This window comes from Podarcis erhardii (genome assembly GCF_964252035.2).
Source record: "Podarcis erhardii genome assembly, chromosome: 1".
In the NCBI taxonomy this organism is placed as follows: Eukaryota; Metazoa; Chordata; class Lepidosauria; order Squamata; family Lacertidae; genus Podarcis; species Podarcis erhardii.
The window spans coordinates 42,634,406-42,755,979 of record NC_138497.1 but is presented as its reverse complement, the minus strand read 5'-3'; the positions used below and the strand labels follow the sequence as shown (position 1 = coordinate 42,755,979).

At 43.6% G+C, this 121,574-nt stretch overlaps 2 protein-coding genes across 8 annotated transcripts; one reads left to right on the top strand and one right to left on the bottom strand.

The window, feature by feature from the left end:
• Positions 1-14,439: 14,439 nt before the first annotated feature.
• On the bottom strand, positions 14,440-38,619 carry BUB1B (BUB1 mitotic checkpoint serine/threonine kinase B). Of its 3 annotated transcripts, XM_081859177.1 has the most exons (24): positions 38,540-38,594; positions 38,480-38,506; positions 37,596-37,800; positions 36,068-36,127; positions 35,717-35,861; positions 33,895-34,091; positions 33,603-33,778; positions 33,320-33,516; positions 32,157-32,251; positions 30,523-30,749; positions 29,685-29,797; positions 29,420-29,568; positions 29,191-29,240; positions 27,810-27,891; positions 27,272-27,374; positions 25,783-26,069; positions 24,485-24,651; positions 23,572-23,715; positions 22,695-22,807; positions 21,264-21,425; positions 19,849-19,982; positions 18,858-19,029; positions 18,290-18,396; positions 14,440-14,987 (listed from the first exon to the last, which is right to left on the bottom strand). In XM_081859177.1, the coding sequence occupies exons 3-24, from the start codon at positions 37,733-37,735 to the stop codon at positions 14,828-14,830; spliced, it is 3,180 nt and encodes a 1,059-aa protein (XP_081715303.1). In that variant the 5' UTR covers positions 37,736-37,800; positions 38,480-38,506; positions 38,540-38,594; the 3' UTR covers positions 14,440-14,827. The 3 variants fall into 3 exon arrangements, with proteins under 3 accessions (XP_081715303.1, XP_081715302.1, XP_081715304.1); XM_081859176.1 differs by having other exon boundaries at positions 38,480-38,619; XM_081859178.1 differs by lacking the exons at positions 14,440-14,987; positions 18,290-18,396; positions 18,858-19,029 and adding an exon at positions 19,042-19,553 and having other exon boundaries at positions 38,480-38,619.
• Positions 38,620-56,812: 18,193 nt separating this feature from the next.
• On the top strand, positions 56,813-119,916 carry BMF (Bcl2 modifying factor). Of its 5 annotated transcripts, none has more exons than XM_081865119.1 (4): positions 56,813-56,929; positions 82,597-82,917; positions 86,493-86,656; positions 118,813-119,916. In XM_081865119.1, exons 2-4 carry the CDS (start codon positions 82,602-82,604, stop codon positions 119,272-119,274), a joined length of 942 nt encoding a protein of 313 aa, XP_081721245.1. In that variant the 5' UTR covers positions 56,813-56,929; positions 82,597-82,601; the 3' UTR covers positions 119,275-119,916. The 5 variants fall into 5 exon arrangements, with proteins under 5 accessions (XP_081721245.1, XP_081721244.1, XP_081721243.1 ...); XM_081865118.1 differs by lacking the exon at positions 56,813-56,929 and adding an exon at positions 76,198-76,461 and having other exon boundaries at positions 118,813-119,914; XM_081865117.1 differs by lacking the exon at positions 56,813-56,929 and adding an exon at positions 79,433-79,535.
• Positions 119,917-121,574: the final 1,658 nt, after the last annotated feature.

Genomic DNA, 121,574 nt, shown 5'->3' with positions numbered 1-121,574 from the left:
CAAATTAAGTACGTAACCAGAAGTACCACTGTAATGTCTGCTGCTAAGCATGCAATTAGACAAAACTTAGATAACAATTCTGTAAACATCAGCACTTCATAATAAGTTCAAGTAATGAAGAACTAAGCAATGGCGTAGCGTGGGTTGTCAGCACCCGGGGCAAGGCAAGTAATTTGCGCCCCCTAACCCGTGGATTTGCGCCCCCTAACCCTAACCCCCAGATGTTGCGCCCGGTGCGGCCGGCCCCCCCTGCACCCCCCACGCTACGCCACTGGAACTAAGTGCAAATTCTAAGAGAGGGACACTGCCAGACATAAGCAATGTTGCTCATGAAATACTTTTACCTGGGCTAGCAAGCATGTCCTACATTTCTCTGAGTGGAACAGTACAGCACACTCATCCGGGTCTGAAGGGGGGATGAGCGGCCAGTCCAAAACTTAAGAGATGAAGAAGTGCAGGAAGCGGAGCGAAAGAAATAACTCCTGAGTGACTCATCCTTGAGTCTTCTGCTTAGTCACCTGTACATCTTCTCTCCAGCTCACCAGAGTGAGCGCAGATGCCCTGCCAATGCCCACCCACTTCTTCGTTTTGACAAGGTTAGTTATTAAAAAGAGAGGGGGAGAAACGAAGAGGGTTTGAGAGATCGGGGAAAGATGAATTTTAAAAAGCTGCAATAATAGAAGCAACCTTTCCAGAGCTGACGGCAGCCCATTTTGCCAGGGCTCCTCCCACACCCCAAGCCCCCGCAGTTTTATTTCTCAATTAAATCATGAATCAACTCGTTCGCTTGAGAGCACTGCATTTCCTAAATGTTGCCTGGTAATTTTGACCTCGTAGGAAGTTGCCATGGGGAAGAGGATGATGTCATTCGCAGGAAAAGCACAGAATTTACACATACAACAGGAACAGAGCTATTTATAAAAGAGCCTACTTCTCCATTCCCCCCCTTCCCCGCCCTGAATCCCTGCACCTCTTTCAGTGCGGGTGTCAGGGGGGAAACGGGCAGCCAGAGGTTCTTGACAGCCATGTCTCAGAAATGAACTTTGCTAACCTGTCAAGAAATGCTCCAAGTCCCTGAAATGCTGTCAGGTTTCAGGCATAATTTACCGCATACAGCTGGCTTTTTAGCTCTTCCGCTCAGAGGTGATTTCCAGCGAATCCCTAAATAGAGGTCAGGTGGTACTTGGCATACAGACACCAGCAGAGCATTCAGAATTACTTATTTATTTGCCACCAGTTAAATCTGTGCTCCATGGGAGTGGTATTCTCAAGGTGAAGTCTAGAGACCTTGGGTGCTTCAAGACTGTTGCTGTTTTCAGGTGGGATTCAATCACATTTGGGCAAATTCATGTTGCCAAGTTAAAGCTGATTTGGAGGTCTTGTACAACCAAGGCACTGCCCTAAAACTTCAGGGGGTTTTGATAAGGAAAGGAATGGGCAATGGAACGTGTCAGACAATTCATGCCTGACTCTACAATTCAACTCCAAGTGAAGTGCCCAGGAAGAATTCTGACTGAGACAAACAAGAGCTTGTCCTTGTCGCTGATTACTGTTTACAATAAAGGGCTTCCTCTCATGGATAGATCGCATAATACATTTCCTGAACAACCTGAATGATATGTTGCCAGGAGTAGTAAAGCCAAACGATATTGTTTCTATAGAGTACTTACATTATGATGGTTACTCGGTACGAGCAATGATCACCTTTCAAGATCAAAATTTGGCCAAACTTATCCACAGATCAAAGGGACGCGGGTGGCGCTGTGGGTTAAACCACAGAGCCCAGGACTTGCTGTTCAGAGGGTCGGTGGTTCGAATCCCCGCAACAGAGTGAGCTCCAATTGCTCGGTCCCTGCTGCTGCCAACCTAGCAGTTCGAAAGCATGTCAAAGTGCAAGTAGATAAATAGGTACCGCTCCGGCGGGAAGGTAAATGGCGTTTCCGTGTGCTGCTCTGGTTCGCCAGAAGCGGCTTAGTCATGCTGGCCACATGACCCGGAAGCTGTACGCCGGCTCCCTTGGCCAGTAAAGCAAGATAAGAACCACAACCCCAGAGTTGTCCGCAACTGGACCTAACGGTCAGGGGTACCTTTACCCTTTACCTTTTATCCACAGATCAAGACATCTATTCTTAAAGGAAAGGATAGCAATATATAAGATTCTTTGAAAATAGAGTACCATTGACCCCCCCCCCTTTGATGCCAAGTGTGATAAGCCGATGGTAGAAGAGAACCAGGAAAAATCCAAAAGGGAGAACTGACCCCAAAAGGTCTGGTCTGATCATCATAAACAAGAGACCCCAAAATTTTTAAAAGGCTGTGTGAAATGTGGACAGAACTCCGTACAAGCATCTTAAATCTTGATTTTCAACTCTCAAAGAAGGTGTACCTTCTATTGTCATGCCTCTTTAAAATCCACCACGCCAGTTATAGCCAGAGATATTAGCTGCAAGAACAGGAACAAATCACTCACTTTCATAATCTTCCTGGTTTAAGGTGTTTTGCTGACACTTGCTTTCAATGACTGAAAACATTGTTCAAACGTTATCTGCCTATTTCACAGGAAAATCCTCTGTAAATATATTAGAAACACGTTACGGCTTATTGCACAAGAGGTACTTGAAAAATGGCTTGTGACATTTTGCTGGGTGTCCAATGTTAATCTGTTTTAAGCTATCCTCATATAGCCTAGTCCTTGCTGTACTTGCATTTATTTAGCAAATTTCATAACCTGGCCTTCAGTTCTTAAGAACTCCGGGGGGGACTTAACAAGAAAACAAATGAAATCAAATACAAAAGCAGCAAAGGCAATGTAATAATACTGAAACAGTGAAGTAACAAAATCACATTAAAAGAAAATTCCATAGGTTTGGACAAATGAAAAGGTCTTTGTCTGATGCCATAAAGACTTTTAAGACTTAGTGCTAGGCAACCTAACCTGGGGAGATAATTTAAGATGGGGTAGACATGTCCAAAAAGACCCTGTCCCTAGACACCATTCTCTCACCTCAACAGAGCCCCCTATCCTTGCAGGAAGATAGGGAGGCGGTCTGAAATATATTTCCTCCCAACTCCAAAAACCTTCAAAGGTTCACATGCCTTCTGCATCACGGAATATTCTGGTGCTAGCTAGTTGGTAAGGGTTAGGAGTTTGATGGGGGCTATCCTAACAAAGATTTAGAACTTCGTTATGCTCTGCCTCCACAGCTAGAAGAAGAAGAAGAGGAGGAGGAGGAGGAGGAGGAGGAGGAGGAGGAGGAGTTTGGATTTGATATCCCACTTTATCACTACCTGAAGGAGTCTTAAAGCGGCTAACATTCTCCTTTCCCTTCCTCCCTCACAATCAATACTCTGTGAGGTGAGTGGGGCTGAGAGACTTCAAAGAAGTGTGACTAGCCCAAGGTCACCCAGCAGCTGCATGTGGAGGAGCGGAGACGCGAACCCGGTTCCCCAGATTACGAGTCTACCGCTCTTAACCACTACACCACATTGGCTCTCTGGAGGCGCCAATGTTTCTGAACACCAGCTGCTGGAAACCACAGGAGGGGAGAGTGCCCGGGGCTCACATCCTGCTTGTGGGTTTTTCACAGGCATCTAGTTTGCTACTGTGAGAACAAGATGCTGGACTAGATGGGCCACTGGCCTGATCTGTCAGGCTCTTCATATGATGAGACCACACTGCGGCAGTGCACCCATGTGCTCTCCTTGTGGGTGCATATACAGAACAATAGAGCACTTGCCCACAAACAGGTAAGTGCATAGAAAATTAGTTTAGTGTGTGAAAAATGCAATGCTGAATCCAAAGAGAAAATGTAGGCAATTCTTGCTTGTCAAGTTTGTATTTCAGCCAGTATGAACTTTCCTATAACCCACCAAGGTGCTAGGTCACTCATATGCTTGCAGTTTTAGTGCCACAGCACAACCACAGAAAAAGCCAAACTGATAATTTGCCCTGCACTCACAATGGAATGATAGCAAATAATACCAGAGGTAGGTAAATTAGTTCCCCTTGCTAATTAACTATCTATATGCATAATTTCCATTTAACTTATTCAAAGTGTTAAGCACCCAGAAATATTATTCAGCCCCCAACTGCCCAAGCAGAAAAAGATGACTTCCTTTCTGACCTTCTGAATCTCACCTCAGTGACTCCACCTGCTACAGGACAGATCCATTTAGTTCATGAACCTGATTTATTGCTTCAGGTCCCGTCTCATAGCATTTACAAGCCTACAAAGAGAAAATCCACAGAGCCAGGAAAGTGACAGCGCTAATGTACATACCTAAGGCATTCAGAGTATTTTCCTCACTTCTGATTTAACTCTTCCTGCTTCTGAGAGGCCCAAGGGTGACTCCAGTTTATCTGTTTGTTTGTTTGTTTGTTTGTTTTGCATTTATATCCCACCTTTTCCTCCTAAGAGCTCAAGGTGGCGTAGGTGGTTCTCTCCCTCATTTAATCCCCACAACAACCCTGTGCAGTAGGCTAGGCAGCGACTGGCCCAAGGTCGCTCAGTGAGCTTCATGGCCGAGTGAGGATTTGAATCCTGGTCTTTGAGGTCCTGCAGTTCGAAAGCACGTCAAAGTGCAAGTAGGTAAATAGGTACTGCTCTGGTGGGAAGGTAAACGGCGTTTCCATGCACTGCTCTGGTTCGCCAGAAGCGGCTTAGTCATGCTGGCCACATGACCCGGAAGCTGTACACCGGCCTGCTGGGCCAGTAAAGTGAGATGAGCGCCACAACCCCAGAGTCGTCCATGACTGGACCTAACGGTCAGGGGTCCCTTTACCTTTACCAACAATCTACTGCACCACAGAGACTCTCACTGGGTAATAAGGGAAAAATTTCCCGACAGCCCCAGATGCTCCCCAAGTGCTTGGGGAATTAAGAAATGATTCATTTTAAGAAAGTTTTAGAAGCTGAACTGAAAGGTGAAATGAGAGCAGGGCCTTTCAAATGGCCTACTAACAGTCAGCACTTAGAGATCAGACTGAGGAGGTAGACAGGTAACCTCATTGAAACACGCTGCCCACAAAGCTGAGATGCACAATATACATCTGGTTCAGTTACTCTATTTATAAGTTTGCATGAAGTCGTGACAGACTCTGGGGTTGCAGCGCTCATCTCGCTTTATTGGCCGAGGAAGCCGGCGTACAGCTTCCGAGTCATGTGGCCAGCATGACTAAGCCACTTCTGGAGAGCCAGGGCAGCTCACAGAAATGCCGTTTACCTTCCCGCCAGAGTGATACCTATTTATCTACTTGCACTTTGACGTGCTTTCAAACTGCTTGGCTGGCAGGAGCAGGGACTGAGCAATGGGCGCTCACCCCGTCGCGGGGATTCAAACTGCCAACCTTCTGACTGGCAAGTCCTAGGCTCTGTGGTTTAACCCACAGTGCCACCCGCGTCCCTTCCTATAAGTTTGCATAGGCACCTATAAATTAACACAGCTCTTTTGTCCTTTGCAGGGATGTAACACACTTCCTCTTTTCTTTTTTTTTTTTTGTGATGCAGAAGTGGCCAGCCTCCTCCAATCCAATCTTGGCACAAGGCATTCAGCACTTGGCAAAGGATGCTCAAGGGCGAGAGGGAAGGCGGATAGGCAGGAGTCCTTCCACAGAACAGCATTTTCTAGCGACTGTTGTCAGTGCAGCCTGCTGCGAGACTGTGTTCTGTACCCTGCACTGTTCAACTTTCCCCAGTACTCACTGCCTAGGGCTAAATGATAGCCTAACTTTCAATAATGAACAACCTAGGTTAGGTAACTGGCTGAAAAAACAACAGCGCTGAACCTACTGGAAGCGTTAGTTCGTGCAGGCACCATTGGGGAATTTCCCCACCACGGCAGCATGCAGCACTGCACATCAAACATGAGAATTTTGCCAAAGGCTATTCTGGAATATTTATTATTAGGGAAATCAGATACAAGACTAGAGACAGATATAGAAATGTCAGGCTTTTTTACACAAGCAAGGACAGAGAAACCTTGTCGGGAGGTGTTTTTTTAAGAAAAGATTTATAATTTGTGAGAGTTTGGCCATTAATAAAGAATTCTGAGAATTTCCCCATATAATGAGTATATGGGGAAATTCTCAGAATTCTTTATTAATGGCCAAACTCTCACAAATTATAAATCATAAATTTAATCATTTTAATTATGCTTATTAATGTTTAAGGCTACTTAAACTGTAAAAGAACTATAAACAGATAGTGGTGAAATGTCTACTTCCAGACAGTATAATCCAGGACTTGTTTACTTTAAAATGTATGACTCATCTCCACTTAAAAAAACAGCCATTGGTTGCTGCATGAGAGCCACACAGTCTCAGATGGGCCAATCTTCCTTTGAGGAATTTTGTGCAGAGATAAATTAACAAGTTTACAAAAGTAATATGATATTTTTTTAAATTAACATTGTTAGTGAAAAAGTTACAAGCCTTTGGCAGTTGCACATCTGAACACTGTGTTTGAATCAGTAGTACTTATTATTGGGGGCAGGGCTTCTGGCCCTCCAGATGTTGTTGGACTCCAGTTTTCATCGTTCCTGACCATTGGCCATGCTGTCTGGGCATGATGGGTACACTTCCGATCACAATTCAAAGTGTTGGTGCTGGCCTTTAAAGCCCTAAATGGCCTCGGTCCAGGATACCTGAAGGAGTGTCTCCACCTCCATGGTTCTGCCCGGACACTGAAGTCCAGCGCCAAGGGCCTTCTGGCAGTTCCCTCGCTGCGAGAAGCCAAGTTACAGGGAACCAGGCAGAGGGCCTTCTTGGTAGCGGCGCCTGCCCTGTGGAATGCCCTCCCACCAGATGTCAAAGAGAAAAATAACTACCAAACTTGTAGAAGACATCTGAAGGCAGCCCTGTTTAGGGAAGCTTTTAATGTTTAATAGGTTATTGTATTTTAGTGTTTTGTTGGAAGCCTCCCAGAGTGGCTGGGGAAACCCAGCCAGATGGGTGGGGTATAAATAATAAATTAATATTATTATTATTTTTAAAAGAGTCCAATCACATCTGGAGAACTACAGGCTCCCCGCCCCAGACTTATGTACATGCCATAGGACTGCAGCTAAGGATTACAGTCCAGCAATTATGTCATATGGCGGTCTCGCTACAGTTCCATGAATTGACACTGTATACAGCTGTATACAAAGATGAATAGCTTCCTTGTGGTGCCTAGCCAGTATTTCTCTCCCTCCAGGGTGACAGCGACAAACCAATGTTTGGAAATGTAGGTACCCTAGGTATGCTCACTGGCAAACTGGGATTGGCAGCATCGTGTGTAAGAGAGAGACCCAAGATGCATTATGTGTGTCAGCTGAGTGAGCCAAACACAAAGTTTTTGTGCAAGACCAGCTGCAGTACTATGCAAGAGATGTGGGTAAGGATACCATTTTGTTGTTTGTGTTGTAGCAGTCCACACACACACACACACACACACACACACCATTCCACATTCAGAATTTTGTTCATGAACCACCAGTCAGAAGAGCACCTCTTACTGAAGTGACACCTCAAGCTGTCACACTAACACCTTTGATGGGTAGGCAGAACTTGAAAGCCTGCAGGCCAATTAATAAACCTGTTTTCTTTAGCTACTTTCTGTAGTAAGGAATCAAATTCCAAAATCTGATCAGCCTAATTTGCATGTTTGCTCATTAGGTGTCAGGACTGGTTCAGCTGCAGGTCAGCACGGAGTCTCAGAGATGAGCGTTAATAAAGTTAATTCTTTATTCAAGGAAACAGAATACAAACAGGGAAACCTACAGGCAAGATTGGCTCCCAGTAAAGCAGTTTCCAGAACTGACAATCTATGCCTCCCTCTATTCCTACTCTTCCTGAGCTGGATGTTTTCCAGGCAGCCTTAAACTCCATCGGGGAGGAGCTCCCTGTGCTCTTTGTTCTGCTACATGCAAGGCCCTCCGTGCCCCTGGAGACAAGGGAGGAGGGGAGCTTAATACATTAGGATCAGCAGGCTGCTGTGAAGTTGCTGCAGCCTCTGTCCCCTCTTCCTCCTCAGCTTCCTGTCCTGTGTCTGCCCTGCTTTCTGCCTCTGGTTCCTTTCTCTCTCTGAAGCCTGTTGCTTGTTCAACATCCAAGCATTCTGCTCCTGCCCGCTTCATCCTCTGACCTGTCTTCAGTGTCCCACCACCACTGCCTTGGCTCTGATCCTTCCTCCTCTGAGGCTTCCCTGGTGGGTTCTCCAGCTGGAGCCTCCCACCACTCATCATTTAGCCAGTCCCTGACATGCAAACCATGCATTGGGTTGGGAAGGGGTTATTTCCCATGATTTGCATAATATGCAAATGAGCAGTGTATGGCATCTTTGGGCAGCTGCTTTGTTGTTTAGTCGTTTAGTCGTGTCCGACTCTTCATGACCCCATGAACCAGAGCACGCCAGGCACTCCTGTCTTCCTCTCCCTCTCGCAGTTTGGTCAGACTCATGTTTGTAGCTTCGAGAACACTGTCCAACCATCTTGTCCTCTGTCGTCCCCTTCTTCTTGTGCCCTCCATCTTTCCCAACATCAGGGTCTTTTCCAGGGAGTCTTCTCTTCTCATGAGGTGGCCAAAGTATTGGAGCCTCAGCTTCACGATCTGTCCTTCCAGTGAGCACTCAGGGCTGATTTCCTTAAGAATGGATACGTTTGATCTTCTTGCAGTCCATGGGACTCTCAAGAGTCTCCTCCAACACCATAATTCAAAAGCATCAATTCTTCGGCGATCAGCCTTCTTTATGGTCCAGCTCTCACTTCCATACACTACTGGGGCAGCTGCTAGGGCCCCAATATTGTGGCAGGGCCCATTGTTGATGCCTTACTTGGCCTCATCTTGACTTTTTTTTCCTGGCCCAACATTCCACAAGCGCAAGGCAGCTGGATGTAGCCACCCTTTTAATTTTGCACAATGCTTCTGGCCTAACGGGGAATTAGCAGGGCTGTTGAAGCCAGCCACCCAAGACTGCTTGGAATGCTTCGCAGGAACATGCTACTTCCTAAGGAAGAGACTGCAGCATGTTTGCTCTTCCCTGGGATTTGTAGGTTAGGGTGGTGTGGCAGCTAAACTAAAGTTTGGCTTGGTGTATTTATCCCAGTCCGGGAACATGAGTAATTTCCTTGATCGCAGTCTGTAAACAAACTTTGGTTACAGATCATGGTTAATGAGAAACCTTCATCGTGATCCCAGGTCTGGACGACACACGAAGCCAAACTTGGTTTACCTGACACATTGCACTGAACTAAAAAGTCAGGGGAGGAGCGAAGTGGCTGCGATCTTCACCTAGGAAGCCAGCAGGCTCCTGCTAGGGCTAAACCATGGTTTGCAAACATAATGAATAACTGGTCTTTGTTTAGCATCAATAGCAGGTTTCCTCCTGGGACAAAGAGCAGCCACTAGCAGCTCAAGACTGTCAGGAGGGACAAAAGATTAAAAACCTTCTCTCCCTCCCCCAATAGGTATTATCTCCCTCTTGTGGTTGCCTTCAGCTGATTAACATTCTGTGTCCTTTTAAATGCGTTGAGGGCGATTATTGTTTTGTCCTCGTACTTGTCTTCTATTATGTATCTTGTGTATTTATGCCGTGAACTGCCCTGAGCTCTTTGGTGGTATACAAATTTAATTAATAATAAGAAATCGTACAGAAAAAGTAAGCAGCCAACTGCTGATCAGGCAATTAAAACCATGTCTAGTCTGAGCCCGACATTGCTTTTCTTAATCTCACAACTGTCTAATAACAAAAACAAAAAACCTATACCCTTCAGTACTATGAACAAATGCTAGTCTGATATTGACTTAGTCTACATAGAGGTGTTACTTTACAGTCTTTTATAGATCAGATCAGCGGCGTAGCTAGCCACTTGGGTGCCCGGTGTGGCGCATGTGTCCTGCAGATGGGGGCGGGGCGAGCTGCCCATGGGGGGGGGGCATGGCAAGCCAAGTCAGGGCGCACTGCATGGAGCCTCTCCACAGCCGCCCCCTCAGCTGTAGGGCAGCTGAGGCGGTGGGCAGACGCAAGCCCCGTGCTACTCAAAAAAGCAGCGCGGAGCTTGCAGGCAGTCCATCCACCGCCTCCCCCTCAGGAGAGACACGTGGCTCAGGTACACTGCAGGCCCCGTGGTGTGGCACCCAGTGCCCCCCACCTCACCTAGCTGCCAGTGGTGAAGGAAGAGAGGTGCAGTGGGTGCGGGAGTTATTTTTTTTAAAAAAAAATGTATCATGAACCCAATTTTTATTTATTTATTTTAAAAACACATATTTTTGCCATTTTGTCTCACACACACACACACACACACACACACACCCGTGATGACACCCAGGGTGACCCACACTCACCGCACCCCTCTTCCTACACCACTGGATCAGATATAGATCATTTCACAATACTGAGCATCATAATCTTATAGATCACAGGTTCTTAAGGTTTCCCACCTTCAGTTGTTACTTTTATCATCTTTTAATCCAAGTGTTTATTCACCAATTCTTTCCTTTCACATCAAAGTATGTACTGTTATAATCTTGTGGGTGTTGCCTACAATATGAACACAAAAGGAAAGCCAGTTGTGGTTGCTGTCCTTTTACTGGGTGAACTCACACAGGGGTGTGGAGGGCCTAGGAACCCAGACAGAGCAAAAGCAACAGAGCAGGCTGGCCTCCGTGACCTCAACTGTAGCTCATGATTCCAGCAGAACTGAAGATAGACCTCCTTACATGCAAGAATTTATCACAGGTGATACCAGCACAGAGACAGACCTTATCTGCACCTTATGTAACACACTCCGCTCTGCAATACAGCAGGTGCCAATGACTGTTTGTTTCTGGCACCTATTAGAAAGAGTTCTTTGCCCAGGTGTTTCCCAGTCATTGCTGCCAGGTGTGACTTCCTTTGGGGTTGTAGTGACATTTTGCTGCAGTGACACCTCTTTTACTGGTTTTATGTTTACTGTTGTTTTTTCCGTAAATCACTTTTGTTTTTGAGTTAAACAGAAGTCTCAAAGTAGGCAGATAAATAAAAGTCCAGCAAGCTGCATTTGCTGCAGGACCAAACCATACTGCATGTGGGAGACTGAATGTTCAACTGCTCCTTTCCTTTCCTTTTTCCTTTTTCCTTTCCTCTTTCCTTTCCTTTTCTTTTGATGGCCACAGTTGTGGCTCCCTGTTAAGGAAGTCAGCTGAATTGCATTCTGCCATTATACTGAGAAAATAGGTTCACAGTGGAAATCAGTTTTATGGCTTATAGTTAGAAAATGGTTCAGTGGACTTATGTGATACAGTGGTACCTCTGGTTACCAACGCTTCTGGTTATGAACGCTTCAGGTTACAAGCTCCGTTAACCCAGAAGTAGCTGCTTCTGGTTGCGAACTTTGCCCCAGGATGCAAATGGAAATCGTGCACCAGAGGCGCATGCCCCATTAGCAAAAGTGTGCCTCAGGATAGGAACGGTTTCAGCTTAAGAACAGACCTCTGGAATGAATTAAGTTCGTAACCAGAAGTACCACTGTACTTTGCTGTATAGCCAAGGTAAGCATGAGGATCATTCGTGCTGAATTTAGGGTAGAACAGATAAGAAATGACTTATTTTGAACAAGTTGATGGAGTGACTTTGGGAAGTTGACAGGTGGTGCACATTTTTCTACCTGCAGCGAGTTGGGGAAAGATTTTGCCATTCATACTGCATCCTTTGGGAAATCATTGAGCTAGGGAGATGTCTAGCATGTACTGTTAGCCGCAACTTGTGTAACATGGCTGTAATTTTTATTTTAAAAGCATTTTTGTGGCCAGTGTTATTCAATGGGAGACAGATCAGGTGTCAGCCTTGAAATTTCTACAATTCAGGTAAGCCAAGACGTTCCACTGAGTGAAAGGAGACAAGAAACCACAGACAAATAAAATAAATAGTTTAAGGGGTACATAGAGAATATCCCTGAGGTGAACAGCAGCTGGATTTCTGTATAAACAACATATGAAGGTGCATGAGAATATTCACGGTGGGGTGGGGAGAGTCTTACAGCACACTCTTAGCCATATCTACTCAGAAGTTAGTTAGAGCCAGCGTGGTGTAGTGGTTAAGAGCAGTGGACTCGTAATCTGGTGAACCGGGTTCGCTTCCCTGCTCCTCCACATGCAGCTGCTGGGTGACCTTGGGCTTGTCACACTTCTCTGAAGTCTCTTAGCCCCACTCACCTCACAGAGTGTTTGTTGTGGGGGAGGAAGGGAAAGGAGATTGTTAGCCGCTTTGAGACTCCTTACGGTAGTGATAAAGCGGGATATCAAATCCAAACTCCTCCTCCTGTTGAATTCAGTGAGGCATCCTTCCAGTTAATTGCAGCCTTAGAGGGAACCTGTGTTTAATAATAATAATAATAATAATAATAATAATAATAATAATAATAATAATAATTTTATTTATAATCCCGCCCATCTGGCTGAGTTTCCCCAGCTACTCTGGGTGGCTTACAACATATCTAAAAAACGTAGTAAAACCATCAATCCATAAAAACTTTCCTAAACAGGGCTGCCTTCAGATGTCTTATTAAAGTCAGATAGTTGTTTAATAAGAAGCAAGTTAGTTGCTGAATTTCCTTTTTCTGCTGCAACTTTTAGGGCTAGTCTTGCCAGTTGACCTGCTTGGCCTTCTCCTCCTGTGCCTTTAATGACCACACAATGTGCAGTGGGCTGGGGTGATTATAGGGCATGGGAACCAACATGAGCACCTGCTCATGTTACCCAATGAACTGGCTGTTATAGGCAGTAAAGCAGCAGCCCACAAAAGTTTGCCAGCCCATTAAGGGTACAGGGGTCTAGTTAGGAAAAAAGCTGGCAACATTGTTTCTAACCTTATTTCACTTAATTAGTCACTTAATGGGTGTAAGTCGTTTGTGGATTGCTAAGTGGTATGTAATTTCTTACTGAGGCTATTTCTTCCTTTATTTGCTTATAATAAATATGAAACAAGCTCTACAGCCAGAGACACCCAGGAGAGTGTCCAGTAGCAAGCTCTTTTTAGACTAAAGTGGTTAAAAAAATATCAGATATTCTTAAGGAACCTTTTCAGTTTCCTCCACGAGTAGTACTCCTTTACTTGACGATACAAATGATGGCATTAAATCTAAGGACTTGTTGACCTTTTATTTGGTAGATGCACAAAAATGAAAAATGCTGTCCAATCTTCATGTTTCTTCTTGGTTACATAACGCTTGGAACACCGCATTTCTAGAAAAGAACTTGGCATATTAGAGCTATAAATGTAATAGCAAAACTGGACTCCTTCCAAATACCTTGATGAAATTTTGTTTTGCAGAACAATTACAACAAATTACAAATGTACAAATTACACCTGTTGCCTTGTATGCATGGACAAGGCGATACTGTGAAAATCACCTTCTGTCCTTATTTGATATGTACTGGATCTCCTTCTTGCTCTTTTACATTATGTATTCTTTCTTTAGTGTTATATTGAGATTTCTGTTATTTTTATTGGGCTTTCCAAAAATGTTACTTCAAAAACAACTCCCAGAGTCGCTTGCAACAATTAAAAGAAGACAGTCCTTGCCTACAGGCTTGTAAACTAAAAGATATAATGCATAAGGGAAAAAAGACAGTGAGGAAAGAGTGAAACAAGCAAACAAAGACACAAATTTTTAAAGTTAATTGTTGTTGGCATCAGCATCTGTCTGCCTCAAGATGCAATGAATTGCATCTCTGGTGGTGAAGTCAAACCACCGTGTTAGCAGCACTGAAGTGATCTTCCATGGAGTGCAAGCCTGGGCAGTGTGTGGAGGTCCTGGGCTGCCCAGATGACAAGCTATGGTTAACTTGTTGTCTGTGGAATGTAATTTATTAAATTTGCATACTGCCCTTCATCTGTAGATTTTGGGCAGTTCACAACAAGACCATTGCCATTGTGTTGTGTCAATCAGGCCACTGAACCAAAAGCATATATAATGGGGACTGGAATGCTCTCCGCAGACTGAAAATCATTTTTACCTATGCAGAATAGCAGTCATAGGGAGCCCACGGCTGCTGCTGTAGCCCAGGCCCCCCCCCATGCTATTTGCTTTAGGAGAGAGTTCCCATTTAGCACCAATATAGGTTTTCTTCCCACTGTAAACAGTAACTACAGGAGCAGAGGTTACACCCCCAGTTGCTATTTACTTAAATAAAAACCCAACCTCACCATTAATTATGTAAACAATTATTATATCTAGTTTTAACTTAAGTCCTGATATTTCAGTTCTTGAATTTTGTTACAGCTCAAACACACTTTTAGTTGTTGTGCCTACTCAAAATAAACTGGCAAATAAATAAATACTTTAAAATAAATAAACTGCCAAAGCAAATTGTTGCAAGAGCCACCAGCAGCGTAACATTTCATCCCATTGTAAGTCACACACACACAAAAAAACAATAGCCTCAGCAACCAGGTGACAAATTCTGAAATCCAAGTGGCTGAATACAGGTGAGCACAACGTAGTTTTATTGAAACGTGTTTACAAGGAGTGGACAGAACAGGCCACGTATTTATAAGAATGCAAGGATAAAGAATTCAAGCTGCCATGAAACGATATTTACAGACATTTTAGCAGCTGTACACAAGGAAGCTTGTAATGTGGCACAGAGATGTACCTCCAAAGAATAGGCGAACTGTACATGTAAGTAAGGCATCTTTTACAAACGCTCTTTTACATGAAGAAATAAATGCAAGCAGTATTTCAACTGTTTATACACCTCAAAGTAAAAGAAGATCAAGCAAGAATTCTCACTTGTGCTTGGGGTGGGGGAGGTTGAAGCAAGGAGGGGTGTAGAAAAACTGGGTGGTCTTAGAAGGGTATTTCCTCTAAATCAGAAGAGGTTCCAGCTTTGCCTAGGGATCACTGAGGAAGAACTGTGAAATGCAGCAGTCAGTTCTTGTCTTAGCTCTCTCAGCAGAGGCACAGTAGACTCGCCTTTTGCGTTTAGAATTCTTTCAAAGAATTTACTCCACAAGTCACTGCCAGCAGACCTAAAACCAGATAGGAAAGCAATTTTCATTCAGAATGTCACACACATGGATGCTTGGGGATGCTTGCTAATATGTCAATCTCTCAATTTTCACTGAAAAGGGTATTTTGAGTCCATAGTTAAGAGTAGATAAAATTATTAAATTTCTAGCCTACAACTTTTAACACAAATTTTAGAACATAATTTACAGTAATACTGTAAACTGTACACTGACTGGATGTGGCAGATTTGAAATTTACTGCAGATCACCTGGGACTAAAAACAAGCTAGTTGCCAGTAACTAATGCAGAGCTACAAACTGAAAAACTTGCGGACTCTTTACTGTCTGCTTCATTATGCCATATTGATTCATTCAGTTTGTTTACCCAAAGGGCAGGCCCAGTTGAAGACAAATAACTCCAAGGATATATATATTCACTGCAGCTCTTGCCTCTTGCAATGCACCTTTTCCCTGTTAACCAACATTTTTTTCTTTTTTAAAAAAGTGTACTGGTTGTACAAGAACCATACTGTAATAATTTTCACTGGCTAAAAAAGGCAACACCACATTTGCATTCACATGCTTCATTAATTCAAGATATGTACTCAGAGTAGTGCAACAGAATTCAGACTTGCTTGTAAGATATGTGCATTGTGTCATGGAATTTGAACTTTAAGTCTGGTTACTAATATTCGGCCACGTTTCAAAAGCAATATATACACAGCTCTTTAGAAAGTTAGTTCCTGCTTTAATGCTACAGGCATGCAGAGATCTCCTTTCAAATTTCATAGATAGTATATGCAAGTATTGACCATCCCCCTTTAAAATGGAAAATATAGTTGCGCTTAATCCAACAATCTAAACTATTTTGCACAGAGTGCAATTTAGCAAATATTAGTTGATATTTGATCACTCAATTTTGTCAGCCTACAGCTTTCTGCTTAAACAGCAGCACTGGAAATCTTTGAGGACATGATAAAGGTAAAGGGACCCCTGACCATTAAGTCCAGTTGTGACCGACTCTGGGGTTGCGGCACTCATCTCGGTTTATTGGGCGAGGGAGCTGGCGTTTGTCCGCAGACAGCTTCCGGGTCATGTGGCCAGAATGACTAAGCCGCTTCTGGCGAACCAGAGCAGCCCACGGAAACGCCATTTACCTTCCTGCCGGAGCGCTACCTATTTATCTACTTGCACTTTGTGCTTTCGAACTGCTAGGTTGGCAGGAGCAGGGACCAAACAACGGGAGCTCACCCCGTCACGGGGATTCAAACCGCCGACCTTCTGATCGGCAAGTCCTAGGCTCTGTGGTTTAAGCCACAGCGCCACCCGTGGCCCTTTGAGGACATGGTAACATTCAGCATAAACCTTTGCACAAGGAATCAAACTCTGCATGTGAGAGTTCTGTGGCACTTCAAGTAGGAATGGGGAACCTATGAATGCTCCAGAAGTGCTGGGCTACAACCCTCATCATCCCTGATCATTGGCCCTGCTGGCTGGGGTTGATGTCCAACAGCATCTGGAAGGTTACAGCTTCCTCACCCCTTACCTAAAGCATTCCTCCTACCAGCTCTCAAGAAAAATCTCATCCAAGAACCAGGAATGAAACAAGTTGAAACAAAAAGCATAACACCAGCAGCTGCAAACCCCATGTAGTGCAAATGTGTTTAGTATCTGTATTTTAGAGAACCAGGCTTGCCTAGACAGAGTGTTAAGTGTTAACCAAAACACCTTAGTCAGTTTTGCCTATCTGGAAATCTTCTATCTACGTAATTTAAGATTCAATTTAAGAACAGGAACAAGGAGTTCCTGCATACATACACAAACACTTTTGGCAAAGGTATCTCTTTTTCTGCAATATTATGAACCTTCCAATCAACGTAAGAAAGCGCTGAATATACTGCTCCTTGCAAACCCATCACACCCACACCATGAGCCAGCTCCATGAAGAACTGCAGCTGATGTAAAACTCTCTATATTAAGCCCATCTATAAAAGCAGATGGCTATAAAAAGGCAGCTTTGTTCCAACTCTTTAGAACACATAAAGTGCAACAGATTTTTTCTGCCTTGGAACAGACTTAAACAGGAATTGCCAGGATGGTTGACAGCAAAAAGGAAAAGCATCAATTTGCATCAAACAACCATCTATATACCCCCTTGATTCTACTTATGTAGGGGATTAAAAGCAAAATATAATAAAGAGACAGGAGAAGTTGATTGGTAAACATTGCACAGCAGACCACTCTCCTGGGCAGCCTTCACCATTCTGATGCTCTATGGATGTTCTGCACTGCAATGCCCATCAGAGTCAGCCAGCCCAGTCTACAAAAAGTTAACATTCCTCCTTCAGAGAAAAGATTGGTATACTACAGATCTAAAACACATATCATTCCATGTCTGAGATAAGCCAGCAGGTGCAAGGTCAGCCAAGTCAGTTTACTATGGCAATGGCCCAGTGCCATCTTTATAAGTAAGGCGAGTCAGTGAGTGCTGTCTATGAGTCGGAGTCTGTGTTATGTCTTGAATTGCTGGAGCAAAGAAATATTTCCTACTTGCATATAGATGTATCTGCAAAGCCTACAAACTGTATGTATACAGCAACGTCCAAAACTGAAGCTTGATCTTCTGTACTGGTTAACAATTTGGGACCTTAAGCTATCTCTATGTGGTGACTAGAACTGGGGGCAACTTCCACCTGGGGGGTATCTCACCTAAGATCTCCAACACATCATCCCTGACCACTGGCCATATTGGCTGAGGCTAAAGGAGTCAGAATCTATCATCTGGAGGGCCACAGGTTCCTCATCCCTGGGTATACGGCATTGGGAAACAGAGAAGCAATGGTGTCACAGCTGATGATGTCTGGCCTCTGACACCTTGGCTTCCAAGCTAAAGATGTTGGCCATTCCTGAACCAGAATGTAGCAGTGGTGTGGATATAAATTTGCTCCAGAAAATCAAACATCAAACTGGCTTGAAATTCAGTTGCACAGCTACATTGGTATCCCTTCTCCTCCCTCAAGACCTGTTAGCATCCCTCACCACTTTACAATATAGTTGGGGAATAGGGATCTCCTAACAACTCTTAGCACCCTTAACCACACTTCCCAGTGTTCTTTGGGGAAGCCATTGCTGTTTAAAGTGGTATATTACTTTAACTATACAGTGCAGATGGAGCCTCCAATTTGCTCTGTTCATCAACTGATCAATACATGTAGCCCTAACTCAAACATGCACATACCATTAGCTGGCAGACGTTATCACTTCTACAACTATGAATCAGAACCAGTCAATAGAGGAGATAGAACTAATAGTCTAATACTTACTGAGATAAGTCTCTCATAGTTTTCCAGTGGCCTTTCTCCTGATAAACTTTCATGGGCTCCCCAAACAATATTAGATGTATTGTGTCTGCAATGCCAAGCAAGTCCACCTAAAATCACAACATCATTAGTCAGACTTGGTACTGTCCTCACCTGCAGTTTTAACACCCATCATCATTTAAGTTGCACAGTAAAACAATTTGAAAACTACTCCAGAAATACCATTATCAGCTTCTATGATGTCATTATGGGATCTTCCAGTAAGTGATGCAAGAATTTTTTTTTAGAAAACAATTCTTACAAATTAAATATAAAAAAGCAAATAGTGGCAATTAGCTGTGCATGGGAATAAAACAACAGGAGAAGTAGGCTGCCACCTTCTTTTAGCTAATAGAAGAAATGAAGACTAAGGTGAAAGGGGTGTTCCCATGTAAGAGAGTCTTGCATGGTTTGTGCAAACAGCTCCACAAATCCAGACTACATGCCACCTACATAAAAGGTCAGCACATCTGATTTTTCATAATGGCCAAGGGCTATCAACAATATTTTTTCTACAGATACATGTATTCACCTGGTGAGGAAGTGATTTATCATCAAGGATCTGTTTCCCGTTCTGGGTCTGAGCTATTGGAAAACTTTTTAGTGAATTCACTGCTGGCTGCAGCTGCAGGTCTAAGCTGTGGGAGAAATCCACTATTTTGAGAGCACTGGTGGTTTCAGCAACAGCGTTCGGATTGCAGATTCTGAGGAAAGATTTGTGGACACAAGTTTCTTGAATGCTCCATTGCACTTGCACTTCGCTATGCTGCTAACTCCCTCTAGTGTTTGTCTTAAGAACTGATACTAAAAGGAGTTTACACTAACAGCAAATTATTCTATTATAGTTCTCAGTGTAGAATTACTGTGGATGAAAAACACGTTTCTGCTTCTTCTCCTTCTGTCCCCTTATTTCCCCGTAAAATCTTCTCCAGAGGTTTGGGAGAAGGAGTTGAAGGAAGAAGTCTCATTGCATTAGTGCAAGTACACTTAACCAACATTAGCTTTTTTCCCTATAAGAACACATCATTACAGACTGTAGAATAATCAGAATCTCACCCTCTGTTGGCATCAACCAGTATAGGACCATTTCTGCTACAATTCCTACGTTTGAAAGCCAACATCCCCAGGGTACTTGTAGAAGTATGCGCATAGTATAGCTACATATTTATGATCAAGACCATCAAAGGCTACTGAAAGATTCAGCCAGGTCAACAAGCTGCTTAGAAGCCTCAAAGAAAGGTAGGAGAAAAATAGAATCCACAAAGCTTTAATTTACTAGCAACAACTTTCTACATTATGATACTGTAATGATACAGTATATTAATAATAATATTAATAAATACTCTGCATATTCTATTTACTCACAGCACTAGTACAAAACAAACATCCGACATTTAAAATTCCAGCCATCTGAACACCTTCTCCTCCCACCCACCCCGATCCAAATGACTTGTATCAATTCAGGATTAACTTTAGAAAGCACAAAGCCCAAGGTATGGGGTCACTGGAAAGGAGCAGCCAACCTGTCTCCCAAGAATAGTGTCTTTGGATGCAAATTTCCATGGACTATCTCCACTCTGTGTAATTTCTCCACCACTTCTAGAAGATTGTTGATAATCCACGTGACTGCTTCTTGGGGCAGGGTATGAATCATATCCTGAGAAGGAAAGAGCAACATAATCTATTACAGTACTATGCCATCATGGTCCAAGCAGGTACATTTGATCATAGGTGGGAACCTATTGGGCTTGAAGAGGGTGATTTTGTCAAAACATAGAGAATAGCAAGCGTAATGTGTATTTATAAGGACTCAGAATTGGCTTCCCCTTACTCAACCAAGTGATCACACTGATAAAACAAGTCTCTTGTACTTTTCCGCATTTATATGACCAAGACTCTGGATGGATCATTTAAACAGAAACATGTACTTTAAACCATTTAGCACAAGTTATACTGGAAGCATTTGAGTTCATGCATAAGCATCAGCATTCTACTAGCTGGGGGCAAAGGGATGTGCATTATTAACTATATGACCCGGGAACCACTCAACATTGTAGCAATGTGCTTTGGTACAATTGGGGTTACGGTCATACTCTAGATCAGGGCTAGGCAATCTAAGGCCCTTGGGCAGGATGTGGCCCAATTGCCTTCTCAATCCAGCCCACGGACAGTCCGGGAATCAGCATGTTTTTACATGAGTAGAATGTGTCCTTTTATTTAAAATGCATCTCTGGGTTATTTGTGGGGCATAGGAATTTGTTCATCCCCCCCCCCCCCGCAAAAAAAATATATAGTCCGGCCCACCACATGGTCTGAGGGACGATGGACCAGCCCACGACTGAAAAAGGTTGCTGACCCCTGCTCTAGATAACAAGCATGGAAAATCTCAGAGTGCCAGAAAACAAGGCCAAGAAGATGCATATATCACCCGCACCTTAGGATTGATTCTTGCATACAAGTCCTGCTTGGCTTTTTCCTGCACTGTATTGCTTGAAGATGCAAACTGTAAACTCAGGGATTTATTTATGTGGCACCATCCAAGTTACACATCATACTTGATGCAAATAATGAGGTGACTTTCTGCCCAACCACAGCAGACTTACACTTTAAACAAAGGCAAATGGGAGGTGACGGGAGACGGGGAAGGAACTGAAGGCAGGGCTAAACAGAAGAATACTGTATGCTGTTACTACAGTTCCTCCAGCTTAGTTATGGTAGGGTTATGGGGGACTCCTATAATCACTTGGTGGGGGAAACTAGAGAAAATGGCTTCCAGCTCTGTCTATGCACTGCCTAGTTCATAGTAAACATTTCTTCACATGGTTGTGTCTATGCTCACATGGCCACATGGAGAAGGATAAGTGGAACCGACATTTTCAGACTCATTTTCAATATGCACCTCAACTCTGCCCATCATACTAGGGTTATCCACACTGACCTGGACAGTAAAATCATTTATCCCCTTGTGCAGAGTCACACAGCCATTGTGATATAAGAAACAAGAGCAGTTTGCATTAAAGCTGTGATCGAACTCAGTGCCTAGACGCTCTTGGAGTTGCAGTGTGATATAGAAGTCCCATGGCAGAGGTTCTGAATACACCTAAACAGAAGGAAAATAAAAATACCTATAGTTGAAACTGCACCATTGACCTAAATGATTGTTCACACAGGATCCAGATGACTTCTGTGCTGGATAGCAGCCTCTATGCAGCATATTATAATCCTGAGCTGACATGACAGGCCTCACAGCATAACTAGGAAGGCCATTTTTATACTGTCATCTCACCCAATGACATCCATGCTTACAATGTGCTCTAGAATTACTGCCAATACAACTTATATTGGATAACACAGCACAGCTCCACCAAAGCAGTTTGGAAGAGATGTGAATGCAAAGTAGCCCATCCCAACCTAAACATCTTACAGGGAAGTTATAAATGACCTGAAGAAGTGTGCATGGACTCAAAAGCTCATACCAATAACAAACTTAGTTGGTCTCTAAGGTGCTACTGGAAGGATTTTTGTTTGTTTGTTCTGAATTAGAATGTTCTCCTTCATGAAGATGCAAGAATATGGTAAACAAAAAGAGAAATCAAAACACGAGGACTCCTCATTAAAACTTGCAATCTTCATCAAGACTCTCACCCAGCTGAATGAAAAGTAAAGTTATGTTATACTGCTTATTTAAATTGAACTGCTAAAAGCTGTTTTCCACACACCCCACTACCAATAATGTCTGGAACAAGCAAGCCTTCAACAGCATGATAGAGCCCATTCAGAATATTAAATATAAGATAATAACTAGTAAAAACAGCACATGACGGAAATAGTATATCATTTAAACATTATAAAACCCCAAGAAGTCAAGAAAAAAAGAAAAGGAACCAAGGACATTAACCATAGGTGATCAAGGATAAGACCTTCACTATAAAACCTGTGTTGTTGAAGTCCCTTCCCAAGAAAACTTCAACTGGTATGAAGTCTCAGTTATGGACACCAGGTTAATACAGTTTTACTCTCACATGCTGTTAGCTGAACTGAACTTATGATTTTTTTATAACTGCTGCTCTTTGGATAGGCTATGCCCTTACATTTCAAAGTTGGTTTTATGGTGCCTTTCTGCTTTTATGCTGTTGTAAATTTAAGATACTTTATAATATCAACACAACAACATTTTATTGTGTATTTTTGTTCCTAATTTGGAAGCTACCTTGGAGATTTCAACAAATTGAAAAATGGGGCATCTAGCTATTCAGAAGAGAAATAAGAGGACCCCAACACAAGTCAAGGAAAAATAAGAAGGGGGTTGATAAAGGAGTAGTGAAGATACTGTGGAGTTGGGTGAACTATAAGGAGGACACTTATATACCTTTATTAAAACTGTATTTGAGTCTTCATCTGCACAGCTGGTTGCTACAGCAGAAAACAGCTTGTCACCTTCACTGATCAGATGCTCCTGAGTGATAGAGTATTTCACACCCCCTGTTGAAACAGAATTTTAAGACTGAAGTAATCATGGCCACCACATGTTGAAAACAATCTCTGGAGAGAACATTCTACAATATAGATAATTAAAACTTAAGAAAGCTGACTTCTGTTGCCTTTAATGTTTTCAAACCTGAAGTGTGAATCATGGATAAGATCATCCAGCCCTTTCTACAAATTTGCAAATAACATGTTTTTCAATCACTGCCTCACAATGGGCAGGAGTCAACTAATGAGTCCCACCAGCAGAAGCACTATGCAAGGACTTCCACTTGCTCCCCCCCCCCCAAAAAAGGCTTTGGGGAGGGAAAAGAACCTACAGAACTGCATGTGGAGGAGATTTGGGGAGGGGGTCATTACATCTGGTAAGCCAAAATGCTTTCCCTGACATAAATTGTGTTACCATGACATCAAATTCCTGCCCAGAATTGACAGGTGCTGTCATATATTTTTTAATTAATTCGGACAGCTACAGCTCGCTTTGCTTAGTTACTACGTAGGTGCGTCTTATGGAGCGAAAAATACAGTATTCATAATATTACAAAGTTTACTGACAACTATTCTTCCACACAGCAGCATTATGAGACCAAGCAAATTGAACTAGGTGGGAAAATAAAGCATACTGGTTTGAGGAGCTTGTGTGCGCACATTTTTTATATTTCAAATAAAAAGAAATCAGAAACATCATGTGCAAACTAGGCTACAGGTTTTAGTCTGCTCAGAAGAATTCTAGCATAACAAAAAAATCTAATCATTTTTACCAATACAAATTTCTTTTCCTAGCTCCATCCAAGGCATAGGCTGAGCCTCCAATTTAAAGTCAGGAGACTTTGTCAACAAGTCTGGAAGGGGTTGCAACAGTTGTTTGCGCTGCTCGGCATTCCACAGCCTATCAGGAGAGTAACCTAAAACAGGCAAACAAGCAAAACTATCAGTATTGATAAGGACTGCATGGGCATCTCTCTCCACTGAAGATATTAATATTTCTTTTATTTCCTAATACATTCTCAAAATTCAATCATTCAAGCAATTTAAACATTTTTGTTCTAGAATCAGTTCTGCTTTTTCTGCCTTAACACTTAAGATCACTTCTCTTTTAACCTCTGCTTACACTACTAGCTTTAGCTGATTTTTCACTGCCATTTGATAAAGCTATAGGATACACCCCATACCAAACACTGTCAATCATTAAGATAAAAATACTTATTGTTCCATCAGTCATTTATCAAGCTAAAGGTAAAAAGGTAAAGGACCCCTGATGGTTAAGTCCAGCCAAAGGCGACTATGGGGTGCGCTGCTCATCTCACTTTTCAAGCCAAGGGAGCCGGCATTTGTCCACAGACAGTTTTCCAGGTCATGTGGCCAGCATGACTAAACCACTTCTGACGCAACAGAACACCGTGACGGAAGCCAGATAGCATGGAAACACCATTTACCTTCCCACCACAGTGGTACCTATTTATCAACTTGCACTGGTATGCTTTTGAACTGCTAGGTTGGCAGAAAGCTGGGACAGAGCAACGGGAGCTCACCCCATTGGGTGGATTTGAACTGCTGACCTTCCGATCGACAAGCCCAAGAGGCTCAGTGGTTTAGACCACAACACCACCCACTCCCTATGGTCGTTTATAAAGATCCTGGAGGTAGAAAGCAAGTCATCAGCAACATACTCACTAGAGCCATTTTCAACGTCACTGACAAGTTCATCAGCTGAGGTATGACCCAACTCCAGCTTCTCTGAGATTTGTTGAAATTTAATGGTGGAGATATGTGTAGGGGAACATGAAGACGCTGAAGATGCTGAAGAAATGGTATCTTCCTGACTTGCCTCCATAATTGGGCTATACATAATTGGGGAAAGATATTAAGATTTGCATCTGACAGATTTATTCAGACTCCCTTGACAATTCATAATGCAACAGTTTAAGATCCTATCCCTTTAATGAAAATAAGTTTCAAAAGCATCATATAAAGCAGGGGTGTCCAACAGGTTGATCGGGATTAACTGGTCGATCCCCAGGAGGTTGCAATTGATTGTGGGCTCATTTTCCTTTGCTTTTGCCTAAGAGCACCTGGCCCTGGCCCCTCTCCCCTGCCTGGAATTTCTCCTGATATCTGTAACAGAAGATGGAGTTTTTGCTGCAAGGCAAAATGCTTTCACAGTGCTGTTTTGATAAGCAACTAATCCCGTCCCCCCTTAAAAGTCTCCCCCCCCAAACGGAACCCCAACTAAATGGGCATAAAAAAGGTCAACAACTTTTACCGGAACCCCCCAAAACAGGGGTAGATCACTGTCAGATTTTAATTCTGAAAGCAGACCACAGTACCTCTGGAGTTGGCCATCCCCGATATAAAGCATAAATAGAAATGAACTAGTTCAATTTTTAAAGAAAATATTAACAGGTGCTTCAATATTCATACCAAACTGTCCTACTTGGAACCTGTTTGGAAGCTATTTCACCCAGGATTCTGCACAGGATTCTTTTGGGAGTGGACCTCAAGATTGTGCACTCATCACCCATGCTCCTTACCACATTTTTGATACAAATCTGGGGGTGAAATAGCATCAAAGCAGATTGAGTTTTCAGTATCATGAATCCGTTAAAGCTTTCAAAATTCTCACAGGACCCACAGAAAAAGAAGTTGTTTTTGGAAAAGAATCAGAGAGAGAAAAAGGCAATACAGGCGAAGAAGAAGAAGAAGAAGAAGAAGAAGAAGAAGAAGAAGAAGAAGAAGAAGAAGATGATGATGTATGGGTAATGAGAGCGAAATAGTAAGCAATATCTTAGTATATAGAAAGAATGTCTCCATGCTGCAGCTTGCATGGTTGCCAGTAGGCAAAGAAGGCCACTGAAAAATTTGAGCCACCATGGAACACTGAATCATGCAGTTCCTAGTATATGAAGGCAAGGCAGACATGTGTCCCACCATAGATAAAACCACATGAAGCCCACTGAATCCTCTTCAGGTACCTCAGCTTCTTCGTAGAGAGGGCCTCAGCGTACTGATTTTCACTAAGAATTGTCTGCTGGCTCAGAGATGTAGGCTTAGATTCTGGATGTTCTTCCTTTGGTTTGTCTTCAAGCTTGTCATCAAGCTGATTTCTCTGTTCTGTTATCCCATGGAAAGGGGTTGATGCCAGGTGGGCAGCTCTAACAAAGTCACAGGTGTCTTCAGGATTGGGGCAAAGGGTTTTGTTCTTATACGAGCTTGTGAGAATTGCATCTTCATTCAACGGTTCAATTCCATTGAGTTCAGCCTAGAGAGAAACACATAATAGCCACCACCAAAAGGGATTTTTTGTTTTCAGGCATTTTGTCCCCCCAAAAAAATCTACCTGCTGAACAGCATGCAGGTACATCTATGGTAAGAATTTACTTCTGCACCACTTTGCTCATTACCCAGGTAAGAGACCACCTTCTAAATGAAATATGGAACCAGGGAAATTAATTCAAGTCCAGCATCCAGAAGGGACCCAAAGTTTATAGCAGCTATGCAATAGGGCAGACCTCAACTTAACATGGTTATTCTAGCTGAATCACCAGTTACGAAAGTCTGCCACAAGGGGCATCAGTACAAGGGTTTTATAGGCAACACACAAACAGCTAAACATTTGAACATTCTTAAAACAAACATCCTTAGGATGGGGTTTGAATTAGGTCACCCATATGTCTTAAGTCAGGGAGTATCAATTTTGGATTTCTCAGGGGACATGCTCTTCTCAGATACTAGTCCTGAAAGCCAGAAGGAATTACACTAGACTGTGGGTAGGCAAACTAAGACCCGGGGGCCAGATTTGGCCCAATCGCCTTCTAAATTCGGCCTGCGGACGGTCCAGGAATCAGTGTGTTTTTACATGAGTAGATTGTGTGCTTTTATTTAATTTGTGGGGCATAGGAATTTGTTCATCCCCCCCCAAAAAAAAATATAGTCTGGCCCCCCATAAGGTTTGAGGAACAGTGGACCGGCCTCCTGCTGAAAAGGTTTGCTGACCCCTGCACTAGACAAACCAGCCCCTTCACAAAGTCAACAGCAGCAGCTTCAAGAAATAAGAGCTTTACCTTGGGAATGCCTAGGCTACTGAAATCAGAACATTATTATTAAAGTGCGGAAACAGAATTATCTTTAAAACTGTTGAAATTTATCTCTCACACTTATACTCTCATAGGGTTGCTGGAGGCCAGACAAAATTGGTTTAGTGGTCTGACCCAGCTCAGTTGTCCCACCCCACCCCCCGCAAGTCTACACTGGTGTGAAACTGATTTAACACAACAGATCCTTCACACATGATGGGTGACATATATTTAAAGGTAAACAGTGCATACATATGTACACTTTGGTCAATGTGTGAAGTGGTCCTTAGTGACAAGATGCCACAAGTGTTCATGTGTATGCCTTCATTTAAGAGGTAACAGGATATTCTACATAGATCTCAATGACTCTAAGCTATGAAAAACTTACAAATTTTTCAGGGGATATATTTTCCTTGGCAGTTATACTTTCTGAAGGTTTGCGAACAGCAAGAACTCGTCTGGAACGTACCACTGGAGGGCCAGTAGAAAGACTAAAGGAAAAAACAAATATATGAACAGGTTGACTTCGAATGCCAATTCATTCCATTCAAGAATTTCACCACTTGCATTCATTTTCTTCTGGGTTACCTTATATTACAAACATACTGTACAAATACAGCTCTACACGTACATTTTTAAAAAAATTATAGGTGGTATAACCAGTATTTTAATAAACTGGTTTTTGTTTATTTGTTTGTGTGTGTCCCCCCCCCCATTAGGTTTTATTGTAATTTCATTGGTGTTAGCCGCCCTGAGCCTGGTTCTGGCCGGGGAGGGTGGGGTATAAATAAAATATTATTATTATTAAAGCATAAAGAAAGATCAATGAATTTTCTTGATCATGAAACTGATCCCAACATAGAATGCTTTTAAAACAAATTGAGATCACTCTGTCTCCTGCTGAGAAATTAGTTACACACAGTTACCTGGTACTCGCATTTTCTGATGCAGATTCCTCAACAAATATAGAAAATGTCAAAGGATTCACTGCAGAAGGAATCTCAAAATCTGTGGAGAGGAGAGCCAGTAGACTTTAAAAGCTGTTTGGAATTATTTGAGAATATACTTTTTACTGAACACATTGCAAAGGTGCAGTGCAATCAGCCAATTCCAGTAGCCCATCTTCACATCAGCTGACCATCTAGCTCACCAGCAAGTTCCACTATAACAGTGAGGATGAAAACCTATAGCAGGAAGCACATGGTATCCACTAAAGAAGTTCTCAAAGCAACACGTGTGTGAAAGAATGCAACTGTTTCAGCCATTTTACATTCTGTTTGTTGTAAAAGGTTTAGAGCTTTCTGTGCAGGAAGACAAGAAGTTCTTCCTATGACACTTGACACACAAAAGGAAAATGGCAAGTCTAGCAACTAAAAGGGGGAGAATAAGCAAAGGTAATTAGGGGGAAATGAACACACATAGAATCTACTGTCCTGATTAGTGAAAAGGTTGCAAGACAGAGTAACATGATGAACTCAGACTAGATGTTCTCTTGGCCTAACTTAGGTCACATGCTTACAGTTTTGTGGCTCTCACAGTGGCTAGGAATAGATTTTTTAAAAACAAAATGGGTTTGTTTTTAAAACTGTAAATTCTACACTTCTGTTAAACAATTTAGATAAACATGCTAGCTCCTACAGTTAATCTACAAAATGTATTTGAGCTAAAGGAGACTTCCTCTTGTCAAATGAGGAACCAACTTTATCATTTCATGCATTTACACTCATTTTCATCTGAGGAAAACAAGCTGTTCTACTGTGACCAGCAACTTTCAAGTTTTCATTTTTGCTTGCTGCTTTGTTTTTGTGAGGGTGAGGATGGATCAAAGCAAAGTAAAGCAGGAAGGAACAATACTGGATAGAAGAGATGGGTTGCTGACTTCTGTGTGTCCAGGGCCAGAATGCCTTATAGCAAGCCTTCCAAAGCGGTAGGCCCAGAGTCAAAGAGCAAGCAATGCTTTAGACAATTAAGTATCAGTAATTAGTCAAATATTGGTCACCCAAAAGAGATTAAGCATAAGTAGACATAGGGGTCAAGTGACGGGGGGAACTGAGAAGTAGGGGGAAATAAGATTAGAGACAGTCTCTATTCCATCAGGGTAAAGAAAAACCTCAAAAACAAGTAGGCAGACACACACTGCCCATTGCCCCCTCCTGCTGCTCCTCAAATGATTAAAATTAGCCTCATTCATTTAACAGAGTGTGCATACTGCTTAATTGTAACTAAAACCTCTAAGTGGTTTTATTGAACACATAGAAGGAAAGTCAAGAGACTTCCTTCAAGCAGGAGCCTACGAACAAAACTTACCGCTAGAACTTGATTTCTCGTGTGGAACATTTCCAACCAGATCAAGATTGCTATAAAGAAAGCATTGGATTAAAAAAAAAATACAGGGCACCGTTCAGATCACAAGAGCAGACAATATAGTAAGCCACCCCACACCACTCTGAAACATATTTTGAACTGGCATATCATTTAAATATCTGACAATTTAAAAAAAGAATTTTCTTTTCTCCAGAGCCAACTCCCACTTTACCTTTTCAATGAAAAAACATCTGAAAGGCATTCTTCAACAAATGCTTCATCATTAGCCAGAGAGAGCTGTCTTTCCTTTAAAGGATGCTTCAGAATCTCAGCCTCTGCCTTGTCAGAAGACACACCTGCAGGCTCCTGCTCCACTACTTGCTGAAATAGTTGAAGAGAACAATTTGCTCACAAACCATACTCCAAATTATGTTCCATGTGCTCTAGAAAGGCCACTGCAAACAAATAGCCTACCAGAAATTAAAGTGGGATATTACCTGTGCACATGATCTCTGCTTATCATTTCCTTGCTGCTCTCTCCCCATCTTCTCCAACTCCTCAATTTTCCTTTGTAACTCAGCTTTTTTCTGTGCTAAGGCCTGTAGTTCCTCTGTATGAAAGAAGGTAACAAATCACCACATATTCTCCACAAAAGAAGCACAGCTAGATAGACCACGTATAGTCCCAACCCTTTTCCCAGGTTGCCCTGTTGTAGACTTGGGGTGGGAAAGGGACTGCACATCTGAAACACAAGGCTCCCAACCAAAAGAAAAGAAAATGGACGCTAGTCCCTTGTCAAGTTTATTTCCTACCACCTGCAACATGCAGTGGAACTATGTTGTTGACTAAGTTGAAACACATTTCTCAGAGGAGAGGGAAACTGAACTGAAGGCTGCAATGATCCTACACAAACAAGGTTGCTGAACAAACAAATATTGTAAGGCATTTACACATTGAGTATTCTAGAGTAAAGAGAAAGGGGGAACATACTTTGTTCTTCCTTGACTAACTCACCTTCCATCTCTGTTTTTTTGTTTAGAAAGAGGATTGCCCCAAGGCATAGACTTACACAGAAGGGCTTACTAGCAAACAAGGCAGGACACTACAGTGAACTCTGGCCAGCTTAGAAAAATAATCTACAGGACGAGAATTATTTGAAGAAATAGAGTATTTGATGATGAAAGCATTTCCTTGACTTGTAACATGATCCAAAAGTGCTTTTCAACCAATTTCTTTCTAAGAAACTAGCACAGGCTCTGGAAATCTGTACATTTTCTGACTAACATTAAGCAACACTGGAAGATTTTCCTGTATTTGCCCATTTCTAATAGATACCGTCTCTTCTCTTTTTTGCTTTCTGTCGGTAGATTTCAGCTCTGATCTCCTCCAAGGAAAACTCCTCCACTCCAGCATACACTTTCTCTTTACAATACATTGGCTTTTCTTTCTTCTCCTGGCCATCCTGTTGATGGCTTTGCACACGATGTAGGGGATCCTCCTCCTTTCCAGGCTTCCAAGTGCTTAGTACACAATTTATGCTAGACTCTATTTTACAAGGAGTCCTAAGGAGGGAAGTATGAAGCAAGGGTGAGGATTGGATCAGGTACTTAAGTGCAAACTATTAGGACGAGCTCTCTATCTAATGGCTATGGGATTATGCAATGGAACAAGTAAACAGGGTTGTAATTTTGGTATTTAAAACTGCCAACTATGTTAACACAAATATCACTTGGAAGTTACTGTCATGTTCAACAAGCAAATGTTTGAAACCAAAACGAGGAAATGGTTATATCGTATAGCAACATACTCAACTTCATACGAATCAAATTATAAACTAAAATTTTACTATGTGTTCAGGAGCAATTTAAGGGCAAAATCTGTCTTGGTCATCCTGATAAATGCCCTTCTTCATGAGAGGGACAGGACAAGCGCAACACTTGCTCCTGCTTGATCTCTCAGCAACTACGGATACTGTTGGTCACAGTATCCTCCTGAACTGTCCCTGTGAGCAGAGGGTTGGTGGCACTTTGTGTTTCAGTGTTCTACTTCAGTTAATGGGGATTATGCACCCATGCCGTTGCAGTTGTTATGTGGGATGCTACAGGGTGCTATTATGTCCCCAATGCAATTTAATACCTATTTGAAGCAGCTAGGAACACTCATTAGGAGTATAAGCTGATGACATCCAGCTCTTTCTCTGCAACATTTGAATCAGGAGAGGGTGTGACTGTTTTGAACTGGTCCTGGATGCAGTGATGAGCTAGGTGCAGACCAGCAAGTTGAAACAGAATTCTGTTAAGAGGAAGACTCTGTGGGCAAGTGGTTCCCAGTTCCAGGCACTCCCTCAGAAATAACAGGGGGGTGTTTGTGGGGTGGTGGTGGTGGTGTTCTAGAACTATCCTTGTCAATGAAAGCCAACGTAACTTCTAGGGAAAGGAACATCAATCAATATAAGTTGCTACACCAACCATGTCCTTTTCTGGACAGGGATAACTTGCCATTGTGATTCAAGCATTGATAACATCACAGTTGGGTAACTGATCCAGGAGCTGTGGCTGTTGCAGAATGCTGTGGTCAAGTTGAGATTATACCAGAAGGAATTGCACCGGAAGTCAACTGCCTACTGGGCCATGTTCAAAGTCTTGTTACTAACACATGAGAGCCCTCAACAACTTGGGGTCAGATTACCTGTGATACTGCCTGTGCCTTTATAAACCTATAAACTCATTTATTTCCCTATACGATCATTTAATCATAGCACTCTACAGAATATCACTGAGTGGGTGTGTTACCCAGGTTCAGGCATTTTCCTGCTATTTGTCCTGCATCCCTTTTCCATGCATGAAGCATCATCAGTCGCTTTCGACATCTTGTAAAGACATACTTTTGTCCTGGCCTTCCCTAACCCATAAGATTGAACATTAGTTAATACTGAGTTTGTTTTTATTATACGAAGGCATAAAACCTACATTGTTTGTTGTTGTGCTGACTCTTCAACATATGGAGTAAAGCTGGGGACTACAGCAGGGGAGACAGTAGCAGAATCCAAATTGTTCCGAGGACGCTAAAGGGAAAGAAAACCAGTATCAGTATGTTCACATATGACCACACCAGTCTGTCACAGTGGCCTTTTAGATACTTCCATCAGAAAAAGGGAACCCTGACCGTTAAGTCCAGTCATGAACAATTCTAGGGTTGCGGCGCTCATCTCGCTTTACCAGCCAAGGGAACCAGCGTTTGTTCGCAGACAGCTTCCGGGTCATGTGGCCAGCATGACTAAGCTGCTTCTGGTGAACCAGAGCAGCGCACAGAAACGCCATTTACCTCCCCACCGGAGCACTACCTATTTATCTACTTGCACTTTGATGTGCTTTCGAACTGCTAGGTTGGCAGGAGCTTCCATCAGATAGCCCTTTACAAAAAAAAAGTGCACCATATCAGCCCTGCGAGCATTCCTTAAGAGTACCTAAATATTAAACCTGGGAAGCAATATCACTAGAGACTGAAATTTCTTCTTCATTAGTTCATTATAGTAAGATAAATCAAAGCTAAATACAAGGCAAGAGCCTTTTCTGTCCCTGTGTAGAACCCACTACTTTGAAGTTAAAACCATGAACCTTCTGATCCAAGCCGCAAAGTATACCTTGGGTTTTGCCTCCTATAGAACAAATTTCTTTTCCCCACATTTCATCTTATGCAAAACAATGCACAGAACACATTTCTCGTTCAAGGATGAATGGCAAAGCGTTTATATATCCCATCTAAGGCCTAGAGAGTGAATAACCAGGAGCTGCAGACTCTCCAGAAACCCAAGAGGTATCCCACACCCAAGGTTAAAACATCAGATGCTACCTGGTTTATGCATGCTAACCAGTGCTGCATGAAAAAGGATTGCAAGATAGATTTAACTACCAGGACATTAAGACAGGAAATACTCAGACCAAAAACTTCGAATGGTATGAAATAGTCAGAGAGAGAAGAGCTTTAGTTTTAGACTGAGCCCAAGATTAACATTAAGAAAACAAAGGTGAATTCCCCACACTCAAAATAAGCATTTACTTTTGAAAGATATTCCTACATAGGCACCCATTATGTTCCAACTGTAGTGGGAAGTTTCACCCTTTTTCCTTACCCTGCCTGTGTTCCAAGGTCCTGCCTGGAGTTCATTCTCTTTAGCCTTTACTGCTGGCGGTACAACCCATGGCTGTGGTACAAGTGCAGGAACCTCAGCTCTAGGAGCTACAACTCTGTTCTCATCAAATATGGCAAAGCCTGGGCGATGTGATGCTTGCTGAGATGAATTATGGAGTCTCTGTTCTTGGCTTGGAACTAGAAGATGACACTGAGGTTAAAGGTAAGTGTTCATTGTTCACATGTGAGACTTATTGTTTCTAACATACCCAAGCTCCACTTACGCTTCAAAGCATTTCCTACGCGGCTGATTGGCGCTTTCACCATTTTCTTTCCTCTTCCCTTCAGTTCTGCCAGTGTAGCTCTTTGGGGTTCAGAAGCAAGAGCACCCAACTCCTCTTCCCCATCAGCATCTTCTAGATCTTGCAAGGCCTGTCGAGACACACGGGCCTGGAACTGCCTAGACACAGAAGAAGCAAGTTCTTTGCAGTGTAAATGACATTACTAGGGTTTTTTTTTGGGGGGGGGGTTGCTTTCCATATTCTCACAGGCCCAGTCTCTCTTGTGATAGGTTACCTGTGATGGGACTCTAGTTTATCTAACGGCTCAGCTTTGAACTGCAACCCATCCTGGAATATCAAGTCAGCTTTCTGGTAATTTCCTCTTGCCTCAAGTTCCTCGGCCCAAGTGATGTAGAGTTGTGCCAGGGATTTGCCTATACCTTGGCTGTACATATAGCTATATAGGTCCAGCGGTTCACTACAACAGCTACCCTGCAAAATGCAATAGAAAAGTAAGGCTTTGTTGTATCAAAAGGGGGAGGTACAAATGTTCTTTTTCAGAGCAATTCTAGACTTCATCAACTTGGAATGCTCTGCAGCAATATGGAACAAAACAAAGCACACTTCTAGTCCTTGGGGTCTCAGAGACATTGGACTATGGGAGAATGAAGTGTTCTTTAAGCTGTTCACTCTCATTCTGTGATAAGCATGATCACCAGGATACTAAACAGTGCTCAGTCTGACCTGTGCTCAACATTCAAACTAGCCCTCATCAAAACATGAGAAGCAATTTTAAATTCAAATCATTAGCCCTTAGTCTTTTCTTTTTTTAGCTTATTTGTTATTCTAATATTTTTATTTTTTGTAAGCTGCTTAGAGGTTTTATTGTAATCAAGTAGAAATTAATACGGTTATATTTACATATGGTTAAAACAATGTTTCTAAAGCAAGAAACATGCTTAGTTTTTAGATACTTCACACATGACATAGCAAGCATCCCTTCCTGGATGGAGAGAGAGGAAGAATGCTTCTTAAGAATCTACTTGGCACCTACAGATTTTTAAGAGATCACCATATCCCTTATATAGTGTGGGAGTTACAGATAGGTAGCCGTGTTGGTCTGCCATAGTCAAAACAAAAAAAATTCCTTCCAGTAGCACCTTAAAGACCAACTAAGTCAGTTCTTGGTATGAGCTTTCGTGTGCATGCACACTTCTTCAGATTCAGTGTGGGAGTTTCTCCTAAAGGTCCCAAAGAGATCAGAAGCCTGCTCCACAGTAATTAGGAGCAGGGCTTTCAGTGTATCTGCTCCTGTTCTGTGGAGCAGCATTCCTATTGAGATATGGCAGGTGATCACTATCTATTACACTTTCAAGAAACAATTGAAGGCATTTTTATTCTGACAAGCTTCCCCAGTTGAGTCAAGAAGTCCCTGCCATGGGCATCTCCTTATTTTCCAATTCACCTGCTGTTATTTTTTGTACTGTTCTTCAGCCATTTTTATTATATTGTGCGCATTGCCTTGAGACATATTTCAAAGGTGATTAACAATCAACAACAAATGTATAATATATATAAACTACCTGCTTAATCAGGGCTCCTTCTCAGTTTATTATTACATTTTATAGTTGCTTAGCATCTAGCCTGTCTCATGGAATTGTCATCAGTTTTGAAATGTACGGTTATGATATTGTAATAGATACAGTACAAGAGATATGTCCTATTAGTATTAAACTCTTTTGGAAAACTAAGTAAGTCCAAACATGATACAGTTGGATGATTCAGAGGAGAGGATCAACTAGGTAAAGGTTAGATTCCACCCCCCAATAAAATCTAACTTTTTTGCTGTGGTGCATGTGTCATTTCAGCATGGGCAAGAATTAGCCAGTGCAAATGAATGCACACATCCTCCCATAAATGGAGACAGTTCATGTGGAGTGAACTGCCTCAAGAAAACTCATGAAGTACAATAACTTCTGTGATGGAATAAGAAAGTCTATGAAACTTATTGATGTTCAGAGCATAAAGTAACCTACTACAGTCTGACAAGGTTTAGAGCTCAGCAAGCTGGAACAGAATACACATGAGAAAATTCAAATAATATATCTATCACTCACAAATTTAAGCCAGAGACTGAGATAGCGGGGGTCTTGGTAATATCTCTGCTGCTCATTCAGTGCTTTAACAGCTCTCTCCAAAACAGCAGAAAGGTTGCTCTCTTTACCACCTTGAGGAAAGGTTTGCTCTGTCCATTTAATATACCTAGAGATATCAGAACAATTATGAGCACAAGGAAATGACACCTCTATTTGAGAATTGCCCATGTTCTCATTTTATTATTTTAAGTTTTTTATCCAAAGATCATCTGAAAACCTCAGTATATAAATACAAAATAAATAAAACAGAACAAGAACAAATAACAACCCCCCCACAACAAACCAATAATGCCCCCCTTCACAAAAGCTTACCTGTCCCAGACATCTAGTGGATCATCTCCATTATAAAAGCGAATTTCAGATTCAAATTCCCTGGAATTAAAGTAATCAGTACTTAAGTAGCTAGGAATATATATTTACTATTTCTTAACATAATTTAAAAATTAGCATCAGAGGTTTTTTCTCAGTTAAGTCTACTTTTCCTCACTATATACAAAGTATTTGATTAGCAAGATACCACATTTTGGAAAATTCTTTTTCAAAAGGTAGTAAAGATTCCAGGTTGTTTGAAATACTATTTTGAGGAGAACAGACAATGTTTTACTTGACTAACTTGTGCTGTTTGGATCTCAGGTAGCAGGGCTAGGAAAATTCAGATCAAAAGTCACTGAAAGTTGAAGGAGACAATACTGAACTAGATTGACCAACGGTATGAATGAATACAAGATAGCTTCTTATAGCTGGCTTATAGTAGCCTATGTAAATATGAGGTTCCTGGATCCAGCGCAGATTCAATTGCTGGAATAGCCAGGCCAGCCTGGTAATGGCCCTATGGAACCTTAAGAGAACAAAGAGAGTGGCTGCGCCAGGGGGGGAATGCGTGGGCCTCCTTTAACTGTTAGAAAGAAAAAATGCCAAAGTTAGGAGTCGTGTAAGCCCAAAGCTGGAAGAAAAGCTGCAGGCTGCAAAGGCAGAGAGGTGGCCATGTTTTATTTCTATTTGAATCTAAGGCCACTTAAAAACAAAGACCTTAAAGCAGTGGTTTCCAAAAGGTGTGGCACCCTGGGGTGCCTTGAATGATGGTCAGGGGTGCCTTGGGCAACACTGGCCTCCATTCCTCTTTCCTTCCCTGCCTCCTCTGATACCCTTTCATGTCTCTGCCTCCCAAAGGCTTGCGCAGCTGTTTGTTGCAGCAGCCCTGGCTACAAGCTCCTCAGGTGAATGTGGTGCCTCTGGGGCTGGCCAGGGGGTGCTGGTTGTCAGGAGCTGAGGTAGCCTCTGAGTAAGCAAGCAAGTGCGTGAGGAAGCCCAGCCAGCCAGTCGGCCAGCCTTTGCTGTTGGGAATGGACAGATAAATGGGAGGCCAGGCAGGCAGGCAGGCGCTGCACTGGACTTTCTTGTGCTTAATTGCGCTATGCCTGTCTAGGAGCTGAGTGCCCGGTGCTGAAGGAGAGCCTTTCTGCCATGCAGGCCCAGTAGTACCCGCTGCTGCCAATCAATGTAAGGTGCTGGCCTCACGTTCTCCTTTGGCCACTCTCCGTTGAGCCACTAAGGCTGAGAGCATCCTCTTCCCAGGCCCCTGTGGGGTGGCGTGAGGAGGCATCTCTCTTTGGGGCGGGGGGGGGCAGCTCAGAGACCAGGGGCAGCAGCCCAGAAGACTCCCAAGGAGAAGGAAGAGGAGAGGGTGGGAGGCTGAGGGAACTGCTGACATAACTGGGCTCCTGAGCCCCACAGGGGGGTCACAGAAAGAATGTAGTTGGTCAAAGGAGCAGTGGACTCAAAAAGGTTGAAAACCTCTGCCTTAATGGATAGAGAGACAAACAAACCATACTATGCTCACCGCTTTTGCTGCTGGATGGCTGTATGGCTGGAAACATCCAGCTGAGCCAGAGCTTCCTGTAGGGTAGCCATCACTCGTCCTTGCCTAAGAGGTTGCACATTCTCCTTGCTCAGCTCCCACTCGCTCCCATCCGAAGACATGGTAAACTGTATTTTATGCACACAAGGAAACAGTGCCTAGGTGCACGACTCCAGGATTACAAACCCTAATGATAAAGAGAAATGAAAACAATGAGGATATTTGTGTGGAATGAAAGCAGGAATTCAGCTTGTTGGTATATTTCCTAGCAACCTGACAGTATACTTTTGCAGGCCACCCCAATCTGAGTGGTGCAAGATTCCAGGGGTTCCAGGTGCTTACCCTGGGTTCATGTTTCCTCAGAATGGGGACCAGAGAGACAGTCTTTAGGATATATGGCTTATTTATTTACACACATATATCCAGCCTGAGCTTACGGTGGAGGGGCTCACAGCATTAACACCCCAGAGGATATTGCTTCTCCCATAGCCACAGCCTTGGATTCCAGCAGTAATCGGGCATGTCTCTCCCTTACAGGCTTCCGCCTGCTACCTGCTTCTAGCTCACTCTTTCTCACACACAACTCTCCACTGTCTACTCGCGTGTCACAACTGCAAGCAAGCAAAAACGTGGGCGGAGAAAGAAGCGTGTAGGTTCTTACGCTCTTGCCATTCCCTTCGCGGGAGCAAGAACCTCGCCCCTCCCTAGCGCCGTATTTCTCCACCGGCTTAAGCGCGCTTAAGAACTGGCTCTCCACGCCAAAAACAAACGAACAGAGAGAAAGCAGAGACTCGCCACCCTTCGGCTTCCCTGCCCCGCAGAAGAACCGGCTCAGCTAAAGGAAAAGCAGAGCGACAACCGCTCACCTCGGCCTCTCGCACGGCCTGGGCCCGGGGGGGGGGGGGAGGAGGAGGGGGCGCCTTCCGAGGGAAGCTGCTTCTCCGGGCTCCAGCTCTCGAGGCTCCTCAGCAAGTCTCTCCTCCGCCCACGTTCAAATATTAACCGCCGCACACACGACCACCCCTCACGAGACCCCGCTCCGCCTTATTGGCTGCCTCCGAATACTGCCGCCTGCCATTGGATGGTAGGGAATGCAAAGCATGACGGGTCCGCCGGTGCATGATGGGAACGGTAGTTCTCTCTGGGTGTCGCTTGAAAGCGAGGAGAGCGGGCGAAACGGAGCTCGCTTCGCAGTGCCGCCTTCTGCAGGACGTTCACTCCCAGGAGCAGCACGCCCGCTATCTGAGCGAGAGAAGACGCTTGGGAATATGCACAGTGGGGCTCCCGGGTAAGCAGGCGCAGGGTCGGGGGGCGGTGATCGAGCAGCGTGCGTGGTGCTTTACGGATTGCAAAAGAGCAGGTCCCTGCCCCGAGGACTTTACCATCTTAAAGTACGGTACAGAGAAAGAGAAGGGGAAATAGTGTGTTGCAGCGGGCAGGGGCCAACACGGAAGTCAAGAACATGCCTCGTCAGGGCCGGATTTAGGTTTGATGAGGCCCTAAGCTACTGAAGGTAATGGGGCCCTTTATACGTCCAGCTGTCCTTTGTCAACAACAAATTGTCGCTGTGTTTTGAATATACGCTATATCGTAATTTATGGACCTAATAGGTATCTAAAGCCATGTGCACATGCAGAATGTAGGCACCCTATACTGTATTTAGAAATGAGCCTATACAACACAAAATACTGTTGCTGTATGTAGGTTTTATTTTATTTGTTTTTTATCTTATACAGTATTTTGGAAATGTACATCCAGTTTTTTTTTTCTTTTAATTTTTTTGCCCCCCCCCCCCGAGAGTGGGGCCCTAAGCTACAGCTTTTTTAGCTTATACAGAAATCTGGCATTGTGCCTCATGTTCGTGTATGGGGACACCTGAGCGCCAGGTTTGCACATATGTATGCACACACACGCTCTTGCCAGGGGTGTTGCCAGGGGTGAAATATGTCAGGTGGGGAGAGACATTGGCTTTCCAGGTGTTGCTCAACTTGCATCATCCCTGGCCATTGCCATTGGCTATCCTTGCTGGGACTGATGGGAGTGGCCGTTCAGCAACGCCTGAAGGATCAAAGGACCCCACACACCTGAGATATGTGATTTTTTTCAGTGAATTAAGCTAAGGCAGGAGCTAGGCAGCTGTGGCAAACACTTCATGGAAAGAAGAGTAGTTCTTTGGGCAGTCTTTTGAATGACAAAAGCATTTCTGGGTGCAGCAGAACGATTTCCTGGCTCCACACTTCATTTCCTACTGCTCACTCATATGGTCAAATTAAATCCCAGAGAAAAGGAGTCACGGTTTAGCAGTATATATTGGGAGTAAATTACAGTGAATACTGCAGTTGATGGGGTGGGGAAGAATGCAACTTTAGTTCTTTGTTTTATTTTATTTTAAAATGTTTTTGCTACAGTTTTTGAACAATACAATTTAAGCAACATGCAAAAAATAAAATAAAAAGGGAAATAAAATAGGAAAGAGGGGCAGGGGTAGGCAGTCTAAGGCTCGTGGGCCACAAGCAGCCCACAGGGGTCGTTTAACCATCCCATGAGCTGCCCCCAAACCAAGCTGCCCGCTCAGCAAATCCTCGCATGCTGCACTAAACCGGTGCAATGCAGCGTGGTGACTCGCTTCTGCGGCGCTGGAAATTGCGTCTGCGCAGACTCTGGAAATCACGTTTGTGCAGATTCAGACACTGGAAATCGCGGGTGTGCGCAGTCACATGCGCACAATCCGGCCCACGGAGGGATCTCTGCTGGAGTGAACCAGCCCAGGCGAAGTAAACCTTACCAACCTCTGGGTTAAGGTATTTTGACCATATCAATTGTTAATACAAATATACTGGACTGCCAGCTATGATTAGGATTGCCATATTTCAAAAAGTGGGAGCAAAGTTGTTGAGCATTTCCCACTAACTTTTCCAGTCCTGTAACTAACTACCTGACCCTTTAAACCTTTTCTCAAGGTCATTTGGGAAGATAATTGGGTGGTGCAGAGGGGAGAAGCATACAGAAGTAAGAGCTGATTATTGGAAGCAGGAAGTCAATCTCATTATTTATCTCCCCATGAATGATGATGCCTAGCCTTTATATCTATATATATTACATTGGAAGCACATTTTCCTCTCAACAAATTCTGGGCAGTTTGAGCAGGGAATGTACTTCAAATGTGCTTTGAAAGGATAGTATGTGGAGACAATTGGAGGCTGCAGAGTTTGGAGAAACTAAAAGATAAAGTGCGAGATTGGCTACATTATGCTCAGATTAAAGAGGTTTTTAAATTGGATAAAAAGATAGGATTCCAGGTGGAAAAATCGAAGTTGGAAACAGAACTGTTAGAACCTAAGACTAAGGTACTTTCAAGAATGTACAACTTGCTGTTAAAATGGAATACACAAGATGAAATGGGCTCAGGACATTGGGTGTAATATCATGTTTGCTGACTGGGAAAGGTTATGGACCACCGGTATGAAATTCACAGCATGTGATGCTCTGAAAGAAAATATTATGAAAACGATATATAGGTGGTACATGACCCCAGTTAAGCTTGCAAAAATATATCATTTGTCTGACAATAAATGTTGGAAATGTAAGGAAACTGAAGGAACGTTCTTTCACCTCTGGTGGACCTGCCCTAGGGTTAAGGCTTTCTGGGAAATGATATATAATGAGTTGGAAAAGGTATTTAAGTATACCTTCCCTAAGAAACCAGAGGCCTTCCTTCTGGGCATTGTTGGCCAGAGGGTGTTAAAGAAGGACCGAACATTCTTTATGTATGCAACAACAGCAGCAAGAATACTTGTCGCTAAATACTGGAAAACCCAAGATTTGCCCACGCTGGAAGAATGGCAGATGCAACTGATAGACTATATGGAACTAGCAGAAATGACTGGCAGAATCCGAGACCTGGGAGAGGAAACATTGGAAGAGGATTGGAAGAAATTTAAGGACTATTTACAAAAATATTGCAAACTGTATGAGTGTTAAGAAGGATGTGAGATTGAAAACAACATGGCACCATTAAGTTAGTCAAAAAGAATATGAGAACAAGTGAAAATTTTAGAGAAAGATAAACTTTGGATAAATATTATGTCTAATTTAAGTATCTAAGAATTAGATAAATGTATTTAAAGTTAGGGACAAAATATTGGAAACTTACAAAATAAGAATCGAAACAAGGTGATAAATTGCTGGTAATGGTTTTATAAATTAGGAACGCAGGAACGAGAGATGTGAGGAGGTCCAAAAGCGAAGAAAATACGGTTAACATCTAGTTGATTTTGTTGTGGTATGCTTTCTGTGTAAGATGAAAACTGTATTTCTTTTTCTTTTCTTGTCTTTCTTATCTGTTTTTCTTTTTTATTGTATTAATAAAATCTTTAATAAATATTTAAAAAACAACAACAAAAAAACCCCTAAAGAATACCCTAAAAAAAATAAATGAAAGTATAGTATGTGGAGCAAGACATTTTCACTGTAGTTTGTTTCTTTGCATGTCTGGCCGCTAGGTGCTGCTATTAGGTTAGGATACACACACACACACACACACACACACACATATATATATATATATTACCGACAAAATATTTTTTGTCACAATCTAGCTGCAAACATTTCCTCTTTCCTAAGACAAGCGTTCAGAACTGTACAATGTTCACCCTGTGGAATATCTCTTGTGAATATAAACAGGGCCAGCCCAGAATAAGGGGCCTATCCATATGGCTATTGGTAGGAAGTCATTATTAATCCAGGAGCACTTGGTGAGTTTCATGAAGCAACAGGTATCTCTTCATCTGACATTATGTCAACCATGTGAAATGGCGTTACAATAGTGTGGGTTGGTATCCCTTCTAGCACAGGAAGATGAGATCAGATACAGGATTCATATTTTTGAAATTAAAACCTTCACATTTATTCTACTAGGCTAGATGTCTTCGAAACTTACTTCAAATAAGAGAAAGACTTCCTCAATTAACTATCTACAACCATTGGTACTATGTATTGTGACTTGAAGCAAATTGTTTGACCTAATAAACTTGTCCTGCATTCTTGAGCAAAAGCAGTGTGTAGAAACATATCAGAGGCACTATTTAGGCATGGAACAATTGCCCCACATTCCACGTTACATTGCACATGTACTTATTTTTGTTTTTTTGTTTCAATTGTATATATTAATTTCATTTATATCCCACCCTGCCTCCAAGGAACTCAAACATGGTTCTGCGCCCCCCCCCCCATTTTATCTTGCAAGGTAGGCTAGGTTAAATGAGAATGACTGCTCAAGGACACGCAGTAAGCCAGGAACCGATGGTGCGGAGCTGCAGAGCTGCCATCCCAAAACTGGCATTGCTGCAGCTTACCTGGATGCTATGGAGGTGGGGTTATGACAGCAGTAAGAACAGAGTTGTGCAGGCACACCAGCAATAGCACCAGATTGGCTCTGCCGGCAAGTTTACATAGCCCCCAGTCTCATCATCATTCTGCCCTGAAGCAGCTCTGTAGCTGGTTGTGCAATAGCCACACTGGAGTGGCTCATCCAGTGGAGTGCAGAAGCAGCAGCAGAGGTCCCAACAGCAGTATCACTGCTGTTTACTAGGAGGGTAAGGTTGAAGTAGTGGTGAGGTTGGGGCCATGCATGTAGGCTAGTACCGGCAACCACACTGCCTCCTCCTCCTCCTGATAAACAGCAGCAACACTGCTGCTGGGAGGCTAGTGCTGTGCCTCAGCCCCATTAGATGAACTGTCCTTCACATCCTCCTGAAAGCCTGGCATGGCTCCCTTGAACCTCATTATCATCTTGGACCAAATGGAGTAGTGTTTCTACACGATGCATGTATTGTGGAATAGTCACACTTCATTCATTCACTGCAGTGGGTCAGTTTGTCTAGCTGTTAACAAGAAGATTAACATTTGGATCCCTTCCAGTCGGGATTCAGGCCTCATCATGGGACTGAAACTGCCTTGGTCGCACTGGTTGATGATCTCCGGCGGGCTAGGGACAAAGGTGAGAGCTGTTTCCTAGTTCTGCTGGATCTCTCAGCGGCGTTTGATACCATCGACCATAACATCCTTCTGGACCGTCTTGAGGGGCTGGGAGCTGGGGGCACTGTCATACAGTGGTTCCGCTCCTTCCTCCTGGGCCGTGTTCAGAAAGTGGTGGGGGGGTGAGTGTTCAGACCCCTGGGCTCTCACTTGTGGGGTGCCTCAGGGTTCTGTCCTCTCCCCCATGCTTTTCAACATTTACATGCAGCCACTGGGAGAGAGCATCAGGAGGTTTGGGCTGGGTGTTCATCAGTATGCGGATGATACCCAGCTCTACCTCTCTTTTAAATCAGAACCAGTGAAGGCGGTGAAGGTCCTGTGTGAGTGTCTGGAGGCGGTTGGATGATGAATGGCAGCTAACAGATTGAGGTTGAATCCTGACAAGACAGAAGTACTGTTTTTGGGGGACAGGAGGCGGGCAGGTGTGGAGGACTCCCTGGTCCTGAATGGGGTAACTGTGACCCTGAAGGACCAGGTGCGCAGCCTGGGAGTCATTTTGGACTCACAGCTGTCCATGGAGGCACAGGTCAAATCTGTATCCAGGGCAGCTGTTTACCAGCTCCATCTGGTACGTAGGCTGAGACCCTATCTGCCTGCAGACTGTCTCGCCAGAGTGGTGCATGCTCTGGTTATCTCCCGCTTGGACTACTGCAATGCGCTCTACGTGGGGCTACCTTTGAAGGTGACCTGGAAACTACAACTAATCCAGAATGCGGCAGCTAGACTGGTGACTGGGAGCGACCGCCGAGACCATATAACACCGGTCTTGAAAGACCTACATTGGCTCCCATACGTTTCCAAGCACAATTCAAAGTGTTGGTGCTGACCTTTAAAGCCCTAAACGGCCTCGGTCCAGTATATCTGAAGGAGCGTCTCCTCCCCCCATCGTTCTGCCCGGACACTGAGGTCCAGCTCCGAGGGCCTTCTGGCGGTTCCCTCACTGCAAGAGGCCAAGTTACAGGGAACCAGGCAGAGGGCCTTCTCGGTAGTGGCGCCCGCCCTGTGGAACGCCCTCCCATCAGATGTCAAAGCGATAAACAACTACCTGACATTCAGAAGACATCTGAAGGCAGCCCTATTCAGGGAAGTTTTTAACATGTGACATTTTAGTGTATTTTTCATCTTTGTTGGAAGCCGCCCAGAGTGGCTGGGGAAACCCAGCCAGATGGGCAGGGTACAAATAATAAATTATTATTACAGTGGTGCCTCGCAAGACGAAAAGAATCCGTTCCGCGAGTCTCTTCGTCTAGCGGTTTTTTCGTCTTGCGAAGCAAGCCCATTGACGGCTTAGCGGATTAGCACTATTAGCGGTTTAGCGGCGCTTAGCGGATAAGCGGCTTAGCGGCTTAGGAAAAGGGGGGGGAAAGGGGGGGAAAACCCGCAGGAACTCGCAAGACATTTTCGTCTTGCGAAGCAAGCCCATAGGAAATTCATTTTGCGAAGCACCTCCAAAACGGAAAACTCTTTCGTCTAGCGAGTTTTCCGTCTTGCGAGGCATTCGTCTTGCGGGGCACCACATTATTATTATTATTATTATTATTATTATTATTATTATTATTAAGATTGGTGGTTTGAGCCCACCCAGGGATGGCTGTGGGCAGGATTCCTGCATCACAGAGATTTGGACTAGATGATCCAGCGTGATGTAGTGGTTAAGAGCGGTGGACTTGTAATCTGGTGAACTGGGTTCGCTTCCCCGCTCCTCCACATGCAGCTGCTGGGTGACCTTGGACTAGTTACACTTCTCTGAAGTCTCTCAGCCCCACTCACCTCACAGAGTGTTTGTTGTGGGGGAGGAAGGGAAAGGAGATTATTAACCACTTTGAGACTCCTTAAGGGGAGTGAAAGGTGGGATATCAAGTCCAAACTCTTCTTTTTCATCCTCAGGATCCCCTCCAACTCTACAAATCTGTGTTTCTATGATACAAGACATCTACACGACATCATCCAATTGCTGCATTCCTGTGTTCCTCGCCCCCGTCCCGCTGCTTCCATCTTTTATAGACTGTTGAAAATCTTTTTTTCTTTAAAAGAACGGCAGTAGCACAACCTTCATAGGTGTGGATGACCCTTTTTATTGCTCTTTTGGCTTTTTCAAGATGTGTGTAGTGACATACTGGGCAATTGAGTATATCAACTTCACTGTTACCTTTCCAGTCAGCACCATATCAGCTGCATATTTTAGTTACCGGTAATCTTTTAATAATATTACTGATACATTTCTTATTATTAAAATATTTGTACAATAGCGTTTAAATAAAATAGGATGATTGCATAAATTTTAGAAACTGCATTGTTATTTTAAAAGGGAAAATTGCTATTCTGATTTTTTCTGCTCACTACTATTTTTATCACTGTGTTGTTGTTTCTAAAGTTTATTTTCTCTTCTACCCTTTAACACTGAAATAATTGTGGAATACTGCTGAAATTCAAAAAGTACTTCAGCAGGTAGAGGCTAATAGGCGTTGTAGTCCAAAACATCAGGAGGTTACCAAGTTGGCAAAGTCTGGATTAATGTGTTGTAAGTCTTCTCCTTAAACTGTTAACAAAAAATTGTCAGTGAAGGATGTATTACAAGGGAATGATGTAGAGCTGATAGTTGTTCTTTGGGAAGCCATTCAAAATGACCAGGGGTTTCATTATTTCATTGTTTTCACTTGTAACAAATATTCTGAAGTTTGGTAATGATAACTAGGAACAGACTTACCTCAAACATTAATCTTTAATTAGAAAGTACTGTACAGGAACTGGAAATTTTTAAAGAGTACCAAGCATCATTGGGTTTGCAACATTCATATGCCTTATCTGAAATTATTAGCCCAGTTTGGATTTCACGTGGCTGCAACTCAAAGCAGTAACAATGACATAAAATTCACAGATTAGAGGGCTTGTTGTATTAACTGCCTGTTTCATTAAGTGCTTAACATCTCACCCAATTGACTATCCACATAATACAAGCCACAGAGCTTATCATAAGCAGTACATCATCACCAAAAACTGCGATTAGGAGCTAATATTGTTACAGAATGGTGCTTGTGATATCAGAAAACTGTAACAACCTGCACATTACATGTTGCAGAAATAATGAAGTATGATGATAACAACCTGTATGCATGCACACACACCTTACCCAGTACCACCCACAGAAGCAAACATAAATAGAATCCAAATAAATAGAATTCACCTTGTTTATGATGGGCACACATTCACACTGGCTTTTCCTAAACTCCCAGGGAGTTGCTATTATCTATCCCTATTTTCTCTTTTGAACCGTGGCCCTAGTTAGGCGATACAGCTCTGGGAAGCTTTCCCACTCTTCAGATAGTTACTCTGTTACTGTGCATTTGTTTAATTAATTGCTCATTTTGTTCTCAGGCTGTTGTGTTGGCCTGGTGTGTTTAAGGTATGCATGAGTGCCTAAAAGGTGACAAGCCTCTGAAGGATGACTCTGTCCCTTTCATTTATTTATATGACTTAGGCACATGATCCCCTGTTAATTGCAGGCACTGTTAGCTTAGTGTGACTTGAGATAATGTAGTGTTGGCTCCAGGCCTCTTAGCTGGCCGTACACTGGTATATTAACTCAAGCCTATATCATCAAGATCCAAACCCCCAAAGTGGCAGGTGTTCTCCCGCAAAATGGGCATGCGAGTTCTGAAAATGTTTATTCTTCATTTGGCATTGGAGGCAGACAGGTTGAAACTAACCTACAGGCGAGTTCAGAAATTGCAGAAATCATATTAAGGACAAGGTGTCAAAAGGCATAAGAACAGAGTGTCTGTTCATAGAGAAAGCTTAGCATACCCAAAGAACCCACATCCAAGCACAGGACGATGTTAATAATATTCCCTGAAGGCAATTCTAACTCGCAAGTACAAATCAGACGATCAAGCAAGTGGTTGTTTACTAGTCTGGCATTGGCCATCAAGACTAAGACTTCCACTCCATGCCAGCAAGTGTGATCTATCAATGGCCACAGGCTTCTGGATGTGGGTCCCTGCCCTGGAGGCAGAGGAAACGGGTGCTACAAGGGAGAAAAACAGTTCAAGCAGCTAGGATCCAAATATTATGCTCTTATTCAGGAATGGGAATATTTTAACAAGCCTGCTCAAAGATGGTAGTGCTGAGCATCCTGTTGTATATGAGGGCCTCTAAATCTTTCAGAGGGTTGCATGAGTTGTTAAGGTATTTTTAAATATTTATTCCTTCATTGAAAGTTATAGCCACTGTAATTAATGTTGTTGTTGTTGTTTCCCACCCATCTGACTGGGTTGCCCTAGCCACTCTGGGTTGTTTCCTACAGAATATAAAAACACAGTAAAACATCAAACATTAAACACTTTCGCATGCAGGACTGCCTTCAGAATGTCATATAGCTGTTTATCTCCTTGGCATCTGATGGGAGGGAGTTCTACAGGGCAGGCACCACTACCGAGAAGGCCCTCTGCCTGGTTCCCTTTCTTTCTTTGCAGCACTGCAATCTTCAACATACTTATCTGAATGTAAGGCCCCAACACTGCTTACCTTGGAGTAAGTCCAATTGAACTCAGTGGGACTTATTTCTGACTACTCATGAATAGGATTGCCCTGCCAGCTTCAATGAAATCTGCAAGGATAAACACTTAAGGATTGCACTCTAAATCCCAAATAAACATAGTTAGGATTTGGTTGTACTTATTTACCTGCTAGTAAGAGAGCCAGTGTGGTGTAGTGGTTAAGAGCGGTAGTCTGGTAATCTGGGGAACCGGGTTCGTGTCTCCGCTCCTCCACATGCAGCTGCTGGGTGACCTTGGGCCAGTCACACTTCTTTGAAGTCTCTCAGCCCCACTCATCTCACAGAGTGTTTGTTGTGGGGGAGGAAGGGAAAGGAGAATGTTAGCCGCTTTGAGACTCCTGAAGGGGAGTGAAAGGCAGGATGTCAAATCCAAACTCCTCCTCCTCCTCCTCTTCTTCTTCTTCTTCTTCTTCTTCTTCTTCTTCCTCTTCTTCTAGTAAGCCCTCCTGAATGCATTGGGAGTTACATTTGAGTATACCTGTATAGCAGGGATAGCCAAAGTGCTCCCCTCCAGATGTTGTTGGACTACAACTCCCATCATCCTTGATCGCTGGCCATGCTGGCTTGGGCTGATGGGAGTTATAGTCCAACAGCATATGGAAGACATCACTTTGGCTACACCTGAAGTATAGGATTACATTTGTAAACCAGCCTGTCCTAAACTTTAATCACCAAATGCTAGTTTAAATTCAGGGAAATGACCTCAACATCTGGAAAGTGCTCTGACTTGTTGTGTTTTCAAAGGAAGGACTAGGGAGCAGCCACATACAGTTATCTCTGCACCGTATACAGTGGTACCTCAGGTTACATACGCTTCAGGTTACAGACTCTGCTAACCCAGAAATAGTGCTTCAGGTTAAGAACTTTGCTTCAGGATGAGAACAGAAATCGTGCTCCGGTGGCGTAGCGGCAGCAGGAGGCCCTATTAGCTAAAGTGGTGCTTCAGGTTAAGCACAGTTTCAGGTTAAGAACAGACCTCCAGAGCGAATTAAGTACTTAACCCGAGGTACCACTGTATAATTTTTTTGTTCAAACTGTATTCCATGGAAGCCTGGAGTTCCTCAATGAAGGAAGTAATGTTCTTTGTTCATTGGATTTATATCTTGCTTTATCATAGCTTCAAGATGGCTACAATAATAAAACCCCAGTAGCATCAAAATTTTATTTTCCATGTTGAACATGGAGATGGTCCATTATAGACAACCACAGTTTGAGACACAGACCCCCTAAGCAGTGGGGCTAATGTTAACTCCTCCTTTACTGCAGATTTCCTTTCTACATGGTCTGTGCACAGAATGAATACTCTGGAACAACTACCCTGGAAATTAGGATGGTGCCAACAATTTTTAGGCATCTACTAAATACTTTTTTTATTCAACCAGGCTATTCCAGGGCAGCACAACTGGATATTGTTCCTGCTGGTTTTACAGATAGATTTAATGTGGGGTTCCCACCCCCCTTTAACTTTGTACTTTGTTTTTATTTTAAAAAAATTGGTATGCCATAACAGTCTTTTTGAAAGGTGGTTTTTTATCATTTTTAAAATAAAATAAACTAATATAAAAGGAGCATATTGGCTATTTTGGCTAGCATTCAGTATTCACTAGAGGCTGGGAGGAAACCACACACCCCCCACCTCAATTGATCTCTATTCAACATGAAGATGAGATGCATATCTGTGAGCAGCAGGGAGTTAATTACATTGATGATATGCCGGCAATGTAAATAACACCTGCTGCCTCAGCAACTGAATACTATCAGTTATAACCACACCAGTATGTTTTCACAGTTACATATTACTAGTGGTATGGGCACACTATAGATCCGATAAACACACCCTTGTTACATTGTGCACTAGATTCTGTGTGACTAGGGTTGCATACGGATGACCAAAAGATATCCACCTGGGTCTCAATTTCTTTCAATGCAGCAGACGCTATTCTAATTATAATTAGGGTGACATTATTTACTGGGGTAAATAATACTTTAACACACAATGCTTCTTCCAGGAAGGTTGCTGACTTTGTGTAATTTCTGTTAAGGTGGTCAGGTACCACTCAGCAGAGCATGTGATAGATAGATGAGATTAGAGTTTTAAAACTGCCAGGATCAAATGGCCGTTTTCTGTTACTGACTTCCAGACAGCTGAGATAGAGCTCAGATACGACTATGATATGCACCGTAGAAAGGTTTACAACTGACATTTGTCATTGAGAAGCCACTGAATAAACCATCTACTCCTTACACAACAGTGTAGTACAGATGCTGAAATATCAGCTATCATCTTTTGATTGACATTTCTAGCTACACTGATCCCTGTCTCGTAAGATCTGGTGACTGCCCACTATTCACGCTCATCGTCTTTAAATATCTTGGGAAAGTAAATGGATCTACATTGTCACAGAAGTACCTTTATTTTTCCTTCCTTAGTTGTCCTCCAATTTACGAGAACATAAACATGCATACTTTCCCTTGCATTCAGTCTCAGACATTGAAGCTTACACGCCACTGCACAACCACACACCTTCAGAATGTATCTGAGAGAATTGTTTTGTGAAAGCACTTCCACGTCATTCGTTCATTAAATTTATTGGTTGCTTTTTTGCCACAGCAATTCAAAGCGACTTACAATATTGTAAACAAACACTTAATACATTAAAACTGGAATTAAAAAATATATATATCTTAAGGGCAATTCTGTTTTTAAAAAGCTACGTAGATTAAAACTTACCACTCAGCTTTGTTGGACTGGTCATGATTATCGTCTTCCAAAGCAACTACTCTGTTCCCAACTTAAGAATGGAAAGCGAAATACCAGTGGACAACAAAAGAGGTTTAAAGTATAAGCACTGATAATGGGGAAATACTGGCCTGTGAGTGCTCCAATTGGATAATAGCCTCTACCAAAGCATCATGGACTTTGAAGAAGCACAAAGTCAGGCCGAAAGGGAGAAACGAGCTAAGAGGAAGGCACGGCTGGCAGATCCTCACCATGATCAACTCCCTTCTAGAAACCTGTGTCCCCACTGTGGAAGGACGTGTGGATCCAGAATTGGCCTCCACAGTCACTTACAGACTCACTTTTAAAACCGTGTTTCTCTTCGAGTGATTGCCAAAGAAGATTATTTTTTATGTTTTAGTATTGTAAACTGCCTTTTGATCATTAGATCACGGGGGAGAGGTGTTATATATTTAATAAATAAATACATAAATCATTGGCAAGCATTTATCAGTCAGAGTTTACAGCACTGAGCTAGGTGTGCCCATGAACTACCTCAGTATAACTTAAGGCAGGTTCAAGTGCTTTGCTCTTTCTTTTTGAAGGGTTAGTGAGTACCGTATTTTTCGCCCCATAGGACGCACCGGCCCATAGGACGCACCAAGTTTTTTGGGGGGGAAATAAAGAAAAAAAAATATTTTTCCCCCCCCCGGCGCTTGTGGGGCCGGCAGCGGGGAGAAGCGCTCTTCTCCCCGCCGCCCGCCTGCAGACCAGGTCCGGGGACAGCGGGAAGACACGCTGTGCCTCCCAGCTGTCCCCGGAGCTCGCGGGGCAGGCAGCGGGGAGAAGTGCTCTTCTCCCCACCACCCGCCTGCAGACCAGCTCCGGGGACAGCGGGAAGACATGCTGCGCCTCCCCGCTGTCCCCGGAGCTTGCGAGGCAGGCAGCGGGGAGAAGCGCTCTTCTCCCCACCGCCCGCCTGCATACCAGGTCCGGGGACAGCGGGAAGACGCGCTGCGCCTCCCAGCTGTCCCCGGAGCTTGCGGGGCTGGCGGCGGGGAGAAGCACACGTCTCCCCGCCGTCAGCCTCCAAACCACATCGGGAGACAGCGGGATGGCGGCGTTCCGCCTCCCTGCTGTCCCCCGACCTTGTGGGGTGGCTCTGCGGCTCTCCTGAAGCCTGGAGAGCGTGAGGGGTCAGTGCGCACTGACCCCTCTCGCTCTCCAGGCTTCAGCGAAAGCCTGCATTCGCCCCATAGGACGCACACACATTTCCCCTTCATTTTTGGAGGGGGAAAAGTGCGTCCTATAGGGCGAAAAATACGGTAATCATCTGCATGTGTCCATAAACACTGTCTTTCATGTACTAAAAATAAAAGCTTTGGAAGTGTTTGGACCTCTATATCCTGCATATATATACATATAATCCTTTAATGTGAACTGGGACCTGCCTGTGCACATAAATAAATAACTGAATTGACTGCAATCAGGTGGGCTGTCCCCTGCAAAATAAATAAGAAAGGCTGGATGAATTGTATGAACAGAGCTCACTTGCCATCGGTTGTGTGTACAGGCCTCAGTTCATACTGCCGGTTCTGTTTGTTGTGAGCTCAAAGTTCACTCCCAAGCCTCAGCGCATGTGAAAACTGTGTTGAGCCCACATGTAAACTGGACCTAAGAGATGTGCGACGGTTCTGTGTTTGAGAACGTATTGTGTAGGTTCAGTTATAAGAACATTATCTTTCAAAAAGCAGACAGGAGGTGTGCAAACAGCCTCTCAGCAGCTTCTGCTGGAAGGGTGTTCAGTAGCAAAAGTGAGTGAGAAGTGATTACTTGAGTCTGTCATCTCCTTTGGCATCTCTGCCGTCGAAATCCTGGCACTCTTTCCTCAGAGGCCAGCTCTTAGCTGCCCCTGGCATCGCTGAACAATTGCTTTGTGAGGCTGTGTTTAGACTTTGGACTGGTGCCTGGTTTTCAAATCCGACACACTTTGTGCAGTGAGTTAAGGTGCCCCCTGAAGGATTTCCTCCCTCCGCCTGCAGCTCAATCCCTGGTGTCACTGTTCCACAACAGGCTGAGACTACAAAGCTTGAGGCCAACAACTTCTCCATTACCTCTCAGGTAACAGTCAGCTCTTCCGATCAGATGCAGTCTCAAGAAGTCCCTGATAATGTGGTGTGCATTCCAGATTCCACTTCAATTATTCACACCGGGATTGTACTTCAGTATCTTTCGCTCAGATAGTCTCTATCTCACTTTTCTTTCTTGCTTCTCTCTTTAAATAAGACATGCCCCATGCTCAAACATAGAGAAGAGTCACCAGTATTTATCCCTCAGCTTTAGTTTCTACCTCTTTTTAAAAAAATAAATCAGTCTGAGATACATTCCATAAACTGTCTGAAAAACAATATTGTCTAGAGATACCGATCAAATATGTCTTTCCTAAGTTTTTAGGTACTTCCCCTCCGCCACTCGCTCAAAGATGTCTATAGCTAAAAATTGGGGCAGCAAACATTGTGGGCTAGAGTTGGTTAACAAATTGAGGCTGCAATCCTTAACATATTTACACAAAGGCTGCATTTACACATCAGTTTATTCCATTTCCCCGACGTTTCCCTAGCTGTTAATTTCCACTTTATATTTGAGCTTTCACGTGAAGTAAAAGCCACTTCCAGAAATATAGTGGAATATATTACAAATTTAGCACTCATTTCCATGTTATTTGCAAATGTTATTTGCTTTAAACAAAATTTCGTTTTCGAATAACATGGAAATGAGCGGTAAACCTGTGCTATATTACAGTATATTTCTGGAAGTTACTTTTATGTAATCTGAAAGCTCAAATATACAATCATAGAATCATAGAATTGGAAGGGACCACAAGCGTCATCTAGTCCAACCTGCTACTCTGCAGAAATCTCAGCTTAAAGCATCCATGACAGATGGCCATCCAACCTCTGATTTAAAATCTTCAAGGAAGGTGAGTCCATAACCTCCCAAGGGAAACCATTCCGCTGTCAAACAGCTCTTATTGTCAGAAAGATTTTCCTGATGTTTAGTTAGAATCTTCTTTCTTGCAACTTAAAGCCATTGGTTCGAGTCCTACCCTCCAGCGCAGGGCAAAACAAGCTTATTCCCCCTTCCATGTGACAGCCCTTGAGATATTTGAAGATGGCTTTCATATCTCCTCTCCGTCTCCTCTTTCCCAGGCTAAACATACCCAGCTCCCTCAACCACTCCTCATAAGGCTTGGTTTCCAGACCCTTGATCATTGTGGTTGCCCTCTTCTGCACACATTCCAGATTGTCAACATCCTCCTTAAACTGTGGTGTCCAGAACCGGATATAGTATTCCAGGTGTGGGCTGACCAAGGCAGAATAGAGTGGTTAATAATGTGGAAATTAAATTAAGGAAACGTTGGGAAAACTGATGTGAATGCTGCCTTACGCTATATTCCAGGTGTATCCAAAACCAGAGCAAGCATTTCTCAGAATTACTTCCTTCAGATTCTCAGACAAAACTGAAGAGAATCATTGCAAGCCTATTATCTCTGAATACCAATTATGTCAGGAAGCTGGACAAACAAAACCCATTGCTTCATTATGTCAAAAACCATTGAGGGCTACTGAGCTTAAATTCCTCTACGTTCAATGGGACTTTGCTCCTTAATAAAGTGCCTAAGATTTCAGCCTTACCAGATCAAGAGGGATTTATTTGTTCTGTCACTATCCAGTGAGAGGCAAACATTTATAATGTTAAAAATTCAATGAACTATTAGTGCACAAAAAGCAAGTTGAAAAACGTAAAAGGAAGATGAGCCCTAATAATACTTTAATGATGCATTTTTTTCAATCGTATCACTGACTTGGCATGTATATTGATGGTGTTTTAATTCATACTGTGCTTTAAGGTATCGCCTCAGGTTAGAATGAATCCCTGGTGCTGGCCCCTCTCAGCAGTAGCAGGTTACAGTCTGAAACTGGTCTTTGACTGACAGCTCCTTAGATACAGCAAGACTGGCAGAACCCAACTACAACCCATCACTCTGTCTAGCCTTGGAGTCACTTTGGTCAGCAGTGGCCTGAGCTGAACAAAAGGGTAAGGAGACATTTGAGGAAAACACCATGCAAATTTAATGGTGTTCCAAGAAGGCCAAGCATAATAGATGAGAGCCAAGATCTCCCCATTCCCCCCCTCCACCCCAGTACATTCATGAATACTTTTATTTACAATACACAGAAGCACACAGCGTAGAGCAGGCATAGGCAAACTCGGCCCTCCAGATGTTTTGGGACTACAACTCCATCATCCCTAGCTAACAGGACTAGTGGTGAGGGATGATGGGAGTTGTACAGTGGACACTCGGGTTGCGAACGTGATCCATGCGGGAGGCTCGTTCACAACCCACAGTGTTCGCAACCTGCAGCACCACATCTGCGCACACGTGGGTCGTGATTCGGTGCTTCTGCGCATGCACAAAGCTCGATTTAGCGCTTTTGCGCATGTGCTGAAACCCGGAGGTAACTCCTTCCAGGTTCAGTGCGGTGTGCAACCCGAAAAACCTGAAGTGTCTGTAACCCGAAACATCTGTAGGGCCGAGTTTGCCTATGCCTGGCGTAAAGGTTATGATGACATGCACACACAAATGTGCAAATGCTGTAGGAAAATCCTAGCACATATGGACAAGTGTATAACTCTAGAAAGTCAGGATGCATGATAGCATAGCTGTCAACGTTTCCCTTTTTTAAAGGGAAATTCCCTTATTCCAAATAGGATTCCTCACAAGAAACGGGAAAAGTTGACAGCTATGCATGATAGTCACCAGATTAGTATCTGAAACAGCTGCAGCCTGATGATGAAATGTGCTGCTGATCATTTCCATAATCCAAAACTGTAGACATAGGAACGACCCCCAGGATAGACGCGAGAAGTTGTTATTCACATCACTGAAGCAGCCTACCTATTCCTTCCTTCCTCCAGAGCTCAGATCATTGGCATCAGTGAAGTGGCCTGACATACAGTAATCTGTAGGCGCAGCTAAAGAACAAATCTCGCTTGTAAACCTGCACTGGGCATAGGTACCAACCCTGAGCCGATGCAGACAGTGATCCATGCCTGGTCTGGCAGGCCTGCTGTTTGTTTTAGTTAGTGATGGACTGTGCATGCTGAGCATCATTAAAGTGCAGTCTAATAATTCATTTAGCTGGCGTGAAAGTGCACTACAGATAAAGCACAATATATACATTTATTTCAATAGTGTGCATGTGTAATTGTTTTAAATGGAAAGGCAAAAACATATGTGTGTGGTATGATGTGCACTACCCATCAGAAGGTGCTACTACTCTTGCCAAAACTTGAGCATCTGCGGAAGAGGCATCAGAAAAGCAAATAGCTGTGAATTTTTGCTGTTTAATACTCATAGCCATTCTTTGGAGTATAGGTCTACTGGATCAAAAAAGAGGAGGTCAGAATTCCATCTGTATGCAAAAAGTACAAACTATGCAGGGGACCATTCTGCTATGCTTAACTGATGGATTGCTAGCAAGCTACCTCTCTTAGCACTATCAAGGCAAGCTAAGGGGATGCAACAAAATGAGGGCAGAATATCTTGTTCTACTTCTTCACAAGGGCATATTCTAAGATCTTGGGGATGGGTGGAGGAGATGAAGGCCCTGTAAACATCTTATCTGATTTAGGGAGGTGTCTTTACAAGGGGTGGGATGGAGAGGGGGTAGTAAGAGGATCTGTTCTGTCTCTTTAATAAATAAAGAATTTGGGTGACACAAGACCTTCTTGTATCCAATGGAGAACATTTCTTCCCTTGGGAACCTGAAGCTGAGTTGTTATTAAAAATGAAAACCTGTTTCTGCCTTGCAACCAATTTTGTAGAAACAACAAATGCTTAAAAGGAGCAGAGGAGGAAAAGGAGCGAAAGGACAGAGGAGCCTTCCTGACACGGGGATCTGTGACTAACAACCCTAAGAACAGGCAGGACAAAGAAAAAGGGTGAGGTCTTCTCGTTCGTTTCTTTTACACATGGTATATTTCCATTTTCACGCACAGTGTAAAGGATGTGTCCCAGCAGCTGTGCCAGCCAATTCTATGCATGCTTACTCAGAAGTCAAGTCCCACTGAGTATTACTGCCTACTCCATAGCACAAACTATAATTTCAGAAAACTGCTTGGTGCCATTGTCTGGAAAATAAGCTTCCTCCTATTATTCCCATGGTCACTTCCAGATGACTTGTTTAAAGAGCATTCAGCCTGATTTGTTTGTGGGGAGATTATAAAACCATGGGCCCAGCAAGTGTTAACCGACACTGTTCAATCCATTTCCCTTTCAATTTTTGCAATGGTGATAGATCTTTGGAGAAAGCAGGTTTGTTTCACAAGACCTCCAAATCTTCTTTAATTGCAGTGCTTAAATCTGCCAGATTGTGACTGAATCTCATCCCAAAAGTGACTGCTTGGAAGCGCCCTTCGGCCAAAGAAGCTTTTAGTATTTATGGGAGTGAAAGCTAAATCAAAGGCCATTAGTAGTGGCTTCAAAAAAAAACCACACGCTAACTAACAAAGTAACCCCATGTATGTCTGATCAAAGGTAAGTCCCCTAGAGTTCACTGAGACTTACTCCCAGTCCCCAGTAAAGTGTATATACTTTGTCAAGGACTTTCTGAGATTTTCATATTGGTTTTCAGCTTTCTTTTGGTTTTCACATTTAGGATTAGGATGGAGAACCTTGCAGAAAAGGGTGCTGTGAATCCCCAGTGAAAACGGAGGCACTTTTCCATAGTCACACTTCACTGCTACAAAGATTAGGTCTTTAATTTATGTTAGCACCTTGAGTAAAGCATAACAAGATGAAATGATAGTAAATTTACAGTTATTTTAGGAAAAGGGAAACATTAGTGCACAACAGACAGTCAAAAAAGCAGGCATTTGTATATGCATAACACTTTTGAATGGGAAAATGGGGAGAGCATTTTACAAATTTTCTGTTATCCTACATTAAAACGTAAGGGGGGTTAAAAAAATAAATATGCAATATACTTAGGTCAAAACAGACCCTCTCCTTCTTGTTTCCATGCATTGCTAGATGTGTTGCTAACTATGTCTTTCAATTTAACCTGAAGGTTTTTAAAAATGCAAATTGCATCAACTTGGCGTGGGGCTGAGAATTAATTGTTTCAGAGCATGCATGGAGGGAGAATTTAGCTCTTTCCTTCCGTTCTATGTTCCTGAGTAAAATCCCTCCTCTGACGATAATATCTGCTTTGGGAGGAAATCTCCCACTGGTGCCAAACCTACATACATTTATTAGGGTATAAATCACATTCAATGTAATGGAGTAAATATGCTTTACAATTGTGTTGTAATGGCCTTAAACCAAAATACTGTAGCCTAATTGATTGCCGGGTTATAATCTTAGTGCATTTAAATTATTAATAGATTGATTCCTTCTATTTCTGATATTTGAATGCTTATTTGTCACCCTTAGTCACTATACAGTGGTACCTTGGTTCAGTGGCGTAGCGGGGGGGGGGGGGAGCGGGGGGGCCGGCCGCACCGGGCGCAACTTCTGGGGTTAGGGCAAATCCACGGGTTAGGGGGCGCAAATCCACGGGTTAGGGGGCGCAAATTACTTGCCTTGCCCCGGGTGCTGACAACCCACGCTACGCCACTGCCTTGGTTCTCAAACTTAATCTGTTCTGGAAGTCCATTCCAAAACCAAGGCGTGCTTTCCCATAGAAAGTAATGCAAAATGGATCAATCCGTTCCAGATTTTTAAAACAACCCCTAAAACAGCAATTTAACACGAATTTTACTATCTAATGAGACCGATGATCCATAAAATGAAAGCAATAATCAATGTACTGAAGTCACACAATCAATCAGTCAATCTGTAGCTGAACTGGGTTCCACACAGTCACAAAAACTAAACAAAAAAGCCGCAAAAACAAAAAACTCAAAATAAATAGCAAAAACAGACAGACCTCAGCGTAACACTCAAAACGGAGATGTGTTACTCAAAACAGAGCACGTTCAGCTTCCGAAAAAAGTTCACAAACCGGAACACTTTCAGGTTTGCGGTGTTTGGGTTCCAAGTCATTTGAGTACCAAGGCGTTTGAGAACCAAGATACCACTGTACTGAGTAAGGGCTTGTCCACACTTCCCCTTGTCTTGTGAGTAGAAAGCATGGGTCCGATTGCTTCAATTCAGCAGTAAAGAGCGGGTTTTCCATGCGGGAAAGCAGCGGGACAAGTGGGCGTGTGCAGGAGCCCTAAGGCTTGGTTCATACAGAAGACTGCAAAAGCATCTACCAATCCTGTTAACTTGGGAGAGAAAACAAAAAAGAAATTGCATTCTCTAGCCAGTGTAGGTGTCACATTTTAACTGTTGCCACGAGAAACACAAGAAGCCAATTTTTAACCACGTGAAAAAAGCCCAAACTTGATTCAGATTGCCATATCTGTTTCCAAAAGCATAAAACATTACCAACGATCAAGAAATCTGGCCTACAAAATCAGGAAAGCAAAGGACAGAAAATCAGGAGGCAGAAATCTAAAACTTGCTGGAGATCTTTAAGCAGAGGCTGGTTAGCCATGTATCAGGGATGCTGTAGTCCCATCCCACAACATAGTTCCATTATAGACCCTGCATGGAATGGGAGTCTGGACTCGATGACCTCAAAGATTACTACCAGCTCTGTAATTCTATGAGAACAGATGAGCTTGAGAGGAACAGGGCCACAGAGGAAATGCTGTTTAAACAATATGCACACTTTTCTGGATTTTTTTTTTTTTTTTGGTAAAAAAAAAATATTTATTAAAGTTTCAAAATAGTTACAAGAATAAAAAAAAGAAAAGAAAGAGAAACAAAAGTTACAAAAAGTAAAAACAATTAAAAACAAATCTTTTTTTTTTAAATATTTATTAAGGTTTTTTTAGATATAAAATACACACATAGAACAATCTTACTTCTATCACAACAAATTCTTCGCTTCTTTGGACTCCCTCACGTCCCCCTCTCCCATTTACGTCGTTAAAAAAAATTTTTCCAAACAAATTATCAGCTTGTTTACAATCTCATGTCCACACATTCAAATATAATCTAGCACTTTTTCCAATAAATTTTTATATTTTCTTTAATCTCACTTAGCATTAAATTTAAATCTAGTTTAGTGGTGGCCAATTTTTTATAATCTAGCATCCTTCTTAACATTCAAACAAATTACAATGTTTTTGTAGATACATCTTGAATTTCTCCCAGTCTTCCTCCATCTTTTCTTCTCCCAGATCTCGGATTCTGCCAGTCATCTCGGCCAGTTGCATATAGTCCATCAGCTGCATCTGCCACTCTTCCAGTGTGGGTAAATCTTGAGTTTTCCAATTTTTTGCGATGAGAATCCTTGCTGCCGTTGTTGCATACATGAAAAATGTTTAAAAACAAATCAACCTTTCCATGTCTTGACTTTCATTTGCTTGTTTCCCTGACCTCCTCGCACCTCCCTTTTTTGTATTCTAGTTCAATTAGTTATTTCAGCAAATCCTTTCCATTTTTGCTTTTATCTTAATAATTTATCTTAATATATTATAACTTTACATTCTCACCTATTAACAATCCATCTTTAAATACTCCTTTACATTTACTGCTAAAACCACATAACTTCATTCCAACATCCTTCTAACATTCCTTAATTTTACAATGTTTCTGTAGATAGTCTTTAAATTTCTTCCAATCTTCTTCTACCGACTCTTCTCCCAGGTCTTGGATTCTGCCAGTCATTTCCGCCAACTCCATCACCTTCATCTGCCATTCTTCCCGGGTGGGTAGATCTTGTGTCTTCCAATACTTTGCGATGAGTATTCTTGCTGCTGTTGTGGCATACATAAAAAAAGTTCTATCCTTCTTTGACACCAATTGGCCGACCATGCCCAGGAGAAAGGCCTCTGGTTTCTTCAAAAAGGTATATTTAAATACATTTTTCATTTCATTATAAATCATCTCCCAGAAAGCCTTAATCCTTGGGCACGTCCACCAAAGGTGAAAGAATGTACCTTCAGTCTCTTTACATTTCCAACATTTATTATCAGGCAAATGATATATTTTTTGCGAGCTTGACTGGTGTCATGTAACACCTGTATATCATTTTCATAATATTCTCTCTTAAGGCATTACATGCCGTAAACTTCATACCTGTGATCCATAACTGTTCCCAGTCAGCCAGCATAATGTTGTGTCCCACATCTTGTGCCCATTTTATCATAGCAGATTTCACCATTTCGTCCTGAGTGTTCCATTTCAACAGCAAGTTATACATTCTTGACAGAATCTTAGTTTTGGGATCTAACAGTTCTGTTTCCAATTTTGATTTTTCCACCTGGAAGCCAATTTTCTTGTCCAAATTGTATGTCTCCATTATTTGATAATAATGAAGCCAATCTCGCACTTTGTCTTTTAGTTTTTCAAAGCTCTGCAATTTCAGTTTATCTCCCTCTTGTTCCAAAATTTCCCAATATTTCAGCCATTTGGCCTCCATATTGAGCTTTTTCAGAGCCTTCGCTTCCATTGGTGACAACCACCTTGGGGTTTTATTTTCAAGTAGGTCTTTATATATTGTCCAGACATTAAACAATGCTTTCCTGACAATATGGTTTTTAAATGCTTTATGTGCTTTGACCTTGTCATACCACAGATATGCATGCCACCCAAATACACCCTTCTAAGTCCAAAATGTCTGTGTTTTCAAGAAGCAGCCATTCTCTCAGCCAGCAAAATGCGGCTGATTCATAATAAAGTTTAAGGTCTGGCAGGGCAAATCCACCTCTTTCTTTTGCATCCGTTAGTATTTTAAATTTTATTCTGGGCTTCTTGCCCTGCCAGACAAATCTAGAAATATCTCTCTGCCACTTCTTGAAACAGTCCATTTTATCCAAAATTTGCAGTGTTGGAAACAAAAACAACATTCTAGGCAATACATTCATTTTTATCACAGCAATACGGCCTAGCAATGAAAGCTTCAAATTTGACCATATTTCTAAATCTTTTTTTACTTCCGTCCAGCATTTTTCATAGTTATCTTTAAATAAATTCACATTCTTAGCTCTCATGTTAACCCCCAGGTATTTCACTTTCTTAACCAATGTTAAACCTGTCTCCTTCTGAAACCTCTCTTTCTCAATCACTGTTAGATTTTTCTCTAAAACCTTAGTTTTTAACTTATTCAACTTAAATCCTGCAACCTGACCAAATTCTTGAATCAGTTCCAATACTCTTTTAGTACTAGATTCTGGCTCCTGTACACTTTTCTGGATCTTATCCAATGGTTACTTTGTGCTGGCAGAAGAACGGCTTGCACACAGATGATCACCAGGGCTGCCAACAGGATTTTCTGCATCCAGAATTGGACCTAATATGGGCCCTCTGTGGCACTCAAAAAGAAGATAGAAATTTGCCTACACTTGCAAATGTGTACCCTCTTTTGTAGGTGGTGGTGGCAGGCCCAAGGAAATAATATGTCTGACAGATATGATGTCAACAGTTGAAATTTCCCCTTGATTGTATTTCCACACCTGAAAACAATTTCCCTGTTCAATTTCTACTTGCCACACAGCTCTTAAAGGGACAAAGGCTCTGTTCCCCTACTCCATGTCAGCCTTAAACCATGCAAATAACTCGGGTGTCTTGAGTTGTGAACCAGTTATTACTGTAGGTCTTTCACCAATTGATCTTAGGCCAGCAATACAGGCAATGGCCATTTTGCATGGGGGGTCTGTTCATGGCCCCCAGCCTCATTTTGTCCTCTTCTGGTTCCAAAAGGACCCACACAGTGCCAGCGATTGCGCATCAACTGGACGCGCCTACCTACAATGGTCGTCACTTGTACTACATCCAATGCTAGATCAGACGCGGTATTTCAGATGGGGGGGCTGAAAAATAATAATAAGATTTACAGCAATCCACATGCTCCTGTTTGGATAAATTCAAGTTTGAAAATGCTGAAAAAGCAAGCTGTATATTGGAAGATAATTTGTGATTACTTATTAATAGATCATAATAAGAACAGCAATGTAGTCACACAGATGAAACAGTCACTATGCCCATTTACGGGTTTATACCACAGGCAGCAGTTGCCTTATTTTCCCCTTAGGGATGATAAAGCAATTAATCACCCCTCCCTCCATCCTACTGCTACAATCAACTTCAGCAACCCACAAACAAACAAACACACACAGCTCTCCCCCCCCCCGCCCCCGCAGCCACTTCTGAACTAATGTGTTTGCCTGGTTTTGATATTATTACCATTAGAAGTGGATCAGACTTGGATATTCTTTCTCCAATACAGTATTCTGAGTGTGTGTGTGTGTGTGTGTGTGTGTGTGTGTACAATTCTGGCTTCTAGGATCAGTTACTGCTAGCAAGGTGCCAACAAACAGGGCTGCATTTGTTCATTGTGGAAGCTCCAGCGCAATGAAAAGCAACCGCGCAAGAGCGCTATGCTTGTGCTGTTTCCATTCATCCTGAATGGGTCTTGCGCGTGCAGGAAAACTTCTCAGCCGATTGTTTCCTTTTGTCTCCCCTCTGCTATTGTGGCAGCTTCGTTATCGACCTTGAGCAAAAACCACCGCTGTACAACTTGCTTTAGTTCCCTGTTTTCTCTTTCAGACACACTGTCTCGGTCTTGGTTTGGGTCTATTTACTCAGAGCCAATGCTCAACAATGACTAATTTCCTCAAGGAATTCCTCCGAGTCCATCCTTTCATTAAATCCTGCCATATCTCTCTGTAAATCATTGCAAGGCAAAATATCCTTCCAGACCTCTATTACTGCATTAGGCTGTCAGACGTGCAACTTTTACTTCTCATCTGAAGGTGCAGGCTTCGAATCTTTTCCTTTGAGCAGTCTCACTAAAATCGGTGACCACAACCTATTCTTCACATTCTGTTTGCTTATTATACCTGGGGTCGCCAACTTGGTGCCTGTGAGTGTAACAGTACCCTTCAGGTATTCCCCTTATGCCCACAAAAACTGAGTCCGCTTGATCATGAGGAGGTGAAGGTGGTGACTCCACACACACACACACACACACACACACACCCCGCCCCTTTCTTTGAGAAGTACATAGAGCTGAAGAAGGAAGTTTGAGAGTGGCACTCTTTTCCATTTCCTCTTTCAGCTCCCTACGATTTTCTACCCTCAGATTACTGGGTCAAACTACCAGATTGCTTGAAAAAGTGGCACATGTGCCCATGCGTGCACTTTCAGCAGGGGAAGGGATGTTCTGGCGAGTGGCCCAATTCGGGGAGGTGGGAGGGAAGTGCCAGAGGGCCATGTCCACAACACCTGCTCAAAAAATCCAAGTGTGCCCAATCAGGCTTAAAAAGGTTAGTGATCCCTGTACATGGGGGCAGGAGGGGCAACTACCCCCCCTAAATCAGGTAAATCAATAAAAACACAGTGATACCTCAGGTTACAGATGCTTCAGGTTACAGACTCTGCTAACCCAGAAATAGTACCTCAGGTTAAGAACTTTGCTTCAGGATGAGAACAGAAATTGTGCGGCAGCGGGAGGCGCCATTAGCTAAAGTGGTGCCTCAGGTTAAGAACAGTTTCAGGTTAAGAACGGACTTCCAGATCAAATTATGTTCTTAACCCAAGATACCACTGTACTTAACTAACTGAGGTTCTCCCCCCCCCCAATAAATCCTGGCTATGCCCATGTCCCTGTATTATATAAGTTAGATGCCACCTTTCTTCCTTGATGGATTTAAGGTAGTACAGGTTGAATTCCCACCCGAACTCTCCTCCAGGCACCGAGAAGACCTAGCTCTACCTTTAGCTTCAGCAAACTGGGTGCATCATGTGTCTTCACCCCATGCCAGTGGAGTCCAAGGCTTGATGAAGCAACTTCATCGCCTTGGCTCTGTAAATGAAAGGGAGTCTGAGGAAAATCTTAGTGACCCAGTCTTTGTAGCATACACCACTGGGCTAAATGCCCACCAGCTATGAGTTATTGAGTTATGAGCTGCCAAGATGTATCCCTTGCCCTCTCCCTGTTTGTGCAGTTCCAGGCAAGCATCAGAAACAGCAGATTTAATTAGCACCTGTGAGGCCACTCTATATGGCTGGACACATGCATTGCAAAAAAAGGAATACATCACAAAAACAAGACATAAATTTGCATACACTAATGTGTGTGTGTAAACCTAGAAACAATACATCTCATCACTGTGGAGAAGACTGTGACCTGTGTCCCTGCGCAGTCTTCTATCCAGGTACTAACTGTTGATGGGGAACTTCAAGACCCCTGCTCTGCCTTCTTATGTGTATATATCAGGTGGCTGGTGCTGAGGGGCAGGAATGGGCAGAGCTGTGAGTGCCACAAAACCCCTAAGCCAGCCTGCCGCCCTCAGCGGCATATAGTTGTCCATTCAGCAGTGTTCAAGTAAGATTTAGTTGCCACTCTGATCAGCTTCTGTGTCCGAAATGGAGAGAGATGCCGTCTTTGCCTTAGGCAGTAAAATGTTTTGAGCCAACCCTATTTAAGAAGGACTTTTGTGTGCAGCGTCTGTTCTCTTTTGTTTCTTCATTTTTTGGTGTTGCTTGATAGGGCTTTTCACAAAGGAGTCTCCCGAGAAATCTTTGCCCCGTTACTAACCTCTTTTGTTCCTACGGATCATTAATTTCCCCCCTCATATTAGGCACATCGGCATAAAAGCACATAAACACACATTTTAATGTGCTCCATTGTTTCCTTTAGTCTAGTAATGCACTGCTCAGACTTCAAAAGCCTCTGGGAGCCTCAAAAGCCCAAACAAACAATAGTTTGATTTGAAAATGACTGGCTGTTGTAGCAGAAGTCTGAAATCAGTTGCAGGCCCAGCCAAGAGCTTCCAGAGCATCTGTTATGATGGCACTGCTTTCAGAATTGGAACCAAGGCTGTCAAAAGTGGAGAATAATCCAAGGCTTTAAGCCCAGTGATATCTGACTAGCAAGATCAAATGAAATTTTGTTTTGCTGCATATCCATTATGTTGTAATTTGCATTCCATTCTTGTTAGTCATGCATTCTTTTCAATTCATTAGGATCACAACAATTGGGAATGGAAAAGGACAAATCTAAACAAGCTAGTGTCAGACCAGCATTTTTTCATAAAATTCAAGGTCAGTGGGAGAGTGGGTGGGTGAAAACACTCTCAAAAGATTCCATTAATTGGCATATTATCATTTATATCAGGAGTGGGAACCTGTGGCTGCCTTGGTGCTGTTGGGTTGCGTCTTCCATCTTTCCTGGCCATTGGTCACGCTGGCTGGAGCTGACGTGAGTTGGAGTCCAACATCTGCTGCAGGGCCACAGGTTCCCCAGCCTTGGATTATAAATTAAATAATTAAATTTGTTTATGCAATTAAAAGATTGTATGATGTCTATTAGAAAACACCCCACCTTTCTTTCTCTTTAAAAAAGGCAAAACTTAAGGGAGATAGTGCGGGTGGGATAAATATGTCAGAGCCAGCTGCTAGACAACACAGTCAGCTTCTGCTTCTAGCTCACCCAGAGCGATCTCACTGAAATAAGTTCTAGAAAAGAGTAAGATAATTTGACATCAGGGTGATGAGTATGCTTCTAGAAGAGCAGGACAACTTCCATATTTAGGTGTTGTCCTAAAACCCACAGTTTTAAACTGGTTTCACATTGCCATAACTCTGGGAAGTGATTCTCTGTTCTTAGTCTCTAGCCACTTAATAAATAACCCCAGGGTTCCTTGTTTAGAATACATGCTTGAAATCATTTGAAATTCCTGGTGTAGATCTGCAGCTGGATTTTGTGTAGAGCCTGACTACTGGAAAAAAAGACCACCTTAAAAAGGTGATACAACTTTGATTATTGTGCCTGAAAGCTTGCCTTTAAGAAAGGTACAATTGTCAGATGTGAGTCTTCACTTTCATACCTTCGCTGAGATTTAAGGCAAGGCCTGGTGTTTTTCTTTTGCCCCTTACAAAACAATATTCAGCATTCGTTTATTTCCAGTTCACAAGTGATTAAGGATATTCTTGCCTTGCAGTGCACAACTGTCAGAATCAGCTCCAGTTGTTAAAAACATTTTTAATGGGCTCAGTATTGGAGCCAGAATACACAACAATAGGGAAGAAACGTGTTTCCTACTCTAATGTTGATGATACTGGTTTTCAGTTCAGTACTTGTGACATGGAATAGTTGATTCAGCTGCAAAGGTTATTACACATGACTATTCCAGTGAACAGACAAATCTGGGACTATGCCCGCAATTCCACTTGTCCTGTCCCTGAGCTGTTTTGCCTTACTGCTGAATCAGAGCAAACATCAATCCGGATAAAACTTGATTGACGTTTGCTCTGATTCGGCAGTAAACTGGGTTTGGTAGAGGTATGGATTAGCCCTTAGACTTAGACCCACCACCCTGCCACTGACAGCCTCTCAGCTCTAAGGAAGCGCTGGAGCTGGGACCAGTTACATCATTCCATATCAGTATGGCCTAAATAATGTGTCTCTTAAGGGTCCCTTAACAGCTGCAATTTCCTGGTTTTTTGGAGCTTGAGTGAACATTCAAAGTCCTTAATACACCATGTTCAACTGAAAGGTTTTTTTATTGATTCTATTTCTTTACTAACATTGCAGGAAAACCACCACTGCAACCTTTATTATGCAGAGGGGTAGAATTCATCATGAAAACATAAATAATTATTTCACCTTTTGGGCCCTTGCCCAAGCATTATGATTCGGGCTCCCCAAGCTGTAATTCTGAACAAAAATTACTGAAAGTAGCAAAACTGTATAGTGAGCTTGGCTTGGTGCATGTTACAGAGCTGCACAGATCACTACTAAGCATGTTGAATCAGAAGTAAGTCCAACTGTGCTAGGACTCACCATGAACACCTCCCTTGTTCTCTTGGAATGGCAATGGCTTCCACTTCAGAGGTGCTGGAACTGAGTTCAGGCGAGTTCCAGCCCTGCTCACTAGCAATGGGATTCTAGGTTTGCAGCCTTGAAAGCACATAGCATTTAAGGCTTCCAGTGTAGTTCAGAGCATCAGAGGGTGCATGGCAAGTCTGGACATGCCTCTATCCCAGAGGTACTTCATAGTGCATAAGAGCAGCAAACTGAAGAGGGGAACTTCCTGACTATGATGTCGCTGTGACTTGGTTTTCTTCAGCAGATGGTCTTTCATATATGGTAAGTAAAGCAGACCTGCAACTAATATCCATATTAAGCATGTAGCTGCACTAAAATGTTTGCTGTCCTACAAAGTTCAGGACTTGCTTTTGTCTTAAGAGCAACGGTGTAACTAGTTATTTCCGTACCAAAGACAGTTTCTCAGTTCTGTGCGTTTTCCATTCTTGGAATCTGGCAGCACGCAAACTCCTTTCAAATCACCTCAGCAATTATGATCCCCTCCAAACTGTCAGCGTTTTGTGTGAGGGATTCAAGGGTCTCCCAGGAAATTTAGATTTGTGTGATTAAAGGGTCCTATCAGCATCAACAAACAAAGATAGTCATGTTGGCCCATAAGAAAACATTTTGTTGGCCCAGTAATAGCCCTACCATGGATTTTGGAATTCTTTTCATCATACTGACATTTCAGCAACAATTTATGGGAAAACGTAACTTAAGAAAAATCAGGGCAATGCTCTGCATAGATATTGAAATAAGAGCATGCAAAAGCACCGTCTACAATAGTCAGCCCAGTAATGATAGCTTCCAAAAACCCAACAAAATGATTTGGCAAACCACCTTACACCTAGATTGCCTCCCCCCATCTCTCAGCTGTGGCCATTGCATATCCCATGCTCTTCACGGTTAGTCTAAGGGCAGGGGAGCAGCCCCTAGTCATCTAGTGAGCTCCACAGCTGAGTGAGGGTTTGAACCTGCGTCCCTGCAGCCCTAGACATTGTGGTAGCAGTAGCCATTTTGCACAGGGGTGGGCTAGACTACACTTGGGCAGACCCCACCCTCTGCCTCCAAAGATGCCCTGCTGACAACAGACGCCAAAGAGCTGCCTTGCTTGCCCAGTCATGTTCTTCGGGATGCAGAGCACACAGATGATTTTGCTTGCTCTGCTCTTCCAAAGGAGGGCAAAGGGGGCATGTCAGGTGTTGGGACAACATCTCACATCGTGCCTAGCCATGCATCTTAGAGCTCTGCTTTGCACCACTGAGCCGCGTCACCTGCAACCTGATCTAAGTTTAGGCCCTGTAGTGATTTTTGGTTGGGTAATAATCGAGCCAAGAGTCCAAGGAATGTGCCTGCAAGTGGGAGCCAGGAGAACATGCAGCTCCCAAGGCAGTCTTCCAGTCCCCTGCCCCCCTTGCCCCTCTGATCATCCATCAGCTGTGTGGCAGGAAGAAGATTGCTGTGCTCCTTTGCAGCTAAGCAGCAGAGGATCAGTAATACTAGCTGTATCAGTGCCGGGGAAAGTAGAAACAAAACAAATTCCTTCCAGTAGCACCTTAAAGACCAACTAAGTCAGTTCTTGGTATGAGCTTTCGTGTGCATGCACACTTCTTCAGGTATCTGAAGAATACCTTCACACGAAAGCTCATACCAAGAACTGACTTAGTTGGTCTTTAAGGTGCTACTGGAAGGAATTTGTTTTGTTTTGACTATGGCAGACCAACACGGCTACCTATCTGTAACGGGGAAAGTAGATTTTAACCTGCCCCACTCCCCACCCCAGCACTCCTGGCGCAGCCACGATCTCTGGCTCCAGACTGCCGATAGCTAGCTGCATAGGAACAACAATTTTAGCTGCACTGGGAACTAGAATAGGTTGGAACCTGCAGTCCTGATGCCTCTGGGGAAGGGAGGCATTCGTGAGAGAGTGGGGAGGTTGTATGCCTGTGTGTATGTCTGGGTGCATATGCATGAGTGGGGCAGGGAAGGGTCTATGTCCGTGTGGATGCTGTCCCTACCTGCTGCCTGGTTTTGCCTTGGTGTGTGGCCTCTACCTGCCCACGCACTGCTGCCCATTGCTCTTTTTTGCCAAGAGGCTTTCTACCATCCTTGGCCTAGACCTTGAACGCAAAAACTTTTATTATGTGTACAAGGCTAGTGGAGATCCAGGTACTCTGATTTAAGGATGATTGTTTCTCTCATTAAGAAGAAATGAGGGTGTCAGCCATGCCCACCCACTTAAGGCTCCTTGGGATTCTTCAGAAAATGGAATTGCTTTAATAGCAAAGCTACCTGAAATCACCTGCAAAATAATATCATCACAGGACTGAAGAACTGCCTGTTTCTTTAGAAATGGAACAATGGTTTTAGGCAGCAATCCAAACTGAAAATATGCTTATGAAGCAGAAATTCTGTTTTTGTGGCCAATGCCATTAAAACACATTATAAAAAGGGGAACTAGAATGGATTTTAAATGCTGGCTCAATTAGCTGGAAATGCAGTGGTGATCATGGAAGCACATCCTTTGCACATCAGTCCTGATATCGCTAGGCGGGATCTCTAATCTGCCTCATAAGCTAATATAATTGCACTGTAAATGAACTTTGTGTGTCTAAAACTATCTTATTTAAATGCTAAAGCACATATAGTGCATTTTCCCAGCCACTGTACATTTGTTTTGTGTTGGTGATGTTGCCCTCTACTGGTACTTTCAGAGAATAATAGTGTATTTCAGAGGGCATTTCCCAACTATAGTATTAGTTTTTCTGTAGTAAATGTGCAGCCACTACTGCTCTGTTGCACGCAGTCCAGACATCCGCTCTCTAGATTGTAGGGATATCAGCCACATGGCTGTCACATTTTCCCTCACTATAGCTGCATTACATTTTGCCTTTGGGGAAAATGCAATTCTTCTCCCAGGGAGACGGGATTCTTGCTTTGTGGAAAGTAATTGCATGAGTATCACAGCAACTGTTTTACACACTGCAACATAAATGGTCACGTGCAACAGCAGTATTCTCAGAGTGCCCATGAAGCAGTTATTAACCTGAGAGCTGTAGCCCAGAATCGCTTGCAATGCCACACAAGGATAAGTGATATAACAGCAACTGCCCCCCTCCCCGCCACTCCCACTCATACAGTGACTTTTGTTTAAAATGTGCCTTTGTGACTTTATACCTTAGAAGAGGGGCACTCCACTGTTATATTACTCTGCTGCAAGAGTGTAATATATCTAGCTCTTTTTTAAAGCATGTCAAACATCAGTACAGTGGTACCTTGGTTCTCAAATTTAATCCGTTCTGGAAGTCTGTTCCAAAGCCAAAGTGTTCCAAAACCAAGGGGCGCTTTCCCATAGAAAGTAATGCAAAATGGATCAATCCGTTCCTGACTTTTAAAAACAACCCCTAAAACAGCAATTTAACATGAATTTTACTATCTAACAAGACCATTGATCCATGAAATGAAAGCAATAATCAGTGTACTGCAGTCACACAATCAATCAATCAGTAGCTGAACTGGGTTCCACACAGTCACAAAAACAAACCAAAAAAGCCTCAAAAACAAAAAATCCCTCAAAATAAATAGCAAAAACAGACAGACCTCAGTGTAACACTCAAAACAGAAGTGCGACACTCAAATCAGAAGTGTAACACTCAAAACGGAGCATGTTCAGCTTCCAAAAAAGTTCACAAACTGGAACACTTACTTCCAGGTTTGCAGTGTTTGGGTTCCAAGTTGTTTGAGTACCAAGGCATTTGAGAACGAAGGTACCACTGTAACAAGATCTTACCCTGTTCTCAGCAATGCCGACTGGCAAACACGAGTGAGGCTGCCTTCCCACATTGTTACCAAATTCTGAATGTCAGCAAGGTTATCTCTTTGGCTTACCAATACTACACTAGCGTACCATTATTTTTATTCCATTATCTGAAGGCTCTGTACACCTCCTTTCCCTTCCCAGTTAGAGTTGGTTCTAAAATTATCAGAAGCAGGGCCTTATCAGTGGTTGCACCCACCTTGTGAAGTGCCTTTTCAAGTGAGATCTGTTAGGCCCTGGTGTACTATAGTCCTTTAGATATTTTACCAAGGCGGTGTTTTGCTGAGTAGTCCTTTTTAGCATGTTATGTTATATTAATGCTGTCCCTTTTATGATTATTGTTCTGTGATTATTCTTATTTAAGTCACGACTCAATCATGTTCCCTTTTGTAATTGCTGCTCCATGCTTCTTATTTTCTATCCATTGATGCGAATGTAAGCTTTGTCTTGCTGTTGTAAGTTGCATTTTAAAAAGGTGGACTGTATGTTTTTAAAATAAAATAGAGACACAAAATTGCTCCCGATTGTTCCTTTAAATGCGTGGCTTGCGCGCACCACTGTTTAAATGGGATGCTGAATGCCAGCCACTCTACCAGGTTGGATCCACTGGGAGCTCCTGACTGGCAGCTCCCATGTGAATCTGACACAGTCTGAAAGCAGCATGGTTTGCAAAGCTTGCAAACTGTGGCTTGCATTTGGTCCAGTTTAAATTAGCACCAAATACAAGCCAGGCTGCCAAGTTGGATCTACTCTGAGTGAAGCTTCCTTGTGGATCCAACCTAGGCCAAAAGCAGCACAGCTTGCATCCAGTGCCAGATTTAAACAGCACAGAATGCAACCCAGGTTTGCAAAGAAAAATTGGGAGCAAAGGCTTGCATTTGGCGCTGTTTAAATTTGGCGCTGAAAACAAGCCGTGATGCATCCAGCAGACATTGGATCTACTGGGGGGCTAATATCAGGAGCCGCTGAGTGGATCTGAACCTAGCCGTGCAGCTTGCCTTTGGTACCAAATTTAAATGGCAACAAATGCAAACCACATTTGCAAAGGAACAATGGAGAGCACACTCTTAAGGCTCCTGATGGTTCATTTGCAGCTGTGGCTTTACCTGCCCCACACCTGGAATCATGTGATATCAGGTGAGTGACAGGAGGGCATGACTGGGAGAAGATGGCCTTGCCTGTTAAATCAGGAACCCTAAAAATGCTGTATGTCTGTACCTGGTACCATGTTTCATAAAAAGGAACCATTATACTGGGATATGAGTTGAGTTTCTCCTTTGGGTATCAATGACTCGGATTCTCAAGGCTAGAATTGTTGAAGTTTTTAACCACAGAACAGCATCTGCAAACAAAGTCTCGCCTCTTCATCCTTTTAAAAGTCTGTGTGGCAGCACAATTCTATGCATATTTACCCATTTCCATTGGTGGAAATCACTTCTAGGTGCATTTGAGATTGTAGCTTGAAAGTTTCAACAAACCATGCAGGCTGCTGGAGACAGACGACAATATTCAAAGGGGCAAGTTACAGAGGACCTTGGGAAACATACTGTTGGGTGCCCCCTCCAGTTATCTCAACCTGACCTACCCAGGGCCGACCTGCCCATGAGGCAAGGTGAGGTGACTCCCTCAGGTGACAGGATCCACAGGGGCAGAAGATCTAACCCATGCTGTCTCCACAGTGCCCTCTCAGTGAACAAGAGGTACTACAGTCATACCTCATGTTACATCCGCTTCATGTTACGTTATTTCAGGTTATGTCCTGCGGCGACCGGGAAGTACCAGAAAGGGTTACTTCTGGATTTTGCCGCTCGCGCAGAAGCGCAAAATGATGTCACGCACATGCACAGAAGCAGCGAGTTGCAACCCGTACGTGAGCAGAGCGGTGCTGCGGGTTGCGCTCTTTTCATGTTGCGAACGGGCCTCCGGAATGGATCCCGTTCGCAACCAGAGGTACCACTGTACTGGTCTCCTCCCATCCCATTCCCACTGTCGATCTTTATTCCCTCTTGTTCCTGATGTAGATCACTCCCCTTGCCATTTTGTGACTTGCCTCAGGTGCCAAAATGTCTTGGGCTGGCCCTACCCAACCTTTAAGAGAAGGCAAGCAATGGGGTAGATGTGGCAGAGCAAGAACACACTCTCGGGGCAGAATGGGAGGGACAGTTGGACCCTGTGGTGCTGCCTTCACAAAACAAAACCACTTGAGCTATTACTTCTGCTCTCTTAATTTCTGCCCTTGCTGCATGGAGGATTGGTACCCTAGCCAAATATCCTTGCTACTTTACTACACAGAGGGAAAGAAAGGGTGAGCAAGCAGAGGCTTGCCGTTGCATTTGTTCTGGGGTACTTCCTTCTGAGCCCACTCCTGACTGTGCACAGAGGCAGGGTGAGCAAGCAGGTAGAGAATCCCAAAGGGAGAAGAAGGCGAATGATCAGGAGCAGTGGTAGCTGCTCTTTGTATCCCTTGCTTCCCCAATCTTCTGGAGTTAAAGGGTTAACAGTAGAAAGGGGAGGAAGTGTTGCTGTGCACAGTGCAGAGCAGTGCCCCCCCCCAGGCCCAAACTTTCCAGGGACTGATGCAACTCAGCAGCTGCTCATCAGCAGGCAAGACAGATACAGGAAACCTGAACAGCTTGTTTTACAGAAGCAAACATGATAAGGAGTGTGCGTATCTCAAGCAGTAATCCTGTCTCTCTCTCAAACCACCTCCAGCTCTATGGAAAAGCTGTAATCTGTTTCCAGCCTTAGAAAAGTGTAGTCTTGCAGACGATTACATGCTTTGGCTGAAATCCCATCACATTTACAAGGGTGTAAGTCCCATTGAAGTGGACAGAGACCTTGACCAAAGCCTCTTAAGGATGCTTACTTAAGACTAGCTCTTTGCTGAGCCCCATCAGATCTACTCCTGAATAAACATTGCTATCCTGGTGTTGCATCAATGGGCATTGTGCTTCAGAGAGTTTCATGAGCAAAGTGGGATATCCTATGGAGCTCACCAGCTAATGTTGACAATGGGGAGAAGAAATGTGGAGAAGGGAGACTTAGGAAAAGGGTAGCAATAGTGCAAGGAATGAGTGCAGTTACATATACACTACTTAATGTATACTTCCGGTCAGGTCATGGACTGCACCTTTGTTACAAGCAACCAAGATGTCACAAAAGTGAGCAAGCTTTTGAGTTCTCCAGAATTCTTCATTGGACTGAATAGTAAGCAGATGGGGGGGAGCTGACTTTATGTTAAAGCCACAACGTCTGCATTTAGTCCAAGATGGCATGTATGAGATATAATAGAGCCGAATCTAATGATGTCTGCTGGGTGCTGTGCAGGTTTCAAGTTGCACCTAAGGACTTCCGGGACAAAGAAGCAAATGATGGCTGATCCCCATTTATGAAAGTATAAAACCCAGCAGTTATCTGGAGCTTTCTCCAACCCTTAAGCGACACACACAGATGGAAAGGGAAACAAGAGATAATTGACTTGTTATTCATAATTAGCAGCATTACTATGCTGCTCTGTAACTGAAGTTCTGAAGGCGACATATATAAAAATTGTTAAAACAATGAACATCTTTTAAGAAAACAATATACAGTATAAAACACAGTGCAGCAGAGATGACCAACAAAATTAAATCAAAACAGGCTGTAAAAACTTTTAAAACCCCAAACATCAAAATCTATGGGAAATATAGAGAATAGTAAAGAAATTCTCACTTAGCATTGAAAATAGAAAGCAAGATTCTGTCTCCTGTCCCACATTATGGACCAGGATGACTTCCTTGCTTTTTATTTGTCTTGGGGAATACATGTATAGTTACAGGAGTGAGGTGCCAAGAGTCATAGGACATGCCAAGTCCACTCGTGGAGTTACAAGCAGTTTCAAAACAGGAAGCAAAGGCAAGAACGGACAGAGGTTTTACAATGGAGGGAAGTCAGCAATGGAGTCTCCAAAGGATCTCCGCTGGGAATTGTGCCATCTTGGTGGCTTTTAACAAAATATAAGCCCAGTCTAGGGAGGACTGATCTACATAGCCACGCGATGTGTAACAACTAAATGGAACATCCCTGTTCAGCATCAGTATACCCGAGTCCCAGATCGGGACTCGGGAACAAACATGGCCTTCTAAGTGAGATGAGGGGGCCTCGTGAATGAGAGTCCAAGCGACTTGTATGCACACGGGTGGGCGGGAGCGCAGGTTTCCCACGACATCGATTCTCCCACCTCCAGGGGGGAAGTCCGGTCGTGTGAAGGGGGCCTTCCGGGAGCGAAGAGGGGAGAGCACCGGGGCAGCTGGCGTTCGCTTGGAAGCCGCTCCGCTCTCCCGTCCCGCCTCGCTGTGAGTGGAGAACCCGAGCGCCACTGGGCGAAGCAGCCACGTTGTGTCGCCCCCAGCGCCGCTCGCGGGAGCCCGGGACGCCTCCGGGGCTCCCCATTGGCCGGCTCCGTCGGGCGCGTCACGGCGGGGGCGGGGCTCCCATCAGCTGTTTGGGTAATGCCAGGAAGCAAGTGTATTTTGGAAACAATGCCGTGTGCGGCTGGCGGCGGCGGCGGCGGCGGCGGCGCCTGAGGTTGCAGCCCGGGGACTTTCCGGCTCCCGCTCTTTCCGCTGGCCGCGCTCGCTGGCGCTGCTGCTGTTGCAGCAGCAGATCAGATCAGGCGAGGGTTCCGCTTCTCAGGGTTCGCTGATCCCGCCTTGCAGCGGCTCCCGAGCCTCTTGCCTAAAGGAGACGCTCGCTGGCCGCAAAGCCCCGACCACAGTCCCGCCCAGGCGGAGTCGCAAGTAGGGCAGCAGGTCAGTAGAGTGTGTGTGTTAGTGTTAGTCGCGCGTGTGTATATTGATATATAGATGTTTGTGGGTGTGTAATATTATTTGATCCGTGACAGGCGTTGCCTACAGACGGGGAGGGCGAGTTAACTCCTGACTAAGCATCGCTCGCATGGGTCGCCTTTGATCAGATCTTCATTTCAACTTTTAACGGGACTGTTGCATTTCCTAAGTACCTACTGTTACTCGGCTTCAGCCTTCACGATTAGGTGGGCTGTAAGTTTAAATAAATGAATGAATGAGTTCTCCGAAGGGCTTCGTTAGAGGTATACGAATCTTAATGTTCTGCGATCTCAGTGCACTGTGAGCCGATAAGTAGAGCAGGGGAGCACACCCTCCCCCCCCACAATCTCTGTTTTAGTTTGGGGGTGGTGCTTTAGGGGGGGTTATCTTACTTTTACAATTTCAGCGTCTACAGTTAAGAAAAACGTTTGTTGGCAAATGTATATCTGCTTCACCTTTATCTTTACATGCACCAGAAAACTGGGAGCTCATGAGGTCAAGCAGCCTTACCCCTTCCACTTTTTCACCTAACTTTTCAGGGAATAACCTCATTCCTCTGAACAGTTGAGCAGAATGAAAAGTATCAGTGATCACTGAGTTTCTGATAAAGGCTGCCACTTTTTTTCTGGCAAGCCTTCTGTGCCTCTAAAACAACTACTCTGCAGTCAGAAACTCAAAGGGAAAACTTAAATGTGTTAGATTTGTACCTGTCAGCTAGCTGTTAGGACTGCCACTTTTGTTCTGGGACAACTCCTATCTCAGACAGAATAAGTGAACTAGTGGTAGCACAAAACTGTTGATACCAACAGTTCAATCATCTCAGTGGTTCCTAATCGCTTCCTTCACTGTGGCTTCTTGGCATGCTGTAAATAATATAGTTCAATTCATCTTTCATTATCTCGAAATAGAAATACTTGAGCCCCTTCCCTTGAGAGACATCCGTAGTAAACAGATCTTCAGCTCTTTACACAAAGCAACAGATCAGGCAGGTGCCAAAAGGAGTGATTTTTCAAAAACTGCTTATTTGCTTTGTGTTACTAATAAAAAAGGAGTCATTTCCTTTAGGTGGTTTGGCCACTAATGTGCTGCGAGACAAATACTTAACTAAAGGATCAAATGACTTTATATACCAGATGTGCTCTGCAAAGTACTGCGTTTGTCAAATGGTCTTAATAACTTTGGAGTTTCTTTTCGTGTGTGTGTGTGTGTGTGTGTGTGTGTGTGTTGTAAGGATGTCTTTTGGCCTCATCCTGAATTGAATTGATGCATTTCAGTCTTAAATCTCTGAGGAACAGAAGGCGCAGGGAAGAGTTAAAAAGGGAATTGTGAAGTCCAGCTTGCTTTGTTTTGGTTAACTGGCAGTGCATGTGCGTCCTATAGCCTTCCTCTTTGCTTCGCTCTTGAGAGCAGGCAAGTGGCTGCAATGTTTTGTTCGAGACTTCTTTTTTTCTGAGGGAATGCTGGAGGGAGATGGAAGAATGTATGCATTGTATAGTTCCCAACAGGTGTTTCCAAGTTGGGAGAACTGCAACACTATTCTAATTTTACATGATTTTTTTAAAAAGAAGTTGCTTGCTGAACTGACTTCCTTCTTTCAAAGGGATATGATTACTATTTATTATGCTTTGACAGCTCTTTCAGGAAATGTAGAGCAGCTTATGCAGGGCTCCCAGCTGCTGACCAGGCTGGAATTTTCTATAACGTTATAAATATAACAGCATCAAGTGCCCTCAACTTGCCCTCCTAAGTGATTTCTAGGGTAGGCCATGCCTGTGCTCTGTATTCCTTATCCTTAAATAACCACTGTAAAGATTTTCCTCCCTTTAAAAGCCTGTTCCTTCTCCAAGCTTATTTCTTTGCACCCTGTCCTACTTCCAAGGATCGGAGACTCTCTTGTCAGCCTCCCAGTCTGGTGAGGTGGGTAGCCTGAAGGAGAGTGCAGAGTTTCTCCCAAGCTTCACTGCACAAAAAACCCCACACAGGCAGCCCTATGGCCTCTTCTCTTGGACTGAGCCCCACGGAACACAGCTGAACTTGCTTCTTGGTAACCGTGCATCCATTGTAAGGGAACACTTTGGCTTTGAGATCTGCTGTGCATAGAATCTTATTGAATGTTTCGATAAGTGGTAGGGAACCTGTGCCTCTCCAGAAGTTTTCATAGGATCATAGAATTATAGAGTTGCAAGGACCCCCAAGGGACATCTAGTCCAACCCCCTGCTATGCAATAATCCTGCCCACAGCTGTCCATGGGTGGGTGGTGTTGGGCTGCAATTCCCATCAGCCCCCGCCAGCATGGCCAGTCATCAGGGAGCTGTAGTGCAACAAGCTCTGGAGGGCCTCAGGTTCTCCACCACTTTTATAGATCAGTGCAAGCACGTTTTTTATAGTGAAATACATAGTATAAGGCCCTGACTACAGTGGCAGCCGGTGTCTCGAGACATTTATTGGGCTTTGGGGCCTACCCTACTAGATAACTATGCTTCAGTCGTGAGCTCGGGTGCAGGGCCGGTTGGAAGTATTGTGAGTGATAGCAAGGGCCAGCAATATCCTTCCTGCCCCCAGGCCCCATTGTTCAAAACATGGCCACCTCTGTTCGCCTCTTTTTTACTTTTACAGCCATTTGTCCTTCCATTTGCAGTTTCAAGACTTGTCCTTTTCCATTTGCCCCTTGCTGACTTTTCACTTGGAAGGTTGTCTGAATTCATGTAACCGAAGGCACCTCCCAAGAAGCGGAAGGAAAAGCTGAGAAGATTCTTTTCTGCAATGTGTATTGTGGGCTTCCAGTGCAACTAGAAGGAAAAGCAGAGCATTTGATACTCTCCCCCCCCCCCCAGCCTGGACCAACAAGATATTACTCTTACTGTTTCAGGAAATGTTTACTCCTATTCCACTTACTTGTAATCTGTAATCTTCATCTTTCCTCTTGTACTTTAGATATGGTGTGTGCATGTTCTGGAACTTTGAGCTTAACAGCCCAGTGTTATGAATTCCTATATAGAAGTCACATTAACCTCAGTGGCAATGGACTTATTTCCAGGTAAGGGTGTTTATGATTGAAGCCATCTAGTATCAACTTGCACATCTTGACTCTGAAGTAAGCTCCGCTGAGTTCAGTCGGAAGCTTCTCCCAATTGCAACTTTAAAGCAGAAGTTTGGGGTGTCTCTCCCTTTTTCTTTCCCCAGAGACCTTGGAACAGGGATTGTCAAATGGTCTCCAGTAGTGACATCCTATGCTTAGGCTCTGGATTTACATTACTTCTCTTGCAGTGAATTCAGAAACAGTGTTGTTTATGTTGCTGCCTTCTGGTCTGTCTTAAAGTTTTTCTTGCTGCTAGTTAAACTACAACTCTATGCCTCTTGCATGGATCTGAATAGCGGGCCATAGCTGACTTGAAAACCAAATCATATGAACATCGGAAGACCAGGCCAGCATCCTAACTAGTCCAGCTTCCTGTTTTCACAAGCAGGAGCTGAGCTCAACAGCATTCTCCCATCCTGTGGTTTCCAGAAACTGGTATTCAGAAGCAGTATTCTGTTTAGTGAGGATACATCACATAGGTTGAGTCATTTAGACATAAGACAGCTTCACAGCAGAGTGAAACTTATCTGGAATTCGACTGTATTTGCAGCTGAATCCTATGCAGGTTCAGTTGGAAGTCCTTCTGGTTTCTGTAAGACTTATTCCAAAGGAGAAGCATGCAACACTCCTCTGTGCCAAGGCTCTTGATAAAAGTCTTGTAGGTTATATTGCAGAAACCACCGCAAAACAAATGACCCAAAGACTGAATTTCACTTCCTTGTTCAGGGTCTGGAGGCATTTATTTGTGTGTGTGTGTGTGTGTGTGTGTATGTGTTTAGATTATGCTAGTTTTAAAAGGAATAACAAGGGACTTAATTGCTGGTTGTAAGGAGCTTTCAAAACACTACATTGCCTGCTCTTGTAATCTCTGACCCAAGGACATGCCCGTGGACATCTCTGGTTTTATATGTTCAAGCATTTTATGGAACTGCTAAAAGGAACTGAAGCTTTTTCTTTTTCACCACAGCTTTTCTTCAGAGGTGGTCACCAAAAACTTCTTCTTTTGAGCAGTTCAGTTTTAACAGAGAAGGGAGAGATATTTGGATTTGGGAATTCATCAGAATTTCCAATTTCTTGGAAGATAAGGCTATGTTCTACTCCGTTGCAGTATGCCTCTGAATAACAGTTTTTGGAAATCAAAAGTGGAAATAGGGACTGTTGCACTCATGTTTTGCTGGTGGGCTTACCACTGGCATCCATTTGGTCACTATCAGAAGATGATGTGGCATTTGACACAATCCCAGCAGAGCTTTCCTTATGTTTTTCTGTCTTAGACTTGTGGCAATGCTCTGTCTGTCCATCTCAGTGCCTTTTGATCTTTCTGTGCAGAAGAATGAGAATTACAAGTTGTTGAACTTCCGTCCACTGCACAGAGGTGGTGGGTGGTCTTCTCTGGCAGCTGGGACACTCAATACTTCTAATATACCACTCAGGGCCATCATCATGTTGGCTCTTCTGTATTTCTATATTCAGTCTGCCGGCATTTTGGTGGATGCAGAAGTTTTGAGAGGAGGGCTTGGTCTTACTTCTTCCCTGATGATTGAAAGGCCAATTCTGTTGGGCAACATCCCAACAAGCCTCTTCCTCCCCAAGGCCCTCATTCATCCTATCTTTTCCCCTGTTGACTACATCATTAAGACTGGCAACAGCACCCAACATCCTTCACTTCGTTGGGTTCCATCTTGTGTGGGTGTTTTCGGAAATCAGGTGGCTGATCTGATAGCTAGGAAGGCTTTGAGATAGAGGGACATTGATCTTGGACATAAATGGACACAGGTGAACAGCAAAAGCAGTGGAAGGTGGGTTCTATAGGTTGGAGGTTATTCTCCTTTTCTCCAGTATTGGAGGATTTTTGTATTTTTACAATGACACACAAGTTAGTTGGCTCAAGAATTTTCATGGGGCATTGTGCTCTCTGGGGTGGCTTGTACTCTGGATGTTGTGAGGTTTGTGGGATGGAGAAAATGATTCATCATGTTCACAGTATTGCTTGCTGTATATGGAAGACTGAGGACCTCTATTATGTAGTTTTGTGATGTCTGTATGTTACAAGTTTTCTGTGGGGGTTCAGTGGGGTTTTTCTCTGGGGTTCAGTGTTTGATAGTTTATAGCAATTCATGAAGGATACAACACTGTGGTTGAAGAATGTGGCTTTTTCTTGACTTGCTATGCCATTAAACCTGGAGGAGAGGCTACAGTTATGAGCAGTCAGCAGCAATTCCCAACTTGTTACTCAAGAAGGAAGTAATGCTGTCTCCCACCAAGAAGCAGCTATAAGCCTCTTATTGAGAACTTCTATTGATCTGATCCCCTTACACTGGCAATAAGAAGTTCATCTTCTGTCTTGTCTTTTTGGCTAAGGTGGTTTGAGTTGCCAGTGACCAATCTGCTCCAGGTGTTTATAGGATTATAAGGGTTCTCTAGATCCATTTTGATCTCGGTTGGAATATTTTATCAACATAGGGCACACTTTGGATTTCTTGGCTTGGTTACCAAACAGTCACCATCCAGTCCTACTTGAATCTCAAGAGTTTCAGCAGTGTATTGCAACTAAATCCCAGCATTTTGTAGATCCTGCTAGTTGTGATTAGGTTCCAGCACCTGGTGTCTCAATTCTATTCTTCAGGTACATCCATCAGTCCCGACTAATACCTTGAAACATTTTTGTGTGATTGTAGAATCCTCTGGATTTATTGAGGACTTTGAAATCTAAGCACTGGGTATGGAAAGTCTTTATACATGTATATGTGGTTGTGACGAGCTAGCATGGTATTTGGATTCTAAAACATTCATCATGGAAGGCTTTTCTTGGACTTTCTCCTTGTGGCTACCTAGTTCATAAAAAGTCTGAACCTTTGGGTGCAAAGGAGGGAAGATTGTCCAGTTGGCCTCCATCATTTATCTCTTATCCCAAGCCTAATTCATAGACTGTTTTGTGAAGAAGGCACAAAGAAAACCATGCATCCTCTCTAGGATATTCAGTGGCATTTTATCTATTTTCTTTTTAAAAAAAATGCAGGTGAAATGGATTCCCCTGACTACCTGGAGGAGGATTTCTCCAATCTAGATGGGCTGGAGGATGATGTCTTCCACTCTGAAGACTGCGGACTTGCCAGTCAACCCAATGAGATGACATTTCCTGGCATTTTCACACAGAGTAAATCTTACAACTGCCTTCTGGGGAGATTCCAGCTCTTCCCACTTACACACTGTTGCGGCCCAGGTACCAGGCATGCCAAGCAGCAAGATAAGGCAACTCAAACCCTCAACCCATCCTCTTCTAGCCAGGATGTCATGTTACCTTGTGGAGTCACTGAAGAGCCCCAGCGACTCTTCTATGGTAAGAATGAGGGATGTTTCTATACTTTTGCACTCAATGAATTGTCATGTGTTAGTATTCATGGCATTCTTAGGTTACTTCTTGTTGTTCTAAAGAAATATAGTACTCTCTTTGTGTGGGACAAAGGACTGAAGTTGGAGGATCTTAAAATCTATATGGTCAGTACTGCACCATAACGCATGAAATTGGATTTGGGAAAAACACAATTCATTACCACAATTAATCTGAGTTCTGAAAACCTCAAAATATATATGCTATTTTAAAGAAGCAAGTTCCATTTCTCATGGAACTTCGACTATTGTCAAAATAGCTCCTTTGTATTTATTCTAAAGGCAACAAACTGCTTAGAGCAGGGTTTCCTAAATTTGGGTCTCAATCTGTTGTTGGACTAAAATTCCCATCATCCCTAGCTAGCAGGAGTAGTAGTCAGGGATAATGGGAATTGTATTCCAAAAACAGCCTGAGACCCAAGTCCAGGAAACCCTGGCTTACAGTATCTAATTGAAGTGTGGACATTTCAAGGTGGGAGAGACCTGTCCCATATAATCCACTACATCTCACCAACTCCACAACAAGGAACAAAACCTTGCAGCATACCTGAATGCCTTCCGGTTTCCCTGGACACAGTGTTGTAGATCTCAGAGTTACTGTTCTTAGGAACATCAAATCATGGGGATAAATGATGCATGAGATAGTAAATCTGGGATTCATTCAGAAATGTGAGAGAATTAGCCTGGGCCTTCATAGAGATTGTGGTTTCTTTGCACAATATTAGCACTAAGCCTGCACCTTATGCACATTTAACTTGTGCTCATTCAGCTTCATGCACTTGGCAAGTTTAAAAAAAAATTAAAGGGGATGGTCATCTGGGAAAAAAGACTTTGGCAATCCCACCCACCACTGAACCCAGTGTGTTTTGACTATACGCAATTTTAAGCGAGATCCATAAAATGTACTCCCCACCCCTCCCCAAAGTTGTGGCCTTACTGAGTTGCTGTCCCTTTAAGAACTGCATACAATGTTTTCTTTTGATCAGCTTTTAACAGACTAAATTACCTGGCTTGCCCTGGTTTCAATTTAGCATCTGAAGAGCTTTTCGCCTATGCAAGCTCATGCAATTTTGCAGTTTAAAAGCTTCCTCATAGTGAAACAAATTTCTGCCCCACTCCTTATTTGTGATCCCCTCTCCTCTCTCACGGAGCTCAGAAGGAAGTCCCATTAAATTACTCCCAAGTAAGTATGTACAGGACTGCAGTCTAATTGATTGAAAATCTTTTGTTGGAAAGGGGAACCTGGTGAACTGGGCAGGAGATCTTTTGAAAAGGTGTTAATTATTTTTAAAGCAGCAGTGCTTAGGAAGTGTGGGGACTTGGAGTAAATATTCTTCTGCCTCCTGAAGGAGGGAATGCCTCTCCAAAGAGATTGCCTGCTGGGACACATTCAGGTACCAACTAAAAACAGAGAATGCATTTTTCATGAGCACCATTGTTCTATCCATATGCAGATGCCATCATTTAACATGGCAATCCTAATGGGAAGGACAACTCAGAGGTGGATTTGGCACCAAATACAAAACTCTATTGGTGGGTGAGGGGGCAGTGGGATACAGTTTTTCTTTTCCCACTTGGTAGAGAATTACCATATTTTCCTCCCATAGGACGCACTTTTTCCCCTCCAAAAATGAAGGGGAAATGTGTGTGCGTCCTATGGGGCGAATGCAGGCTTTCGCTGAAGCCTGGAGAGCGAGAGGGGTCGGTGCGCACCAACCCCTCTCGCTCTCCAGGCTTTGCGCAGCTCTCCGCAAGGCGTGGGAGCCCTGCGCCGGGCTCCCACGGCTTGCGGAGAGTTGCCTGTTCTGGGGGCCCCAGCCCCACGCCTGGGGGAAGAAATAAATTTTTCCCCCTTTATTTCCTCCCCAAAAAACTAGGTGCACCTTATGGGACGGTGCGTCCTATAGGGCGAAAAATACGGTAACTGTGCCAGCTGCAGTGCTGACGTACTTTAGAACTATGGAAGGGAGTCTACGAAACAAGATCCACAGCACCCTCAGACATGCAGACCTTCCAAATCTGATGGCAGAGAGCAGGCATAGGCAAACTCGGGCCTCCAGCTGTTTTGGGACTACAACTCCCATCATCCCTAGCTAACAGGACCAATTGTCGGGGATGATGGGAGTTGTAGTCCTAAAACATCTGCAGGGCTGAGTTTGCCTGTGCCTGACAGAGAGGGAGGCCCACAGCATCCAACAACCCCCAGATGTTGGGCCTATTTGAAATCAAATCAATCACATAACTGGGGCAATTCAGGGTCCATGATTCTGTTTGGGGGTTGTTGTTTTTTACAGAAAAATAATGTAGCATTTACAGTGTTTGCATGTTCCTCTGTGAGTTTAAAGCAGAGGTGGTGAACCTTTAGCACTCCTTATGTTGTTGGATTACAACACCGATAATCCTTGACCAATGGGGCTGGGCTGATGGGAATTGGAGTCCAAGGACACTTGGAGGGCCATAAGTTCCCCATCCCCAGTTTAAGGGAACAGCTGAATCTTTTTATCTGCTCCAAAAAGGTGCCCAGCTGGCCCCGTGATACTTCTCATGAAATTCTATGAACTGCTGTTGCATAAAGCAGGGAATCCGTGGTCCTCCAGATGTTTGCTGGGCTTCCAACACCCATCAACCTCTGCCAGCGAGACCAGTGGTTGGGTGTGATGAGAGCTGGAAAATCAAGCAAAATCTGGAGGTCCCCTGATTTCCTATCATTGGCTTAGAGACTAAAAGTGACCTATAATGTGGCACATCCAAGTCCGTAAAACACACAAAGGTTTGGGAACAAATTCATCGGAAAAATACAGTAAAACCAAATGCTCATCCAACAATACTATAAGAAGGGTAAGTGGTGTTGAAGAGCTGACAGGGATAGTGCCACGTGTGTTTCCCTGGAGGGAACATTCCACAAACAGAGTGGCCCATTTTTGCATTGCCAACCTTTGCACTTCCCTCAGAGGAGCCACTGAGGAAACTGCCCCATGGAGGGCTTCCTCTTTTACCTGTGAGCATCCTTAGGTTTACCCAGCAGAGGCAGCAGTACTCTAGGGTGGCTGTGAGTGCCATTGTAATTTCCTACAAAAACCCAGAGGTCCCAGTGTAGTGTCATTCTAGAGCAGTGTTTCCCAACCTTGGGCCTCCAGCTGTTTTTGGACTACAACTCCCATCATCCCTAGCTAGCAAGACCAGTGGTCAGGGATGATGGGAATTGTAGTTCAAAAACAGCTGGAGGCCAAAGGTTGGGAAACACTGTTCTAGAGCATTGTGGGAAATTAAAATGGAGTCTTATAGACTCAGTTGCCCAATGTGGAGGGTCCTGAGCAGGTATTGCCAGTCATGGATCCCTTAGCTTTCTAAAAGGTGGTTGAAGTTTAGCTGTAAGTGCTTTGCTTAATTCAAATGAGACGTTTTCTTTCCTTGATTATGATCTTGATTTTGCTGTATTCTCTTCCGATGTGCTGTTCATGGCAGAAGGATTGTTCACATACCTGAGAGGCTATAAGCGCCTGACTCTTCTCTGATGTTTGGCAGGGAACGCCGGGTTCCGTTTACATGTCAACCCCATTGGTTTCTCATTGAGTCCACACCTCCGGGAGGAACCTCGGGAAAGCCCACAGGAACTGCGAACTGAAGTTCAGATTGCACGGAAGTTACAGTGCATTGCGGACCAGTTTCACAGGCTGCACCTACAGAGGGTAGGTTATATTTTGGGGCAAGGAAAGTGGAGTGTTGGTGGTGGAGTGAGGGGGGGGGGGGGACTTTATTCACTGTCGAGGCTTCTTTATTTGGTTTGGCCAAATGTGTTCTCTCTTCTTTTTCCGTTAAATAGCCCCTACACACACACACACACACACACACACACACACACACACACACACTACTGTTTTAATAATATACATTTGGGAAATTGTTTTTTGAACCATATTTCCTCTTTGTTCAATGGTCTTTTTAAAAATAATCATTCTGTTTTATTTTTCGGGGGGGTTTTCCGCCCTCCTTCACACAAAGCATCAGACTGCAGAACAATATTATTTCTTTACATAAAGCCAATTTCTCTTGCAGCACGACCAACGAATAGGCCTCACAAGGAGTTATGAAGTTAGGAGCAGGCTTCATTCTTTAATGGCCCTCACCAAATCCTGTAGGACCGAGTGAGAAGTCAACAAAATGGTTGAGGAAAGGGCCTATCTGTTCTTCTCAATAAACTGTGGGTTGGCTCATGCCACAGAGCAAGTTTAGCCCCCACCCCAGATATATGCCTCCGTACCGTACATACCTTTGGTTTCTCACATGCATTCTCCCCCTCCTCCTGCTCCTCTAGCTTTTTCACTTCAACTATCCCAAAGTCTCCTGCTCACTCATAGAATCATAGAGCTGGAAGTGATTTAGTCCAATCCCCTGCTCACTGCAGGATCTGCAAGCCATGATGCGAATGAGTACCCCTAACAACTCTCAGCACCCTTAACAAACTACAGCCCCCAGAATTCTTTGGGAGGAAGCCATGACTGCTTAAAGTGGTATTGTAGTGCTTTAAATGCTTGGTGTAAATGTGCCCTTGGGCTGGACTGCAGTGTACAGCCACATTAAAGGATCCTGGCTCCAACCCACTATTTAGGAGTATTGCTTTGTGTTTTAATTTCTTTGCAAGGAAAGGCACCTGTATAACCACAAGGTGTCAGAAGTTTCACCTTGGGCTTTTCTGATTTTTTTAATATGTCAAACCAAAGGAAGAAAGTTAAGGTCTTGAACTTCAGACCTCTCTTCTTTGCAGTCTGAGAGGAGCTAAGGTCACCTCTGGGCATAGGGTGGCCCCTCTGCTCTACATCTCCCCCAGACCCCCAACTACTTCTGTGTAAACTACCCTCACTATTGCTGTGGCTGGTCTCTCCTCAGCCCATGCGGAACATTCTTAAACAGAAATCTCAGTGCTGAAACAAAAATAAAAATTCCCAGAATTCTTTGGGGGAGAGCCAAGACCGTTAAAACCAGTTTGTTTTAACATACCCAGAAAGATGCTATCTGGGCCTGGGCAGATTTCCACTTCAGCTGTGAAGACTTGCATGCCAGAGCTTATCATTGCTGTTGGTTCTGCTTCTCTTCCAAGGATGAGTGCAAGTTGTGTCACAGGGCCAAAGCCTTGGTCCGGGGCCAGAGAGTTCTGTAACCGAACATACCATGCTTTCTAAAAAGGAAACCTGCACTTTTTAATAATGTGGATGTCTCTTTGTAAGATAAGATGTTCATCTGAGCCGTTTTAAGGGATGTACATTGAGGCGCATTGTCTCACTGTGGCTGTTTCCAACTGGACAGAAGTGGGATCAAGATTCAGGAAGTTCTTGTGGGTTTGGGTCATGTGCGGAATGGATCTGGGCTGTGGCTGTGGAAGGCGAGAGTCTGACATTCTGCATCCATAGATGTTTCCTTTAGGCATTCTGGAACAGCTGTCTATGCAGATTCGGGATCAACCCAGGGAGAAGGATGTGCATGCACTTTTTTTGGCTCATGTCCCACATGGGGCCAGACAGTCACATTTCAGCTGCCCATTGTTTATCTCAGAGTCTTGTGCTACCATCTTATTTATTCCCTTCCTTCCCAGGACTTCTTTCTACATTATTGGTTGGGGTATGGTTGCACTTGAGCTAAGGTTTTTCTTTGGCGGGTGTGTGTGTGTGTGTGTGTGTGTGTGTGTTTTCAAGGCAAAAGAGTGCAGTCTCCAAAGTTATTTGGTCTAAGAAAGCAGATGTGAAAAAAGGTTAACTGGAACATTTAAAACCAACTGTTCATACTGTCTGGTGGCATCCTATTTTGTTGCTTTGTGTGCACGTGGAAGGCTCACATGGGGAGGGATTTTTTAAAATAAAAAAATCTCCCCTACCACCACTATGGACATCACATCTCCCTCACCCCTCACTCTTGCCCTTAGTTAGTATTTCTTCAATATCCGTCCTGGAACTCATCTGTGGCGTAGCTAACTTTGCCCAGAGTAGTAAAGGTTAACTGGGTGCCTTTTTTCCCTCCTTCTTCTGTCAAAAGAGTCCTGAAGGGAAGCCACAGAACTGGTTGTAACTCGACCCTTTCCATCTGGGGAGTGTAGCTATCCGATGTCTTTGTCTGGGAAATGTGTCCAAGAATGCCCCAGGAGGAGGGGGGGGGAATAAAACCTGTAACCAAAAAAGAAAATTGGCCGGTCCCCTCCCTTTTCTTCATCTTCGGGCAAGGAGTGTGTGTGTTGCCGTGGCACCCGAGTCTCTGAGGAACTGACTGCAGAGCAAAAGGAGGGTGAGAGAGAGACTTTCTGTGGAGGCCGGAGAATCGCGTGTCAGCCAAGCATGTGGAAGAGTTAGTAAACAAAAGCATCCCTCTTTACTACGACCTCATGCAGCCAAGAGAGGAGGGGCTCTTTCCCTTTCAGCTGAAATAATAGAGTGTTGTAAAGGAGAGGCAGAGTCCTAGCTGAACATTTGTTTTGTTTTTAAAGAGAGAGAGAGAAGCCCTGGACACAGGTGGGGAAGAACTTAAGCGCTGGGTCTTCACCGCTCAGTCTTTGGACTGATAACTGGCACTCTGCTGGCAGGGAGACTTTTTGTGTTTGTACGGAGCGATGTTTGAGACCATTGAAGGTTTTATTTATCGCTACGCTTATGCTAATACCGTCTTTTCCTTCCCGCCTTGCTCTTTGCCAACTTTCTCCTCTCGTTTTTGGCAAAGATAACGGAGCGCTGTCCAGTCGCTTTTCTTTCAGTTGGGAAGGACGTCGGAGGCCAGGGAGACTTTGTCTTGCCCGTGCAGTTGCCTCCGTCTGGTTCAATGGCTCCAAATGGCACTTTTGGAGTAACCCCAAAGTTGGCCAAAGGCTGTGGCAAGCAGCTTCTGTTCTGCTTCGCTGACAGGACAGCACGTAAACCGCTGGGGGAGCCTCCAGGGTGCCAACTGAAAGCTGAACTAGAGTAGATGTACTTCTGGTGGCATCCCACCAGTGGCAGCATCTGAAAGTAGAGCAATCTAGGAGTGAGACAGGGCAGCCTTCTATCCACAGCGTGCGAATCTCCCCCATTCCCCTACATGCTCATAGATCTGGCCTGATGTTATGCCAGCCACCATACATAGGTCTCAAGGAGATTTGCAAATATACCGCAAAACACTAAAACAACTGACGATAGGCCTAAAAACAGTACAAGATGAACACCTAAAGCAGAGACCTTTTCCTTGTCAATATTGGAGGCCAAGATTCTCTGTAAATTTATCAAAGAAGACAAGCTATGGAGCTGCTCTTTGAGGTAGAAGACTATCCAAAACCAGGCTTCCAACATTTAAAATGTACATAATTCCATGTGCATATTCTCCATGGGAGTAGTTTCATTGGGGTTTGAGCTGACTCATATTCAAAAAGATGCACTCAGCTCTCTTCAACTGCTCTATTCATTTATTAGACAAATTACACTCTCTTTAATATTCAGTTTATGTGCTTTCAGTGTAGTGGGCCCAAACCTGTGGAACTCCATGCTAACTGAGATTAGACAGGCCCTCTCCTTGCACATACTGTAACTAATACTTCCTTGCTCCATTTTAAGGTGGTGTTTGGCTTTATGATATGTTCTCATTGTCGCATTTCCTGTGGATTTATTTTTACGTATGCTGCATAAAAATGCAGTCAAGCAGTACTGATACAGGGTAAGTAGGCAAAGTAATGTTAAAGTCAGATTCTGATTTGCAGGATACTAAAGTACATTAATCCGTATTTTTTAAACATTAAAAAAAATGAATCATTTTGAGGTTCTTTATCTCCAGGGCCTCAGACCTGATTGTGGGATGCCAACCCATCTAAGGAACAGGTGTTGGATCCTTTGTGTGCAGAACATGGACCTATAGTGTTTGCTCACAAGTAAGACCTGCTGAGTTCACTGAGGCTCATGGTGCAACTTACAACAGATTAAATTAAGCTGGTGTTAAGTTACCATTATTCCAAACTCCATTCAGCAGCAAGGCCACTGCTGGCTGATCTGGCCTTTAAAATAGAGTTTGACTTACACAACAACCCTCTTTGCTTGCGTATGTTCCACTGGGTTGCCAGGTCACATGACTAGGCTGGAAGAGATTTTGAATAGGTGCAGGCCCATCTTTGTCCTGCCCCACTTCTACAACACTCCCTATTTCGGATTTAAGTTGGTTCAAGATACACAGGCTAAGCCAGAATAGCCATGCATGCCGGCATGTTGCTGGCCGAGCTGGGATGAGGGAAATATGCTTGCGTAGCTCTGGTTCAGCAAAGACAGCCCCAAGATCTCCCTATTCTAAACTTACACACCTTGATATTAGATTGCTCTATCAGTCCCAAATAAGGATGCATGGGATTATAGCAGTGGGTAAGACCTCTTGCAAATGTTAACTCAACAGTGTGCAGCCTTTTAGAACAGCAACAGAAGCAATCAGTTTCCACTTGACTGTATTTTGGCTAGAGTCTCCTGTAATAGACAGGGAGTCTATAAGAAATGGGAGGCAATTTATTCTCGCAGTACTGAGGGCTGCATAACTGTCAATAAAATCCAGGAGACCTGACTCCAGTCCCCCTGCTCTGGCCTCCAGATCTTGCTGAGATAATGCTTTGGGGCTTCAGGGACATTTATGTTGAAAATGAGTTGTAATTGAGAGCTGTATATATTGACCAATAAAAGTTTATGGCAGTGAGGCAAGAAGGGTAGAAACACAAACTGTTAAATTCCTCCCTGCTTCTGCAGAAGACACACCAAGGGAGGCAAACCTCTCACAGCCTTTCAAAGGTGCTCTTGTCAAGGGCTCTAAATGGGATCATCAGGCGGAGCTTTGATTACCAAGGGCTCCCCCCAAAAGGGGATCATTTCCTTTACCCTTTGCTGCAGTTTCATGCAGAACGAAACTCTGCTTTGCACACAGTCTCCCCCCTTTTTTCCAATGTTGCTTTTATTAACCCTGATTAGTATGAGGCAATGGAGCCCCAGGTGATGACAACGAAAAGACACCAGAGCCAAGAAATGTACCTCTTTAGGCTGATTGGGGGCTTTGGGGGGGTGTTTGTTTTTTGAAGTTAGACATAGGAAGAAGAAAAAATGTCCAGGGCGTATGCATGTGTATGGCTGTGCGTGAGAGATGGAGAAGCTGGGTAGTATTTGCTCTGCGGCCAGCACTGTTTAAATCGCTCTCTATATTTAGCCTCTGAGTCATCACAACTGCTGACAAGAGGCTGAATTAGCTGAGACTTTGGTGCTGCACCTGACTGCTGGCCTTTGTGTGTCTCCAACAGAGAAGGAGTGTAGCTCTGTCTCAAGATTTTCTGAGTCGCTTCATCCGGCAGATCTGAAAGTTCCACTTCTAACTCCAGTTCTGTGTAGTGTAAACACAGGCCACTCCCTCTTCCTCATTCTCCTTGGGGCATCAGCTAAAAGATGGCTTAAGTGAAAGGATCCTCGTCCATTGGCTTCTTAGGAGAAGAAGGATTTTGTGTGTGTGTGTGGCAAAATAAAGCCGTGTGATAATAATAATAATAATAATAATAATAATAATAATAATAATAGTAATAATAGTAATAATAATAATATTTTTATTATTTATACCCCGCCCATCTGGCTGGGCCTCCCCAGCCACTCTGGGCGGCTTCCAAGAAATATTAAAATACTGTAATATATCAAACATTAAAAGACTCCCTAAACAGGGCTGCCTTCAGATGTCTTCTAAAAGTCTGGTAGTTGTTGTTCTCTTTGACATCTGGTGGGAGGGCGTTCCACAGGGAGGGCGCCACTGCCGAGAATTTTTCTGGCAACCTGCTTCCATTGACTTGCTTATACTAAATTTTAAGAGCAAGTTAGGAATTGATTCTCAGAACTGGATTGTTGCAGGAAGCATCACTGCAAGTTAGAAGAACTGAAGGAAGTTTGCACTCCTAGGACTATCTGGTCTCCAGCCAGGGGTCTTGCTGCCTTCAGATAGCTACCTTGGCAAACTGCCATTTTTCACTCTTTATGCAGCAGTATGGTAAAGGTAAAGGGACCCCTGACCATTAGGTCCAGTCACAGACAACTCGGGGGTTGCGGCGCTCATCTCACTTTACTGGTCGAGGGAACCGGCGTACAGCTTCCAGGTCATGTGGCCAGCATGACTAAGCTACCTCTGGTGAACCAGAGCAGCGCACAGAAACGCCATTTACCTTCCCGCCAGAGCGGTACCCATTTATCTACTTGCACTTTGACATGCTTTCGAACTGCTAGGTTGGCAGGAGCTGGGACTGAGCAACGGGAGCTCACCCCATCATGAGGATTCGAACTGCCGACCTTCTGATCGGCAAGCCCTAGGCTATGTGGTTTAGACCACAGCGCCACCCGCGTCCCTTAATGCAGCAGTAAAGGTAAAGGGACCCCTGACCGTTAGGTCCAGTTGCGGACAACTCTGGGGTTGCGGTGCTCATCTCACTTTACTAGCTGAGGGAGCCAGTGTACAGCTTCTGGGTCATGTGGCCAGCATGACTAAGCCACTTCTGGCGAACCAGAGCAGTGCACAGAAACGCCGTGGTAGTAGTTGACCAGTATTAGCTGCTGTGAATATGTGTAAAGAGGACATCCCCAAATGCTTTGGAAAGGAAGTGCAGGTGCTTCTTCCTGGTGTGAGCATTCTGAATGCACATTTATCCTTTATACTTGGCCTTCATCACTGAGGCAGATTGTTCACACCTGTACCGTAGTGGAGTATAAAGTGTGGATCTTCTTTTAGTGAAGACATTCGAACTGCCAAGGGCCAGCATCTGACATCCATTCTTGAAGCACAGATGAGGGAGAGGATGAGCTGAAGAAGGAAATAACTTTTTTTTTTAAGGCAGTTGGAAAATGAATTGTAGTCTGGAGCACCTATCCTGTGACCATACATGCTGCGCTGCACTTTAATTCCTTCCTAGAGTATGTTTCAGTTGGGCAAACTCTGTGCCAATCCTGCTGTTGATTCTTAATGCGTAGGATCAATGGGGAAGCCATCTGGTGGCCTATACACATAAAAATTGACAACCATTTTCTTAAAGCTTTTTGCTTTGTCATCTGAAAGCATACCTTGGGCCAATGAAATGAAGCCACATTTCCCTCTTTTTTTTGCTCTGATTGCTTTTTTATTTTATTTTATTTTTTTAGGATAGGCGTGGGTATACTTGCCTTTATGTTATTTAATATTAAGGCTGTGTTTTAATTGAACAGAGTCTTGGGGCTTGCCAATTCCAAAACCAACAGAGTTGAGAGCCTGTGTTGGGTATAGAGCACCCTTCCTTCCTTTTTGTTGCATACAGAGCAAGAAACTAAACAAACCATCAGAGTTAAGCAAGACAATAAGGGCCATGTCTTGTGGGCCTAGGAAAATGGTGGCCTGCGGTTATCTTCTCTGGCTTGGAAGTCAACTGGCTCTTGCTACCACTTCCTGCAGCCTCCATCCTGAAAGACAGAGATGGAAGAGAATGGTTATTTTTAATTGTAAGCATACTGAGGAATAGTCCACTTATACAATCTTCCAGCAAATAGATTGAGTCACACATCAGAGGTGTATTTAGGGGAGCACGACCACTTCGGTCCTCGGGAGGAGAAGGGCTGCAGCTATGATGTAGAATGAAAGGCAAGAGGTGGGGATGCCAAATTTTGGAATTGTACAGGGTGCCTCTGACATTTGAGAGGTCTGCCACTGCACACACACACTGCTAAACCTTAGGGCAGTGTCTTTCACCCTACAGACTCTGTGTTGACCCTTATGTGGCCAGGATATAACTTTTACCCCTCCCCCTGCCCCTGCTTACCAAGTCACTTTTTCCTGAAATATACTGCACTGTTCTGAAATGCTCAGTGGCGTCCTCCTTAAAATAGTTAGGTGGGTTTTTTTTATTTCAAGTCTAATGGGAAGACTATTGTGTGTTTGATGCATTTCCACACACACCCTTTTCATAAGCTTGCATTTTATGTGACAGGCGCATGGTACGTGAAGGATCTCTCTCATCTTCCCTTCTGAATTTGGGTTGAAAATTAATATTGGAGAACCATTAGCACAGCTGGACAGTTTTCTTCCTAGTTCACTACCTTCTTTTTGATAGTAAGAAGAGAGGTGTCTACGCTTGTGCTTGTTGTTCTTTGACTACTTCTGCTTCCCCTCACTCTGCCCGCTGCCCGCCAACTTCCTTCTCCAACATGTTCCTGACCTCTGTTGCCTTGGGGAACTTGAGTGATTTGCTTGTTTTACCTAATGTGTAATCTGTCCTGTGGCAGCACAGTTTGCCTCCAGGCCCCTGGCAGGCAAAACAACTTTTCAAGTGACTCAGCTTCTGGCTTCTGTGCGCTGCATACTTTGTTTTGCATATCATACTCATGGGTTTGTGTTTTGGTTGTTGGAGTCCCCTTGATTTTCTGCTCCAGTCTTCAGAGTTCCATTTTATGTTGCCGGAATGGCAACTTCAGAGTTAATGCTGACTCCGTCTAGTCCGATAAAAGCTTGGCTGAAGGTTTGGAAGTGGCCACACCTTGGTCTTTTTTAAAGATTGGGCCAAAATGATTTTTTTTTTTTTACATCCACGCCATTAATAAAAGTTTGCTCTCTTGTGTAAAGTGCTCAGCTGCTTGAAAAAATCTATTTCATTGCACCAGATGTCCCAATTAGCAACACTGTGATGGAAATAAGATCTCAGATATTTTGAAAAATTACTTGTAGATTACACTCTGTGAGTATTTCATCCAACATTGTTCCTTTCTTCCGAATTCTTTCTCCTTATCCTCAAAACACACACTTGCACACCTGTAAATGTCTTAGGAAGTTTTTTGAATTCGACACTGGCTGGAATAACATATAACGGATTCCTTGGTATTTACAACAGCTGCTGTATCCCACCATATCCCACAAAGGAACATAATTTATATCATGCAGGACAAGGTTGAATGGCACTTTTTTGAGAGAGAGAGTGAAGTGTCTGCAGTGGTCATGGGAGAAGCTGGACCTGTGACACTTAAGCACTTTTAAGTTCTGGAAGCCGGTTCTTTTTATTTTATGCATACTGTTCTATGCTGCCCATTTCCTCAGCAGTGAAAAGTTTCCGTAGGACAGGAGTGGGAACCTTCAGCCCCAGGGCCACATTGTCTGTGGGCAACCTTTCAGGGGCGCAATTTGGGAGTGGGGTGGGCAGAGGCAAAAATGCATCAGACTTTGAGCTATATGCAGGAGGGCTCATTCCAGTCAACAAAACTCTGAGGTTTCTACAAATGCATTTCTCCATCTAGGCAAGCAACAGGCATGATCACAGCACCAGGAGACATTTCCACCAAGGAGGGCATGGAGCAAGGCTGGAGAGGGGTGTGGTCTGGGGAGAATCTTGAGGGCCAGGAAGAGAGGCATGGAGGGCCACATTGGGTCCCTGGGCCTCAGTTTCCCAATTCTTTCTGTAACTGCAGCAATGCTCCCAAAATACACAAGGAGAACATAAATGGAGAAACAAGCAGCATTGCACTCCTGTTGTGCATCCAATATACTACCTCACAGCTCATCCCCAGACAGAGGGATATCCTACACCTCAAGGTGTTTCTTGCCTTCTTTTAAACTCTCTGCCTTTCCCCAGAACTGCTGTTTTGCACACATAATCCCACTCTTCTTAACTGGGCAAAAAGGTTGTCACTTCCTGGTTCTTGTAGAGCAGGGGTCAGCCAGGTTTATCTTGCCTGGGCCGGATCAGTTCCACAGAGATCCCTCTGTGGGCCGGATTGCGCATGCCCCCTTGATTTCTGGCGTCTGCTTGTGCGCAGATGCAATTTTCGGCAACACGGAAGCAAGTCCCCATGCCGCACTGCACCAGTTTAGCGCAGCGCGCAAGCTGGAGCATTGGTTCAGGGGCGGCTCGTGGGCCTGTCAGACAACCTCTGCAGGCCACTTCCATTACCTGGGCCTTAGGTTGCTGACCCCTGTTGTAGAGTGAGTGTGTGTGTGTGTATTTTCTCCAAAAAGGTAATCATTGGGAGTTCAGAGTTATATTCATCATTAGAGCAGACCTGACCCCTGAATTTACCCAAGCAGTCAATTGGGGGAGTTGGTGATGCTGCAAGGGAACCAACTGGTGTGTTTTCAGAACCCTTTCAATGTCACAGAAGATACTGGAGTGCTGCTCTCAGCCTGCACAGCTGAGATGTGAGCTTTTTCGGTCATGTGGCACAGCTGCTTGGGCTTTCTTACTGTCTTGGGTCAACCTTGGTCAGCTTAAACCAGGCTTCCATTCTCTGCCGCTTTGGAAGGAAATAAAAGGCCATTGTTAACAAATGAGGCATTATGAATGAGAATAAGCAGACTTCATGCTGATAACTGAAGGGAACCAGAAAGAGAAACAGTCCTGGAGTTGCCAGGGGTCCTTTGTTTTAAGGGGGCTTCCCCTTTAATCTACATCACAGCGTTATGGGATATAAGGGAGGCAGCACACGTCATAAACGTGCAGCTGTGTAGAACAATGACAATGGCTTGAATCCAGAGTTGGTCTTCCACAAATGGAAGAGCTCCTTCCACCCGCAGAAGGAGGTACAATTCAGCAGTTGCCCCTGCTGTTTCCTGTACTGCTTCCCATTCCGTTCTGGATGGCCTTCTGACACTCTGGAGCAGATTTTGGGGGGCTGCAAAGGAAGGGGGAACTCCGATAAATCTCCTCCCCCCTCCTTCAGGAGCAGCATGCTGTGAGCACAACTCTACTCACTGGATCACTCCATCCAACCCTGTGTCTGCACACGGCTCTGATTTTTGAAACTGGGATCTGGCACCCAATGGTGCCTAATTTTCAAAGCCTGATTACGGCATTTGACAGGAGATGAGTGGCCGGGTGCTTTTGTCCAAAGGTAGCAGCATAAGGTTTCAGGTTCTCCCTCCCCACCACCCCCCCAAACCAATTTTCTACATTTGCTGCTTGATAATGGGACCTGAAATAACCCCTAGGTTTTCCCCCTCTGTTTTTGTTTTCAAGTGTGTTCTTGCTTAAGGTTTAATTGGCTCCAGTCAGTAGGAAAGGGCTCCAAGACTGATTATTTATGGCTTACTGTCAAAAGGAGCTATAAAAAGGGGCAGTATTATCTTGGAGATGCTGGGAAGCAAAGCATGGGGGGGTGGGGAGAGAGCGCGCATAGGAGTGTGTTTTCTTGTACTGGATAAAATCAGTTTTGCTGTCTCAGCAGTGTGGTTTAAATTGAAGATTAACCCTTTGACCTTCACGGTGTCAAATCACTTACAGATGGATCACCAGCTACACTTCTCCCTCTCTCCCTACCCTCTTTCCTCCCCCCCTTCTCTTTCTCCTACGTTTTGGGGGGTGGGGAGGGGGCACCCTCCTTTAAAAAAAAAAAAAAAAAGGAGGGGAAAGAAGTTGTTTGTTCTTGCAGCTGGGGCTTTGAGTGGCTCAGAAGCCAATCTGATTAAAAACAGCACTTGGCTAAACTCTGCAGAATCCTGCAGAAAGGAGAAGAAGAAGAAGAAAAAAACCTTAATCCTTTTGTGCACAATACATAAAGGGTCTGCTCTTTTCTTTTTTACAATGTTGGAGCTACAGTGATTCCTGGAGGATCTACACCTCTCTCTCTCTCTCTCTCTCTCTCTCTCTCTCTCTCTCTCTCTTCTTCTCCCTCTTTCACATTTTGCGCCTGCCCTTGAAAGCATAACTGGAGTTTTCACTGGAAACTTGGGCAATGAGTTTAATATGAGTAATCGTTGTTTAGACCCTTTCCCCTTTTTACAGCACCAGCAGAACCGAAACCAGGTCTGGTGGCAGATCCTCCTTTTCCTCCATAACGTGGCATTGAACATGGAGGCCAACAGACACCATGCGGGTCGGAGGTGAGAGCTACCCTGCTTCTTCCGGGTCCCATCCAGTCTTCTGGGAGCACTGAACAAATCCAGGGCAGACATGTGTATGCCACTAGACAGATGTGAGGCTCCTGTGAAACTGAGGACACTTGTACAAAGGACTTGCTTTCTCTCTCCGTGGCTTCCTGTCCTCTGATGTGGGAAGCTTTGGTCCAACACTGTTGAAGAACAATCCTCCAATCAAATGTGTGTGGCTTTCACTCAAGAAGCAAGCGAGCAAGGAAGGGGCTGGTATAGGAAAGCTTTGGTTTTAGCCAGTGATGGGCGCATACAGCATTCTGCTGGTTAGAATTTAGGGACGATGAGTCACAACGAATTGGCGTATTTTACGAATGAGGCACACTTGTTTCGGGAAACCTTTTTTTTAAAAAAAAAATTCTGTTCAGGAATAACTATGAAATGGCATACATGTACAGCTGGGGAATATTGAATCCTTACATTTTATTGCTGGAAGACACTGGTTTAAAAAAAGGAGCAAAGCTTGAATGGAAATATACCTTCTCTGGAATTCACGAAGCCATGAAGCTGGGTCCCCCTCCCATCTTTTATTTTTGGGGGGAAATCGAAAAATAAGCAACACCTTCTCATTTAAAGTACTAACTGCACTACTTTGAGAACACAAAAGTGTATTGTGATTAACCCAGCAGATAAAATTGTGCTGTATCGTATATTTATGAAAATTTTAAGCATCATTGCCTTAATCTTATTCAAATATATCCAACATTAGAGGTGGAGCTGCAAGCTACTGCCTCTAAGATACCTATCTTTATTTTTGTGAGTTGGGAAAAATAGGAGTAAAAATGATGGGAGAAGTTCACTGTCACAATCTTCCAGTCGTTCCATCAGCACAAGCAATTTCAGCTTGCCCAATGGAATGATATTCCTTCCCCTCGCTGCACAAACTGTTCTGGAGTTCTCCTGGCATCCCCCCCCCCCAGAGCCAGTTTGAGAGGGTCCTGGGGGTGCAGTGGGACTTCCCCCTCCCTCCACTAGCTCCCACTAGTGCACTACTTAGTTGAATCCTACCCATTTTAACAAATATATTATTGATGGACTACAGAAACCAGAAACATCACAGTGAACTTGGGGGGTGGGAATATTACCAGAACTTAGATAGAGAGACCTTGATACACAGCTATGAAACTAGTCTGGTACTCCAGGGCAAGTTTGGGACTTGTGACATTTTCAATCTTATGCAAGTAAAAAGTCAGAGGGTCTCTTTTCCAAAAAACCCCCACCTTTCCACAATACTGCAGAAACAATATATCATATTTGGCAGAACTCCTGCACCAAATCGCCGAAGATGTTCTGCATTCTGCAACATTTAGAGGTCTCTTTGCTAACATCTAAGAGTGTTCCTCATTTGGTGATCCAGCCCAGATTAATAGCAATTATATCCTTGCTAACTCTACTTACTTCTAATATATCGGATCTAAGAAAATAAAAACTGAATTAATTGACTGTGTCAGTATGATTTTTAAAGGCTGCTTTTAAAAGCAGTTCACTTGTTGTGAAATAAAATTTATTTCACAAGGGTTTTTAATTCGCTGTCATCCCAAATTTCTAATTTTTCAACTTTTCCTTTTGGGGAGAAAGCTGGGCATGGGGAGAGAGAGTTTCCTCCCTCCCCCCCCCCCGCCTCTTGCAGGCCTTAATTCTACTTCATATTCCCCTCTGCCTTTGCTGCCTCATGCTCTCGTGAAGCTGACCTTGCAACATTTGCACGAATCAGTGCAACTATTTCTTGTTAGATTATTTATCAATATTTTCCAGGATGACGTGGTAGCTTACTGCTCAAAGGACTGTTTTCAGCCTGTTGGAAAGTGGTCTCCCTGGACCCATTCCAGACCCTGGAGAGTTTCTAATAGTTCATCACGATGTGAAAATGGATCATTTAGGAGGTGTGGTTGTGACAATGAGACTTTGTTGGCAGACTCCTTTGGGAGGTCACGTTTGGGCTTTCGGCCATATAAATATATGCATACTCAGGGAGTTATGCTTCTCAGAGTAACTCCCTGGCAAAATCAGTTGCTGAATGAGATTGCACAACCTATTATGGCCTATGGAGTTAGTGATGGTGTCAGTGGATTATATCTTCTTTTTTAAGGACTCGTCTAGTTTCATTTTTGGCAACCCCTTTCACAGCTTTTCCTGATCAATAAAACTAATTCCTTTCCCATGTGTTACAAAGCTAATGCCTAAAGTCCATTTTATATATCCCCATTTGCCAGCAGTATTGGAGGTTGCCATGAGTGAATATTGGCTAGCAAAAAATAAATGTCATGAGAGTTCTTATTGGCTTTGAATCTGAATAATACACAGTATTTGAGCAATATGGAACAACGGATTATGTAGAACAAAGGATGGGCATCTTTAGTTAATATTGATACAGAATTATTATCGTTGAGTAATAAATAATATTTGATTGCATCCAACAAATTGTCCTGATAGTGCGAGGGCTTCCACTTGCTCAACAGCTCCTCTTCTCCTCATGCTCTCTCTCCCAAATTTGTTCTGGGGTTCCTCTAACTACCTGGAACCCCCAACTATAGGAGGTGGAGAGGGAGAGGAACTCCTATTCAAAGGATGACTTCATTGGATAGAACCCTTCATGTGTTAGTTACTATTATTATTGTCAGTGTTGGCTGTTGGTTAATACTGAACAATTGTAATAATCAATACATACATATTTAAAAGTGTGACCGAGAAACAAGACTTGCAGCTTGGGCTGCATTGTAGAATGAAAGCAGACAGTGGCTCCATCCTATCTTGAATATCTAAGGACGCAAACGTCATTCCTGAGTGACGATCTGGGGAGCCTACAAGGCATTTCAGCTTCTCATTTCCTGGAGAACAGTAAAAGCTGCTACTTAAGATATGGTAATAGAAAATGAGGAGTTCCCCATTTGCTGCCTCCACTGTCCTTAGGCTCTTTTAAAATATTAAACTCAACTGCACAGGCTAGAAAGACTTGGCTTATTATGGGTATTCCCTATGAGTTCTGCAGCTCCATCATGTTTCGTTTGTATACTTTAGCTGGTCTGTTTTTTCTGGTCTCTGTTTCTGGATAGTGTACATATTTTAACCGCCTTGTGATGCCGTATTAACATTTTGTTATTGTGACATGCTAGGGTTGCCCTCTCCGGGAGTCAGCTGTCTTCTCCAAGTGTCTAGAAATGTAATCTTTGGGAGGAGTGAGTGCTCAAGTGTGTAAATGTATAACCATTCATTGCACACACTGCCCCTGTATTTGTACAGCACTGGAGAAGGATTTTCCCAGTGGTCTTCACTGCGAGGAGTACTTGTCCCTATTGCTATCTGTGAAATGCAGGAGGGCAAATGTTGTGCATTTGAGGACCTCTCTGTTTTCTCTCAAGTCAATATTTCAGGCTGTAAGGCTGCATTTCCAACCTCCATTGCCCTGGGCTGGGAGGAAGAGGCAGTCTGGGCATGTAGCCTCCACTTGCAGAGTGTTGCCAGCTTCACTCTCTAGCACAGAGCTTCTCTTCTGCAGGTGATATGCCTGCTGGTGGCAGCCCCCAGGAAACCCCCAAACAGGAGACGGAACAGGGCTAAGATGGCCTAGGATCCACTGGTTCCCAAGCCAGCCCTGCCCCACTGCCATAACATGTGACAGAACAGAACTGGTGCAGTTGTTTGCAATGATTGTGGTGGTAGCACTGGGGTGTTAGACATTTGCAAATGTCAGAGTTTTGGAGTGGTAGCTATCACATTGGACTGTTTGGAAGATAGTGAAATTTGTACCTTTTAAAGTATCTTTATGCATGTTTCCATAAGGCCATTGATTTATTTCATACATGTGCACACTTTTTCAAGCACAAGTTTTAATGTGAATCTGACATCATTATTACTATTTTAAGTTGCGTTCTGCACACCCTTCGTCAGCATATTTGTCCTTGACTAAAAGTGCTTCCAGGCAGGGGTTTATTGTGGATTTGGTATTGTCATGCATCCAACTTTGTTTGTAGGCAGCATCCACACAATGTCATTGGCAATAAAGCACCAGCTCATATTCCCTCACTGCCCCCTGCCCCCAGCTGCCAAAATATAATCCGGATTTACCCTTTCGGGGGGGGGGGCGCAAATCCAGTAAGGAGAAAGAACCCTATTGTTGACTACCCATTTGTGGTATCTCCAGGGCCTACTTGCAAATTAAGTCCCCATCTGGAAGCATCCTCAGAAAAGAGGATTTAAATAATAATAATTCTGGGCATCTTTTCCTTTTCTATCTCTTTCTCATTTTCTGTTCTTTCTTTGTCAGTCCTTTTTAAACTTTCCTTGGATGTTTTAAAGCCAGTAATAGTGCTTTTGCTGCAATTCTTGGAAACTGAGACAGAAATCATAACAAACTGCACTGCCTAAGGTAGTTTCCAGCTGCCAAGAATTAGGGCAAGGTGGGGAGAGAGGAGGGGAAATGGTCTTCAGATAAAAAGAGCAGCCCTTGGGAAGACCGGCTTTTTACAAAGTGCTGATGGTCTCGGTGCTAGCAGTGCTCTGCTGCGCAACTTCTGTGGCTACAGATGCACCGCTACCGTTTTTATGTTGGTTTCTGAGGTTTCTCTATGTTCCATGGCCTTTTTATTTTTCCCATTGTACCAGGCCTGCCTGTCTTCCCCTGCCAACCTAAGCAGCCTGTTGGCAGCAAGTTCTTGTCTGTGTTCCTGAAGGATGGAACTCTCTCGTTTTGCATGCTGGCCCTGAAGCAAGGCTTTCCTGCTCTTCCAGCCTCTCCGCCGCTCGCGAGCTTTGTCCATATCAGCTGCTAGAATAAGGGAGCAGGAAGGGTAATCCAGTGCCTGCATAGGAGGCCATGCCTGGAGCTTTGCTTTTTCCTCAGATTGGCTACTGGTCTTGTTTTGCTCCATGTGGAGTATGAATAAGGGCTGTTTTGGCATGGCGATAAAGCCTGAGTTAGATAAAGCACCAAGATGCTGTTCAAAAGGAACTGCGAGCCGGTATTGATTCACATTAATAAGTGCTTTGCACAAATAAGCACATACATAGCCCCCGATTCACAGCAATAGCTGGCTTCAAGCCCACTTTGACAATGCTGCCCTGTGGAAGTGGGCCGGGAATGGCATTAATCACACATTCTGAACCTGGCACAACAGGTCGAATGTGTTTCATGGAATTTGACATACACAATGGTTGGGAGAACCTTGAGCATAAAGTTGGAAGTATCAATGCCACTGAACAAAGACTTATGGCGGGGCTTAATAGAAATTGCCCACTAGCCATAAGCAGAGTAAGTGTATACTCAATGGAGAAAATGCTATAAGCACCACAAATGAAACCAGCATATATATTTGCTACTCCACATTGTAGTCACAGATTGCCAAATGGCATTCTGGAACATGGGAAGGTGTCTTCTGCTGGCACAGCCCATTGGCCCTTTCAGCTTAGCTTTGTCTACACTGATTGGTTCTCTGGGGTTTCCCAGCCCTACCTAGAAATACGAGGGATTTTTCCTGTGACTACGTCCCTCCCTATGCCCTTTAAAAAAACAAACCAAATGCATCCGTAGAGACTTTGCCCACCTGAACGTGCCTGTGTGTGCTACCAGCTACTCTTCCACCACGCACCAGTATTGTCCAGGGAGCAGGGATTGGGGTGGAAGGAAGAAATCACTGCAGGGCCAGCCCATTCGGGGAAATGGGGCAGCCAGCTTGACCAGCAGGTGCTGGTGAGCAAGGAACAGCTGTGCAGGCCTGGAGTTTAAAAATGCCTTGGGATTGGGCTGCTGCCTTATCACCGGGTGCATCAGGTGATTTAAAGGCATTGGGTAGGTTTCTGGGTGGTAACCTGGCGATCCAAACACACTGCTTTTTCTGGCATGGATTTTAATACCCTTTGCAGAGCAAGCATGTTAATGATGACGTGTGGGGATAGCCATCCTGGGTGTTGTTTTATTATCTCCTAACCCGCCCAGTTTTGTATTCTGAAAGCAGGAATTGTTGCTCATTCTCCTATTACGTCATATTTTTAAACGATTGAGTTCCGCATATTAGCAGTGGGCAGAGCTTACCTGATCTCCCGTTAAGAATGTCGCTGCAGTTTACCAGAACGGAGCAGGGGGCCATATGCAGCAACAAGGTCAGCACTGTGCAAACGCCAATCCGACACTCACGCCAGTGCACTGGCAATGTGCCCACTGCACCACTGGGGATGGGAGGTCAGCTACGTGCCTCCACCCTGCTGACAGTGGCTGCTTCCGCCGTGGATGATAAACTCAGTAGTGGAGCTAGAAATACGGAAAGCAGGCCTGAGGATTGTTCTGGTGGAAGGTACCAATCGCTGGCAGATTCCGCCAGCAATTTATTTGAATGGGATGGAGGGCTTTCCTTTACTGGCAAGCTTGTTGCATCTGAATTGTTTTGTATTAGTTACGGATGAAAGTGTGCAGTGGCCTAGCGTGGATTGTCAGCACCCGGGGCAAAGCAAGTAATTTGCGCCCCCTAACCCGTGGATTTGCGCCCCCTAACCCTACCCCTAACCCTAACCCCCAGATGTTGCGCCCGGTGCGGCCGGCCCCCCCTGCACCCCCTACGCTACGCCACTGAAAGTGTGTTCTCAAAGTAGCAGCTAAAGTCCAAAGTGAGCTGAAGGCGCAGTCCCGTTGCACACCTGACTGAGTAAATCCTACTGAGCTTTGTAGGACGTAAGTCGGTAGGGGGTTGTGCCCCATGTCACGTCAGTATCTCTGTGGCTCCTTCAGAGCACTTCAGCAAATCCTCAGAAATTTACCTTTGAAAACCTAGATATGTTCTCAAGGTGCGACGTTTGCGAGCCACTCTCCTTTTGAGACATCCTTCTCAGTTGAGGGCTCACGTGCCTTAGCTACAGCTCATCTATTTCATAGCTTGGGGGAGGGGGGAGGTTGATAGGGATGCCAGCTTCTTGGCTTGCTGGTGTGCCACTAAAAGCTGCTTGATTTGCAGGATTTAGCTGCCGACAGCCCGTGTTATAAAAAGGTATATTTGCTGGTTTCTGCACATCTAGCTGCTCTGAAATGTTAAAGTCTGAATGCTCTCCACCCCATCAGTTGGCATCCCTGGTTGTCATTCCAGTGATTATAATCCAAAACTGCTTAATACGGCCATTAAAAATAATAAAAGGTTGCTTTTGATTGTTTAGCCAGCAGGGGGGAAATGCATCAAAAAGAATTTCTTAGTGAGCTGTCCAAGAACTCTTTCAGCATGTAAAGCACAGACTGGGAACCTGTGGCCCTCTGGATATTGCTAGACTGCAGTGTCCATCAGACAACATGTCCAGTGAGCCTGGATTGTGGGAGTTGTAATCCTGCAACATCTAGTAGGTCACAGTTTCCCCACCCCTGATGGAAAGAGTGCTTGGGATCATTCAGTTTCATTTGTACATGGGCTCAGAACTGGTACAAAGTTCTAGTTCTTAGCTGTAAGTATCGGGAGAAAACAGGCTAAGGGTGTCTCCAGATGAGTGTTTATTGTGAAATTGGTGCTCCTCATGCATGCAAGTTTTATGCAGCAGCCACACTATGTTGTCAGCATCTAAATGCCAGCCTGTCTCCCCTGCCCTCTCTCTAGAGAAAAATCCAATAAATGAAAACAAAACCCCGTTGCCAACAAGCCACTTGCAATATCTCAACAATCCATTTGCAAATTAAGCCCCTTTTGGGAAATATCCCAAACACGAAATGTTCTGGAATATAATTGTTTATGTGTATAAATAAAATGTAGTCTCTAAAGTTCTTCTATCCCTCTGCTTGAGATACAGTTGCTCCTGTTTCAAGTGCCTTGCTGCCCTGGACCTCTATCAGCAGCTTGACTTGCTGGGCTTAGAAGGGGGTTTGGTGTTCATTTCCATGTTGTAAAAAGCTGTACCCTGTTATTTCATTCTAACCAAGCCGCTGTTGAAAGGCGCAGCTACAGAGACCAGTTCAAATATTGGCAACCCTCCCCTCTGCCTGCACAGACACAAACACACACTTGTATAAGAAACACTTTCCCTTTGAAATTAATTTTGGAACTTGGCATCTTCCAAATTAAAATCTGAGTGAAGGTTGGTTATGCTTAAATGAAGCTCTGCTGAAAGCAAGTGAACATCAGTAACCCAGGCCTAACTTTTCCCATTGATTTTGATGGGTCTCAAGTGCAACTAACTGTCTCTGGGTGGGGCCTGTGTCTCAGGAGGGGGCACTGGAGATTATGGAAGCCATTTCCTGTGTTTATGAGGAGGGCTTTTGTCTATTTGAAGACTTTGAGTAAAGCGGGGTGTGGGATGGGGGAGGCAACTTAAGGGTGCTAAGGGGATTGAATTGTTTAGACGGTTTAAAATGGTGTTATGAAAATTATTGCGTGTACAATGCTTTTTCTATAAAAAAAACCCTAATGATTTCTTCTGTATGGTTTTTTCTTCTGAAGAGCTTCAAGGAGTCAGATATAGGCATACACAACCCGGAAGGCAACTGTTACACAACATTTTTTAGATCACTTTTCAAAGTGCAAGGTGCTTTTTATTCTTACTCTTACGATCTTGTTCACCTTCACAAGAGCCACTTAAAGCCAAGCTGTCCAGAACGTCTTGGCCAAAGAAGAAATAGGCAGGTCTAGTTTGTCATACAGGGATGAAGAACAAATAAAGAATGAAGGACTGTTCCCTGTAAAGTAGGATACATGGCCACCATGCCTCCCCTTTCCAACTCCTTGACACCATATTCATCACATTGATGTAATATCCATTAAAGAAGGCTATACTATTTCTCTCCCCTCTTCAGACAGATAGTCTGGTCAAGCGATGTGAAGACCAAATATAAGTCAAATGTTTTGAAAAGTAGGGTTCCTAACCGAAGCATCAGCCTTCTTTCGGGGTTTTAGAAAATCCTGTTACTATAATGGTGTAACCTCCAGGTGAAGTTTAAATTAATTTTAAATTTTAAATTTAAATTAATTTTAAATTTAAATTTGGTTATTGTGCCTTTTTCTTTTTTCTTTTGCAATCCTCTCCCTTTCCAATTGCAGATTTTTTAAAAAAGGGATTTAGATATGTTCCACGATTCTTTCAGGAGTAGTATAGAAAGAGAAGTGTGTGTTGCTCCCGCACTGGACTCTTGTACTTTTTATAGAAAGAAGTTAACTTGACAATAGCCAATTGCACTGGGAAAACAGGTAACCTTTCTAAAATTAAAATTAGTTTTAGCATATAATTCACTCATTCTCTCTCCCCTTCGATCCTCCCAGCTTGCAAGATGGCTCTCCAGCCAGATCCTTGGCAAACCTGGTCCTGAAGCACACAAACCTCCTTTTCCATAGTCAGAGACCCAGCGAGAATGTAGCATTTTGTCTATCCTGGTTGTGTGCCTTCAGGACTCTTCTGCCTTGACCTGTGGCAACTTTAGAGGAGATCCTCTTTCCCCCCCTCCTTTTAGTTTTTGGTACCTTTGCAATATATTTAGCTCTGGCTTTTCTCTGTTTTGGTGCTTTTAAATATATTTGAAATTCGTCTTGGATTTTTTCCCCATAACTGGTACAATTTTTAATAAAATGCTTAAATCAAATCCTCTCGTTCTGTGTGTTAATAATAGCTGCCCTTGAGTTCTTCTAGTTTTCATCTCGGTAAAAGATGGGAGATGCAAGCAGCACCTTTCCTATGGATTGGAGGGGACATGGAGGGATGCATATGGGAGGAAGTGCCCTTTAGGTTACATAGTTCCCCCTGCAAGTCTTTGAAGGTTGTTGAAGGTCATCACTGGCACTTTCAATTGGGCATTCAGCACTACAGGCTTCTGAATGTTTTGGAAATGCAGCTCAATAGAGCGTCCTGCAGTAATCGACTTGAGAGATTAGCCAAAATGAACTCTGAGGTCAAATATTTCTATTAAGACATGGGTGGGGCACCTTTTTGGGCTCCATGGACTAGATCCTTATCTGTATTAGCCTCATGGACCAAATCTGTGACAGGTGGATGGCCTGTCAATCATATGAGATCATTATGCCAGTCAAAATCCCTTGCATGGGGTTCCCAAATACCTGACATCCAGCTCGAGCCCCTTGCCCAGGAAAGGGAATGTTAGCGACTGGCCTACAGTTGTTTACATCTTCTAAGTCCAGGTTAGCTTACCACCAGGACCAAGAAGATGCCCGTGTGTTTGACGTGCAGAATCAAAGAAGCTCTTAGAGGTAAGTCTTGTCCAAATGAGGAGGGAGGTAAAGGAACATGAACTCTGGCCAAAATAAATAAATAAGCAAGCTGACAATAAGGGATGCTAAAAGGGAATTTGAGGAGCACATTGTTAAAAACATAAAGACCGCCATCAACAAAATATTTTAAGTACATTAGTAGCAGGAGACCATTTTGGAAGGCTTTGGATCCTTGGATAACAAGGGAGTGAAAGGTGTGCTGAAGGAGGACAAGGAGAAGAGAAGCTGACTGAAATCTTTGTATCTCTCTTTATAATAATAGTAATAATTAATAAATAGGGTGGGTCCTTGTTCCTGAACATTTGCAAGAAGTTCAAGGCCTAATAGACGAAATAAATGTGAAAAAATTGTTGGGACTAGATGGCATCCACTCAAGAATTGTCAAGGTACTCAAATGCGAAATTGTTAATATGCTAACAAAAATAGGTAACTTGTCCCTAAGATCTGGAAAAGATCGCCAACGTAACACCAATTAAGTGATCTGGGTTGGTAGGTTGGTGGTCTGGAAATTACAAGCCGGTTAGTGTAAAGTCTGTTTGGGAAGGCTGGTGGATAGTATTGTTAAACCACATAACCAAGCCTATAGAAGAACAAGGCTTGCTGAAGCAACAGTAGCAGCAGCATGGCTTCTGCAAGGGTAAGTTTTGTCTCCCTAACTTACTAGAAGTAACACACATATACAGTAAAGTAGAGGCAATCCAGCTGACATAGTGTTCTTGGACTTTTAAAACGTTTTTAACAAGGTATGCCTCCAAAGATTCCTGAGCAAGCTTACAGTCAAGGAGTAAGAGGAGAGGTCCTTTTGTGGATTAGGAACTGGTTAAGTGGCAGGAAGCAGAGAGAAGGAATGAATGGAGGAGTTTAGAAGGTGGAGTCCCCCCTCCCAAGGATTGCTTTGGGGGATCTGTGCTTTTTAACTTGTTCATAGACTTATCTAGAGTTAGTGAGGTGGCCAAGTTTATTTCACATACGTATATTTTCATGGGGTCTGAACTGCCAGTGAGTGGCCAGATCAGGACAGTAGCAACTGTGAAAAAGACAAATTCCATGCTAGGGATAATTAGGAAAGAAATTGAAAATAAAACTGCAGATATCATAATGCCATATAAATCTATGGTGTGACCGCATTTGGAATACACCGAATAGTTCTGGTGACCTCAACTCAGAAAAGGTATTGTAAAGCTGGTGAAGTTTCAGAAAAGGGCAACCAAAATGATCAAGGAAATGCAGAATATCCTCATGAGGTAAAGTTATAGCATCTTGGGGGAGAGGGTTTACTTTAGAGAAAAGGTGAGTGAGAGGCAGCATGATGCAAGTGTGTAAAATTATGCATACAGCATGGAGAAAGAGGACAGAGAAGAGTGTTATCCTCTCCTGCACTAGAACTTGTGGACTTCCAATGAAGCTGAATGTTGGAAGATTCGGGAGAGAGAACACTGTACATAAACTTTGGAGTTTGCTCCCATGAGAGGCTATGATGCCTTCAAAAGAGGACTGGACAAATTCATGGAGGACAAGACAATCAGAAGCCAGTTTGCGGGCTTCTCATGGACCGCTGGTTGGCCACTGTGAGAACAGGATGGTGGACCAAATGGACCTGATCCAGCAGGGCTGTTCTTATGTTAGGTTTCTTCAGGAGCAGTCTAATCACTGTCCCTGTTAAAGAGCCTAGGACTACTCCCTCACAGAAGTGACTACTACTTCCTGGACCCAACCAGCCCATAACTGTATCCAGTTATTTGTTCAACAACAGAAGTACTGCTTCTGGCTCTGATGGAAATTGCAAATACAAGTAGGTTTCAGCAGCATCCCGTACTTCAAATACACGAACAATCTCTCCTGGTTCAACTATACAACTAGAATAGATAGAAGTGTCATTACTTTTAAAGGAGTTGATGGGTTATTTCATTTGGCCTTTCAGAAACTACAGTGGTAGCTCGGAAGTCAAACGGAATCCGTTCCAGAAGTACGTTCGACTTCCAAAACGTTCAGGAAGCAAGGTGAGGCTTCCAATTGGCTGCAGGAAGTTCCTGCAGCCAATTGGAAGCCGTGTTGGATGTTCACGTTCCAAAGAATGTTCACAAACGGGAACACTCCCAGGTTTGTGGGAGCCAAAACGTTTGACTCGCAAGGTGTTCAGGATCCAAGGCACAACTGTACTGCAGTCCTGATGCTGGAAGGAAGCGCATGATCCACTCATCTCATGTGACTTTTGCAAGTGTCGTTATCAGTGCACCAGGGACAAATCCACATGAAATCCGGATCCCATGCCACAATGGCAACATGAATCGACCCCATAACAGCTTGATTTCTTATGCACAAATTGCAGCCAACACTCTAAAAGAGAGCAGGGCACAAACCAGGTAAACGGAAGCACCATTTGAAGTGCCATCTGTTTCCATGAGAGGGTTAGGCATGTGCTTAAATTTCTCACATTCAAATCAGTGTGATTGAATGGGGCTTAATTTTAGCTGGCTTCTGACTTATTAAAAATATATAAATTATGGAAGGAGGGGAAATCTCTCCTTGAATTTTCTGAGAGGGGTTGCTTCAGCTCAGAACCCCCTGCCTTGTCTCAGCTCTTAATGAAAGCTCTGCCTGTAATCCTGCTTGCAGGAGGAGAAAGAGGTGGAATTGATTCAGACAGCAAGAAATTCAATCTGAGTTGTTTTCAAACTCTCCTGTAAATTTTAAAAAAAAAAAAATCTTAGCATGGGTTGTAGTTGATGAAGCGTTTTTTGTTTTGTTTTTTGTTTTGTTTTTAAAGAGCTAGTGTGCAGGTGTTGGTATAGAAAAATACAATGAAAATTGATGACAAGTCCTTCCCCTGGAGACAGAACAGGACTCTGGCACATTGAGCAAGCATTGTAATAATAAACAATTCTGCCATGAAGGGGCCAAGCCCATCTTTACTTAATTGTAAGAATAAAGATGCTATCGCAGGTTGTGCTCGTATGAATACTGAAAAGTGGTTTGAAAAGAGAAGTATTACTCCGTAGAACCTGAGATGATCAGATAAGCAAAACCTGGACTCTCCTAATGCTCTCCAATGCTATTGCTGGGCAAAATGTCAATGATGCAGTCTTTTATTTTGAAAGGATCTCTTTAAATCAACAGAGGATAAATTCAAGCAGAGGTTGCTCCAGTCCCCCTCTCCACATACTAACGAAATATAAACCTGAACGCATGTCAAAATTCAGTGCAGTCAAACTGTCGGTTGCTGTTCTCCCTTCTGCTATAATTTAGGTTGGAAAAATGGCCACTTGCCTCCTGTGATGGCAGAACTGTTGCTGCTTTATAGGGCTGCTTCAATCTTGTGCTTTTATTTTATCTAGGACATGAAGCTAGTAGGACTTTGTGTTATGTAAAAATAGTACTCACCACCCTGTGTAAAAAAAACCAAAAAATGTTCACCCTAAGTTTTAGTAATACAGTGGTACCTTGGTTCTCGAACAGCTTACGTAGTTGTCAAACAAATCAGCTCCTGGATGCCACAAACCCAGAATTAAGTGTCCCAGTTTGCGAATGTTTTTCAGAACCCGAATGTCTTAAGTGGCTTCCACTTGAGTGCAGGAAACTCCTGCGGCCAATCAGAAGCCACACCTTGGTTTTTGAACGGTTTCAGGAGTTGAGCGGACTCCTGGAACGGATTAAGTTCGCGAAGCAAGGTACCACTATATATGTGATGCACACCAGTTTCCAGAGCAGACTGTATCTGACATAAATTCAAGCCACACTAAGAACCCACTAGATGCCTAGGGAGGAAAGCCACAACATGCTTTTCCAGCACGTGTGACACAACTGTCGCCTCTCTCCTCCCCCCATGCACTCTGCTGGGGATTCCCTGCCCCCCTGAGCTGAGTGGTAGGAAGAGGGAGGAAGTCCCATTGCTCCTGCTAGTGAACCTACTTAGTTGAATCCATCTGTTGGTGTTTGTTACAAAAGAGTACGGTAACTTGATGCAGTTCAATGCATGTATAGGAAAGGTGAGGAAACTGTGGTCCTTCAAATGCTGTTGGACTCCCAATTCCCATCATCCCTGACCGCTGGCTATGCTGGCTGGGACGGGTGAGCATTGGGAACCCAACATAGGATTGTTCTTGAAGTACCAAAAGATGGAGGGAATGAATCACACTGGAGGCAATCCTACTGTTACTGTTTGGGCACCCACAAGGCTCAAATGATTTGCAGGTGGTCGTTGTAGCCATGGCTATTCAGAAACCAATATGTCCTTTGAAAGCTGCCAGGCATTCTTCCCTGATTTTTTTCTCCACTTGGAATGAAAGCAGCGAGGGAAACATGCAACATGATTTTTCAGCTTTCCCTCCAGTGACCTCTCTCCTCGACAAATTATTGCCTACAAAATGGGCGGGAGAATGGGCCTTCTGCGTTTTAATTTAAATATCTTCTTCATTAAAATATAGCCAAGGCTAATGTAGGTTTCCCTTGTGAAGGGACTGTAAAATTCTGATTTTATCTTCAATTTTTCAGTCTTATCGCCCCCTTGTCTACCAACAGAGATCTGTCTGTATTTTCTGCCTCGCCCAATTTTGCCTCGGGATTCTTGAGGTATACAAAAGCTTCTGTGTCTGCTGCCCCTCGCTGTCACATGCTTTCACTCTAACCTTAAGAGAATCCAAAAGAATCCCATCCTTCTGTTGCTGGAGAGACCTCATTTGCAGCTGACACTCAAACCCTGTGTGTGTGTGTGTGTGTGTGTGAGAGAGAGAGAGAGAGAGAGAGAGAGAGAGAGAGAGAACACAACAAACCCACATTGAGCAGATATAATTGGCTTTCAGTAAATAGGTCAAGTAGAAACTGAAGACCGCACCCACCAAGAAACACAGAAAAGAGGGGGGTTTCCTTTCCTCTATTTTCTTGAGTGTTTCAGTACACAGGCAACCAATTTTATTTCTGCACAGCTTAATGGCTTTTAAAGGTGTGTGTGGGGGGGAATTGTGTGAGAAACAAGAAGGAACCATTGACTCAAGAGTCACACACTCCAATTGTATCTATTTTTATTTCTTTTGCGTCTGCCCCTGTTAAATTGCTCTTCCTATTTTTGCATTTTTGATTTTTTTGATAGTGAAAGGGCCCCTCCAGGCTGGTGGGGGTGTCTGCAGGTGTATTCTGCAACATGTCATTGAGGTAATAATAGTGTGCTAGTTAAATCTCTACCTTTATCCCTAGCCACACTGCCGCCACCACCCAAACACATAAGCAGCGAATTTCTCACCGGACAGAATTCATACCTATGCTATTTGTAATAATATGACATTCAGTGATATGAATTATGACAGCATGAAATAAATAATTTCTTGGCAGCAAATGATCTCACAAATGAACAGGAGCAGAGATCTGGAATGAAACCAAACAATGCTTCATCTTGTGCCCCCAAACAATCATGCAGGATCAAATCTGTCCATACGTTCTTACAGAAGTAGAGTGCAACATTGGTTTTCGAGCATCTCGGAAGCTGAACGTTTCAGTTTTTTGGGGGGAAATGAATGAATTCCTATGCCCCACAAATAACCCAGAGATGCATTTTAAATAAAAGAACACATTATACTCATGTAAAAACACACTGATTCCTGGACCATCTGCGGGCCGGATTTAGAAGGCGATTGGGCCAGATCCGGCCCCCAGGCCTTAGTTTCCCTACCCATGGCCTACAGTGTGGTTGTTTGTTTGTGATCGGCTGTGGTGAACTTTGTTTTCATGTGTGAGTGGAGTGGGTGGGTGTTTTGGATCAGGTTAGCCGCATTGATTCGTATGCTGTTGGTGGATTCTTGTCGTCGTTTTGTTGGGCTGTATATGTGATAAAGGGGAGCCACACTGGGGTGAAGGCGTCTTCTTCTATTTGTCCCCGTGTCAGTTTCAGTTTATTGGTTAATTTTTCTAGTAAGGCCAAAGCACATTTTTCAATTTTTTCAACTGAATTCTCCAACTGCCCATTGCGCCTCGGTTGTCGAATGTTTCAGAAGTCAAATGGTCTTCCGGAATGAATTACGTTCGACAACCGAGGCTCCACTGTGCACTTTAGGTCTCCTATGTTTTACTGTGCTTACTCAGGAGAAGCTGGCTTGAGATACACACAGGGCTTTTTTCAGCCAGAACTCACCAGAACTCAGTTCTGGCATCTGTCAGGTGGGCAACACTGCCATTCTAAGAGAATGAGGGAGGTATTCATGGTGAGTTCCAACACCTCTTTTTCTAGAAAAATATCACTGGATACTAGTTCTCTGAGTTCAGAGAATGAGGCCTCTGAAACATGAATGGCTGGATGGAATTCTCTGATATGGTGGGGACTAGTGGTGTCACTGAGGAAACTGGACTGCGAGGTGCAGGTCCATGTGAGCATGCATGCACAGAGTGGCAGCAACCATCAGCTCGGTTGTCAACCTTTCTCCCAGCACATCTAGCTGTGCCTTTTGCTGCAGTGTGTTCTGTGTGCATTAGCAGGCAATCATACTCACCTCTGGGTGATAAAAAGCTTCCCCAGCTTATTTTGGTACACTGCGCAGGCTTAAGGTTTCTCTTTGCCTGGTGAGCTGACAAAGGAAAAGTGTCTAACAGAATTAGCCCCATGAGCATTATTGACATGAATATTATTATTATATTTTGCCAAGTGAGAGGATATATGTAATGAGTTTCATGCAAAAGAATCCAAAATTGATAGCAGAACATGCAAAGCGGGGAAGAACCTGAACCATGTAACATGTATTAAGCAGGCTCTCGCCCAAACATCTGTACGTGAATCCCGTGTTTTGGTAGTGCCTGTGACGCTGCATGTGTAATACATGCAGCGTCCTTTGCTAATCATAACACAACTTCTGAGATGTGGGCTTGATTTCAAGGGCCTTGTTTCCTGTGCTGGCAGCCGTTTAATTCCCTGGCACCGCGCAGCCCTTCTTCACCTTGCCAGGTACTGATTAAGCAGCTATATTGCAGGTTCAGCATTTTCCTGTACGCTTACCAGAGATCATGGAGGGGCACATGCATTTATGTAGCTTGATTATTAATTTAAACTGTGTATTTTATGCATCAGTTTCCCCTTCCTTTGCAGAAATCTAGTTTCTCTTCGCTGTTTCACAATCCCAGAGACAACGCTGGATGAACCACCTGCTTTGTCCTCTCAGAATTGATTAAACTCACAATGTTCAAGAAAATGTGTTGCTTATGACACGTTGGATCCCACAAGCTCTTTCCCTGTGCCCTTTTGACATAAAAATGTTAAAAGAGCCTACTGAGTCAGAACAGTGGCCCATTTTCTCCAACACTTTGTTTTCATAGTGGTCAACCAGATGCCTATAGGAAGCCTGGACCTGGGCGCAACAGCACACTCTCCTCTCTTGCAGTTTCCAGCAACTGGTATTCAGAAGCACAGTCTCAAACAGTGGAAGTTGGACATAGACATCTGGGCTAGTAGCCATTGACAGCCTTGTCCTCCTTGAATTTTTCTAATCCTCTTTCCAAGGCATCCAAGTTGGTGGCCATCACTGCCTCTTGTAGTAGGGTTGCCATATTTCAAAAAGTGAAAATCCGGACACAAATGTTGTTGATAAAGTTTTGTGTTTTCTCGCAAAATCTTTTTTTTTTTTTTAAGTTTCTTGGCTTTTTAAAAGGAAATTTGCCAAAATCTACACTTCCGACATACATCTGGATTTTCCCAGACATTATGGTGATTGCTGCCTGGTCATTGTTTCCGATAGCCGAATCCTGGCTGTGTCTGGGAAATTTTGGACGTATTGCAACCCTATCCTGTAGGAACAAATTCCATAGTTTATTCCCTGTGTGAAGAAGTACTTTCTTTTATCTCTCCAGAATCTAACAACATTCAGCTTCATTGGATGTCCCCAAGTTTTAATGTTAAGAGAGTAGGAGAAAATCAGTCTGCTGACATTCTGCTTGGTGCCCACTGACGTCGTGCTGAGCTTGCCTGGTATATTACAGCCCGCTTTGAAACCCCTCCCCTTTAAAAGACAGAAGATCAGTGCTAAAGGAATATGCAATCTGTGAAGACTATTAGTCTCCTTTTCTTCTGAGAAATGTCAGATTTTCTGTGGTTTGGTTGGGGCGGGGACAGAAGGATCACAGGGAAAATACAAGACAGTAATGATTGAATAATGGTGGTGTACTGATGCCCTGTAAAAAATTAATATGTAGACTATGTGTGGCAATTCCATTCTAAACACCTAGGTTTGTATCCAATTAAGTTTAACGCACAATAAGCCATTGAAATTGATGGGCCCAAGTTAGTAACTCTTAGTAACTCTTGAACGGACATGACTAATTTGGGCTACAACCCCTAGTGTGGAAAAGTGCTCTATTCAGCTACATACCTTATACATCCAAATCCCAGGTGTTTCCAGATGGGGGTTTATTTTAAATGGATTGTTCAGATACTGCAGATAGGGTGTTGGCAACATTTTGTTGTTGTTATTTCGCAACACTTTTTTTAACTTAACCGTTTTTGCCCAGAAAGGGTAAATTCAGATTATATAAAGGGGGGGAAATGGTCTGACATTTTTATAACAATGATGCACAGACACTGCAAAAATCTTGAACTAGTCTGACAATAAACACCCATCTGGAATCACCCTCCATCGTGTTGTGGGTTTTTTTTTGTTTTGTTTTTGTTTTTACAAAAATTAAGAATGTTTACAATACAGAACTATTGATGGCAAGCAGTTCAGTCGCAAAATAACCTCATTATACTTTTTTACTCTTCAAAGACAACAGAAGACCCATTTCCAGTCCCTTACTGCAGACACCGATAACTGCAAATTATAACGCTGATCCCAGAAGAGTTCTCCATCAGTTGTTGATGCAGGAAGCCTTGGAAGATAGCAATAGCAGAGACATTTTGACATTTCCATTCCACCTTAAGGAGCAGACGTGTGGAACTGTTGCATGTCACATGTCTGTTTACATTCCAGCACAGCTTGCTGGGAACTTCTGTTGTGTATAGCTTTTGCTTTTCCCTGTGTCTCTGAGAAGACAAAGAGAGAGAGACGACATGTTTCTTTGTCCTGATTTATGATTAATAAATCTGTAGTTGTAGTATACTTCCACAAGCCTCACACCTATTCTGTGTGCGCAGTTTGCTCTGCTGATAGTGTGCCCTGGCTCTGAAGCCCGGGTCGATGATTTACGTCAGGCAGAGGTCAATGGTCTTCGCTGCAGGAAGATTGGAAGGAGATGGCCCAACTAGGGCTAGCCAGTGGGCCTTGCGGCCCTCTGCATGTCGACAGCTTATCCACCAGATACCTATGATCAAATGGCTAGTGAAATCAGAATTGTATTTTCTTGTGGAAAATAACTTTATTCCTTATACTATGAAAAAATAATATGAGCCCACCCACCCAAAAAGTGCATTTCAGTTTGGAAAAATTAATAGTGGAGAAGCTTTCCTTGACTCAGAAGTTTACATTACTTCAGCACAGGGTATATATAATCCTGGATATGCATTTGGAGTGAGAACAAGAAAAAGAATGTTGCAGCTACAATAGAAGAAGGTTTTGGTACAACCACAGCCAAATGGTACCACAGTAAATGTGAATATTCGTCAGGCATGGAGACCTTTGTGCTTATAGCCCCTTTATTTCTGCTGGAGTCTTCTTGCCTAGTGTACAAGCCGATGCCCTTACACCTCACTTATCGGTTCATCAGGGTATGTATTTCACAGTTGTAAAGGATCAGCTTTTGGCACCAGTTCACATATAAACTTTGAGATGTACAGCCATAATTATTCCAGATCATATATGTTTATTTTGGATGCGTTTCAGATTTGCATGAAGGATCTGCATTTTCCACTGCTGTCTGTGAAGATTAAGGTCCGTTTTCCTCCCCATATCCTCAGCACTTGTTCAGCTGTTGGTAAGAAAAAAGGGAATGGTGAGGTTTGGAAGAGCTCTGGGTCCTCAGAGAGAGGGGACATACACTCAGGTAAAGGTGGGATGCAACTGACAGGAAGCGTGTTTAGGCTTGCAGCCTTATGTCACCCAATATATATATCCATGGGGTTGCCAAGCAGGCATGGAATGGTGGCAAGTAACATGCTGAAATTGTGGGCCCATAACAGGAAGAAGCAAACATTGCAAAATTTATTACTATTGCTTTATTTTAATGTACTCGCTGCACCGCAATCCATTTTCCTATGTTCTGCTTTCGCTGAACCTTCCGTGTGTTTTCCATTCCCTGACAATCTGCCAAGACTCTGTCCGGAGAGTATGAGGAAACCTTACTGAGGCCAAGCTCCCATGAACTGCATAAGAAGCCTCTTCTTCTCCCCCTCAAAAACCTTGAGCCTAATGGAAACTGTCTATCTCTATTAAGAGCTAGGAGATTAAGAGGGCTCCTCTTCAGCGTTGTTACCAAGAAGCCTTTCACTCCTGTCAACAGCCTATGAAGACTCCCCTTCTCAATGGACTCTCATAGGTTCTCTTGGGATCAGCTTTTTCAAGTGCACTATGAAGCTGGGATAGAACTGCATGTGGGAGGAAAAGAACATCAGCTCTCTATTCAGGATGATTTGGGGGTGGGGTTTGATTCTTTTTCAGAATGAGCACAATACAGCCAAATACTGCATGCATCTGTTCTGCTTGCTAAGCTTGAGGTCCTGCAGAATCTTGAATCTGATAGCAAGAATTAGGGCAATGGCAATAATGGGAGGGGAGTTTGAGGCTTCAGAGAGTTGAGGGAAACAATACCAGCAAGACAGTGGACACTGGTGGTCTGGCAAAGGGACTGGCAGGAATCTTTATGAAGATTTTTAACCAGTCTCTGGCCCAAGCCACTGTTCCACCCTGTCTGAAATCTGCTACCATTATACCCATGCCCCAAAAAATCAAAGATAGACAGTCTGAATGATTTTCGCCCTGTGGCGTTGACACCGATTATAATGAAATGTTTCAAAAAAACTGGTGAGGAACCTCATCATGTCTTGTCTGCCAGTGGGACTTGACCCTTACCAATTTGCGTACAAGGCAAAGAGATCCACAGAGGATTCTGTGGCAATGGCTTTACATGCTGTTCTGCCTCATTTGGAGAAGCAAGGGAACTATGCAACTGTTATTTGTAGACTTTAGTTCTGCATTTAATAGTATTCTTCCCCATAGATTGGTGCCCAAACTATTAGACCTGGGACTTCCAACGTGTTTGTGCAGGTGGATATTAGATTTTCTATCAAACCGTTCCCAATGGGTCAGGATGGGTTCCCACGTCTCTGTGGATCTCATCATGAATACGGGGACGGCGCAGGGGTGCATGTTGAGCCTGCTTTTGTATACGCTCTATACAGCTGACTGTGCCCCCAAATACCCCAGTAATAAGATCATTAAGTTTGCAGATGATACAACGGTGGTTGGTTTAATCACGGCTGGAGAGGGGGAGGCGGCCCATAGGAAGGAAGTTGAGCAGTTGGGGGAGTGCTGCAGGAAAAACAACTTACTCCTTAACTTAAAGAAAACAAAAGAGATTATTGTGGAGTTTAGGAAATGTAAATTGAATATTCAGCCACTTATTATTGAGGGGAAGTGCGTGTAACAGGTCTTGGTGTTTCGTTTTCCAGGAATGGAGTTGAGAGACAACCTAACCTGGGGAGAAAACAGCAAAGACCTGATGAAGAGAGCACGGCAGAAGTCATATTTTCTGAGAATCCTCCAGAAAAACAATCTCTCAAAGGATCTGTTGGTGGCATTTTACCATTGCACTGTGGAGAGTGTATTAACTTATAGTCTGTGTGTGTGGTTTGGGAGCTGCACGGTCAGGGAAACAACAATGCTGTCTAGGGTTGTAAAGACTGTGGAGAGAATAATTGGGTGCACTCTTCCCACCTTGGATCAAATCTATGCTTCCAGGTGTCATAAGAAAGCTGCAGAGATAGCACAAGATAGTGCACACCGCAGAAATGATCTCTTTCAGCTTCTGCCTTCTGGAAGAAAGTACAGGGTTATAAAGACTAGGACTAGCCACCTGAGAAACAGTTTCTACCCAAATGTAATTTTGGTTTTAAACACGGTGTAAGGAGTCTCTATGGGAGTATATTGTATTTAAAAATGGGGCACCATTTGTCCCGCAGAGGACCTTAAGGTCCATGAATAATCATAGCTAAGAGGTCCTGGCCCCTAAGGAAGTTAGATTATCCTCCACCAGGGCCAGGGTCTTCTCAGTGATGGCTCCGACCTGGTGGAATGATCTATCCCACGAGACCAGGGCCCTGCAGGATTTAACTTCCTTCCACAGGGCCTGTAAGACAGAACTATTCCGCCTGGCTTTCAATTTGAACCTGGCCTGATCTTTTGTTCCCCTTCCTTCCCTCCCCCTCCCCTTTTTGTGAAGATTGGCTACTCTGGGATCCCACAGCTGGTTCTCCCCTGGTCTCCTCGCTGGCCCAAATAGGACTAATTTAGCCAGCTAGCCCTGGTGATCATCTAATGTTTATTGGATGGATTTTCCCCCTAAATTGATTTTTGATTTTATTGTTATTTACACTTTATACTGTATTTTATGCTGTATTTTTGTAGTATCAATTAAGTGTTTTAAATTT

Excerpts from the sequence above, each read along its gene's own strand:
- BUB1B (XM_081859176.1), bottom strand. The coding sequence starts at position 37,735 with ATGTCTTCGGATGGGAGCGAGTGGGAGCTGAGCAAGGAGAATGTGCAA. Across the intron at positions 27,892-29,190 it reads CGAGAAATCAAGTTCTAGCG|ATTTTGAGATTCCTTCTGCA; the intron begins GTAAGTTTTGTT and ends TCCTCTCCACAG. Across the intron at positions 19,030-19,848 it reads ACACTATTCTTGGGAGACAG|AATCTGCAATCCGAACGCTG; the intron begins GTTGGCTGCTCC and ends ATCTTTCCTCAG.
- BMF (XM_081865117.1), top strand. The coding sequence starts at position 79,481 with ATGAATTCCTATATAGAAGTCACATTAACCTCAGTGGCAATGGACTTA. Across the intron at positions 79,536-82,596 it reads GGCAATGGACTTATTTCCAG|GTGAAATGGATTCCCCTGAC; the intron begins GTAAGGGTGTTT and ends AAAAAAATGCAG. Across the intron at positions 86,657-118,812 it reads ACAGGCTGCACCTACAGAGG|ATTTGCATGAAGGATCTGCA; the intron begins GTAGGTTATATT and ends GATGCGTTTCAG.